General features: G+C 37.5%; 2 protein-coding genes and 2 long non-coding RNA genes across 6 annotated transcripts; 2 read left to right on the top strand and 2 right to left on the bottom strand.

Annotated features, from left to right (window-relative positions):
- Positions 1-25,382: 25,382 nt before the first annotated feature.
- Positions 25,383-70,938, bottom strand: LOC114283804 (protein FAR1-RELATED SEQUENCE 5-like). The gene is made up of 3 exons (XM_082895598.1): positions 70,737-70,938; positions 26,921-27,159; positions 25,383-26,774 (listed from the first exon to the last, which is right to left on the bottom strand). The coding sequence occupies exons 1-3, from the start codon at positions 70,936-70,938 to the stop codon at positions 25,383-25,385; spliced, it is 1,833 nt and encodes a 610-aa protein (XP_082751724.1).
- Positions 70,939-72,033: 1,095 nt separating this feature from the next.
- On the bottom strand, positions 72,034-78,077 carry LOC114257806 (translation initiation factor IF3-2, chloroplastic-like). Its single transcript, XM_082895949.1, has 5 exons — positions 78,011-78,077; positions 77,525-77,580; positions 77,388-77,421; positions 75,877-75,934; positions 72,034-72,536 (listed from the first exon to the last, which is right to left on the bottom strand). The coding sequence occupies exons 1-5, from the start codon at positions 78,067-78,069 to the stop codon at positions 72,360-72,362; spliced, it is 384 nt and encodes a 127-aa protein (XP_082752075.1). The 5' UTR covers positions 78,070-78,077; the 3' UTR covers positions 72,034-72,359.
- A 22,747-nt stretch (positions 78,078-100,824) lies between these two features.
- LOC145803322 (uncharacterized) lies at positions 100,825-103,925 on the top strand. Of its 2 annotated transcripts, XR_014345424.1 has the most exons (4): positions 100,825-101,063; positions 101,872-101,919; positions 103,115-103,285; positions 103,563-103,925. It is a non-coding gene; the product is annotated as an uncharacterized LOC145803322 (long non-coding RNA). The 2 variants fall into 2 exon arrangements; XR_014345423.1 differs by lacking the exon at positions 100,825-101,063 and having other exon boundaries at positions 101,857-101,919.
- Positions 103,926-108,268: 4,343 nt separating this feature from the next.
- On the top strand, positions 108,269-110,442 carry LOC114282453 (uncharacterized). Of its 2 annotated transcripts, XR_014345422.1 has the most exons (4): positions 108,269-108,874; positions 109,446-109,760; positions 109,885-110,032; positions 110,154-110,442. It is a non-coding gene; the product is annotated as an uncharacterized LOC114282453 (long non-coding RNA). The 2 variants fall into 2 exon arrangements; XR_014345421.1 differs by having other exon boundaries at positions 109,446-110,032.
- Positions 110,443-144,179: the final 33,737 nt, after the last annotated feature.

The raw sequence follows: 144,179 nt of genomic DNA, 5'->3' as shown, positions 1-144,179 counted from the left end.
AAATAGAAATAATAGTAATATACTATTCATTTTCTTTGACAACTAGTAGTAATATACGGGTGCCATTAAGAATTATAGAATATTAATTTGTGTTACAGAAAATTATTGTGATATTTTATTTTTCTAGTTTTAGTAACAAGAAAAGTAAAATTATTTTGTGTTATGATTTATTTTCTAGTTTTAGTAATTAGAAAATTAATTTGTGTTTTAGATTTTTTCTGATTTTTGTAATCATATATTATGGCTACTGCAACTGAAACTGCAACTGGAACTAGTACTCCAAATCCAATTGTTACAACGACTCTGGTCCCTATCTAGAACCATATTCAAGTTTCGATAAATCATGGAGAAACACCAGAAAAATTTAATGGCACTGAGTTTAAGAGATGGCAGCAGAAAACGTTGTTATATCATACAGCTCTAAATTTGGCCCGGTTTCTCCATGATGAGACTCCGGTACTTAGAGAGGATGAAAGTGATCAGCAAGTTGTTGCCGCTGTGGATGCTTGGAAACATTCTGATTACTTGTGCAGAAACTACATCCTCAACGGCCTTGACAACATGCTGTATAAAGTTTACAGCCCTTTGAAAACAGCAAAGAATTATGGGATTCTTTGGAGAAAAAATACAAGACAGAGGATGCCGGCATAAAGAAATTTGTTGTTAGTAAATTTTTGGACTTCGTTATGGTAGACTCCCAAACTATAATTTCTCAAGTTCAAAATTTTCAAATAATTTTGCATGATATTCATTCTAAAGATATGTCTCTTAGCGAGTCTTTCCAAGTCGCTGCTTTAGTGGAAAAGTTACCACCGGCTTGGAAAGATTTCAAAAATTATTTAAAACATAAATGCAAGGAGATGACCATGGATGAATTGATTGTAAGATTGAGAATTAAGGAACATAACCGAAAGACTGAAAAGAAGAATGGTAAAAATCCCATTGACTCTAAGGCTAATGTGGTTGAACAAGTGTACAAATCACATAACAAAAAGAGGAAGTTTACTGGAGATGGTCCTAAAGAAGGCAACAACAATGGCAATAAAAAGTTCAAAAGTAAATGCTATAACTGTGGCAAGACTGGGCATCGAACTTCTGATTGTCGTCGCCCTAAGAAGGATCGCGAAAGTACAAGCAAGAAAACTACCAATCAAGCCAATGTGACAGAACTTGATTACATCTCTGACGGGGTAGATGACATCAATCTCTCTGTTGTAGTGTCTGAGGCTAATTTGATTAGAAATCCCAAGGAATGGTGGGTTGATACTAGAGCAACTCGTCACATTTGTGCAGACAAGAAGATGTTCACTACCTACAATGAGACTGCAAATGGTGAACAACTTTTCATGAAAAATTCTTCTATTTTTACTGTGGCTGGACAAGGAAAAATGATCTTGAAGATGACATCAGGGAAGGAACTTACCCTCAACAACGTACTGCATGTACTAGACATCCGAAAGAATTTAGTTTCTGGATCTTTGTTAAGTAAACATGGTTTTAGGCTTGTATTTGAGTCTGATAAATTTGTATTAACAAAGAGTGGTATGTATGTTGGTAAGGGATACATGATTGATGGTCTCTTCAAGTTGAATGTAATAACGGTTGTATCAAAACTTGCTATTAATGAGAATAACACATCTTTTACTTATATTCTTGAGTCGAATTTATGGCATGGTAGATTAGGACATGTAAATTTTGATGCTTTGTGTAGATTAATTGGTTTGGATTATATACCAAAGTTTGAAATTGATCCTAATCACAAATATGAGATTTGTGTAGAAGCGAAACTAACTAAGGCTCCATTTAAATCAATTGAGAGAAAAATCAAACCTTTAGAATTAATTCATACAGATGTATGTAGTCTTAAATTTGTTCAAACTAGAGGAGGCAAAAAGTATTTCATAACATTTATCGATGATTGCATAAGATATTGTTGTGTATACTTACTTAGAAGCGAAGATGAAGCCTTAGAAATGTTTAAATTTTACAAAACTGAAGTTGAAAATCAACTTGGAAAAACCATTAAAATGGTTAGAAGTGATAGGGGTGGAGAATATGATGCACCATTAAATGAATTTTGTGTACAATATGACATTATTCAGCAAACTACAGCACCCTATTCTCCACAGCAAAATGGAATTGCTGAAAGAAAGAATAGAACCCTTAAAGAAATGATAAATGCCATGTTACTAAATTCAGGCTTATCGCAGAACTTGTGGGGGAAAGCAATATTGTATGCTAATTATGTTCTTAACATAATACCCCATAAGAAAACAAACAGCACTCCTTACGAATTATGGAAAGGTCGATCACCTTCCTACAAATACTGAAAAGTGTGGGGGTGTTTGGCAAAGGTATAAGTTCTTATTCCTAAAAAGACTAAGATAGGATTAAAAATTGTGGATTGTGTGTTTATTTGTTATGCTCAGAATAGTAGTGCATATCGGTTTCTGACTTATAAATCAGAAATACCTGATATAAATGTGAACACTATTATAGAGTCAAGGAATGCAGTGTTTTTTGAACATGTCTTTCCTTACAAGAAATGACAGGAATTAAGTTCACAGAAAAGAGCTTATGGTGTACACAAAGTCAAGAGAATAATGACAATCAAACATAAGAGACTAGTAATGGTCTCAACCAACAGGATTTAACTGATGATGAACTAAGACGAAGTAAGAGAGCAAGAACATCAAAATCCTTTAGTCCAAATTTTTTGACATACCAGTTAGAAAATGAACCTCAAAGCTTTAAGGAAGCAATAACAGGTCCTGAAGCACCTCTGTGGAAAGAGGCTGCTAATAATGAAATTAAATCCATTATACAAAATCATACTTGGGAATTGGTAGATCTTCCACCTGGTTCTAAACCTCTTGGATATAAGTGGATATTCAAGAGAAAAATGAAAGCAGATGGTTCAATAGACAAGTATAAAGCAAGACTTGTAGTAAAAGGTTACAGACAAAAGAAAGGTCTGGACTATTTTGACACATATTCTCCTGTGACAAGAATAACATCCATCCGCATGCTTATTACCATAGCAGCGTTGTATAATTTAGAGATACGTCAAATGGATATTAAGACAACTTTCTTAAATGGTGATCTAAATGAAGAGATTTATATGGAGCAACCTGAAGGGGTTGTAGTGCTAGGGCAAGAAAAGAAAGTTTGTTGGCTTATGAAATCTCTTTATGGATTAAAACAACCACCTAAGCAATGGCATGAAAAAATTGATCATGCTATGCTTACTAATGGATTTAAGATAAACGAATGTGACAAGTGCGACTATGTTAAAAACACGAACAAATGTTATGTCATCGTTTTTCTTTATGTGGATGACATGTTTATTATTGGAAGCAGTCAAAACATGATCAAATCAACTTAGCAAATGCTGAACAAAAGATTTGATATGAAAGAAATGGGAGTTGTAGATGTAATATTATGAATGAAAATTACTAAAACATCTGACGGATATGCATTATCCCAATCACATTATATTGAGAAAATTCTTGGTAAATTTATTAACGATGATATGAATGTAACTAGAACACATGTAGACATCAGTCTTTATTTATCAAAAAATAAAGGTGATGTGGTGTCTCAGTTAAAATACTCCCAAATCATTGAAATGCTAATGTACCTAATGAATTGTACTTATCCTGATGTAGCTTATGCTGTCAGTAAATTGAGTAGGTACACTAGTAACCCTGGAGAAGACCATTGGAAAGCGATCATTCGGGTTTTTAGATATCTAAGATTTAACAGTGATCATGGTTTGAACTTTAATCGATATCCAGCAGTACTCGAAGTTTATTGTAATGCCAATTGGATATCAGATATTAAAGATTCAAAATCCACTAATGGATATGTCTTTACTTTGGGAGGTGTTGTTGTTTCTTTGAAATCCACGAAACAAACATGCATCGCACGATCCACAATGGAATCTGAGTTCATTGCTTTAGACAAAGCAGGAGAAAAAGCAGAATGGCTTCGTCACTTCTTAGGAGACATTCCAATGTGGCCAAAACCTGTGCCAGCTATCTGCATTCATTGTGATAGTCAATCTGCAATAAGTAGGGCACAAAATCATATGTATAATGGTAAGTCACGACATATTCGTCTTCGACATAATACCGTAAGGCAATTGCTCTCAAATGGAATAATCTCAATAGATTATATAAAATCTGGAGAGAATATTGCGGATCCATTGACAAAAGGTTTGACAAAAGAGCAAGTGCATAGTTCATCGAAGAGGATGGGATTAAAGCCTATTACATAAGAGTCATCATAATGTTAACCCTACTTATATGACTGGAGATCCCAAGAACTAAGTTCAAAAGGACAACTAAGTTATGTGTGGCTCGCTAGAATTCACCAGGGGATTAAAATTCCCTACCCATTCCTATGGTGAGAGTGATATCTGCAATATGTGTTGTATGCAGGGGTTTAAGGATAAGCTTAGCTTTTAATAATTACTTATATCTTGATTTATGCATAAAATCAAGACGAGGATAAGAGATACTCACAATAAGAATCACATATATGAGTGTCGAACTGGGGCCAGTTCTATGAGAATGAAGAGGCTAAATTCTCTAGAAGCCCTCATGAACAACCAAGAGCATTCAAGGCCAAAATGAACACAACCATGAGAACCACGATGTGTTAGAAGATATTTTGTGTGAAATCTATTGTCTTGGCTTACACAAACGTCTAAACAATTCAAGGCATCGCATCCATTGGTTAGCTAGTAAGTCCGATAAGTTATCACTAGGGAAGGTTCAAGGCCGAAAGCTGCCTATCCTGATGCAATATATTTTCGATTTATATTCTTTCGACAAATTCTGCATAGTGTTGCATTTCTGTTGTCATCAAATTCCATTCATGTGGGGGATTATTAGAAATGGTTTTGGAAGTTTTGGAAAAATCAAATTTTTCCTTAACTTTGGCCTAATTTTTAGGTGGGACCCATGTGCCAAAGTTGGCGGGTCTAAGTGGTAACGCGTTCTATGCCGCGTTGAGATTCGCGTGGTATATTTAGTTGCTCAAAACCATTATCGGGTGAATGGAAAATTAAAGCCAAAGAGAGCTCCATGGAAGTGGTGTTTTTGGTGAAATTTCCTAAAAGTTTGAATAAAGGCTTGTCCCACATTGATTTGGTGGGAAACTTTGAGTGGGTTTATAAGGCTTGGGGTTGGAACTTAGGGTAGGCCCCAAGGGGCATCCAAGTTTGTAGAGAGAGAGGTTATAGGTAAAGCGGGCTAGACCCATTGAACCCAAAATAAACACATGCGCATGCCACCTTCCGTTCGAGCTGGGCTGGGCTTGGACGCGGGTGTGTGGTGTGTGGTTGGGTTGGGCTTGTCCGGTCCAATACCTATCTTTTTGGGCCAAAAACATTTGAATTTTATTTTTTGAAATTAAATTCTAATTTTTTAGAATTTGAATTTTAAAAATTAATTTAAAAAATTGGGTCCGGTTTTATTTTCCCTACCCGGACAGATTCAACTTTGTTCAATACAGGTTTTATCTGTTCAAAATTTGAACCCAACAGATTTGTATCTATTTATTCAAACCGAATAGGTACCATAGCTGTTTAATTCAAATTAAATAGCCACCACTCCATCTATAAATGGGTAGCCCCTCATTTGATGTTTCACTTAAATTTTCGTCCAAAATATTCTGCAATTTCTCTCTATATTTTGCTACATTATTTTCTTGTGAGAAAGAGTGTAAACACAGAGTGTGTTCGTTGTGCAAACAATTTGTAGTCCTGCCCGGGAGATAGATGTCCACAATCTGAAAACACCGTGGAGAGGACAAATCTGTCTTATGGACACAGTGTTAAACACTGAACTTGATCAGAAAATTTCTTCAAGAAATTAATTTGGTAAGTAATTAATTTATTTTCTGTTTTATTATTTTTCTGTTTCAGATTTTCATTTTGTTTTTGTAGCAAAATAAAAATCTGTTTATTTTATTTTATTTTATTTTCTGGTTTGATTTTTATAATCCAACAAACTCTCTCATATCCTTTATTTTTTCTATATTCTGTTTGTTGTTGAGTGCACAAACAAAATTTATTTTTTAGATACAGTAAAGATTGTCCAACATCAACAACATTCAAAACCAATCAATAATTATAAACAAAAATGCAGAATAATTGGTTGCTTGGTCCAAAAATTCAGCAAGTGAGATACATTAGTTCCTATTTGTATTGATGTCCAAAAAGAAGCAAGAAAATGAATTTTGTACAATTATTTATTTTGGATGTTATCCATATCACATTAAATTTATCAAAAATGCTAGAGATTCTAAGAATTCTATCAAAATTTCTACCAAATGTCTCACATAGGTTTGAAACCCATATTGTGTAGGTCTCACACTCATGTAAAACATTTGATAGAAACTTTGGTAGAATTTTTGGGATCTCTAACATTACTCAAAATTTATATTTATTTAAAAAAATTCATTTTCAATTTCATATAACTTTTGAGACTATTTTTTGGAGCTTCTTACTTTTTTCTTATGGGAATTACATTAACGGTTCCTGTAGTTTGGGACTTGTGTTATTTTGATTCTTTACTTTTCAATTGTGATATACTAGATCCCGTATTTTGAATTTCGTTCCAAATAAAGACAATTGAAGACACAATTACTCTATTTCAAGGCAAAGTCGAATTTGATAAAATATGAAATAGTTTAATAAAAATAACTGTCAAAAAATTATTTTTTAATTTTTAAAAATTATTTCTACCCACCAATGATAAAATTATATAAAAATGATAAATCATTTATATTTTTATTTTTTTACCAAATTAATTTTTAGTATGTGTTTGGATCATGATCATGTAACGGGTGGTTGTTTTTGTTAATATTTTTGGATGGTTATCATGTAATGAGTGATTATTAGGCTCTTAACGTGTAATCAATATGTTTAATATATGAAATACTTTTAGTTTTGGATTATTTGATTTAATGGATTGGTTTAATAATGATGTAAAAATTGTCTCTATGTTTGACTTTTGAAAAATATAAACTTATTTAACGAAAACAAATATAAAAAAAATTAAAAGTTATTTCTACCCTCCCAAAAGATAAAATTATATAAAAATGATACGTTTTTTTTTACCAATTTAATTTTTAGTTTATTAGAAAAACTTTCTAAAAATAGATTTTGAAAATCAAACCAAACAGAATTTTACAACCAAGAAAATTTCAACATTATTTATTAAAAAAAAAGGTCATTACCTTTTAAATAACATATAAGTTAATCAATGCAAAATAGGTTATATAACGATTTTACCCTTGAAATGGACTATTTGCAAATGAAATATCTTTGATTGTCTTTATTTAGAACAATATTCAAAATTCATGATCTAATGTATCACAATTGAAAAGGTCAGAGACCAAAGTGACATAAATAACAAATTACAAGGACTGTTAATGTAATTTGTTCATTTTTTTCTTTCATAAAAAAATAATAATTTAATGAACATGTTTGGGTTTAATAACCTCACTATGCCTCTGGGAGGGCTTATTACTCGAGATTTGGGCTTGAAAGCCCAGCTGGTTTGGTTTCGAATCTTTTCGGGCTTTAAATGAAGAATTTTGTATTAAAAGCCCCAAAAGTCTTCCCTTCCTTTGTGTTTGTTAGAAATATGTCATCGATGATGGCGAACAAGGACAGTGCTTGAAGCAACTTGATCAATTTTATGAGACTCCTTTGGAAGATGCATTCCGAGTGATGTGAAAATTTTCATGGCTGAGATTGTCTACCAACTTTGCAGAAGTTTGTTCTCATTGCAAAATCAGAATTTGTTCCCAACAGCACCACAGATGAATAGCCAAGCAACTATGAAGTAGAATATTTCGAAAAACATGTCGTACTCGTACTAAGTATTTACTGGCATATAGTACCTTGTATGATACTTCTGCATACATACCGGATACACAAAACACTTACCCAAGTTTTTTTTCTTAATTTTTGACATACCCAGATATACCTAGCATATACCCAAGTCGTATCGTATCTCAATTAAAATAGTATTTTCTTCTATTACAGAGATAAAACTCTTTTCACTAGATTTCTTTCTTTCTTTTTTTTTTTTTTTTTTTGCTTAGCATGATTTTAAAATTAAACTATGGTTTATAAGTTATTTAATATATTGATATTTAATTTTGATTTATACCTTTACTTCTGGCATTAAATATTAACTGTAGGTTAGACCTTAACAAATTAAACTATTTCATTAATTTTTGCATTATTCTAAATTAAAAATAAATATTTTTTTAAAAGTGTACCAAATTGTATCCATACTCTTTTTTTTTATTTTTTATTTTTTATTTTACCGTATCGACATACCCGTCTCATATCAGTATCAATACTCGTACCCGTACCCATACTACATAGCCAAGCAATGATCTCTGAAGGACAAGAAGGAAGAAGAGAAGTTCCATATGTCTTGTTGAAATATGTTGGCAGATACAAAATGTTAAGACTATTGAAGGAATGTGAGACAATTTTGCTAGTCTCTAGTGGTATGTGTACATATTGAGGCATTGACGTCACGATGGTCATGCCGCTTTGTGTGTTAGCAGAACCGGTATAACTACAAATTATTTACTGTGTAGCAATACAATTGATACCATATCTGTGTTGGGTTTCAATACTTTCATGTGTATCTGTCAGAGTCTCTTTGATGGCTTCCTTTCATTTATGCTTTAAAATCAAGTGAATCTATCATTTCTATCTCCCATTATGGCCTTGTGTTTGTGTTGCTCCTTTTCTATTCTCTCCAAGTCCACCATGTGGTTTTGGTTTTATTTTTTCAGAGATACTTGTGTTTTGAATGGTATTATGTTATTTTTTCAATGAAAGTTCCTTATCCAGAAAAGGAAATGAAAATTAATAATAAACTACTGTTTGTTCAAACATAGGTAAAAATAAATTAATTAGTCATATGTTGTCATTCAAGTTACCATCATAGTTCTAAATATCGGCCGATACGCTACGTATCGGCCGATACGTATCGGAAAAATGGGATGCCGCGACGGATACAGGCCGATATACCACTGAGATTAAAAATCGCAGGAGTATCGGCCGAGTCCCGATACGTATCGGCCTGTAAGCGTTACACAAGCCGTTACACAAGCCGCGACGGGCCGATACTCACCGGTTCGGACCGGTACGGGAAAGAAAAAGTTGAAAAACCTTTGAAATGATTTTTAAAATTTCACCACCGCGACACCCGATTCCCGATACGTACCGATCGATACTACCGATACCGATACTCCGCGATCGATACCGTTACGTTACCCGATACCGCGATTTAGAACCTTGGTTACCATCAAGTTTACATGAGTTATCATCAAACACCCCATAAATAAAAAGGAAAATGCTGAAATGTGCATTCCTAAAAAAGGTGCACACCACAAAATAAAATTAAAAAAAAAAAAAAGTTAGGAGGTAAGTGAAGTAGTCATAGTTTGACCAATAGGCTTAGACACGAGATCGCTTGTGTCTATCCATTCTATCTCACATGATTTTTGTGATGAATGTTACAAATTCTTGTGATATATTATATCAGTTTGTAGTAAAAATTGTGCATCCTAGTTATACTATTTTGTGATTAAAGTACCTTTTCGCGATGAACTTAAATATTTTTTGTGGCCAGAAAATTTACGTCATTTTGTAATAAAAATTACGAATCTTTGTGGTGATATTATAAGATACATATCATGTACACGTGAAAAGAAGGTTGGCTTCTCCAAAAACAACTTACTTAAAGGACAAGACAGTCATTTTATCCTAATGTCCAAGCAGCTTCATATATAAAAGCATTAAAAATAAATAAAAAAATCTTGACCACACGTTCCCCTTTAAGATAGGAAAAAAGCCCCTGTTCCCCATGTATGATGAGCTGAGCTTCTTACAAAACTAATATTAAATTTTACCCATCTACTTAAACGCTTAATATTCCATCTAAACAAAAAAATTCCATTCTATATTTAATGGTGCAGGGTAGACAAAATCTAAAATTTTGATTTATGAGAAATTGAGAGGTGACATAATTTGAAAACTTAGACTATTCTCTTTCGTCCATATCCGAACTGAAGAGAAGTCAATCTCTAATTGATGAGTATCTTTTACTTATAATACAAATAATGGAATATACTTTCTATCTTGTACCTCTTTGTGGGTAAATTCTGCTACTAGTAATGAATTCTCACCATTCCCCCAATATCAAAATGACCCCCTTCCTCCCTACCCAAAGTGGCAATAAGTCTTCTATTCATACACATCAAAATATTCCAACACTAGAGTTATCAGTGTCAACCTAAAAGTATACATTTAGATGTACCATACATTAGTTATGAGATTATGTGATTTGATATCATAACTAATATCATATAAATCATAACTATTATCATATTAACTTATAACTTAGTTATATTTAGTTATTTATATATACCATATTATCTCATAACTATCATATAACTAAATTATTTTAATAATTTAATTTTGAATTGGCAACCGGTAACCGGTTGCCAAACATAGAGCAAAGTAAATCAGAAGTCCAACGGTCCCAAGTCAGTTGCCTCCCTCTCTTGCTCTGGTTTGTGCTCTTGCTCTTCTCTTCTCCTCCCTCCTCTCTTCCACCATAGCTGAAACTGCAGCCATTGTCGAAGACCACCAGCCCTGTCGGCGTCGATTACGAAAAAGAGGGCAAAGAAGGAGTCGAGAGGTCCAAAGTCAGTTGGCCTCCCTCTCTCGCTCTTGCTCTTCTCTTCTCCTCCCTCTTCGCTTCCGCCATAGCCAAAGCTTCAGCCATTGCCAAAGACCACCAGCTCCGTCGGCGTTGGGGCCACCGTTCTCTCAGTGTTGACATCTTTCTTCATAATCTCTCACTCTCTCGACGTCAAGAACTCGTTGTTTCCATTCCAATCAAATATTTCCAAGAGATATTTTATGTAGCTCAGGTTTGTTTTAACTCTAAACTTCATCTACATTAGGGCTTTTGATTTGAACACCCTAACCCTTATTGAATATTTGATATTAAGTATGGTTCTCAATGAAAATTAACATCTGTATCCAATAGTCGTGCTACTTTGACTTCAGAACACTGTGAAGAATGAATATCTGATATTAATTTTTATTTTATCAGTTTTTTCCTTTGAAAAAGTTCAAAATTTGTAATCCAACTATTGGCTCTTTCTCTATCTCTCTTTGATTCTATCTATAATCAGCAATGTCATTGATCACATTCCCAAACCATCCTCTGTTTCTTTTGTTTCTGCATTTTTCTCTGCTTTTTGGGAATTTATCAGCTCTGTTTGTTTTTTTGTTTTTATCTTTTTACATTTTAATTTTTTTAAAAACCAATAAAATTGATAATTCTTTTATCTACACTCCCTCTATAAATAGCCAACTCTTTGGCTTGATTAACATGCATCCATAGACCATCTTCTTCAAAACTACCCAATATGAGAAAGATTTTGGGACACTCTTCGATTAACATGCATCCATAGACCATCTTCTCCAAAACTACCTCTACAATCGCCGATGTAGCTACCAACATTTGATATCTTAGCTAATTTCTTTTGTTATGCATTTATTATCAATAATCGGAAACTTCTTCTCCCGAACTAGAAAAAAATGTTGCATCTATTGCAATCATCTAAATCTGCTGTCCCCTTTAACTTTGAACCTCTTTTCTTGCTGCTTCCGTTGGAAAGTTCTTCATTCTTCGAGAGACGTATATGATGGAATCTGCTTGATAACAAAAAGCGAGGCAGTATTTTTGTTTCCAACACCAAATGGCGAGGTAATGCCCTAGATGTGTTTGATTAACAATTGAACAGCAATCTTGGATGGCCTATTAATAACTCCTCAATGCTATAATACCTTCAACAGATTATTTCAGTTAAGTTATGAAAACAACACATTCTTTTGTGGTATCTACTTTTACATGGTCTATTTAATGTCTCCATTAGTTTCTTAGCCAGTTAGAATGATGATGGAAGTTGAGTATATGATGTTATGATTCCATGCATCTTTATATTAGAGGTAAAACTAACGCTTCATATTTTAGGTAGATTTGATGGTTGATGCAACCATGTCTGTTTTAGAAGTCCTTAAAAGTTTTCTTGTCTTTTTGTTTACTTGTTTTCAAATGCTGATACATGAAAAGAAAGCAAACTATACGCAAGTTTGAATGAAGAGAAAGATATGGGTAATATTTTGGGGCATAATACTTGAGAATTTTGGATAAATTTATTGTTGTTACGGTAAATGTACTGAAGTGAACTGCCAACTTTGGCCATTAAGTTTCTAGTAAGCTTAGGCTATATTTGGTCAACTGATATCATTACTAGAACATTCTAATTAATTTTGGGTTTGAAATAACTAGTTTGGTTTGTCAAATGAGAATATTTATATGTTAATCACTTAAATAAAGGGTTTGTAGGAGTTGTGAAATTTGAAATTAAAAAAAAAGCTTATTTGGTGCATCTATCTGCCTTATTTGGTAATCTTTGTTAATCTATTAGCCAAACATGATTCGTTTGGCCAAATTATTTGGTTTATAACCAATTATGTAATAATCAGATTGGGCTTGAATATAATTAGTCCAAATCAATAATAAGCTTAATGTAATTGATAAATTTGAGAGTTCAACTTGGCTCAGTCCAGAGTGACTTTTTATTGGGCTACCCTGATTTGGTCACTTTGGGTTGTATCTATTTGTTTCTTGGGTTGATTAACTTGGTTAGGCCTATTGGGGTTTAGATTGGTTAGGTTCTTAGAGCTATCTAGACTATCAGTTCAGTTTAGGTTTTACGGACCAACCAAACTCACACTGCACATACAATGCATGTATTAGTCAAGAAGACACTTGTTTATTGAATATTCATATTGTGAGCCATTTTGTATGACTTTTGATGAATTAGTTGAGAATGGTACATTAGCCAGTGCAGGTTGTACCCCAAGAGATGCTCAGATGTTGGTAGTGTTTTTTTTGGGTGAATAAGTCATAAGATAAAACATGAAAATTTACAAGATTCTGAGGCGTATACCCCACTCCCTACCAAAGCTATACAGAAAAAATCAAGTAAAACAAAACAGCTACAAATAAACTATACTAACGGAAACTAGGAGACAAAATAAAGAGGTTGGACCATGCAACCTATTCAATGTCCATATTTAAACCCAAAATAGGGAGAATGAACAAGTTCAAAACCCCAAACATCAGCAACATATCACAAAATAAAGCGCTGCCATCAAGCTCCTCGCTCATATCACTCCAAAACGGCAAGCACAAGGGCAGCATATCCCTAGAGAGTACAGACATTGCACCGTAATCATCCTTCAATAGCAGCAGCAGTGTATGTCTAGCTAGCAAACAAGCTTGCCTCCATAAACCATGCTCAGCAGCACACAAAAAGAACCAACCTATCCTTGTTACGTTTGCCATAGTAGCACATGCATATAGTTCCACCCAAAGATAATATTTCCCTACACAACCTGTAGGGATAGGGAATCAAAACCAACAGCTACAATAGTCTAGGACTAGACAGCTATAGACTCAATAAAAAAAAAAGAAAGGAACTATTACAATATTTAAACAAAAGACAAAGTATTTTCCATTTGGAGATTTTCCACTTAGACTGGTGCAACAGTGCAGCCTGGTCTTTGTGTCTCAATCACTCCCCAAACCCTCCAGCTGGCCAGATCAAAGTTGATGTCCATGAGACTTCTTTCCCAACATAGAAAAATAGTACACATGTGAAACAGAGTAACCTGGAAGTAACAAGTACACAAAAAAATAGTACACATGTGAAACAGGAAAATAGTACACAGAAAAAAGTTGTGCAGATTTCTTTCCCAAAATAAAGTAACCTGGAAGTAACAATAGTACACATGTGAAACAAACAAATAAGCAACACCCATAACACATATTATAACAAAGCTCATAGTTTAGGAGGGCTGAATCACTCAACCTACAATATTCACACTCCTCAACAAAGTATAACAGTATTAGGGGCTTGGTTAAAATCATGGTACAATGAGTGAGAAAAAAAAAACTACATCAACACTCCAACAATTTATAGCTCCCCTCACTCAACCCTCACCAACAACATCCCCTGTCTAGTAACAGCAATTATATAAACCTGCAATATAGCACACAAGAAAAAACAATTACATTAGCACTCAATTTTTGGCTGCCATCACTCAACCCACTTTTGGAGAACTCGCAACTCTCATTTATGGGCTTCATCATTCTATACCTGCAAAACATAGACACATTAACTAGAACAATGAAAACCATCTCACTATAGAAGCTTACCACACTCAACCCTCAATAGATGCTCACCTTCACTTGACCCATAGAAGGTACCACTCCTCTCAATGTTTAAGGATGCTTGTAGGCAACCTCCACTCTTGAAGAAACCAGCTTATAACAAAGTTCACTGTTTGTCTTTGGCATCTCTCATTTGGAGGAGACATTTAAAAGACAAGGTCAAAGTTGCTTCCGCCCCATCATTCTCATTGAAAACGTTATCAAAGAGATGATTCATTTTTTTTCTTTTTTTCTTTTCTTTCTTTTTTACACAAAAAATTTAGTTGGTTATCAAAAAGACTGCCCTTTAAGAACTTTAGTTGATTATTTTGAAGCATGTAGTTAAAAAGAACAAGAAGTTGCAAAAGCCATTACTAATTATGGCTTCCAGGATGAGCAGGTGGTCTCAAGGGAACTTTTGGCATATGATAGTTCTGGTTATGTTAGTAAGGTTATTATTGACACGAGGATCACAGAGTAGTGCCTATCTTAGATTATCATTTTGTCATATGCTTTTTAGTAAAATTTTCATTGCCATACAAAAGAAATTAAGGAGAGAATCTTATAATGGAAAATTCTGACTTGCGAATTCAAATCATAATCTGAAATGCTACTTCTTGATGACAATTTTGATTGATGAAACTCAAGAGGGAGTAACATGCTAAAAAGTTGTGGAGGATGCTTCAAAATTTAGGGGTTTCAAATCATAATCTCAAATGCACCATTGGCTTTTGGTCACTATTCGATGAGAGATTAATCTATAAAGATGATCCAAAAGAAAGGCTTTTGCAGATTCCATAACGTATAAGAGATTTACAAAAAAAAAACACCATGAGACCCAAAACCAATCATTTATTTTGCGTAACAGATGCAGATTAAATTCTTGGTGCAAATGGTAATATTCGTTTTGGTTTATCCATTTCTTTGTACTACCAACTGAATATTTGCTATTGAAGGTTGCAATTGATGTAATGCTACAAGTCACTATGTTATTTGCATGACTCTTAATATAGGTGTTGTTTATTTTGGAATGAGTAATATTTACATTGTTACCTATTAAGTTTTCGGTTAACTAGTGATATCGCTACCCCGTACTATATCTAGTATTTTACACTCTACAATCATTGGCACAACATGTGAACACAATTAATGCTTACTTCTTTCTTTCTTTTTTTAATCTATTTAGCTTCTATGTATTCTTTCTCAGATAGCTTGCATTGTGGCACCAAGTATATTATTTGACAATATTCTTCTGTGTTAAAGTTGTTTGCATCTGTAATTTTGTTAATTGTTGTTGTTTATTTCTTTTTCTACAAGAGCATGAAGATACTTGAAATAGAGTAATGCCCATAAAAAATTATTGTACTTTTGTTTTTGGAGTCTGTGATTTATTTGGATATTCAAGGCCCATCAAAGATATAAGGACTTAAATCTACGGTTGAAATCTTATACTACAATGTACTGTAAATGAGATTGTAAACTACTGTTAACTCTAATCTCCATTGTCAATTTATGCAATTTAGTTGAATTTGAACTCTTAAGCTTAGAATTTAATTTTCTTTCCCTCTTTAGGAGAATCATTAAGCTCTAGTTAGCCATGTGATTATTTGAGATCGGACTCCAACCATATGATCTAGTTAGCCATGCCATTTTGTTGGAATGGTACCTGAAGGTGAAACTTGTAGACCTCTTGTACAAACTCAACAAAATGATAAGGATATGTAATGCAAAAGCTTTTCAAAAAATGAGAAATAAACAAAAACCTTCAATGAGCACAGGCCAAGACATAGAAGGTAAGTTAAATTTAGTACAACAACAATGATAAACACAAGCAAATTAATAAAGAAAATATAAAAAAATAAATATCATCTGAATTGAAATAGAGTGATGATAGGGTTACCTCCAACATTCATGTCTAATAACACATCTGACCGCATATCGAACTAGCAAATACACACATCCTGATTTTCCATTAAATAAAAAAAAAATATCAAAATTACTTGATTCGAGAAAAAACTATTTTCATTCAAAACCCTCAAACTTCAAAGTCACTAAATTGTTAATTTATTTTTTATTTTTCTTTCCCTTCCCCCCCTCCCTTTTTTCTTTGTTGTTTATTGCTTTTTCTACAAGAGCATGAAAATACATGAAACAGAGAAATGCCTTTAAAAAATTATTGTTCTTCTGTTTGGGGTCTTTGATTTATTGATTCATTCCAAACTAGAGTTTATATGGGTTTATGTGTGATATGTATGGTCATGCTACTACACCCCTTTTGAGATGTGTACCATGTGCAAATTATAACATTTGGCCTAATTTTCAAAGGATTTACACTCTAACATGTATCCTAATTAATATGCTATATACTTATTAGAGTTCTATAACCCCTCATGTGTAATTGTAATTATTTTATATTTTTCCATCAGTAATGGTGCCCTTTCAAATATATTATTTTCCCACCACCTCATTAACTCTTTTACAACTAACAACTTCATTTTGGAATTTTTAAAGTTTTGGCATGTTGTTTTATGTCTTTTAATTTTTTTCCCCTCTCCTTTAGTTTTATGTTTTGGTTGAAATGCTTCATTCCTTATTTTTGGCAAGTAAAAGGAGAGCCCAATACCTCTTACATCTGTGCTTATATTTCGATCGATGGTGTACACTACAACTATTGACATCTGGTTTGCTGGTTGTGTTGTTGTTGAACTATTTCTTGGACAGATACATATTTTTTCCTACAAGGTCCTCTAAGCTTCAATATATTTAAATTATATGGTATGCATGTTGGCCAAATTAAAAAGAAAAATATTTATGGTATAACTTGTACAGTCACACCACCATCCATCACAGTTTTTGTATTAAAAAAAAAAAACTAAGACTAAAAGTTTAAGGTCAAAGTTAAAAATTGTGACCTTTAACCAATTTTGTAGTAGTTCTCGTATATTAGTATTATTTATTATGAATCTAAAGTATTAATGCTAGAATAAATGTAAATAATAAAATCAAATAATAAGCATAGCATTAATACAAGAGAAGCTCTATTCACAACCCAAGATTCAATCGTGAGTGGCAGTGGGTTATAGCAGTAAGCAAGGGTCCTTAGTGCATCAAATCTTTAGTTAGTGTATGTATATTACTGAATACAACTGTATTAAATCATTCTCCCATTTTCTAATTTCTTGTATTTTGTATTCTAAAAAAAAAAAATTGCTTCCCTAAACATTTAGAGTTTTCAAGTGCTTTATGTGGTTTAGGCCATCCCCAAACCCATGCAGAGAATAAAAATAAATAAAATTAGCAAGATAAAATATGGAAAAGTGAACCACAACATAACTAAAACCAAAGCAAGTAAAACCAGTTAATAAAGATATTCAACCTTCTGACTGTACACCTAAAGTGAGACTTGAAGCAGCAAAGGAGCTATACATAACCATGAAATCGTTTTTTATTTTTTTCTACAATAGTCCCAAAAATAAAATAAAGAAACAAAGTCATTTTTATTATCAATTCGTATGGTGCCAAAATATTTGGCTCCTTTTTGCGGCAAAAAAATTTCCTTACCAATTACAAATTTTGTCTAAAAAAATTAACTTCTTTAATCTGTTTATTACGGTAATGTGACCTAAGCTATTGGGGTATCATTTTTTTGTTTATGATTAGAATTTTTTTTAGTGTCTTTCCTTTTTACATTGGAAACATAGTCTTTGTTAACCACATTATTATAAAACAAACCCATTCATGTGTGCATGTCGTGCATTTGATGAATGTACTGTAATCCTTAAGATTTTTGTTTGTTTGTTTTTTTTCCTAATCAAAGATATTATGAGTTTATTTTTCTTGTCTTTCTTTACAAGGAATTCTGATTGAAGCTTGATGGATAAACTGACTGATCCTCCAAAGTGCCAAATCACTCCAATCATTTTCTTTTGGTATTTCGTTAATATCTATTTGTATGTAGTTATATATTTTCCATTATACGAATTCTTATATTCATTTTCACATGTTTATAGCCAAGAACAATCAGTGGAGTTAAAAAAAAAAAATACAAATGAAAGTAGACGTGAAGGTAAGTGCAACGTATTCTTGTTGTTTGTAGTATTCCTCTGGTACTTGTATGCTTGTATGTAATTGTTCATATGATTTTATGCATGTAATGTAGGATATTGGGGACAAATGGAATCAACTTCTCGAAGAAGAAAAAAGTAAGTATATACAAATGGGAAAGCTGCAATCTGAACGATATGCCCAAATTAAAAACTGTGGTCCAACAGAAGCCTCCAAAAGTAAAAATTCAAACCCGGATTGAGCTTACATGAATTTGTAAGATTATTAGAAGGCTGGACAAAGCACAACAACAAGCAGTGACTGATATGGGGTTTCATGGCATTCTAAGCCTTAGGTGCATGCACATAGATCATGACTTGTGCCATTGGTTAGTTCAAAACTTTGATCCTTCAACTCATTCATTGAATGTCCACGGTCTTCGAATGCTTCTCACCATAGAAGATGTTCATGAGTTGATGGGATTACCTTCCAATGGTCTGCCTGTGAAGTTAATAGAGTCCGTAGATAAAATTACAAACCTATGTGATGAACTTGCGGTGAAGAATAAATTTGCTCCGTTCACATCTCTAAAATCTTATTTGATTGAAACAAAAGACGCTAGAACTGAATTTAAAAGGAAATTTGTCTTATACATCATTGGAGCCCTCTTGTGCCCCACCACAAAGGCAGGCGTACACCAATCATTCATTCAAATGGTTAAGAATGTTGAGTCTATTAGTTAATTTAATTGGGAAAAACACACACTTGATTTTCTTGTCGACCACATTGCTATTGCCAAGGTCAAAGAGCGGTCTGCTATGTGCGGCTGTTTGCTTCTTCTAATAGTATCTTCCCTTAATGTGTAATTATTTCATCTATTATTTTTTATTGCATATTGTCTAACACACATTAAAATGACTTCTTTTTTTTTCCCCCATGTAGTTATTTTACTTGGAACAATTTGCTCGCAAAAGAGAGTTGGTGGCTACTTCCCACCCCATCCGTTGCTTATCCTATTGGGGCAATTCAGAAATTATGCAGGGTTTGAATCAAATTAAAGCTTTCGGAGGATATTTAACTGTTGAGGTAAATATTTACAACACATGACTTTTTATAATTATAGCTCAATTTACATTACACCTATGACATTAACAAGTTATTGTATATGTGTGAATATGTGGTTTTGCCTAACATTGTTGAAAAGTCAAATGCAATAACTCTTAGCCAGGGAAGAATTGACAACGATGATGACTCCTGATTGGCTAAAGTTGAGAAACAAGTCATTGAAATTCACACCCTTTTGGTCCAAGGCCACAAGGACACAACGCAAGATGAGGATGAGAAACGTCTAACCAAAGTGGAGAATCAAGTTGGAAAAATTCTTGAGCTGTTAGAAAAACACATGTTAGTTGATGGAGAACAAGTTAAAACACCACCAAGCAAACTACTTGCGAAGTAGCGACTGGTCAAAATGGAGAACCAAGTTGGTCAAATTCTTGAGTTGTTAGAACAACGCATTCCATTTGATAGTGGACATGTTAAAACACCACCAAGCAAACTACATGAGGAGCATCGAATTGATATTGAAATGGTTGGTCTCGATGTTAGTGGTATAAAAAAGGTTGCAACCAATTCCCTGAAGTTTGTAGATGAGGATGAGATAAGGAATATGAATGACAAAGAACCAATGGAAACTTCGCGTTTGAGAAAAACAAATTCAATCCTCACACCACCAAATGCAAAGACAGTTGCAAAGAAACGAGCCAAATTGGTTAGTGGGAAAGTATTAAATAATGAACGACTTTCTATTCCACAAAAGAGGCGATTGCGGGCGAAAAAGAGCGATACAAAGGCAATTGAAGTGAATGCTGTAGCAATCATCATGTAGTGTTGTTCGTGGTCCTCAGACTCGAGGGACCCATAATTGCAAAGCCAGCCAGTGGTTGCGTACACCTTTTTTGAAATTCGATGTAATGAAGAAAAGACCACAGTTGAAGCCATCGTCAAATGACAACAACGTTGACAATAATATTCATGACAATCTCGATCAAGTAAACTAAATGATTGTGTCTCAAAAACATATTTGATTTGTGTGTAACAAATAGTGTTTGTTTCTTACTTTTTTTTTGCTTGTATCAGCTATTTGATAATGTACTTGATCAACTTGGGGGCAATGTTGGTCCTGAAACCCCAAAGGTTTGGAACTAACTATTATAGTATCTTTTGTATATGTGGTTATTTTGCACTAACTCCATCTTCATGAACATACACTAACCAAGCTTGATTTGTTTTATGCACTATTCTTATCTTTTGTATATGTGGTTATTTTGCGCTAACTCCATCTTCATGAACATACACTAACCAAGCTTGATTTGTTTTATGAACTATTCTTCTCAATACCTTTACAAGTCATCCGTGCCTTTGCCAGACCCATTAAATGACTATGACAGTCTCGTTCTACGATATGCATTTGATGAATCTCTTCCAGAAGGGTACAATTTGACTACCTTGAACTTGTTATGTATAAAGTACTATACCTTCTAACTCACATAGTTATCCATGTGCAAGGGAATATCTTGTGAGGATAAAACTCCACTACGTGGAAGCACAATCTACAACTCGCAAGGAATTGTGGTCGTTGAAACCATATCAATGAATATCTTCATGTGTAAGACTTTTCTCCTTCTCTTATTTTATTTGCTACCATTCCATCATCCAAGTTACTTTACTTTGCCTACTCATAAATTTCATATATTTTGCACTGTAGGCTATAAATCTCATTGTTGTGAAATTGACAAATAAACAAAGGAAGAAGTTGCCAAATAAGGATCACATGGTTTGGTACTTTCCGACCCATGTATCGGTAAGTATTAGCCATACCTAAAGACTCTGCTCATATAGGCACAAGTTATTTATATGCTGAAATTGAATATGCAGCAAAAGATTTTGTATCAACCTTCTGATGATACAGTGAAAGACATGGTAGAAGATTATTTTGGAATTTACAGATACACTGTCCTCCTTCATGCTTGTAAGGAGATAACATGATAAAATTCTACTATTACCCAATCTCCAAATTTACCATGCACAATAACATTTGATCCATGTTATTTATTAATTTATTTTTTGCATGTACATTTGACGTTATATTTTTAGATTAACATGCCCTTCAACCATGGGGAAAACCACAGGTTCTGCTTGAACGTAAACATGGAAAAACGTGTTGCTTATTTATTCGACTCTAGCAGATGTATTGACACCGATGAGGATCGAACAAAATCAAGCTAGATTACTGGTAATAGAATAACCATTATGATACCGATTGTACCCTCTTTTTTGTTTCTTGATCTATGTACCTTACTACCTACCACCAACAGCTACAATCATTGCATAAGCTGCCTCAATATGCACATGGAGAAGATTATGTTCAAGACATTAGTTCGTTTGAATTTCAATGGTTGGAAGAAATGCCACGCCAAGACAACAGGTAATACACTACATTGTCGTTCTTAATTTTTAAATAAGCATTAATGTTATAATCTCTAAGTTCGTTAACTCTATTGTTAGAACTACACTCATTCCTATAGCTACGATTGTGGTCTTTTCGTCATCAAATATACGCAAGGGAAACCTTTGCCTTCGGGTATAATCAAGGTACTTATGTTTATACCCAACTATCCACTTGTCAGTATCTTATGTTTTATGAGGACTAATTTTATAATGTGTGATGTTTTCACGTACTCACTACTTTTGGCATGTAGTTTGAATATTTGCATAGGGCTCGCTTGTTACTTGATCTTGTGATATACAAACATAATTCAGCTCCTATTGTTGGTGATATTGCGCAATATAAAGCTGGTGATGCTCTATTCTTTTTTTATTTTTCATAAGTTCGTACAATCAATGACGTTATCGCATTTCTTAAACTAGTGAACTTTGAGTTTATAACTCAACCTTTGTTATAAAATTGTATTCTAAAGTGTGCTATCTTGTGCAAAACTCAGAGCTAGGGGTGAATTGAAATGAAAGTAGAGGCTATACGACTTTTGTGATCCTGAAAGAAGGAAAGATAGTGGATAAGGTTGTGGGAGCGAACAAAGACAAGTTGCTACCATTGCCAAGCACGTCAATGCCGCCTGAGTAATGCTATTATGTTTGATCTTGCTTACCAAGACAAAACCTGTTAAGTTTATGGTTCAATCCAGATTCCTTTTTTCATCCTTTCATCTCCCATCACCCTCTCTATGAATAGCACGTTAACGTTCCTGAATAGCATATTTATTGGCTAACATGGGCTGGAAATTAGATTTTGTTAGTGAGACCTATGATGGTATGTCAGTTTTGAAACACTTAAACTAGCATGAGTTTTGCAGATCTTATTGATGTTTGGAATGGATGGAGGCATTATCAATACATCATTACCAACTTCATACTGTCATTGTTGGTCATTTTATTAAGATAGTGCCAACCACTATTTATAGGATGAAAGAGCTGTGCTTGTATTGACCATTTTCTTCATTAAGATATGTTTATTGCTCTACAGGTTAGTGGAATGCCAACGTTTGGTATTCCTGTTCAAGATGGTGGCATTGGTTTTGACTATCACCTGCATATGGCCATAGCAGATAAATGGATAGAGCTTCTCAAGTATGTTGCTTTTGAAACTCCAAATGCTTAAACCTTGAAAGATGGGTTGTTTTATGATTTTATCTCTACTTAATATTGACAAATGATTTGTGGGCATAATTTTAGAAGTTAAAGAAATTTAAAACTTAAGATAAAAATTGAACTAATTAAAATAAAATTGATTAAAATTGAAATTGATTAAAATTGATTAATATTGACAAATGATTTGTGGGCATAATTTTGACATAAAATTTAAAACTTAAGATTAAAATTGAACTAATTGAAATATCAATGACCAAAACAACATAATAGACAAAATACAAAAACTATTGAGGTAATCTGGCCAAGTCTTTAGGTGGGAGAGGGTTGTTTGCGTGGGTGAATAAAGTTGGTCATTGGACCAAAACACTGTCCAAGTCTCCACCACCACCCCACTGAAAAAAACTCCAAGGCATCACATGATGGCATTGGTCACAATCTTGGCCTAAAAAAGGGCTTATGTTTGCCCATCCAAAGCACAAAAACAGAAGATGAAAGAAATAAAGAAAAGAAAGAGGGCCTGTCACCTTTCTCTATCCTTTTCATTGCTGTAAAATAAGGCCACTTTCTAAACATTTAGTAATTCTTGACTTCACTTTACATATCATCAATGTAGGATAAAAGGAAACATAATTCAGTAGCCACTTTGTGGCATTACCATAATGGTTATGGTAGCTAAAATGACGATTTGGCCATTTTCAAAAGAATATTTTATGGGAAAAGACGATCGAATAATGGCATTCAATTTTCTATATGCACTTGTTGTTGCGCATTTGCTTTGAAAATGAGCAAAAACACTAAACAAAATGGCTTCATAGCCTTTGCTAGTGCAACTGTGGTCTAAAATTTATATTAAAACCTCACACATATATACATCTTAAAGAATTGATCCATCAACGATATTAAAACTACACACATATATACATCTTGAAGTGTCTTTTGATGAACCTAGACGGAAGATCAACAATATTGAAAAACGAGTTACTACTGCAAGGTAGTGTAGGATTTCTTATAACCTCGTTTGGTGAATGATAATTCCTTACAAAATCAATCATACATTATTTTCCATCTCTTCCCTTAACAAAATTCGTTCTTCAAGAAAAAAAAGAAGTGTGCATACAAAATATAAACTTCCATACAGCAAAACAAATATCCATCAACCATCATTTAAGAGTATTTATACAAAATACTAACAGATTTAAGTCCTCAAAAAAAATTTTAAAAAAAAATCTTAGTTTAGCTCCCAATATCACCCGCTCGATCATATCAACTATTACCCACAGCAACACCTGCAAAAACAAATTATATTGTCGTTAAGGTTTGTTCACTTGAAATCTATAATTCAAATCATAACAAATTGAATTTTGATATATTGGTCATTACACACTCTTTTGTCATTTTTTGTTCGTAAATTATTTATTTTCATAATCAAGTTGTAAACATCATAATTAGTTATGACATCTAAATGTTCTAGCTAAAATCTATCTTGGCATATCAAGAAATTAGAATTAAGCAGCCACACATAAAATTTGCAAAGCAAAAGTAAGCAAAATGAACATAATTTAAACTGAAAAGATGCCATAAAAATAATCACCTAGAGACGTATCCGCATCAGTGAACGCTGAATTTTGGATGACTTATGCATCATAACTACGCAAGTCATTAACATCCTTGCTCAACTACACTGGAGACGTATCCACATTAGTGACAAAAAGTCGTCTCTTCACAGGGTGGGTCTTACATGGCCTCATATTATTCCTGGGACGCTTCGGTGTAAAAGGGGTGGGAGTACCAATTGGATCATAATCATCGTATTCCTCAAACAAATTGCTACCCACTTGTCTCGTTTTATGATCGCTTTGGGGGCAAGTTCTCCTTGTGTGGCCAATGACCCTACATTGTCAAGTAAATCACCAATCATTAAAGAGAACAAAAATGCCAATACTACCTCACAATAACAAAATTAATACACAAAGCACAATGTAATGTATACCTGTAACATTGGCATCGCCTTGGCTTTCGAGGTTTAGCCATGTAGGATCCCCCAGTATTCCCCTTCGTGTTCACTACTTTTGGATCCCCAACCCCAAATGGCGGTAGTGAACTTTTTCCTTCATCAACATTAGTTCCCTTGGCCATGCAAAGCTGCTTCATTCGACATGTCATAGTGAAAAATGCATTCCTAGCCTCTTCAAATCCTTTAGACGTTTGTGAGGCATAGAAACACATTTTAGTAAAAGAAGAGCAAAGAACCCCAAAACGTGTCTCCTATGTGAGAGTGCTAGAGAATTCGGCTTGGCAATGTTGTTCACCAACCTTTCTTGCTTGCTTTGTCTAACGATGCATCACACAACTTGGGGGAATTTTAGTCATGTGTTCACATTTCATCACAGAAATCATGTGGCTGCAAGGAAGTCCAAAGAACTCAAACTTTTTGCAACTACATTTCATTAGGCTAGTTGCGGGATGGTATGACACTTCCCATGTGGAACCAAATTCAGTGTACTTTGAAAATTTGTATATGCGATGATCGAACTCCTCTTTCCTTCCATCAAAAATCAATAATGCTTCCTCAATTATTTCATTACGGAACATTAAGAACAAACGTCTGGTAAAGATGGTTGCTGCATGTTTCTCTAGAGGTTGAAGTGCTGTGGTAAGACAAGGATCACTGTTGTTAGTTTTTGCCTCAACATCCGCTTCTTTGTTCCGTAATCGATAAAGGGCTATGTCAAAACATCTAACAAATTTGAATAGTTTCAGTTTTTGTTTGAGGCACTCATTGAAAAAAGCATGCATACCCTCACAACGCTGACTGCTCTTCATCCCAGTAAAAAAATGACCACGCAAATATGACGAAGCCCGCATGCCTTTGTTGTTGTAGGTGTCTGATAACCACTTGTTATTTTGAAGGCCATATTTTCTGACCATCTTACTCCAAGCTTCCTCAAATACAACCTCATTCGCATCAAGATCCATAAGATGCTTGAAATGTCCCTCGAATCCATCGACTCGAACATTTCGCTTGGCATTTCTGTGCATATGCCAATTACATAGATGATGCTTGGCACTTGGAAAGACTTTTTGTATTGCCTCACGCATGGCCGTATCCCCATCTGTCAACACTGACACCGGTCTTTTGTTATCCATGGCCTCTAACAACTTCTGCAAAACCCATGTGTATGTTGCAATTGTCTCATCAACAAGCAAGCTGCATGCAAATATGGTGGTTTCAAAATGGTTATTGACCCCGGTGAAAATAACAAAAGGTTTGTTATATGTATTTGTTTTATAAGTTGTATTAAAGACCAACACGTCACCAAATGCAGCATAGTCTAGGTGAGACCTTGAATCTGCCCAAAACAATTTGTCAATCCGGTTCTCTTGATCCTTGTCATACTTGTAAAAGAAGTACGAGTCAGCATCAGCTTTTGCACATAAGTAAGCCAAAGCACACTCCGCATCACCATCCTTCATTTCTACTTTGCGCTCGGCTTGAATATAATTGTGCAAATCCTTGTGAATAAAGCCCACATTCGCGAAAGACCCAGATTGTTGCACCAAGAAATCCATTATCTGGCTTGTGTTAACACCAACATCGTGCAAAGTCTTTACTTGAGCTTTGTCGGGGATCTTTACAAACCTATGCGACCGAAGAAATGGCATACATGATGATTGCCAATGGATGGTTATGTTCCATGTTAAAGTGAGTGACAATGTATTTGCCTACATCCAGATTGTACCTTATGCAGAAATGAGCATCACAACCAACTCTAGTCAATGCCCTCGGCAGCTCTTTTTCGATCAATATGGGCCAAGTGTTGCTTTGCTCTTTGGCCTTGCCTTGAGCATACCCATTTTCTACTAAGAACCTTTGTTGCATTCATTGTTCGCGTGTCTTTCCTAATGCTAAATCCCACAACTTTAGCATATTGATTATAGAAATCATTGGCATCCTCTTCTGAATTGAATTGCATTTCAAGAACATCATTCTTGGTTAAACTTTGAATAGGGTCATTTGCATGGGAACCTAATTCTTCTTTATTCGCACAAACTTTGTCATCTTCAAGCTTACGCTCAAATTTAGTACATCCAAAAGGATCCATGATAACTACATCAGAAACAATATGAAAAGAATAACATTATCTTATAAAATGAATGAAAATTCCTAAAATCACATAAGAGAATTTTGTAAAAGAGCAAATAACAGACAAAAACAATAATAGAATAATGTACATAGATTTAATGACATAATTATTGAAAACATAGCCTAACTTACCATTAATGACATAGTTATTGAAAATCAAAATAAATAGAGAATGACTCTATAATCAACAATCAAAATATTGGTTGATCAATAGAAACACAATAAAATAGAAACAAAGAAAAGGAAAAAGCAAATAAATAAAAATATATGGAGACTCATTAAGGCAATTTATTTGGGTTCTTTGGTATTTTTAGGTATTTGGATTGCTCTAAAACACACCCGCAAGTATAACTTTATACACTTTCCAACTTATAGCAAATAATTAATAAAACTTATAACTTTATAACTTTATAGTAAAGAATTAATACAACAAATCAAAATAAAATGAATTTTATTTCGACTATATATAATATTAGTAACAAGAATTCACAGAATTTTTTTGACTTATCCTCCTTGTCACAAGCATATGTATTTTACAAAATATCACAAACACAAGTTCTTAACTTGTATAAGTTAAGATCTATTCTTTAATATTATGGAACGTCTTTTTTTTCTTAAGACTTCAATAAAAGATTATTTTGGAAAACAAGGAATAATTCATTATGAATTAAGACATAAGAAACTTTGGAATTCTGGACTAAATCAATGAAAAACTGGTTAAGAGGTCATTATCAATACCATTTATCTCAAATTAGATGGTCTAGATTAATAGCAGCAAAATGGAAAAATAGAATCAATCAATGTCGTGTAATTCAAAATCAATATTTAAACAAAGAGAATTCATATGAAAAAGACCTATTAATTCATTACAAAAAACAAAACGATTAAGAAGTATATTCATTACCAAATCAAAATGAGAATTTTCAAAAATACTATAGATATAATCTTTTATCTTATAGATCTATTAATTATGAAAATAAGAGGGACCCATATATTTATGGATCACCATTCCACGTAAATAAGAATCGAGAGAGTTCTTATAATTACAACACGCATAAACATAGGGGCAAATTTTTTGATATACTAGGGGATATCTCTATCAAAAATTATTCAGAAAAAAGTGATATTATGTCTATGGAAAAAAATCCGGATCGAAAATATTTTGATTGAAAAATTCTCCATTTTTGTCTTAAAAAGAAAATCAATATTGAGGCCTGGATCAAGATCGATACCAACAATAATAAAAATATTGAAACCGGGACTAATAATAATAAAATAATTGATAAAATTGATATAAAAAAAAAGATCTTTTTTATCTTACGATTCCTCAAGATCAAGAAATCAAGTCACCCAATAAAATAAAACCGTGGTTTATACCAAGCAAATTACTTTTTTTTAATATAAATGAAAATGGTAGTGAAAATAAAAACATCAATAGAAAGCAAAAGGGGGTTATACCCTCGAATGAAAAAAAAAATGGAATATCTGGAAGCCACTTTAATTGGATTCTCATTAATCTTACATGGTTCTATGATTCTTCCCTCTCCTCTTCACATCTCTACCTCACCTAACCCCTTGCACCAAATTCTCCCTTTAGCCCCAAAGTCCTCACCTATAAGATATCATATCACAAATTTATTTTTTTCATTTAATTTAAAAAAAAATTCTAAAAAAAAAAACCAAAATACTCAGGTTAGAATTCCACTTTAAAATTATTGGGCCAATAGAGCCAAGCCTTTATCCGTCCAAAAATTTATCTATATGTTCAAATGTTATTTATCTGTACACATGTCACGTACTTTTCTAATTATTTGTCCAAATATCACCTAATTATACACGTGTCACCTATTTGTCCCACCTTACTGCTACCAGCCATTGTTGCCAGCTACCGCTATCTGCCAGCCATTGGCAACTTTTTCAACAACTTTAGGAGTGATAAACAAACCAAACAACTTGAGCTCGACTTATGTACAGCTCATTAAAAACTCGTTTGAGCTCAGTTTGTTAAGTAAATAAGCCAAACTCGAACACATTTTGAAACTCATTAATGTTTTCAAATTAAGTTTGAATAGTCAATTGCTTGTTCGGCTCTGTTTGACGAATCTAAAACTACCAAATTACTTGAGGTTGGCTTGACAAAAACTCATTTGATATCGACTCGAAAATTTAACGAACCAAAGTTGAACAAATTTTAAAATTCGTTAAAGTTATCGAAGCAAGTTATAACAATTAACTATTTAGCTTGTTTATTATCCCTAAAGAGGGTTTAAATAGGACTACAACTATTTATCTCTCTCATTTTACATCCCGTCCATACCTTATTCTCTCTATTACTTACAAAACAATTTTGGAAGCAATTATTATTTATGTAGAATCACTTGAAAATGAAATAGAATAAACACTCTAGAGGATTTCATGCTTTGTCAGTGATGGGCGGGTGAAGGAAAAAACCTCAGTATAGAATTTTCAAATGTCTATGAAATTTAATGAATTTACTTGAACCAGACTCTCTTGTGATGTTTTTGCCCTCTAGAGTTCTTTCTTTTCAAACATGTACATTTCTCTACTCCCTCAAAATTATGTTTATTTTTGTCATGGGTGGGAAGCAAAAGCATCAGTTCAGAATTTCTAGACATTTACATGTCATTCAACAAATTTGAGTTCAACCAAAAATGAATTCAATCTTTCTTTTGTGACGTCATCTCCCTATAAAAAAAAAAAAAGACAGTACACCCGCAAGTATCCTACTATCAATTAAAATAAACAAACAAAATAAACGCACACCTGCCAGTGCCTTGCTATCAATTCAAAGCAAATAAATTCAAAAAAACAGAAGCAAGTAGCCTATTATCAATTAACATGAAACAAATAAATAAAATAGCACACCCGCCAACGCCCTGCTATTAATTGCAAACAAACAATGTAATGCCCTCAAAATAAACCCATAAATCATACATTCTTGACATGCTTAAACATAAGAGAATGAAGCATAATTACATTTCATCAGAATATTCATTACAAAATGTATTACATGTTGACAACAAAAGTAAATGCCCTATAGGCTTACAACTTTCCAAGTCAACACTTGGTTACAAAAATAGTGAGTACTAACTCAAAACAGATAATAAGCCCTTGGCTTGATATACATGTAATACAAAAAGTAATCACAAAACATGTCCCAGCCACTAAGCCTCTCAAGCTACGTCCTTGGACATTGGGACTCCGTGCAACCTCACTATGTCCCGAATATATAAGTCGGTAAGATGATCTACCGAATCTCTCACGCGCATAGGGATAAAGTGCGCCGACTTAGTCAACCGGTCTACAACCACCCAAATAGCATCACTACCCCGTTGAGTCCTCGGAAGACCTACAACGAAGTCCATAATGACATGCTCCCACTTCCACTCGGCAATAGGCAAGGGTTGTAACAGACCCGCTGGCCTCTCACTTGTTGACAAGTAAGGCACTTCGATACGAAAACTGCCACATCTCTCTTCATACCCCGCCACCAAAACTGGCGACCCAAATCACGATACATCTTGGTGCCTCCCGGATGCACCGCAAGGCGTGAATGGTGAAACTCTCGGAGTACCTCCTCTTGGCAAACTCTGGCGCAAACAAACAGTCTCGGTATCTCACACTCTGGTCAGGATACACAGACAAACCCTTCTCAGCCTTCCCACTAGAGATCTTCTCTCGGAGGGATTCTACTTCAAGGTCATCTCTTTGTGCCTCTAACACTTGACTTACAAGTGTAGGTTGCGCAACAACGGAAAACAAGACTGCAGCCTCGGCGGATTCGCCCAGAAGCAAATCAAATTCGCCAAGTGCACCAACATCTCCCACTCCTAGATGGCTATACAAGCTACATCACTAATGGATTTCCTACTAAGGGCATCGGCCACAACATTGGCCTTTCCCGGATGATAGTGCAACTCAAAATCATAGTCCTCAATGAACTCCATCCAGCTCCTCTGCCTCAAATTCAAGTCTCTCTGTGTAAACAGATACTTCAGACTCTTATGATTCGAGAATACCTCGAACCTCTCACCGTAAAGGTAGTGCCTCCAAATCTTCAAGGCAAAAATCACAACTACTAACTCTAGGTCATGTGTAGGGTAATTCCTCTCGTGTATTTTCAACTGACGTGAGCCATAGGCTACCACTTTCCCTCCTTGCATCAACACACAACCCAAACCCTCTCGTGAGGCATCATAATAGACCGTATAACCCAAACCTCTTTCCAAAATAATCAATACCGGAGCGGTGATCAATCTAACCTTCAACTCTAGGAACGACTTTTCACAAGTCTCACTCCATACAAATTTGAACCCTTTTCGCGTCAATCTAGTCAACGGAGAAGCTAGCCTGGAGAAATCTTTCACAAACTGGCGGTAATACCCAGCTAATCCCAGAAAATTACGGATTTCAAAAACACTCTTAGACTGTGCCCAATCTTGCACTGCCTCTATCTTGGATGTATCAATAGACACCCCTTCCCCGGAAACCACATGGCCTAAGAATTTGACCTCTCTTAGCCAGAACTCACACTTTCCAAACTTGGCATACAGCCTATGGGCTCTAAGCAACTCAAGCACCACTCTCAAGTGTTCCTCGTGCTCCTCCTCTGAAGGCGAATAAATCAGAATGTCGTCTACGAAAACGACCACAAAACGATCTAAGAATTCCCAGAATATCCAATTCATCAAGTCTATAAACACTGCCGGTGCATTGGTGAGCCCAAATGGCATCACCAGAAACTCATAATGGCCATACCGCATACGGAATGCCGTCTTAGGAATATCCTCCTCTCTGACCCTCAACTGGTGGTAACCCGATCTCAAATCTATCTTAGAGAAACAATGGGGACCCTGCAACTGGTCAAACAAATCATCTATACGAGGCATAGGGTACTTATTCTTAACCGTAGCCCGATTCAACTTCCGGTAGTCAATACAAAGTCTTAAGGCACCATCTTTTTTTTTAGCAAAGAGGGCCGGTGCTCCCCACGGTGAAACACTAGGGCGAATAAAATCCTTATCTAGTAACTCCTAGAGTTGAATCTTCAACTCACTCAACTCGGCTTGGGCAAAACGATATGGTGCCATAGAAATCGGCGCCGTGCCGGGCACTAAATCAATAGAGAACTCGATCTCTCGATGAGGTGGCAAACTAACAAGGTCCTCGGGAAAAACATCCGAATACTCGCAAACCACTCTCGGCAACTCAACCCCGGTCTCATCACACTCACTACTCATAAGGCTAGTGAGAAGACCACTAAGCTCACTCCGCCCTCGCAGATCATACATCGGTGGCAACACACTACCAACTTGATCCCCCAAGAAATGAAAACAATCCCCGCTCGGGGTACATACTGTGACCCTCTGGCGGTAACAATCGATAACAACCCGGTATGACGATAGCCAGTCCATACCCAAAATAACATCAAAACCCGACATAGCCAAAACTACAAAAGGAAATGGAAGCCGGCGGTCGGCGACCTCTATATCATAGCCCCGACACCTTTGTTTCAAAATCAATTCACCCCCAACAGGTGATACTACGCAAATAGGAGATGCTAACTGTACCAACTCCAAACCCAAAATAGATGCAAATGTAGTAGATATAAAAGAATGGGATGCACCCATATCAATCAACACATTGGCAACCGAGTTGCAAAACAAAAAGGTACCTCTCACAACAGATGGAGCCGGTACTAGATCTTGCGTGGTAACAGCATACACACGCCCTGTAGGCCCCTAATCTAACTACTCACCTCTCGGAGCAAAAGACTACTGCACAGACTGGGACAATGAAGCCCCCTAATTGGCCCTCGAGGCCTGAACTGACTGAGCTGGCTGAAAACTCTGCCTCGATCCAGATGCACCAGATGTGCCACTCACTGCGCGCAAAACCTCTTCAAGTGCCCTGCCTGACCACACTGATAACAAGATAGTGGCTAACCTCTGCCCTGACTCTGGCTCTGAGGTCGTGCTGAAGATGAAGCTGCTCTCTGACCTCCTCCCCTCTGCAGGCAAGCTGGAGACTTGTGATCCAACTGGCCACTTTTGTAACAGGTAATGTCTCTCTGACTGCCTCTTCCAGAACCTGAACTCGGCACTGGAAAGGTAGACCTCACAAAAACACCCTGGGACTGCTGAGGGTTAGCACCCCTCTGCCTCCTACCATCCCCCTGACCATCTTGACTCCTCTTGGAGCCTCTCTGCCTCTCCTCTTTCTCCTGCATCAAAATCTCCATATGGGTTGCGACATCTACAAGGCGCCCATACTCTCGGGTCATAGAACCCCCAACTCTCATCTTGAGGCCATGCCTCAACTTCTTCTCAAACTCCAGACAACGGCGTTCCTCAGACGCCACTAGCTCCGATATAAACCTAGACAAACTAGTAAATACGGCCTCAAACTCAGCCACTGAAGAACTCAGCTGCTTAAGCTGGCAAAACTGATCTCTCAACTTCTCCCTGACAGCGGGAGACAGAAACTTCTCCTGGAAAGCACCCACAAAGTCCTCCCAAGTACCACCAATGTGGCCCCTTGTGAACTTCCACCACTGACCCGTATCCCCCTTAAGCTGGAAGGATGCCAAGGTCACCTTCAATGCTCCGTCTTCGATGCCAAGCATCTCAAACGTCTTCGTTATCTGCTCCGGCCACTCATTAGCCTTAAGTGGCTCTTTCGAATCCCCAACAAACTCATCCGGGTTAGACCGGAAAACCTCCCTTTTCAAAAATAAAGGCCCTGCCTCAGTAACATAGGCCTGAACCTGATTCTCAGCTCTGAGAATGCCCAAGGACTCTCTTAAAGCTCCTGCCATCTCGCGGTCTAAGGCGTCCATGGCCTGCTGACCTACTGGCTTGGCCACATTGGCCTGACCAACACCCTCCTGCTGCGCCGGAATGTCATCTGGTATAGGCATCTCCTGTCTCCTAGGCCTACCTCACCTAACTCCACGTCCTCGTCCTGACATCCTAATAAAGGTAACGAAGAACATTAGCACATTCATAAATGTGCCGAAGTTACAACACTCGCGTCCTAATACATGGACAACAGTAATTCATTCCACATAAGCACATAATCACATAAGCACCTACGAATTTCATTTTCGGATAATGATAGTCCCGAGGCGTTACTAGAGTTCCTGTCAGAAACAGCATTGATCAAGTGCTTTTCCAACAAGACTCACAGAAACCCAAGGATCCAATCAACATCCTAGAAATTAAATCCCATACCCAAGTAATCACATAAGCATGTTATCACATAAGCACATAACATTATATCTAAGTCTCTAACAAGCGAGACAAACCCATTGTGATACTAATCACTTCCCACGTACCCAAAGTATTCAAACCCGGTACGCTCTGATACCAAGTTGTAACGCTCTCAAAATAAACCCATAAATCATATATTCTTGACATGCTTAAACATAAGAGAATGAAGCATAATTACATTTCATCAGAATATTCATTACAAAATGTATTACATGTTGACAACAAAAGTAAATGCCCTATAGGCTTACAACTTTCCAAGTCAACACTTGGTTACAACAATAGTGAGTACTAACTCAAAACAAATAATAAACCCCTGGCTAGATATACATGTAATACAAAAAGTAATCACAAAACATGTCCCAGCCACTAAGCCTCTCAAGCTACGTCCTTGGAGGTAGCATGCTACCTGTACCTGAAAATGATGTCCCATATAGGGTGAGCCAACACCCAGTAGATATATGCTAAACATAATATGAGCAATAACTAAAACATTAGCATTTGATAAATGTTTAACTCACAAAAATCAATTCACAACCCATTTCAATTACATGACCATTGTGTCCATGTTTCATTTCATTTTCCATTTCTTATCCAATTTCTCAATTCATAATCCTGGCTCAGAACCTGGCCATATACTTTAAATGAGATTGTATCTCATATTAAAACATTATCCTTATCCACAATTCATTTTCAAATGAGATAACACTAATATCAAAACACTTCCACAATTCACAAGCGATACACACTTTTGTTGTATCAAAATCACATTAACACTTCCATACTTCATAAATGATACACAGATTCGCTGTATTAGTACGTCAAAAGATACACATCTTTGCTTTATCCATGGAGTCCATCCCCTATCTCCTCCCAATCAATATCCGATTTAGGAGTCCATCCCCTATCTTCTCTTAAACTGTGGAGTACATCCCCTATCTCCGCCCACACAACACAATGTATATAAATGCATATCATATACAAAATCAATCAATACATAAACTTGATGTATTCTATCAATTGTCATATTCGATGACATATTCAATTGATTAGTTTAAGTTCGCCTAATCATCATGCATTGTCTACAACAATCAAGACTATCCTCCACCGACAGCCCAAAGCAGTTATTTCTAAACAGATAATAAATGCCTCAACAGATATATAATTTCAACATTTTCAAAGTGAGCAGTTAATAAATCCAACTCCACCATTCCATCTCATAATGAGCCAATTTCATTATTTCCAACTCAATTTCACATTTCCATAACAATTGCCATTAATTACACTAATGACCCAAATATACCCAAACATGGCATTTTCTCCCTTTTTCTCAATATTGACCCAAAGGTCCAAATATTATCAACAACATCACTAACCTCCTTTTTAGACCCAAAACACATATGTTTGAATCAAAAGAGCAAAAACCCATCTTTCCAATATAACACATTACAAACCCTAACTTCCCAAATCAAACCATTTATACGAAAAGCTCAAAATTTAGGTTAAAGATCATAAAGATGAATAGAAATCCCTACCTCAGGAGATGAGACCCAATGGAGAAGATGAAGAATTTCGAGATGCTCCAAAACCCAAGATTTTCGGATCAAAAGTTAGCCCACACCAAGATCAACACTTTTTACAAAGGCCCAAAGGTGGGAGGTCACTAGGGCTAGATGATTTCATAGAGAGAAGGTAAGGTTTTAGAGAGAGAAGCTCTCCAATGGTGGCTTTCGAAAAGTAAGAGAGAGAGAGGATGTTGAAAAGTGACCAAAAAAGTGAAATCCCGAAGTGATATAGAAGTCTCCCCGCTCGAGTGTGGAAACCCCCGCTCGAGCGTCAGACACAGACTCACGCTTGAGCGTCAAAACGCCCGCTCGAGCGTCGGATGCACACTCACAGAGGTTTTGCAGGCGATGGTCCCCGCTCGAGCGTCAAACTCCCTGCTCAAGCGGAGGAACAAAATCAAAGGGTCACGCTCGAGCGTCAAAACTCCCGCTCGAGCGTATGAAGACCTGCAGAGAAAAATACTAAGGGATGGAAATTCACGCTCGAGCGTCAAAACACCTGCTCGAGCGGAGAAGCAACAATAAAGGTCCCGCTTGAGCGTCAAGGCCAAATTCTGGGCATCAACTTTTGGTTCCAAAGCACAACCAACCTATTTCAAACCTGCCCAACACAACCTAAGACTCAAATACAGAGAGTAAGGGAAGGAAATGAGAATGAGACAACAACACAACCACGGAACCACGTCCGGAATACAATATACAAAGGAAGGGAAAACCGAGATCGCTATAACCAAACAAAAAAAGACAGCACACCCGCAAGTATCATACTCAATGATGGATCTAGGGGGGCTAGGAGGGTGGCCGCACCCCAAAAAATTTGAAAAATATCATATATTATACTAGAAATTTTAAAATAATTTAAAATTATAGGAGTTCGCACCCCCAAATTTTTTTTAGACAATTTCAAAATTATATAGAGTAGCCCCCTCCCCCCCCCCCTAATTTTTAAAACTATTTGGAATGAGCTGTCCTTATAAAGGAGGCCGAGGTCGGTCTCGTTCTGAAAGAGATTAGCTTACCATGGAACATCATTTTCACGTTGATATTTTTATGGTTACAGTTGATTCTCAATTACAAGAATTAAACAATAGGTTTAAGGAAGATGTAATGGAACGGCTTGTTCTTAGCTCAGCTTTGGATCTTAGGGATGGTTATAGATCATTCAAACTTAGGGATATTTGCAATCTTGCAAATAAATTTTATCCCATGGATTTCACCAAGCAAGAAAAATTGCATTTGAAGTATCAGTTGGAAAGCTACAAGCTTGATATTTCTATACTTCCCCAAGTTTCAGAAGCTGCCAACCATTTCTGAGTTGTGTCAAATGTTGGCAAAAAAAAAAAAGTCAACAAGTTATCCTCTTATTGATAGATTGATCCATCTTGTGTTGACTTTACCTGTTTCAACTGCTACATCAGAGCGTGCATTTTCAGCTATGAAACTCGTTAAGTCTAAATTGCAAAATAGGATGGAAGATGGTTTTCTGGCTAGTTACTTGATTACGTACATTGAAAAGACATTGCTCAAGGGTTTGATGTAGACTCTATTATTCATATTTTTGATATCATGAAAGAGCATCGAGCTCAATTGAAGATGTCTAATTTTAGTAAATAAATGCATGTACAAATAGTTACTAGTTTTGTAAGTGAATATGGGCAAAAAAAATATTCTCAATTGTATGATCTTATTTTTGTACTCAACTATGTTGACAAGGAATATATAGTTCAATATTTTATCGAAACATTATTGATTTTTTTCATGTTAGTAGAAATTGGTATTGAATTTCAAATTATATTAGTTAGAGGTTAAACGTACTTTGGCCTTCCCAAAGTCAAAATCCTGGATCCGTCCCTGATCGTACTATCAATTAAAATAAACAAATAAATAAAAAAAACACACCCGCCAGTGCCCTGCTATCAATTCAAAGCAAATAAATTCAAAAACACAGAACCAAGTACCCTACTACCAATTAACATGAAACAAATAAATAAAATAGCACACCCGCCAGTGCCCTGCTATCAATTAAATAAACAAACAAATAAAAAAAAAGCACACCCACCAATGCCCTGCTATTAATTGCAAAAAAAAAAAAAAAAAAAAAAGGTAGCACACCCACAAGTATCCTACTATAAATTAAAATAAACAAATAAAAAAAACACACCAGCTAGTGCCCTGCTATTAATTAAAAACAAATAAATTAAAAAACACACCTACTAATGCAACCGCTAGAGAGGAAGGGATAGAGGAGGTATAGCTTTACTCCTACATTAAGATGGAGAAATTGAGGACCCATGACAAACAAAAACAGAACATTGAAATAAAGTTAGTAAAGAAGACAATACGTGAGGAAATTAATGATTGTGGGGAGAAAAGAAAGAATCTATGTACGAAAAATATTATTTTGCACATCTTTTGACATTAACAAACTGCATAAACAATAACAGAGATGAAAGTCTACTACCTTTGTTCAAAGTCTCAATAACCATTACATAAATAAACACTTAAACAAATGTACCACAACCAACCGTTTGACCACTTCAACAAAAAATTAAATAAAAATATATACAAAAAAAAATTATTTGATTGGATGAACTATTGGATTATTTGATAGATCATAACTTGGTTAATTTCCTAGTAGTTTCTTGTGTCAAAGGTGAAGCTGAGTAGCTTCTAAATGGATGGACTATTGGATTATTTTTTTTGAAAACTTTGTATCCAGCCTATTGAACTATTGGACTACTAGATTTGGATTAGTTTTATTGGATTTTCTGATCTTGATAGAACTTTTATGCTGTGTTTGGATCATGGATATGAGTAGAAATTTGAAAAGGAAATGGAAAAATGTGGGTGAAATGCCAATGAACTATAATTACATTCAACACATCTTTTCCCATTTCCTTTCCCTTTCCAAATCCCTAGCTAAATCCATGATCCAAACATAACATTAAGGAAATATGATGGTTTCAACGTTATAGAAAGCAAAGCGCATTCACATAATTTTCTTCGTCTTTTGTGCTAGTTTATTATTTTCCAAAAAAAATTAAAATATAATAAAAATGGGAGAGTGTATTTTCCAAATGATTTGAGCCAACATCAATCCATATGTTATAGTTACATGAAGTTATGTATCATAAAGTGAGTAATTATAAATGACAGCAACTATGGCTTTGGTTTCAATTCTTGCTTAACATTAATTATTTATACGTGGAAAAGTTCCTAGAATTTGAATGTTTGGTATAGATTTAACTTGATGTGATGTGGACCACACCCTATATCAATGAAGATCATTGATGATGCTAATAATGACAACTATTAGGACATATTGGTAGTTTACCCTTTTATTTGTTGTTGGATTCAATGTGATGATAATGAAAGCATTTTATTTATTTTTACTTAAATTACTTCATTTTTGACACATGGTGGCATAGGCAGCATCAGAGCTAATTCGAAGTTCTACTGAACCAATTCTCGAACAATATAAATCAGTTATCTTATTGTAGACGTCCCCGAACGTCCCGGGAAAATCCCGTTTTGTTCATTGGGGCTTGCTACAATTTGGACTCAATGTCACGGTCCTGTATCTAATCTTGCAGAGTGCAATGCAAGACCGATGAATCATCAAAGAGTCCAAATCCGGAAAATCATTTTAAAAAACAGATTTATAGAAAGAAGTGCCAAACATGGTCTGCTTTGCCAGATACAGAGTTGCCACCTAAATATTTTATTTTGGGGAAATTTAGGAAACCCTGACTCGTGCCTAAGGCCATGTGTCCGTCATCACCAAAGTTGCCTCGGCTCGGTAACTTGGGAATGATTGGGGAAGGTCATGCAATGAGCACCCCCGCTCGCCCGATCAAAGATCGGCCATTACTAAACATGATATCAAGTTTTTGAAAACACATGCATTCTTATTCCGATTTATTAGCCTAGGATTACTATGTGATGCACACAGCATACAAGTATAGACTAGATCGCCTGAGTTGGAACAAAACATTTCATGTTTGTTTATTTGAAAATGGTTTGATGGTGCTACTCACAAGTAGGTTAAGACGTGGATTTGCCACCCTCAAGTGGGCTTAGAAAACATAGTGATTTGTCATTCTCAAGTGGGCTTTAAAACTTGCAATCAATGAATTTTCCCAATTCAAGTAACCCAACCTTCACCCACAGGCATTCAGGCAATTATATCACATAAGCAGTTAGCCTCATAGTAAGCATGCTATCATGGCAGTCACTCACACACATGCAAGGATGCTAAAAGCATAAACACTTACCGAGTACTCTGAGCTAAAGAAGGAAGCTAATTAGAAATCATGCATGAATCCTAACCATGCTAAGAATGCCTAATGTAACACATGCAAAAATGCAACGACAATAGGCTCAGCTATTCTAAGATGGCATATGAGATGCAACAATCAATACATGTATTCAACTTGGAATTGAAATACAATGCAGTTAGCATGATATGCCGAGCCCGGTGCATACAATACGGATGAATGAATGCAAGCATATGAACATATAGATGCTAATTGAAACATGCCCTAAAACTAACCATCATAAGCTGGTAAATAAAAAGGAGAAAGACGTGAGGTTGGAAGACATACATCACACACACGCACACTTAATACAAAGTTCGCCCTCTCGCGGAGGGTCCGAATGAATAGTACAGAATAAACTAGCTAATCTAAGCTAATTAAACTAATTATTACACAACATTAATTAATTAACGAATTAACTAAGTAAGTAAGGAAACTAGTTTTTGCTGCAGGTTTCCGGTTTGCTGCCATAGAGAGCGAGAAAGGGGCATGGCAAAGTATTTTCAACATATGTGTGTATGACCACTCTCCCCGTAATTGCATAAGCTCTAGGGAGTGTAGTCCTCGATTCTCGTGCCACCAATCACGCATCTCGATACATGATAGCCGAGGAGTCGAATTGCATGACTCAATGTGAAATAGATGCTTAAATGAACACAATAAGGCCTAAACTCTATCATGGGTAATCAAGAGTGTCGGTGACCGGGAATCGAAGCACGTTTTGTCACTTTGAGTACGAAACGTCCCTCGTTTCTTGTGTTTGGACTAAACCCTACTCCAAACACTATGCAACAACTAGAATGGCATGGCATGCAAACACAATGCAACAACTGGCATGCAATCCTAAACGAAATGCAACTAAGACATGCAAACATGCAAGGAATGACATGCAAAAGTGCAACTAGCATACGCAATGCTATGAACTACGAATGGCATACTCAATGCACATGACGCTATATGGCATACACAACGCACATATGACGTTGGACATACACAAAGGCATAATCAAGGCATATACAATGCGACGATCAAGCAAGCGACAACATGGACATGGCATACACAATGCAAGATGGACTTAAACTAAAATGAATGGGCCTCAGCCACACTCAAATCAGTGACCAGACATGATGAAATTAGGCAACAAAAACATATGCAAATATGCACAAATGCAAGGGACCAAACCTAAGGCACCAAATGCAACTCTACCAAAGCATGGCAAGGGATGAAATATGGCATACAATCACACATTTTTCAGCTCTGAAATGACATGCAAGATGGTCCTGAATCATGTAAACACCTCACACAATGCATGCTAGATGGCCCGAATACCGAAACTAGTGAAGTGCATTACACTAGAGGCACACAAAGCAATGCTCAAATGACCCAACTTGCCCCAAATAGTCCCTATGCAGGTCCAAGATAGTGGGAAAATGGTCTAAAATGATGGCTCAAAATGCATAGAAATGAAGCTCATGCAACGATCCAAAAATGAGGTATTCATGCATAACTCTCAAACACATTTAAAGAGTGGAGAACATGGGAATATGGCATACATATAAGCTCTAAAATATGATTCACAATGATGCCAAAACATGGAAACACCTCAATATAAGCATGCAATAGGCTTCAAGACTCAAAGCTAGGCAAGGGTATTGAACTACAACCATGCATAGCAAACATCATTCGACCATGAGACCCAAAAATAGAGCTAAGGCAGTCCAAAACATGCACAAAATCAGTTTAAGGCATGGCCAAAAAGTGCTAAAATCAAAGGCCAAAATAGCATGCAATGTAAGCTAGTAAAGAGGATTTGCACTACAAGCATGTGAGACAATCAAGAGGCCACTAAACTAGAAAAATTTAGAGGTATGACATGAAAAATAAAGTTCAAAAACCTACTGAAACATGGTTAATGCATACAAGAATATGACGCTCCTTTGATATACTATGAAGAGGGTTATTCTACACATTGAAGATGTACATCCAATATGGAAAAACAAGCTTTGGAAAGAGCCTATGAAGGTCGTAAAACTCATCAAAAATGGCCTGAAACATGGCTTGGAAGCATGAAAATAAGGGCTCATTTGTAAGGCCAAAAATACTAGAAAACAAAACAAGGAGAGAGAGGGTCACCCCTCTCTGTTTTTGGCTCTCAAAAAAAAATAATAACCACTGTAAATCCACTGGATTTCAGTGGTCAAAAGGGGAAACAAAGCTCAAAACAAAGGCCTTAATGCATGGCTCAAAACAAGGTGAAATGAAGCATGCAAGCGGGTGGATGACCCCTAACAGAAAAATGATCTTATACAAAAATGTTAAGGACTTCAAAATAAGACTTTTTTTAGTTTACACCAAAGCTCCAAATTGCTTGCAAGTATGGCTAAAAGATGGAGAAAAATAAAGCTCAAAAGAGGAAATAGGGTGTTATCCTTGTAGCTCAGCAACTCCAGCAGCTTATGGACCAAAAATACAGCTCCTTAGGACCTCTCAAGACCCTCCAGCAACTCAGCAACAATGGTGGAGGTGTGTGGTTGTGAGGTGGTGTGCAAAAGGCCAAGAACAAAGCAACTTTTGAGTGAAAATGTAGAGATATAGGGAGAGATGTATGGTATGCCTTCAAACAAAATCTGAACCTTTACCGATGAGAGAGAGGGCCTTTCTTATAGAGATACAAGCCCTTAGCTTCTCAAAGAAGCTAAAAAACAAGTTTGAAGATCCTCCATACACGTGTATGGAGGATCCATTCTGTGCCCTCCAGCTGGCACAACTGGCAACAACTCACAAAGACAAGACAGAGGGAGGTAGGCCAACCAGTTCAGGTGGTCGGCCAGCCACTCTAGGTGGTCGGCCGACCAGTTTAAAAGGGTCAGGTGGTCGGCAGCCTTGTTTAGTGGTCTCCCAACTGAATGCAAGCTAGTGGTATGGTGGGAGACCAGTAAATGTGGCCCCAAAACCAAGGAGACCAGCTTCCTGTCAAGAAAATCGGCCGGCAAAGAGAAAGGTGGTCTCCAAGGCGAAAAGGTGGTCTCCCACCCTTGTACCACCTTCCAAACAATAAAAATAGGGTCCATGCCAAAAATGAACCAAGATGGATGCAAAATGAGGGTTCGGGGGCCAAAACGCGCAGCCGGGTGCCCCGAAAACTGACTGTTAAGCGTCAAAAGTGGCATGTGACCATGAAGGTGGTCTCTCAGGCCATAGTGTCCCTCTAGAGAGAGTAAACAAGGTGTGTACCAAAAACCGGAGCAAACGGAGAAAGTTAAGCGGTCTCGAACTGAGGCGCACGGCCGATGGCTCCGAAAACCAAAAACTGGTCTCCAAACGGGTATAGTGGTCTACGACCACGAAAAGTAGCCTACGGCCACTGAGAGATGGTCTACGAGACCTCTCCCTTCCTTTGAGAAGAGAAAACAGAACCTGGTTCGCAAATTGAGACAAAGCACAAAAGGGTCCCGAGGTCCGGGAGGGTAAGGCTCTCAGCCGAAACTTCGAAACCTCGAAACGAGCACAACATGCGCAATCACTGAGCACTCAATCGATAACGTTTGAGTCTTAAGGTCGGTCAAAAATGGGGTGTCTACAGTTGCCCCTCTTTGACAGAACTCGAAAGTCATACGTGACGAGAGTGAATGTCAAAGCTCAGAGACGACCCATTTTTGACAAGGCCGAAGACTTAGACAAACATGCGGGATAAGCAAGAGATGTGCCCGCAGGCAGGGGCAAAATGCAAAACGATATGCACAAAGCTGAATAAAACTCATGATCATGCAAAGAAAACTGTAATGAAACAAATATACACAACAAATGCTATAGTTTAAGCAGGCGAATTCAAACCAAACTACATTACATACAGAAAGGATGTAAGAAAATTATGCAATTCTCACGAACATGTGCGATAGATACACAAAAGTGAACAAAATGTGATAGATGCACAGAGTGAGTAAGTATGTGCGATAGATACACAAAGCGAGTGTAGTGATAGATACACTAAAGTGAACGTGTGATGGATACACGAAGCAAACGAAGTGTGATAGATACACTAAGCAAACGTGTAATAGATACACTAAAGTCAACGTGTGATGGATACACAAAGCGAGCGTATGATAGATACACAAAGTAAACGTGTGATGGATACACAATGTGAGTGTGTGATAGATACACAAAGTAAACATGTGATGGATACACAATGTGAGTGTGTGATAGATACACAAAGGGTGAACACAAAATGTGATAGAAGCACTTAGTGAACAAAGTGTGATGGATACACAAAAGGTGAACACAAAGTGTGATAAATGCACTTAGTGAACAAAGTGTGATGGATACACAAAAGGTGAACACAAAGTGTGATAGATGCACTTAGTGAACAAAGTGTGATGGATACACAAAAGATGAACACAAAGTGTGATAGATGCACTATGTGAACAGAGTATGATAGATACACTAAAAATGAACACAAAGAGTGATAGATGTACTATGTGAACAGAGTAAATGAAGTGTGATGGATACACTAAAGCTAATGAAGTAAATAAAGTGTGATGGATACACTAAAGTAAATGAAGTGTGATGGATACACTAAGTGAATGAAGTGTGATTGATACACCAAGTGAATGATCTTAAACGGAACTTCTTTGAATGAACCGTACATACAATATCGCCTGGTTACGTTAGTTTCAAATAAACCGTACATACAATATCGTGCATGTATGAGAAAGAAACTTGATAGGTACAATGCAATAAAATGCTTGATGTTTAAGAAATGCGATAAACAAACCTAGCAGCGCTTTAGAAAGCACCTCATGGGGTGAGTGGCGATGAACCGCTCTACTCTGACGAGGATCTCCCCTCGTGCTCTTCGAACACTTACCTTCAACTCACAGTACAAAGGCTCTGAAATGCTGACAAGGGTTCTTCACGTGCACTTTGGATGCTGCCTTTCTTCCTGATCATATTCACAACTTTCCCTATTCTCCAACGGGGTGACAGACTAGGTTGGTTCAATATCTAGAATTGAAATGCATACAAGCTATCTCAACCTATGGGCTTCCATATAGATTTCAAGCCGAGGATACACCCCTGGGTATTTAAACCAGACTTTAGTCTCAGAAATCCCGAACCTTTACATTCTAGGCAACTGCCATTCGAACTCTGGTTTCCACCGTCGCAGTTGGTCTCCTAGGAACTCGTTGCAAACATAGCCAAGATACCCTGGCAGGGAACGGTACTCAGGGAGAGCACCTCTGATCACCATTCTGGCTTGAAGTAGGCTTGATCTTGAGCTTGGGGTAGAGGCACACTCATACTTTGGAGCATTGGCAAGACCTGAAGAGGCACACACGGAATGCAATCTCGGAACTTACTGAAGTTGAAACAAACTCAGATACCCGACATTTTCCCTCCTTTCTTTTGCTTTGCAGTCTGGAACCTATATAGCTTCAGACAGGTCCTGGTTTTACTGTTCCCACATGACCCGGGTTGAACCCTGCGGTTTTTGAAAAAACAAAATCTTGTTTTGCACAAATGTGGAGAACGGCACGGCACTCTGAGCACAAAACGATTTTTTTTTTTTTTTTTTTTGAAATTGAGAGTGAGAAAAAGTTCTCAACTGGGTATTGAGCCTACGACTGAACACAGCACACCACGACTCAACAACAAAGAGAAAGACAAGGTAAGACAACCTAAACACGTCTATAGATACCTAAAACGACTCAAAACAAGAATCGAGACAAACAAAACGACTGACACAACACACAGACGTGTTCTAATGGCAAGAGACCTCTCAGTGCACGAGGAGCTAGTTTCTTCGGGTATTATTTCCCACCCTTTCTTATTTGTGATTCTCACATCACTCGACCCTCAAGCTCGATTTTTCTCTCAAAATCCTTTCCTCACTTTTCCTCTTAGCGTATATCTCTCTATTCTTTAATCTCTCATTTTTCATCCCTCCCCAGGGTGGTTGATGGATAAACAGGAAGTTGCGGGCTCTTGCCCTTAGCATTCTACTAGATTCTCTTTCTTCTGCTCACAACAGTGAACTTCTCCCACAGAGGGGCTATAATGCGGCTGGATGTGCAGCAGATTTGCAATTGACATTGGTTGACGATGCTCTACTGGGGAGTTTGGACATGATCAAATGTGTCCAGACGAGGGAGTGAAATATCTTGATCCATTCCAATTCGTGCTTCGCACTTAGCTTGATACCTCGCTGCTCGGAGGATGAAAGAACTTTCAACATTTTGCTGTTAGTTTCTGTTGTCCCCTTTTCTGGCAGATACGGTGCCCTTTCTGGCGAGTATGTTGACAATGGGGAAAAGACAGAACACCTGACTTAACTGTGCCCCTAGTTCAATATTTTGACCATTTTTTGTTTTTGACGTTCTGCTAAAACAATTTTGACCAACATGAAAGTTAGATTAACATGCTTGTTCGATTTTCTGATTTAAAATCATGCAAGTTAGGTTATGAGCATTGAAAATTTTCCTTTTTTGGGTTCAAGAAAATAGTCCAATTTTGGAAAAATGGAATAATTTTTGAGAGAATTAGTTATCCTCATTAAAAATTCTGAAAAACTATTTTTGCAAATGGCCACTGCTCGACCAACACAGAATTTACTCTTGAGATGCACAACCTCAGATCCAAAACAAATGGAAAATTGCCCCTTGTCTGAACGGCACTGCATAGCGACTGAAAGTTACCCTAGTCTGAATAGCGCCACAGCACGTGGCAACCAGTCCTCAGAGTGACAATTACAACCAAATTCTCGGATACAGAGAAGACAAAGATGACCAGAACCATCACATGGACACAGTCGAATTTGGAGTGTTTAACGGCTGGACTTCAAAATGAAGTTTCCTACGTATCCCAAAAATGGGAATCAAGCCTTACGTAGTTCGAGGTTAAGGTACACTCGTGTATTAACCCTCACTTTTTACGCTCTAACTTTTGCCAAGGCCGCCCTTCTGGGTTTTCAACCTTGCGAGCTATGTTTTTCTTTTCTTTTCATTTTTTTTCATCTTTTCTTTTTCATTCTTTGTATTTTTTTTTCTTTTCTCTTTTCTTTTTTCTTTCTCTAACTTTTTCCTGGGTCGCCTTTCCAAGTTTTCGGCCCAGCGAGCCTCTCAAGGGTAAAAGTGTAGCTTTATCCATGTCAAATGGTTTTGAGATCCTAAAGTCATCTGAATTCAGGAGAATGGCTGATGTTCACTAATGATGTAGAAGTCCATCCAACGGAGGGTGAATTTGCCCCTAGTGTTGTGGATAGGAACTTGGTTGTCCTTCAGTAATACTTTCTTCTTTCCCCCTTCTGGGATTTGGTATTCTTGCCCGTCTTCCCTAGTTTGCAGAAAAGACTCATCTTTAACTCTTCGAGCGCATCTGACATTTTTGCCCCTAGTTCAAGGGCTGCTTTTGATCTAGCTTCGCAAGCTTCCTTTGATCACATCTGATATTCTCGCCCTTAGTTCATGGGCTGCTTCTGATCTGGCCACACGGGCCTTACATTGTGGTTGACCATTGAACATTCTGAATTAAGGTTCAAGGTTTGGAAACAAAAGGGTTGAGTCTCGAGGCTGAGAGCGATCCTAAGCTACACAATCTCAAGAGTGATTCCACACAGGTCTTCGTAGGACCGCGTAAAACATTTTTTGAAATCTTTTAAGAAAGTGACAAATCGCTCGCGCTGAAGACAATGCAAAACCAATCTGGATCAAGCCAGGATCCTTCTCAGTACTCACACTAACAAGCATGATTTCATTCATTAAGGGCTTAGCATGCCTCTCTTTCTCTCACTTGATCAAATTTTATAAAACCCGAGGAATTCCTCCCTCTTCATTTTCATCACAGTTTTTGAAAAGTTTTGGAAAACTTAGGTCAATGTAATGAGTTCGAGGCACAAAAAAGTAGGCAAAAAGTACTGCCATTTCATTCAAACTTTCTGGCACAACTGGCGCAAGGCAGAAGCAAACACAAGGGTGTGAAAATCACTGTTGTTCATTCAAATCTGTTGGCATTACTGGCTCCAAGGCAAAAACGGACTCAAAAGAAAACGAAAAGACATACACAAAACAAGCAAGTGATGTCCGAGGTAACACCCCCGAAATCACCCGACTCCATCAAAATAGGACTAACTCGATACAATAAGACAGACCCGACTGACTCAGCATAAAAAGACTGACTCTATACAAAACAACAAGACTGACCCAATACCCAAGTCAGGAAACACGAAAGCTAGCATTCGCAAATGCTCAAAATAGTGCGTGCCATACGCCACATCTGGAGTAAACTAAGCACCGCCTGTAGGTGGTTCATCCCTCGATCACATACTCGTACTATCCCCCAACTTCACTGATCCAGTGCCGATAGACTTTGCAGGACGTGGTGCGACGATGACCTCGTTGTCAATCAAATCTTGCACTTCGTGGCAAAGACGAAAGCAATTGTCAGTGCCATGACCGGTTTGTTGATGGAAGGCACATTACTAGGCAACATCATGCGTAGCCAGAGGAGGATTCGGGAGAGGCCGAGGCTTAAGGGGTTTGAGATGGCCTTGTCCAACAAGGATTTGGAGAGCTTTGGACAAAGGCATATAGAGGGCATGGAAGACCCTCTGACCTTGGGGTTGGGACTTCAAGGTTTGTGGATTTTTGCTGGACACACCAGCAAAGGGATTGGCAGGTGCTGACTGAGTTTGCTGATCTCTTCCGAGCACAGGATTAGAGCTAAAAAGAACATTCCTGGTACAACGGCCCTTCTCCCGGCTTGCCCCTTGATTCAAACTGTCCCTAACTCGAGTGGCAAAAGTGCCATCCACAATTTTTGCAACAACTGTGAGGACTTGCTCTTTGTTCCGTCCCTTAGCTTTCAAAGCCTCAACAGCCAACAGAAAATGTTTATGGGGATCCATGCCCGCCCCCACCTTGTTCTTTCCACTCACCTCCACTTTGCCAAGGGTTTGGCTTTCTTCAAATGCAGCCCGTCCCAAGATTGGGGAGCCTTTTGATATGAAATTCCCGGTATGTGGTGTGGTTGATGACAGAGCCAATATCCCAAAGGCTAAATCTGTCACAGTTCTTTGAAGATCTTTGTAGACGTCGCCCGCGTGGGACCTCGTGCTACAGTTCGGACTCGATTTGAGTCACGGTTCTTAATCTGAACCAAAGAGTCCAAATCTGGCAAATCGTTTTGAGAAACAGATTTTTGAAAAAGTAGTGCCAAACATGGACTGCTTTGCCAGATACAGAGTCGCCACCTAAATATTTTAAAATGGGAGAATTTAGGAAACCCTGACTCGGTGCCGAAGGCCACGTGTCCGTCATCACCGGAGTTGTCTCGGCTCGGGAGCTCGGGTACGATCGGGGAAGGTCAGCTATGAGCACCCCCTTTCGCCCGGTCCGAAGACCGGCCTCTACTAACCGTGATATCCGATTTTGAAAACTTTACGTGTTCTTATAACCAATTATTAGCCTAGAATTACTATGTTATGCGCGCAGCAAACAAGTATAGACCGAATCGCCCAAATTGGAAATAAAACATTTTATGTTCGTTTTGAAAATGGTTTGCTACTCGTAAGTAGGCTAAAATGCAGGTTTTGCCACCTTCAAGTGGGCTTTTAGGAAAAGATGATTTTGCCACTATCTAGTGGGCTTAAAACTCACAGTTTTAATGCATTATTCCAATTTAGGTAATTCAACCTCCATCCACAGGCATTCAAGCAGTTATATCACATAAGCAGCTAGCCTCATGGTAATCATACTGTCATGGCAACATTCACACGCATACTGGATGCTAAAGCAAAAAAATACTTACATTGTACTCCGTGCCAAAACAGTAAACTAGTTAGCAAACATGCATGTCCTAGTTCATGTTATTTTGCCTAATGCAACACATACAAGGTGCAATTTTAGTTAGGCTCGGTTAACCTAGATATGGCATATGATATGTAACCAACTAATTCATGTATTCAATTTTGGAATTTGAAAATACGAATGCGTCTAGCATGATGTACCGAGCCCGGTGCATGTTAACAGATGCATGAATGCACGCATGCATATCATAAGGTATGCTAATTTCAAAAATGCCCTAATCTACCATCATAAGCTGGTAAATAAAAGGGAAGAAAGAAATGGGGATTGGAAGACATACACGCACTCACCCACACTTATTACATGTTTATCCTCACTCAGAGGGTTCGAATTAATATTACAGTCCCAAAATAATGAACAAATAAAATTATTACAAAAAATTCCTATTTAATTAAAAAGAGGAAGCAAAAGAATAAAGAGGGTGGCCACAGCCTCTGCCTCGGGGCGCGCAGATGATGCATGCTCGAATCCGTCCTGCCCGGAAAACTCGTGCTACACTCTTGTCGCCTCTGTTTGTACTGTCTTGTCTTTCTGAAAATTTCCAAAGTGCTGGAACAAGCTCTCTGCATCCTGCAGAGCACCACCGGCCAGACAGAATTGCCACCGGCACTCCAAAATTCCCGTCGGCACTTTATCAGATTCATCGGCACTCCAGATAGTGCCGGTCGGCACTAAATTCTGCCGGTCGGCAGAAACTTCCTGCAGCAGACAATTTGACAGCAAAACAGAGAACAGACAGTGCATGGCATGGGGTTCTTGGACACATGTAAGCATGGTCCTACTTCTTATCATATTTCGAACTCAAAGAAGCATGACCTTCGATCTTTGAGCCATCCAAGGTGCATGATGACTCAATGGATCAAATTTGCTATTTGATATGAAAATGCATGCAACAAATAACATGAAAACCGGAGCCTTATCAAATTGGAGTCAAAGGTCCCGATGACCGGGGATCAAGGCACATTACACCACTTGAAGTATGAATGGTCCTTGACTCCCGCACTTGGTTTGACACCCCAAACCAAGTAAATGCAATGCATGTAATGCTCACAAGCCTCAAATGTAACATGCCACCAAGATATAAAACACAACAAGCAATATGCAATTATCATGACAAAATGTATGATACCAAGCGCACAAGATACAAACATGATGCAAACATGGAGCAAATTGACCATGGAATTGATGTGCTACACAAAGCTTAATGGAACAACTATCCAACAAACATGGGGCAAGCATGCAAAAGGGCTTGAAGTGGTAAAGGGGCAGGCCCTTACCCTCCTCAAAACAGTGACCAAAGGTGCTTAAAATGGTAGGCAATCAACTCATGTTAACAAGCAAATTCATGGTCCCAAAGTTAAGACACAAAAAGGAGACAACTCACCCCCATTATCATGACCACTCATGGCATGATCAAAACAAGCAAAAAAAGAATTTATGCATGCAAGATAGGACCCCAAGAAGCTCCTAATATGGCAACTAAGATATCCCCCATGAAGTAAATATACTAAGGCTCATTCTTAGGCATAAGAGGACACATCTTCAAGGCATGAAAGAGGCCATGCATGCACACATATAAGCATGATTCTCGGACTAAAATATGACCCTAGATGATGCCAAATCAAGAGGGTAATCACAACCATGTATGCTAGAGGCCAAAATGCTCAAAGCTTCCAAGCCAAAATACAAAGCAACTCTAACAAGCATGCCAAACATGACCAAGTTGATAACCAACAGATGTTAAGCATGGAAAAGCAATGCTAAATGCTTCATAGAACCAAGCCAACACACACGAGAATCATGGCCTAATCATGAAATACAATTCCAAGCAAAATAGAGCAATACAAAGCAGGTATTACAAGCATGCAAGGAGGCACAAGTTTGACCAAAAACAGAGATTAAATATGACCTAAGATGCCTAAAAAAGTGCTGGAATGAAGCCAAGAAACATCAAGCACACATGCTATCCTTTTGAGCTCAAAAAGTAAGGAAACAAAACCATAAAGGGAGAGGGGTGTCCCTCCCCTATGCAAGACTTCAAACCAACTTTTTTTGACACTAAAATACACTGATTTTTGGTGATCAAAAGATCAAAATGCTGAAGTAAACAAAACCTTATCAAAAAGGCACCAAAATAGGCCAAACAAGGCCTAAGAGGGTGAGTTTGCAATCTAACCACAAAGTGACCTTAATGAAAGTGTTAGAGCAGGAAAATATGAGTCTTTTTTATGTTATACACAAGAGCCAAAACAATAAACAAAATAGGTAGAAAACCAAAGCAAGTTTGGGGAATAAAGGGGAAGATGCTCACCCTTGAAGAACCCTTGAAGAACAAATGGCCTAACCTCCTTCTTTGGATCAAAACCAGTCCAAAACTCAAGAAACAACTCCCCCAAGTCCCTCAATCTCGGACTAAGGTGTAATAGTGTGTGTAATGGTGCAAAAGTAAGGTAAAACACACCTTTTGGGCCAAGAAACACACACAAGAAGGGAGAGGGAGAGAGGTATAGATATAATATGTATCTATATCTCTAAGGCTGGTTTTTGCTTCTGTTTTTCTAACCTAGAACCAAGAGGAAAGCCTCCCTCTTATAAGGATCCCTCTTGCAAAGCTTATTCAACAAGCTTGGCTAGAGGGAAATCCCTCCATACACGTGTATGGAGGGGAAGGGAGTTGGTGCCAGCTATCACAGCTGGCACAAAATATCTCCAAAAAGTGGAGGAACAGTGGTCGGCTGCCCAAAAAAGCTATTCCGGCAAAAAACAGTGCCGACCGGCAACATATTATGCCGACCGGCAATACAGTGTGCCGACCGGCAAACAAAATTGCCGATGGAAGAAAAAGACCAGCCGGTGGCCTCCAGCCACTGCCGGTGGTGTATGGGGATGTCTCACAAGGCATTCCCTGCCCCTCTAAGGCAAAACAAAAGTGTTTGGTGCAAAACCAGACACTAAACAGCCGAGTTCGGGGATCCTGAGGCAAGGCGCGCGAGCCGAGACCTCCGGGAACTCCAAACAAACACAATCATGGATGATCACCGAGTGTTCAAACGGTGACGTCCAAGTCTTGAGGACGGTCAAAAATGGGGTGTCTACAGTTGCCCCTCTTTGACAGAACTCGAAAGTCATAACAATGACGGGAGTGAATGTCAAAGCCCAGAGACGACCCATTTTTGACAAGGCCGAAGACTCAGACAAACATACAAGACAAATAAGATATGCGCCCGAAGGCAGGGGCGAAATGCAAGACAATGCAGAGAGCCGAGCATAACTTATGATCATGCTAAGAAAGCTGTAATGAAGCAAACATGCGACAATTTTAAGCTAGCATACCAAATTACACTACAATGCAGAAAGGATGTAAGAGAATTATGGAATTCTCAATACGTCTCACTCGGAGATAAAATACCTGTGCGGCTCGTCTAGTTGCACCAGCTTCAAATGAACCGTACATACAATATCGTGCCTGCAAAGAAAACAAACTTAACAGGTACAATATGGTTAGCGACATGCATGACAATGCAAAATGGATGCAAGACGATATGCAATATATACAAAACAATGTATAAACAATGCAAATAAACATGCAAAGCATTTGAAACAATGCAAGCTATATGCAAAGCATTTGAATCGTGATCCAATCACGAGCGGTTCGAAACCACACCTATGTCAAATAGATTGATGGAGGTAACAAGTCTGTCTACCATAGAACGGTCAACTGAACTATGAGTATTGTAGACAGACACAAGAACAAGTATTGGGTGGAATTGACATAAGTGGGGAAACAACCCGCTGGAGAAAGGACTACGATCCTAATGCCGGATGCAAACATTACACTACAATGTAATGGGTGGATATGGCACGCAGGCCAAACCAAATCTTGCCTAGGAAAGGCATGCATACATACAAGCCATGTGTAACACAGAAAAGGTGCCGCAACCCTCAACCAACATATCAACGTGGAATCGGCGCGATACACATACAGAACTGCGTTCTAACATGAAAAGTAAGGGCACATACCAGACCAAGCTCAACATGGAAAGGCGCAAGCCAAAGGCGGAAGGTGATGCAATGAATGCATACAATCTACAATGCAATATCTACAAATATGCAATGGAATGGATACAATGGATATGGCATACAAGCCAAACCAAATCTTGCCTAGGAAAGGCATGCACACGTACGAGCCATGTGTAACACAGAAAAGGTGCCGCAACCCTCAACCAACATATCAACGTGGAATCGGCGCGATACACATACAGAATTGTGTTTTAACATGAAATGTAAGGGCACATACCAGACCAAGCTCAACCTGGAAAGGCGCAAGCCAAAGGCGGAAGGTGATGCAATGAATGCATGCAAACTACAATGCAAATGCAAGACAATGCAAATATGCAATGACTATGCTTGCAACTTTCCCTATCTTATCAACAGGGTGATATACTAGGTTGGTTCAGTATCCAGAACTGAGGCGTAGACATGCCGCCTCAACCTATGGGGCTTCCATACAGATTTCAAGCCGAGGGTAAACCTCTGGGTATTTAAACCAGACTTTAGTCTCGGAACTCCCGAACCTTTGCGTTCTAGGCATAAGCCGTTCGAACTCTAGTTTCCACCGTCCCAGTTGGTCTTCTAGGAACTCATCGCAAGCACAGACGGATGGCTTTACCAGACCATCGAAAAGTCGTTCGGGCACGACGAACACCGAAGGAATTGCACCTTCAGAGGATTTAAGGTCTCCTAGACCGGAATGCAAAATGTATGCATGACAATGCATGTTTTTTTTTGTTTTTTTGTGAAATGCAAATGATGCAAGTGAAATGCATGTTGCATGAGATGCGCGACAACACGCGGCTTAAGATATGTACAAAGCAATAGTGTGCACACCAATGCAATAAAGGTCTTGCACCTTCCAAGGATTTAAGGTCTCCTAGACCGTGCGTGTTTAAGGTCTCGCCAGACCGTGCGTGTTTAAGGTCTCGCCAGACCATGGGGGTATTTACAAGACGCGTGACAATGCGCTGAAGGTTTCGCACCTCCAAAGGATTTAAGGTCTCCTAGACCGTGCGTGTTTAAGGTCTCGCCAGACCGTGCATGTTTAAGGTCTCGCCAGACCGTGCGTGTTTAAGGTCTCGCCAGACCGTGGGTATTAAATGTATGCATGTGTGACACGTATGCCACACGGAATGCAAAATTTTGAAAATTGGACTTACACGCTTCGCGAAGCCGGTTCGTATGCAAAACAATGCAATGTACTAACAAGTACATGTGAGGTGCGCAAGATAGCGCGATAGAATGCATGCTAGATGCAATTGAGGTGCACAAAACAGTGCGATGCGCAGAACAGCGCGAACAATTTTGAAATGCACAAAACAGTGCAATGCGCAGAACAGCGCGAACAATACAATGCACAAAACAGTGCGATAGTTTGAAATGCACAAAACAGTGCGATGCGCAGAACAGCGCGAACAAAATACAATGCACTAACAAGTGCAAGTAAGGTGCGCAAGATAGCGCGAACAAATGCAATGCACAAAATAGTGCGATGCGCAAAATGGCGCGAACAAATGCAATGCACAAAACAGTGCGATGCGCAAAATAGCGCGAACAAATGCAATGCACTAACAAGTGCAATTGAGGTGCGCAAGATAGCGCGAACAAATGCAATGCACAAAATAGTGCGATGCGCAAAATAGCGCGAAGGAAATGTGATGCACAAAACAGTGCGATGCGCAAAATAGCGCGAAGAAATGCAATGCACTAACAAGTGCAATTGAGGTGCGCAAGATAGCGCGAACAAATGCAATGCACTAACAAGTGCAATTGAGGTGCGCAAGATAGCGCGAACAAATGCAATGCACAAAATAGTGCGATGCGCAAAATAGCGCGAAGGAAATGTGATGCACAAAACAGTGCGATGCGCAAAATAGCGCGAAGAAATGCAATGCACTAACAAGTGCAATTGAGGTGCGCAAGATAGCGCGAACAAATGCAATGCACTAACAAGTGCAATTGAGGTGCGCAAGATAGCGCGAACAAATGCAATGCACAAAATAGTGCGATGCGCAAAATAGCGCGAAGGAAATGTGATGCACAAAACAGTGCGATGCGCAAAATAACGCGAAGAAATGCAATGCACTAACAAGTGCAATTGAGGTGCGCAAGATAGCGCGAACAAATGCAATGCACAAAATAGTGCGATGCGCAAAATAGCGCGAAGGAAATTTAATGCACAAAACAGTGCGATGCGCAAAATAGCGCGAACAAAATGTAATGCACTAACAAGTGCGATGCGCAAAATAGCGCGAACAAAATACAATGCACTAACAAGTGCAAGTAAGGTGCGCATGATAGCGCGAGTGAATGCATGTTCTATGCAAATGAGGTGCATTTTCTATGCAAATATGGAAGAGTGCATTTTCTATGCAAAAGATACGAACATTTGCTATGCAAGAGATACGAGCATTTTCTATGCAAGAAACAGGAGCATATTCTATGCAATATTGAAAGCAAATTCTATGCAGAATCGAAAGCAAGCATATTCTGTGCATGAATCATAACGATATGCGGCACGCATGTCACAGAAGTGTATACAAAAGTGCACATTCTATGCAACGGAAGGGTATCAAACACGTACTCTGGTGCCTCCGATTTACCTTTCGGAGGACTTTGTAATACGCTCAGCTCAAAAGGGGACACCCTGTTTATGTTGGCAAGAGATAACATCTGCTGCTGCTTTAATTGCCATTCTGACTTGAAGCAGGCTTACACTTGGGGTCGAGATACACTCATACTCCAGAGAGATGGTGAGGCCTGAGAAGGTGCACCTGGAATGCAGTCTCGGATCTTGCCAAAGCTGGAACACCCTAAGATGCTCCGAATTTTCCTTTTTCTTTTGCTTTGCAGTCTGGAACCTACATAGCTTCAGATAGGTCTTTGTTCTACTGTTCACACTTATCGGGGGTGGACCCTGCCGTTTTATGAAAGAACAAATATTGTTTTGCACAAATGTGGAGAATGGCACAGCACTCTGAGCACAACATGATTTTTTTGGAAATTGAGAAATGAGTTCTTAACCGGGTATTGAGCCGACGACTGGCCACAGCCAAAACGAATCGACAAGGGAAAAACAAAGGTAAACAACCTAAACACATCGAGTAACACTCGAAGCGACTCAAAACAAGAATCGAGACAGACAAAATAAAACACAAGACTCAAATGTGCACATGGAGCCTGTTTCCCCAAGTATTGTTTCCCACCCTCTCTCATTTGTGATTCTTACATCGCTCGGCCCTCAGGCTCTGTTTTTCTGAAAAAGCCCTTTTCTCACTTTTTTCTCTCAGCGCACATCTCTCTATTCTTCAATCTCTCATTTTAAATCCCTTCCCTGGGTGGTTGATGGATAAACAGAAAGTTGTAGGCTCTTGCCCCTAGCATTCCGCTAGATTCTTCTTCTTGTTCACAACAGTGAGTTTCTCCCAGAGAGGGGCTGTGCTACAACTGGACGGGTAGCAGATCTGTAGCTGACATCGGTTGACGATGCTCTGCTGGGGAGTTTGGACATGATCAGATCTGTCCAAACAAAGGAGTGGAATATCTTGATCCGTTCCCGTTCGTGCTTCGCACTTGGCTTGATACCTCGTTGCGTGGAGGATGTGAGAGCCTTCTGCCCTTTTGCGGTCAGCTTCAGTGGTGCCCTTTTCTGGCAGGTAGAGTGCCCTTTCTAGCAGATGCATTGACAACGGGAGAAAGACAGGAAGCCTGACTCAACTGTGCCCCTAGTTCATCATTTTGACCATTTTTTGTTTTGGTTTCTACGAAAACAATTTTGACCAATATGAGAGTTAGATTAACACACTTGTTCGATTTTTGATTTGAAAATCATGCAAGTCAGGCTATGAGCACTGAAAATTTTCCTTTTTTGGGTCCAAGAAATGGTCCAGTTTTTGGAAAAGATGGAACAATTTTCGAGAAAAGTAGTCAACTTCAGTAAAAATTCTCAAAAACTATTTTTACAAACGGCCAATGCTTAACAAGCACGGAACCCACTCTTGAGATGCACAACCTCGGATTTGGAGGGAAATTGGCCCCTTTCTCGAAGAGAGCTACATGGCAACGGAAAGTTGCCCCTTGTTTGCACGGCACCGCAGCGCGTTGAATGGCAACGGAAAGTTGCCCCTTGTCTAAATAGCCCCGTAGTGTATTGTAATCAGTCCTCAGAGCGATGATTGCAACCGAACTCCCGGATACAGAAAAGACAAAGATGACTAGAACCATCACATGGACACAAGTTGAATTTGAAGTATTTTACGGCTGGACTTCAGAATGAAGTTGCCTACGTATCCCAAACATGGGAATCAAGCCTTACGTAGTTCGGGGTTAAGGTACACTCGGGTATTAACCTCTCCTTTTTTAGGCTCTAACTTTCGCCAAGGCGCCCGTCGCGAGTTTTCGACCTTGCGAGCTTTGTTTTTCTTTTCTTTTCAATTCTTTTCATTTCTTTTTGATTTTTTTGTTTTTTTTGCATTTTCTTCATTCCATTTTCTTTTGCATTTTTCTCCTTCTTTTTTTTTGTTCTTTCTTTTTTTTTTCTTGCTCTAACTTTTGCCTGGGTCACCCTTCCGGGTTTTTGGCCCAGCGAGCCTCTCAAGGGTAAAAGTGTAGCTTTGTCCATGTCAAATGGTTCTGAGATCTCGAATCCGTCTGAATCCAGGAGAGTGACTGTTGTTCGCTGACAATGCAGGAGTCCATCCCATGGGGGCTGGATTTGCCCCTAGTGTTGTAGATCGGAACTCAATTTTTCTTTAACAATACTTTCTCTTTCCTCCCTCTAGGATTTGGCGTTCTTGCCGGTCTTCATTGATTTGCAGGACGACCAATCTTCGGTTCTTCGAGCACATCTGGCATTTTTGCCCCTAGTTCCAGGGATACTTCTGATCTAGCTTTGCAAGCTTCTTTTGATGACATATGATCTTCTTGGTCTGACTTCCCTGCCCCTAATTCATGGGCTGCTTCAAATCAGGCCACACAGGCTTCACATTGTGGTTGATCGTTGAACCTTCTGAATCCAAGTTCAAGGTTTGAAAATGAGGGGTCGAGTCTCGAGGCTGAGAGCGATCCTAGGCTGCACAATCTCAAGAGCGATTCCACACAGGTCATTGCAGGACCGCGCAAGACATTTTGTTTTTGAAAGTTTTTAAGAAAGCGACAGATCGCTCGTGCTGAAGACAGTATGGGACCAATCTGGATCAAGTGAGGATCCTTCTCAGTACTCACATTAACAAGCATGCCTCTCTTTCTCTCAATTGATTAAATTTTGCAAAACCCAAGGAATTCCTTCCTCTTTGTTTTTATCATAATGTTTCGAAAAAAAAAGTTTTGGAAAACTTAGGTCATTACAATGACTTCAAAGGCACAGAAAAGGCAGGCAAAGAGCACTGTCATTTCATTCAAACTTCTGGCACAACTGGCACACGGCAGAAACAGACTCAAAAGGACAAACATAAAGCAAAATAGTGATATCCGAAGTAACACCCCCGGAATCACCCGACTTTAACAAAACAGGACTGACTCGATACAACAAGACAGACCCGACTGACTCAGTATGAAAAGACTGACTCAATACAAATTGAGAAGACTGACCCAATACCCAAGTCAGAAAACACAACAACTAGCATTCGTAAAATGCTCGAAACAGTGCGTGCCAAACGCCACATCCGGAGTAAACTGAGCGCCGCTCACAGGTGGTTCATCCCCCGATCACATATTCACATTATCCCCCAAGTTCACTGATCCAATGCCAATAGACTTTGCTGAGTTGGTGCGACGATGACCTTATTGTCAATCAGATCTTGTATTTCGTGGCGAAGACGAAAACAACCATCAGTGACATGGCCGACTTGCTGATGAAAGGCACAGTACTTGGTCGGATCATGGGAGTGAGGAAGTCTATCCGGCAGTGGTTGCGGCTCCAGGGGTTTCAGATCCCCCTCTCTAATCAGGACCCTCAAGGCCGCTGATAGAGACATGTACAGTGGTGCGAACACCCTCTGGCCTCGAGGTGGGTGTTTTGAGGTTTGTGGAGTTTTGCTGGATGCACCAGCAAAGGGATTGGCAGGCGTTGACTGGGTTTGCTGATCGATTCCGAGCACGGGATTAGGGCTGAAGGGAACATTCCTGGTACAAAGGCGCTTCTCCCGGCTTGCCCCTTGATTCAGACTGCTCTCATTCTGAGTGGCGAAAGTGTCATCCACAGTTTTTGTGACAACTGCGAGGACTTGCTCTTTGTTCAGTCCCTCAGCTTTCAAAGCCTCAATATCCCACTGAAGGTGTTCATGGGGACCATTGCCTGCTCCTACCTTGTTCTTACCAGTCGCTTCCACTTTGTCGAGAGATCGGCCTTCTTCCAATGCAACCCGTCCCAAAGTTGGGGAGCCTTTAGACATGAACTCCCTGGTACGTGATGTGGTTGATGATGGGGCCAAAACCCCAAAGGCTAGATCTGCCACAGTTCTCTGAAGATCTTCGATCATCTTCATCAGCTCAGAAGTAGTGGGTTCATGGGTTTGAGATAATTGGGGTTCAGATGCACCCATCATGCATAAGTCCATGCTTTCTGGGATGAACACCTCAGGCTTGGGTAGATGGGCCGGGGTGATGTATATGCTGGGGTCAAAGGTGGACAGTAGTATGTGGATGTGATTGAGGTAGGCAGGAGATGTTTGGTTGTTAGGGTCTGAAGGTGGAGCTATCGTCCGGTTGTCGATGAGATTCTGGACCTCATGACGAAGGCGGTAGCAACGGTCGGTGCCATGACCGCGCTGCTGATGGTACACACAGTACTTGGCGGGGTTATGTCTGGCTGGGAGTGGGTTGGGAAGAGGTTGAGGATCGAGGGGTTTGAGATGCCCTTTTTCCATCAAGGCTTTTAGTGTGCTAGTCAGGCTCATATAGAGGGGAGTGAAAGTTCTGCCCTGAGCTCGGGCTGGGCCGGCTGTTTGTAGGCTTGGTTTGGCAAAAGGGTTGGCTGTGGCGACTGCATTCATCTCGGTGGGTTTGGGAATGACGCTACTACCAGCATTGGTACTCCCTGAAATCACCCTCTTTGTCGGTCCCCTTGTTCTGGGAATGATCCCGCTGTTGAACGCATTCTCGACCTGAACCCCCAGTTCATGCAAACTTTTGAAAGTGAATAATGGAGCGACTATCAATTTTTGCAACATATCATGCTCGAGGTTTCGCACCATCATTTGCACTTGATCCCTCTCAGAAGGGCGATCTGTCATCTGTGCTGCCTTTGCCCTCCACCTTGCTACAAATTCCATAAAAGGCTCTGTTGGGTTCTGGCGGGTTGTTTCAAGCTCTTGCATGGTCATTTCAACTTGGGTATTGTAGGAATACTGATCAACAAAGGCCTTAGCCAATTCTTCCCAGTCTTGCTTCACTTTGTCCTCCAACTTAGTGTACCAAGTGGCTGCTACACCCGACAGGGTTCTTCCATATAGAGAGAGTTTCTGTGGCTTAGTCAGTCCCATTGGCTTTAGGACATCCAAGAAAAGTCGGATATGTACCATTGGATCTCCAGACCCGTCGAAACGGTCAATACATGGCATTTTGAATCTGTCTGGGAGCCGAACGGCAGCCTCGGTGTGCCCATCCTCAATGTCGGGAATGGAGTTAAGGCCCTGGGCCTTTTTGAATTGCTTCTCAAGGTTAGCAATCTTCACTGTAGTCGGGTTGAGCTCATTAACATGAAAGGGTCGAAGCCTCTCAGTAGGCTGCACCAGGGGTCTGAGCACCTGATCTTGAGTCAACCTTTCCCGAGAATTCAGACACTGCAAATCTTCAACCGGCGGAAGTGGGTCAAAGTTTGGCTGGGGTTCCAAAGCTGGATGTGAGGCAGATACCCCAGGTGGGCGCTGCGTTTCAATACTGGTCTCAGCCTGCATGACAGTTCCCTGATTTAACGCTGCTATCACGGCCACAAATTCTTCTGAACCCTGTGCCATCATGGTTTGCTGAGTCCGAACAAAGGTGATGTGGCTGGTGACTGTCAGATCAGATGAACCAATGAGCCCTGTTTGGCCCTTCTTTGCCTTGCCTCAGCGAAAGAACACTGGTTGCCCTTGAATTGAATTTCTGACCTAACAAAGTCTATCAACACTAGTCCAATGCACCCCGGGGATATCAGAGCCTTCTGAAGCTATGGTTCCAGGACTACCCTTGAAAAAGAGAAAACAGACAGCATCTCAGCTCGGATATGATCATAGTGGAATGACTGTGCTCAATACTGATCACTGTTCCCCAAATATCTGTCCCAAAATTGATACCCTCAGGTAAAACTGATTCCCCAAATACTGATGCCCACAGGCCTGATGCCCAAACTTGCAAACTGATATATGCATTCCTATAGAGATACACTCTAAAAGCACATAGCAAGTAAGAGAGAGCCAAAACACCCCTATGTTGGGGTAGGGTTTCCCTGTCCTATTTTGTCAGGAGCTAGGGTTTCACTACGCACGCAGTGGTTTCAAACAACCTATAATCGGGTAAGCAACCTGTCCTAGCTTGGAATGGTCACTATGGATTCCGAATATGCACTAGGTCGAATGGTCAAAAAGGGTGCCCCGGTAAAACCGGGGTTTGTGTTCCCATACTGTCAGAGCCCATAGCCGGTCAGCCTTATGGACATGCCTTGACAAGACAAGCCTCCGGCAAACCGTTCAGGAATGGCAGATGGCAAACACTGTGTTCCTAGGCGCACCAATGCACATGCAATGCAAAGAAACACATAAATGAGATCAAAACAGGATATCACGAGTTCGAGTCAAGCTCTCTAAAATCCCCAGCAGAGTCGCCAGAAACTGTAGACGTCGCCCGCGTGGGACCTCGTGCTACAGTTCGGACTCGATTTGAGTCACGGTTCTTAATCTGAACCAAAGAGTCCAAATCTGGCAAATCGTTTTGAGAAACAGATTTTTGAAAAAGTAGTGCCAAACATGGACTGCTTTGCCAGATATAGAGTCGCCACCTAAATATTTTAAAATGGGAGAATTTAGGAAACCCTGACTCGGTGCCGAAGGCCACGTGTCCGTCATCACCGGAGTTGTCTCGGCTCGGGAGCTCGGGTACGATCGGGGAAGGTCAGCTATGAGCACCCCCTTTCGCCCGGTCCGAAGACCGGCCTCTACTAACCGTGATATCCGATTTTGAAAACTTTACGTGTTCTTATAACCAATTATTAGCCTAGAATTACTATGTTATGCGCGCAGCAAACAAGTATAGACCGAATCGCCCAAATTGGAAATAAAACATTTTATGTTCGTTTTGAAAATGGTTTGCTACTCGTAAGTAGGCTAAAATGTAGGTTTTGCCACCTTCAAGTGGGCTTTTAGGAAAAGATGATTTTGCCACTATCTAGTGGGCTTAAAACTCACAGTTTTAATGCATTATTCCAATTTAGGTAATTCAACCTCCATCCACAGGCATTCAAGCAGTTATATCACATAAGCAGCTAGCCTCATGGTAATCATACTGTCATGGCAACATTCACACGCATACTGGATGCTAAAGCAAAAAAATACTTACATTGTACTCCGTGCCAAAACAGTAAACTAGTTAGCAAACATGCATGTCCTAGTTCATGTTATTTTGCCTAATGCAACACATACAAGGTGCAATTTTAGTTAGGCTCGGTTAACCTAGATATGGCATATGATATGTAACCAACTAATTCATGTATTCAATTTTGGAATTTGAAAATACGAATGCGTCTAGCATGATGTACCGAGCCCGGTGCATGTTAACAGATGCATGAATGCACGCATGCATATCATAAGGTATGCTAATTTCAAAAATGCCCTAATCTACCATCATAAGCTGGTAAATAAAAGGGAAGAAAGAAATGGGGATTGGAAGACATACACGCACTCACCCACACTTATTACATGTTTATCCTCACTCAGAGGGTTCGAATTAATATTACAGTCCCAAAATAATGAACAAATAAAATTATTACAAAAAATTCCTATTTAATTAAAAAGAGGAAGCAAAAGAATAAAGAGGGTGGCCACAGCCTCTGCCTCGGGGCGCGCAGATGATGCATGCTCGAATCCGTCCTGCCCGGAAAACTCGTGCTACACTCTTGTCGCCTCTGTTTGTACTGTCTTGTCTTTCTGAAAATTTCCAAAGTGCTGGAACAAGCTCTCTGCATCCTGCAGAGCACCACCGGCCAGACAGAATTGCCACCGGCACTCCAAAATTCCCGTCGGCACTTTATCAGATTCATCGGCACTCCAGATAGTGCCGGTCGGCACTAAATTCTGCCGGTCGGCAGAAACTTCCTGCAGCAGACAATTTGACAGCAAAACAGAGAACAGACAGTGCATGGCATGGGGTTCTTGGACACATGTAAGCATGGTCCTACTTCTTATCATATTTCGAACTCAAAGAAGCATGACCTTCGATCTTTGAGCCATCCAAGGTGCATGATGACTCAATGGATCAAATTTGCTATTTGATATGAAAATGCATGCAACAAATAACATGAAAACCGGAGCCTTATCAAATTGGAGTCAAAGGTCCCGATGACCGGGGATCAAGGCACATTACACCACTTGAAGTATGAATGGTCCTTGACTCCCGCACTTGGTTTGACACCCCAAACCAAGTAAATGCAATGCATGTAATGCTCAAAAGCCTCAAATGTAACATGCCACCAAGATATAAAACACAACAAGCAATATGCAATTATCATGACAAAATGTATGATACCAAGCGCACAAGATACAAACATGATGCAAACATGGAGCAAATTGACCATGGAATTGATGTGCTACACAAAGCTTAATGGAACAACTATCCAACAAACATGGGGCAAGCATGCAAAAGGGCTTGAAGTGGTAAAGGGGCAGGCCCTTACCCTCCTCAAAACAGTGACCAAAGGTGCTTAAAATGGTAGGCAATCAACTCATGTTAACAAGCAAATTCATGGTCCCAAAGTTAAGACACAAAAAGGAGACAACTCACCCCCATTATCATGACCACTCATGGCATGATCAAAACAAGCAAAAAAAGAATTTATGCATGCAAGATAGGACCCCAAGAAGCTCCTAATATGGCAACTAAGATATCCCCCATGAAGTAAATATACTAAGGCTCATTCTTAGGCATAAGAGGACACATCTTCAAGGCATGAAAGAGGCCATGCATGCACACATATAAGCATGATTCTCGGACTAAAATATGACCCTAGATGATGCCAAATCAAGAGGGTAATCACAACCATGTATGCTAGAGGCCAAAATGCTCAAAGCTTCCAAGCCAAAATACAAAGCAACTCTAACAAGCATGCCAAACATGACCAAGTTGATAACCAACAGATGTTAAGCATGGAAAAGCAATGCTAAATGCTTCATAGAACCAAGCCAACACACACGAGAATCATGGCCTAATCATGAAATACAATTCCAAGCAAAATAGAGCAATACAAAGCAGGTATTACAAGCATGCAAGGAGGCACAAGTTTGACCAAAAACAGAGATTAAATATGACCTAAGATGCCTAAAAAAGTGCTGGAATGAAGCCAAGAAACATCAAGCACACATGCTATCCTTTTGAGCTCAAAAAGTAAGGAAACAAAACCATAAAGGGAGAGGGGTGTCCCTCCCCTATGCAAGACTTCAAACCAACTTTTTTTGACACTAAAATACACTGATTTTTGGTGATCAAAAGATCAAAATGCTGAAGTAAACAAAACCTTATCAAAAAGGCACCAAAATAGGCCAAACAAGGCCTAAGAGGGTGAGTTTGCAATCTAACCACAAAGTGACCTTAATGAAAGTGTTAGAGCAGGAAAATATGAGTCTTTTTTATGTTATACACAAGAGCCAAAATAATAAACAAAATAGGTAGAAAACCAAAGCAAGTTTGGGGAATAAAGGGGAAGATGCTCACCCTTGAAGAACCCTTGAAGAACAAATGGCCTAACCTCCTTCTTTGGATCAAAACCAGTCCAAAACTCAAGAAACAACTCCCCCAAGTCCCTCAATCTCGGACTAAGGTGTAATAGTGTGTGTAATGGTGCAAAAGTAAGGTAAAACACACCTTTTGGGCCAAGAAACACACACAAGAAGGGAGAGGGAGAGAGGTATAGATATAATATGTATCTATATCTCTAAGGCTGGTTTTTGCTTCTGTTTTTCTAACCTAGAACCAAGAGGAAAGCCTCCCTCTTATAAGGATCCCTCTTGCAAAGCTTATTCAACAAGCTTGGCTAGAGGGAAATCCCTCCATACACGTGTATGGAGGGGAAGGGAGTTGGTGCCAGCTATCACAGCTGGCACAAAATATCTCCAAAAAGTGGAGGAACAGTGGTCGGCTGCCCAAAAAAGCTATTCCGGCAAAAAACAGTGCCGACCGGCAACATATTATGCCGACCGGCAATACAGTGTGCCGACCGGCAAACAAAATTGCCGATGGAAGAAAAAGACCAGCCGGTGGCCTCCAGCCACTGCCGGTGGTGTATGGGGATGTCTCACAAGGCATTCCCTGGCCCTCTAAGGCAAAACAAAAGTGTTTGGTGCAAAACCAGACACTAAACAGCCGAGTTCAGGGATCCTGAGGCAAGGCGCGCGAGCCGAGACCTCCGGGAACTCCAAACAAACACAATCATGGATGATCACCGAGTGTTCAAACGGTGACGTCCAAGTCTTGAGGACGGTCAAAAATGGGGTGTCTACAATCTTCAATCATTCTCATCAACTTGGAAGTAGTGGGTTCACGGGTTTGAGATGATTGGGGTTCAGGTGCACCCATCATGCATAAGTCCATGCTTTCTGGAATAGACACTTCAGGCTTGGGTAGATGGGCCGAGGTGATGTATACGCTGGGGTCATAGGTGGATGACAGTATATGGATGAGATTTAGGTGGGCAGGAGATGTTTGGTCATTGAGGTCTGAAGGTGGAGTTATCATCCGATTGTCGATGAGATTTTGGACCTCATGACGAAGACGGTAGCAACGGTCGGTGCCATGACCGCGCTGCTGATGGTACACACAGTACTTAGAGGGATTAGGTCTGGTTGGGAGTGGTTCAGGCAGAGGTTGAGGATCGAGGGATTTGAGATACCCTCTTTCCATCAAGACTTTTAGTGCGCTAGTCAGGCTCATATAGAGGGAAGTGAAAGTTCTGCCCTGAGCTCGGGCTGGGCCGGCGGTTTGTAGGCTTAGATTGGCAAAAGGGTCGGTTGTGGTGATTGTATTGATTTCAGTGGGTTTGGGAATAGCGCTACTACCAGCGTTGGTACTCCCTGCAAAAGCCCTCTTTATCGGTTCACTTGTTCTGGGAATGATCCCACTATTGAACGCATTCTCGATTTGAACCTCCAGTTCATGCAAACTTTTGAAAGTGAATAGCAGAGCGACTATCAAATTTTGCAATATATCATGCTCGAGGTTTCGCACCATCATCTGCACTTGATTCCTCTCAGAAGGGCGATTTGTCATCTGTGCTGTCTTTGCTCTATACCTTGCAACAAATTCCACAAAAGGCTCTGTTGGGTTCTGGCGGGTTGTTTCAAGCGCTTGCATGGTCATTTCAACTTGGGTATTGTAGGAATACTGATCGACAAAGGCCTCAGCCAGTTCCTTCCAGTTTTGCTTCACTTTATCCTCCAACCTAGCATACCAAGTGGCTGTTACACCTGACAGGGTTCTTTCATACAGAGAGAGTTTCTGTGGCTTAGTCAGACCCATCAGTTTCAGGACATCCAAGAAAAGCCGGATACATACCATAGGATCTCCAGACCCGTCGAAACGGTCAATATGTGGCATTTTGAATCTGTCTGGGAGCCGTATGGCAGCCTCGGTGTATCCATCCTCAATGTCGGGAATGGAGTTAAGCCCCTGTGCCTTTTTGAATTGCTTCTCAAGGTTCTCAATTTTCACTGCAGTCGGATTGAACTCATTAACATGAAAGGGTTGAAGTCTCTCAGTAGGCTACACCAGGGGTGTGGAAACTCGAGCTTGAGCCAACCCTTCTTAGGGATCCGAACCATGCAAATCTTCAGCTGGCGGAAGTGGATCAAAGTTCGGCTGGGATCCCGAGGCTGGATGTGCAGTAGACGCCCTAGATAGGCGCTGTGTTTCAATACTGGTCTCAGCCTGCATGGCAGTTCCCTGATTTAACGCTGCTATCACGGTCACAAATTCTTCCGAACCCTATGCCATCACGGTCTGCTGAGTCTGAACAAAAGTGATATGACTGGCGACTAACGGATCAGATGAACCGGTGAGCCCTGACTGGCCTTTTTTTGCCTTGCCTCAGCGAAAGAACACTGGTTGCCCTTGAATTGAATCTCTGACCTAACAAAGTCTATCAGCACAAGTCCAATGAACCCGGGGAATATCGGAGCCTTCTGAAGCTATAGTTCCAAGACTACCCCTAGCAAAAGAGAAAACAATCAGCATCTCAGCCTGATTTCATCAAAACAGATATGAGCAGCCGAATAACTGTGCTCTCTACTAAATTCTGTCCAAGATTCTGCCTGTAAACTGATACCCTCAGGTCAAACTGATTCCCCACATATTGATGCCCTCAGGCCTAATACCCAGACTTACAAACTGATACACACAGCCCTACAGAGACACACTCTGACAGCACATAGCAAGCAAATGAGAGCCAAAACACCCCTATGTTGGGGTAGGGTTTCCCTGTCCGATTTTGTCAGGAGCTAGGGTTTCACTACGCACGCAGCGGTTTCAAACAACCTATAATCGGGTAAGCAACCTGTCCTAGTTTGGAATGGTCACTATGGATTCCGAATATGCATTAGGTCAAATTGTCAAAAAGGGTGCCTTGGTAAAAATCGGGGTTTGTGTTCCCATCGTGGCAGAGCCCGTAACTGGTCAGCCTTATAGCAAGCTTCTCAAAGCAAGCCTTCGGCAAATCGTTCAGGAATAGCAGACGGTAAACACGGTGTCCTAGGCGCACCAATGCACATGCAATGCAAAGAGATGCATAAGTGTAGTCAAAACAAGATATCATGAGTTCGAGTCAAGTTCTCTAACTCCCCAGCGGAGTCGCCAGAAACTGTAGACGTCCCCGAACGTCCTAGGAAAATCCTGTTTTGTTCATTGGGGCTTACTACAGTTTGGACTCAATGTCACGGTCCTATATCTAATCTCGCAGAGTGCAATGCAAGACCGATGAATCATCAAAGAGTCCAAATCTGACAAATCGTTTTGAAAAACAGATTTTTAGAAAGAAGTGCCAAACATGGACTGCTTTGCCAGATACAGAGTCGCCACCTAAATATTTTATTTTGGGAGAATTTAGGAAACCCTGACTCGTGCCTAAGGCCACGTGTCCGTCATCACCAAAGTTGCCTTGGCTCGGGAACTTGGGTACGATTGGGGAAGGTCATGCAATGAGCACCCCCGCTCACCCGATCAAAGATCGGCCACTACTAAACATGATATCGAGTTTTTGAAAACACATGCATTCTTATTCCGGTTTATTAGCCTAGGATTACTATGTGATGCACACAACACTACAAGAAATTGCATTTTTCGCAACGCAACAAAATATGTTGCTAAAAGGGAAAATTCGTTGGCAAAAAGTTTTGCCGACATACAAAGCTACGTTGGCAACCCGTAGGTAAAAGTGAGTCGGCAAAAGTTTTTGCCAACGAACTTATCATTGCGTTGGTAAAAGTAATTCCTTTAGCGACGAACACAGTCATCGTTAAAAGTCTTCATCCATCGTCGGCAATTTACCTTGCGTTGGTAAAAGTCATTCAAATATGATGATTGTGTGACACTTTTCGCGACACAAATTTGCATGGGCAAAAAATATACTTTTAGCAACAAAATATGCGTCGGCAAAAGTAAACTTTTGGCGACACATTTTCGTCGGTAAATGCTGCCATTTGCCTACGATTTGTTTGTCGATAAAGCTTCACTTTTGGCAACGACAAATTAGCATGGCAAAAAATACACTTTTAGTAACACAATATGAGTGGGCAAAAGTAAACTTTTAGCAACACATTTACGTCGGTAAATATTGCCATTTGCCGACGATTTGTTGTCGATAAAGGTTTACTTTTGGCAACGACAAATTGGCATTGGCTAAAAATACACTTCTAGCAACACAATATGAGTGGGCAAAAATAAACTTTTGGCGACACATTTACCAACAAAAACAAATGAAAATAATTTATATATTTTTATAAGATTTACAGATTTACAAGAGGCATCCCTCAGGCACCACTATTACAAACTAATAACATTGATATGAAATCACCTAAAGTTGATGTGCAAGCAAAAAAAACATTATTGATACTGCTTTTAGAAGTAGTGTATAAAACCTAAAAGGGTAAACTCACTAAAATACCCAAATACATCCAAATTGTGAACCCACATTACAAACAACAGATAACAAAATGAAAACATGAAACTAACAAAAACAGGCAAAACGACACGAAAAGTATCCACAAACTTATCCAGCAGACCAACATCTGGTAGCAGCCGCCTCACAGCAACATTGCAGCAGCAGCAGCCCAGCAAGCATCAACCACAAGGGCGGTAGCAGCAACAAACCAGTAGCAGCAGTTGCAGCAGACGAATCTGATTCATGCATCTCAGATGGATCTGATTCATGCATCTCAGATGAGCTTGGTGCATCTGTAACCTCCAGGCCAGTTGCATTATTTGACATTCCTGGGGGCATTTCAAAAGAGATGACCAACATGTAAAGGCATTTTAATAGGAGCTACTCAAGCCAAGTTCTTTGCTAATCCTTGCATGATAATTGGAAGAAAAAAAAAGAAAGAACATCAAGGAATGGCAAGTTAATGCTGAATTTAAGCATGGAGAAGTTATTCTAGATGTTTCATCTGATTAGGAAGTGAAAACAAAATTCTTTTGGCTGAAAAGAGCTTTAATTTATTCACAGGATTAATGACTTCAGACAGAGTGTAGTTTGGAGGTCCTATAACCAAAAGATTTGATCAGCATCCCACCTCAATTAAACTTGAAGGCAACATTCCCGGGCCCTTCACAAACTGCTCCTAGTTCCAATTATAGAGCAGGGTAATAAATAAACTTTCAGCAACTTGTTGACTCTCTCTCTCTCTCTAACCATTTCCAACTGCAATTTCCCATCTCAAAGTTACTTCTCTTTATCAACTACCAATATATTTTCTATGGATTGACTACAAGATGCAGACAAGACAGGAAGAGTTTCCAGCTAGAGAAACACTGAAAGGAGTGGGAGGGAATTATATTGATCAGAGCTCAAACTTCCAAACAAATCACAAGAGACACTAGAAACAAACACAAAAGAAATAAATTGTTTCTTTTACACTGAAAACAAGTAACAATAAATTAGACAATTCTAAAAATTAGACAATTCTAAGAAATAGACATGTCATCTTAAAAACTGACTAACCTGCATCCAACCTTTCCACTCTTCAGTTTGATGCCTGTTCAGATACAGTATGGATTTTCCCAAGATTGGTGACTTATCATGATGAATCTTGAAAGAAGTAATTGCTGAAACTATGATGAGAAGGAAGTAGAGAAATAAGAAAAGATCCCGATTGTAACTCTGCAAAAACAAATGATGGTTAAAAGACAAGCTTATTGGGCACAACTTTGATGCAGATGGACCAAATTATAACTGAAATAGATACAGAAAATAACAACTGTATATCCTGGCCATTGTGAATTTTATGTGGAGAGGTGAAGTCCTCTCTAATTGTTTGGTTACACATCCAAGGAAGCAAAAGAGAGACTGATGCATTTGATTTTATGTGGAGAGGTGAAATCTGCTATATATAGCAGCACAAGCACTTGCACTTCTAGTTCAGTGAAGGAACTAATAGCAAATATAGAAGATTTCTACTTCTTATGGTTTTAGAAACATTAAGTAAATATAATCGTCAAGGCTAAAATGGAAGAAGGATACAACAGTTGATCCTAAATCATAGGTACAATAGAACAGAAATATTGTTGACTAATTATTCACAATGAATACTATGACATTAAATAATTAAATAGTAACTTCAGATCATAAATTTTCCTATACACTTCAATCCAACAATTAAAAATTCATTATCACTGTACGATATTCATTTTTTATAACTTATGTCGAATGTCTAAAAAAGTTGGCACCAGGATAGAAGTATGAAAGATTTTGAACAACGAGATAGATACAAGTATCTGCCCAACATCATTCTGAAAACGCCTAACAAGCTCAGTAGCATTATTTTTGAACTCATTTTCACGGCCCTTCAAGTTCACTATAATCTTAACCTGCAGGAATTGACTAGATATCAATATAGTAAAAGGAATGCAAAATCATTCATAAATTAGTGTGTCAGTATTGTTGGGATCTGGGATCCCGCCCAAGACCTTATAGAAATCATTGCAAGCAGAAAAACACACCCACACACAAGGAGACACAATATTTTACGTGGTTCGGCCCAATGCCTACGTCCACGGGAGAGTAACCGGTTATCACTATACCAATGAGGAGATTACAGAAAGATTACAATAGAGGAGGAGCTCACACTCTCCTCACTCAGCCACTCACCCGTCTCCCTCGCTCACACCGAGGGAGACGGTCTCTCCGCCTCACATCTCTCGCACTCTTTGGTTCACGGTTTTCTTCCTCTCTTACTTACTCACATTTTGCTCTCTCCTCTCAACCTCCATTTATAGGTGAGGGAGTAGGTGGGAGAGCCTTTGGGTAGCCTCCATTCTTGACCCTTGACATGGTTGGTGGCCACCAAGCTTGACTTGGTTGGTTGCCTTCCATTGTTGACTAAGGTGTGTTCCCATGGAAGAGCATCACCTCCTTCACATGGGGTGAATTCAACAAATCACCCCCTCAACCCATGTGAGGTGATCCACTGCACATACTGCTGCTAATCTTGTCACGCCCAAATTCAACATAGTTTGCATCTCCTCACTGAGACGCTACATCCCCTGAAGCTAGAGATAAAACACCAGAGATACAAGAGGAGGAGGGAATCCGACATCCTCAACTCAACTCACACCACTCTCTGATTTGGAGAGGGCCACTGCTCCTATCTCCCACAGATCTCTTCCATGCTTCCTGTCTCGGATGTCTATACCTGCTATCCTTGAACTTGCGCAACCAAGATATCCGACACCCCCTGATTGGATGTCCTGCACCCCCTGCTTGGATGCCCTTGACTATCATGCAACTCCTTGCATGATGAACACTGGAGCAACTAGAAAACTTCAGAGTTTGACACATCAACATCCTCAAGTTTCCTTGCTCGGAGCTTATTTCTGAACAACCAGCCTTTGCCCTTCTGCACTTCTGAACAACCTCCTGGCGTTTTCACATACGCTTGTTGTCTGTGCTGCAATCCCTGATGTTCGGTTCTGTCTCACTTGTCCGTACTGATGTTTGACAGTTAGCCCTTCTGTCAAGACAACTTCCACCGGTCTGTACAAGTTACCACTATGCAACTCCGTGCATAGTGCTCGCACCCATGGCTTCTGGTCTCCCTGCGTCAAGCTTGCGTGAGAGATCTGCATCAACTCTATCATCTGCTGCCATGGAACTAAAGAAACCACCATAGAGAAATAAGACTTGCCACTCCTTGGCACGCACTCTTGCGTTTTACCTGTCTCAATTTCTCTGTCTGGAAGTTCCTGTGAACTGTCAACAACCCGCTGCTGCATACTCTTCTCGCGCCTCTGTACGACACTCTAGCGTACCCTTGCACTGTTGCACGTCTGCAATTGTACTTCTGCGCTTAGTATGCTCCTCTGCAACTATTGTTCTACATGTCCACATACCATTAGTACCTTCTCATATACAGTAGCTCCAACAGCCACAGTATTTCCCTGAGCCTGTACTGGTTGCCAAATCATCTATCCGTCGATGAATGGTCTTCTCTTTTGATTGAACCAGATCCTCCGATCACCTCAACAACCAGGAAAGTTCCCAGGAAAGACTGGTGGGGTCACAACCGGTCCCATTTAAGAACCAGTCTCCTTAGACAGTGTCTTTTTGACAGAACTTTCCTAGACCTTTGAGATAATCATGTCTGCAATCCTCTGATCGCCCCTGACCAATCCTGATCTCCCTCGATCTGCCATTTGATCAAGCCTGATCTCCTCTGGTCTTCAATGATCTATCTCAATCTGTATCTGGTTGTCCAATCTGGTCAGAATCTGCCCATTCTAACCTCTTCAGTGAATCCGCAGCGTTCCACAATATCCGGCAACCTTCCTTCGAGTATTGAAGATGACAAACTCCCATGTTTTGACAATCTTTCCAAACCGTTCAGAATTTCACTATTCAGACCTCGCGGTTGCGTCCGGAGCGGTCCGTTTAGATAGGACCAACCTTCGCTGCACTTCCAGGGACCTCACTAAAAAACTATCCCCGAAAGCTGGGCCACACCACAATTTTCTGAAAATGTTGGGCCAAATTGCAATTTTCAGAAGTTCAGGGAATATTCCGTGTTCCAACAGAATATTCCGTCCACTGTCCCTAACGCCGTCTGCCACTTTAATCTGCCTTCTTTTTACAGAAACTCCATCTCCAAAATCTGACCGTACGGATGTGTCCGGAATACTCCAAATAGTCGGAAACCACTATTGGATCACCAAAAACGGACTCCAAATGGCTTCGATCTAGCCAAAACATTTTGTACGCCTCAGATCTGCGGCTGTACCTTCGCCGCGAAACACAGGATTCTTCCTCCTGCGGATGACGTGGCAGCTGACGTGGCTGCTGACGTGGCACGCGCGTGCCACACACGCGCCTCCCCCACTCGTCTTCTTCCTTCTTCCGCGCGTGGGGCCCGTGCCTGCGACTGGGCCAACACGCCGGCTGCCTTCACGGCGCGTGGCGGCGCGTGCCGAGACTGGGCCTCACGCGCCTTCTTCAGGCGGCGCGTGAGGGCGCGTGGAAGCTCCTCTGGGTGTCTGCTTTATATGGTTGGACTCCTCTTCTCGAGCCCTTGCTCCTGGTATGCTCAAAACCTGATTTCGAGCAACTTGATTTCTGGGCAGTTTCGAACACCACGCTGTTTTTGTTCCGAAACGCCACCGACGAGGCTCTGATACCACTTGTTGGGATCTGGGATCCCGCCCAAGACCTTATAGAAATCATTGCAAGCAGAAAAACACACCCACACACAAGGAGACACAATATTTTACGTGGTTCGGCCCAATGCCTACGTCCACGGGAGAGTAACCGGTTATCACTATACCAATGAGGAGATTACAGAAAGATTACAATAGAGGAGGAGCTCACACTCTCCTCACTCAGCCACTCACCCGTCTCCCTCGCTCACACTGAGGGAGACGGTCTCTCCGCCTCACATCTCTCGCACTCTTTGGTTCACGGTTTTCTTCCTCTCTTACTTACTCACATTTTGCTCTCTCCTCTCAACCTCCATTTATAGGTGAGGGAGTAGGTGGGAGAGCCTTTGGGTAGCCTCCATTCTTGACCCTTGACATGGTTGGTGGCCACCAAGCTTGACTTGGTTGGTTGCCTTCCATTGTTGACTAAGGTGTGTTCCCATGGAAGAGCATCACCTCCTTCACATGGGGTGAATTCAACAAGTATGAATATGTTGGCACCACAAAAAAAATTCAAAACCACCTTGTCTCCATCATTCAGAAACTTCCGTGCAGCTTTCAAACGCACATCGATGTTGTAACTGTCAACAGAATCAATAGAAACAAGTAAAATAAATAGAAATGCATTTAGTAACAAAAAGTTCTATACTCGTTTATCAAAACAAGATTTTCAGTTGTATAAAGACCCCAAAAAATGTGCATTAAAATGGAGAGAAGCTTAAAAAATAGAAGAAAAGTTAAATTTACAAATATAAAGCCATATACAAATAAATAAATAAATAAACATTTACCTCATTTAGTGTTCAACATTGCAGAAAGGGGTTTTAAGCATGCAAGATTTTTACCAAACCATGATATACAGATTCTAATAAAAACATTGGTTACATAACCTCAAAAGAACTGGAACCCAAATCACTACAAGCTAATCAAGTCATTGCTGGGACTTTATTCATTAAATGCATTTATGTTGATTCCAAAACAATTGATAAAAATTCAACTAATCTATGATAGATAATAAATATTATGTGAAATTTCAAATCCTACGATTAGAAGTGTAGTATTCAATGTAGTACATTTGAAAAAACAAATAAAAGGGTGGGTTGCTGAAACATAAAAATTATAAATAAGTAAGCCCAATAGTAGAAGTGAGGTGTACAGTTCTCTACTTTGTTTTCTTTTTCTTTTTCTTTTTTGAGATCTGATAGAAGTACTCAAATCTCACACACACAACCACATCATCTGCCAAAAAGAGGTGTATAGTACCCTCCTATCCTTGACATGACTTTGTACATTGAATTGAATGTATGTGTAAATCCAAAATATTTTATATAAAATTCGACTGGTCAACAATACACTTGAACATTACCCCATGAGTTCAAAAGTCAAGCGATTCAACACAGTAGATATGAAACATTCCAATAAAAGGGTAGATTACCAACACAAATAAATTACAAATAAAAACAAGTGCACAAAAGACACAAGGTTGAGGTGTATATTTCCCCTCCAACTGGGTATTTCATGGCTGGTCCTAACTGTGATCGATCTTATGATGTGTCAGTACAATGGATGATCAGGTTTAACAGCTACGTATCGACAATTCAACATCCACGTTGACCACATCACAAAGTTGGCCTACATTTTCCCTATGTACACCTTTAATTGGTAAAACAGAATGATGTCATTCATTAAAATCCAATTTCCACCAATTATTTCAGTCAAAAATAAGAAAGAACAGTAAGAACAATTGCTCATTCCCAAATGTAGAAAGATATTAATATCCCAAGTTTCAGATTGGGCAAGTTCGAATACCGATCAGTAGTATATCAGATTGTTTTGGTAAATTTGACACTTTTTTAATTGAAACTACACTTCCCATGTTCTATGTGCATTTCAACATTCAAAGGCACATCCACGAATTACAAAGGAGATGAAGTCATTGGGAAATTAGAAGACAAGAAGGCAATGGAAAACAATATGCAAATTTTAATAGGAAGATTATAAGTGAAAGCGAGATTTGAAGGCCAAGTTAATTACCCCATCTTGAGCTCCTTCAAATCCACCCTGTTGGCTATCATTCAGGTGCATAATTTTATTAGTATCTTTCCTCATAACAGATCATTAATGCATAAATAGGAGAAAAACAACAAACTACAAACAGGGGAGACATTCACCAATACTTTTCTTCTGTTGTTCCCTTTTCTTCTTTTGCAGTTCATATCTATATTTACTGCAAGGGAAGTAAAATTAGATATCAATATGCATCAAGTCTAACCATTCACAAGACAGATAAGCAACATAGAAAATATAGGTAAGGGATAGAACATCAACTTCAACATCTATATTTTCAACCATTGTCTCACCCCCAAGCCTTAAATTTAATGTTTGTTTTTCAATGCCCTTAACTATAAGCAATTGTCCAAAATAGTAGCCTAAAGTAAATTAGTCAATTGCAATAATAATGTGAAGATCACATAAATCTTCATAAAATATGCACCATGAAATTTTTTGAAGATTATTCCCATATTAGTATAATGTAATATGTATCCATCAAGAAATTAATATCAACGTGATCTCAGAGTAGGATTTTATTGAAGCATCAAAGTGCATCCACCATTAAAAAAAGAAAGCCGAAGAATGTTTGTGAGTGCATGTCGTACTTGTAATCCATTATTCTGACAACTGGTGGATCTGCATCTGGCGATAATATTACCTGCATTAGTAACAACAGAAATGTAATCAAATAAACTCAAGCACAATGCCACATGAGAAGCTCAAAAGGCAAACACTTCCCACAACTGCACAAAATAAATATTAAAAAAATATAGAATAGTTAAACGTTTGACAAAACCATTGATTGGGGAAAATGAGCTCCAAGACAACGGCTACTAATAGCGAAATTACTAGAGTCAAAGAAGAGTATCGCCTTGGGTGGAGCACTAAGAAAATCAAAAAACGGTGAAGGAGATCCTCAGCCTGACCGGATGGAAGTAAAAAATGCTCAGCATCTTAACAGAGATGAAGTTAAGGAAGAACTAACGACCACAGATGTCAGAAAAGGGGAAAACCTAACAAAAGAGGAACGCCTAAAATTGAGAGGTAAGATAATGGTTAAAAATAAGGCAAAGACCAAAAACCAAACTTCCAAAGCAATACCTGTACAAGACCATGAAGGGTCAATTTCGCCTCGTCATCAACATAAATTTCCATTGGCTGAAAGGAAGAAATGTCACAGTAAAGCATATTAGGAGCCTTCCTGAAGGTAATGGAATCCAGCACGAAATGAATGATGGATGAACATCCCTTCAATTGAGATTCCGGTCCATTTTATGTCTCCTTGCAGATATTCTAACTCACAAGAAGCAAGTCCACTATTGCTCAACATATATACTATTATGTAACCAAAAGGAGCCACATGTAAGACATCCAGCATCAACCCCATTAAAAACCCACACTCAAGGCCTAAAGTAAACAAGAAAATAACTAGGGATGTGAACAAAAGAAAAAATAAGGTACCGAAGAACGAAGAAACTATCCCCACACATCAGACCTAAAGACCAATCTTTCTTCTGCCACTACCCATCCCCTATCACATTACATACTTAGGTAGAATATTGAATAATGGGCATAAACAAAATGCTTTTGCAGATGTACTTACAATATGTATATATTTATTGCTTTACATTTGTCACTTTGTTCAAATTATGCTAAAGACTAAACTATTTTTCTATTTTTGATATGGATCAATTGATAGTTTTATGAAGAAGTTAAGTTTAGGTCAAGTAGTTGAGATCCTTGGGTTTCATTTTTTTTTTTTTTTTCAAACATTCAAGTGATTATACTCCTTGATTTCTAAGAAATAAATTGGGGGAGATTCTGAGTTTGAATTTATGGTGAAGCATCGAATGTTTATAAGTAGTAATTTAACTTACTACTAACTAATTAACTAACCCACTAATTTTGACACCCGGAAAAAAAAAATGTAATTTGATATTTTTAATTTTTTTTTTTATTTTTAATATTAGTTTGGTGGTGTGTGTGATTTTGCAGCGGTTCCATTGCCATCTTCATCTTCATCACCTGGAATGGTAGCTGTAGGGCAGGTGGGAAGCTATGGTGGGTATGGATCTGTGACTATGGAGAAAAGTTTTAGGATAAGTTACACTATACTATACTACTCTCTAATCTAATACTAGTTACTGACTCACTCACTGAATACAGGTTGCCGTCGTTATGTAGTTGGGCAGCCAGTGAACACAAAATCATGGTCTACTTATTGTCTTCCTCTCTCAACCTTTACAATTTCCTGGTTTGGCAAAAAGCCAACATGAAATTTGTACATCTAGTGTAGTTTATATGCATCATTAAAATAAAACTATCTCTCTAAACAATTATAAAAGGAGAGACAACCTAAACATTTTCTTCACTTGAATCCTTCAAAACAGCTATTAAAAAAAGCCCTTTAGTTTTGTTGTTTGTTATTGCAGTAACGCTAGAGGGTAAGGTTTAATAAACTTCATAAAGGGTAACTCTTTTCTCTTTGAGCCAAACAACAAGGGTTACAGTCTATGCAAAGAAAATTTGAAAATAGAAGAACATTGATAATTAGAACATTGATAATTAAAACATTGATAATCATCAAGGTATATTTGTTTTCTCACATGGCTTCACTTTTATGCTTGGATGCAACCACCCTATGTACAAGGACTAGAAACATCCACCTTACAAGTTACATTGTGTCATCATTTTGAACTATATTGATGTTTTTTTTCAAGAATTTATGGCAGACTAATGTAAGAGCAATTATTGCATACAAGGACGACAGTAGCTTTTTAATTTTATTTCTTTCTTCTCCTTTTCTTTTTATGTTCTTTGTTGATTCAAGTGCAGCTTTAATATGTCAGGTTTTGATTCTTTTTGTGGTTGTCAATCAATCTTAGGATATGGAAACGATTAGCAATAGACTTCAAAAACTTTAGGCAATGTTTGGTTCCAAGCCCATTGTTATTTATCACAACATTATGTAGTAAAAGTTATCCAAATTGTAGTTCATTATTCAACACTTTCAAAAATATCTCTCTCACTAATGATATAGCGATACAGGACAATCTATATAAGTCAGTCAATATCATTGTGGAACCATAGCAATATGTATTGCAGTAGACTTGAACCGGAAACACTCATATTCTTTTCAACTTCATGCCATGGAACATGGTTAAGTATGATTTTCCTGGATTGATAAGCCAATCCAAAAGCAATCAGAATATTACACACATTTCTCTCTTATTCTGAATTTTATAGACCAGAAACTAGACATCAACTGCATTTTGTTAAAACTTATCTATTTTCTGCTTTACTTCATACTATATTCCAACACCATATAAACCTTCCTAACTGAATAGTCATATCTAATCTGTTCTAATTCAAGATTTCTAATAAATATACCCCGAAATTATACAATCCCTGTCCTGCACAAGCACATTCACGAACTTCGGTTGCAAAGTAACACATCTCAGAAAGTTATTCATGAATCAACAGCAGGCATTACGATTTAGTATAAATGGTTACAATTAATGCTTTTCAGACATCCATGACTAGTATCTACTTAATCAAGGTATATGAAACCCAATGTTTAATTTCCCATGTGATCTAATCATATGCTTATTTGACTCTAAAATCCCACAGATGTTCCTATACAAGATGAGATCATATTGTGTTGTGTCCATAACATGATTAGGATCCTCTTACACAAGGCATATGAAATCTATTGAATTCCCAAGTGTATCTAGTCATATTCTTATGTCATTCAAAAATCTCGGAAATTGTCCTATACAACATGAGATCGTATGAAATATCGCAATCGTCAATTGTTGATCCTCCACCGTAAGAGACTACAACCTCAAATGTTTACATAGTGCTTTACATGAATGTGTGTGTGTGTGTGTGAGAGAGAGAGAGAGAGAGGGGGAATCCGAACATACCTGAGATTTTTTACAAATCGAAGAGAAGAACCAGTCTCGCCGTCGAACCAGTCTCGAATTGTCAAGCGTTGCTGCCGCCGAACCGTCGATCGCTGCTGCCGTCGATCGTTCCCCTTCGAAATCTGGCGCCGCTAAACCACTCTCCCCTTCGAACCTTCTCTCTTCTCCTTCTCTTCTAGGTTATCTAATTTACAGCTTTCTAACTTCATTAATTCACCCAAAAAAAAACTTCCTTTTAGAACCCAATTAGAAGCCACATTTCGTAATACATTTTTGGTCATTGGCGCTTTTATTTATTTATTTATTTTTAATATCATTCACTCCATAAATTGTGCATTGTGAAAATTAAAAGTGGAAATTTTGAGAGTAAGGAGGGGTTTACCTCCTAGAAAAAAAGTGAAAATTTTGGAAGGTAACTTTTCACCACCTCAATTTTTAAAGACAGATCACCAAAAAATAGAAAAAATAAAAATAAAATAATTTTTAATTCTTTAAAAAAAATTAAAACTAATTTGAGAACTATAAAAATTAGAAATATATTTTTAAATTATTTATGACCTTCTAAAAGATAAAATTATATAAAAATAATAAGTATTTTTTTATTTTTTCACCAAATTTTTATATAAAAATAATAAGTATTTTTTTATTTTTTCACCAAATTTTTTTAAAGTTTTTCAGGTTAAAAAAATCAGAAACAAGTTTCTGAAAATAAAACTAAATATATTAAAATTAATAATCTAACATTCTTTGGAAAGTTTAGATTATCTCAAATTAGCCATCTCAACTTAAGAGTGTGTTTGGCCTTGATGGATTCATTTTGTGATCTAATTCGATGATCACTTTAATTTTACAATTCAATAACTAGAATATTTAAAACTCTTTGAAAAGTCATAATAAAAACACAAATCACTAAATCACCTGATTTCACTAACAAAGTTTTTACCAACGAATAGTGTCATCGTCGCTAAATGTTTAACTCTTTGCCCACGCCAACTAGTCGTCGCCAAAAGTAAGCACACTAATAGCGACGCTTATTGTGTTGCTAAAAAATAAGTTTCGTAGCTAAAATTTTTGAAATTTTGGCGCCAACCAATAATTTTGGCGCCTAGTGAATGTTATAATTTTTTAGCGACGATTGTAAATTGTGTCGGTAAAGGTGTACTTTTACCAACGAAATTGATCACTGCGTCGCCAAAAATATAGTTTTGCTTATGAAAAATTGACGTCGTCGCCAAAAGTAGTCGCCAAAAGTGCAATTTCTTGTAGTGCAACATACAAGTATAGACTAGATCGCCTGAGTTGGAACAAAACATTTCATGTTTGTTTGTTTGAAAATGGTTTGATGGTGCTACTCGCAAGTAGGTTAAGACGTGGATTTGTCACCCTCAAGTGGGCTTAGAAAACATGGTGATTTACCACTCTCAAGTGGGCCTTAAAACTCGCAATCAATGAATTGTCCCAATTCAAGTAACCCAACCTTCACCCACAGGCATTCAGGCAGTTATATCACATAAGCAGTTAGCCTCATGGTAAGCATGCTATCATGGCAGTCACTCACACACATGCAAGGATGCTAAAAGCATAAACACTTACCGAGTACTCTGAGCTAAAGAAGGAAGCTAATTAGAAATCATGCATGAATCCTAACTATGCTAAGAATCCCTAATGCAACACATGCAAAAATGCAACGACAATAGGCTCAGCTATTCTAAGATGGCATATGAAATGCAACAATCGATACATATATTCAACTTGGAATTGAAATACAATGCAGTTAGCATGATATGCCGAGCTCGATGCATGCAATACGGATGAATGAATGCAAGCATACGAACATGTAGATGCTAATTGAAACATGCCCTAAAACTAACCATCATAAGCTGGTAAATAAAAGGGAGAAAGACGTGGGGTTGGAAGACATACATCACACACACGCACACTTATTACAAAGTCCGCCCTCTCACGGAGGGTCCGAATGAATAGTACAGAATAAACTAGCTAATCTAAGCTAATTAAACTAATTATTACACAACATTAATTAATTAATGAATTAACTAAGTAAGTAAGGAAACTAGCATGCAAATTGAACAAAATGGATTGCCTCAACTCTGTTCCGAATGATAGGGATGCATGCATGCTCAAGTCGCCTTGTCGGGAAATCCATCGCGATGCCCGATTTGCCTCTGTTTACAACTGGTCCCAGAACACTATACAAAGCTCCAGAAGGCTGCTGACCAGTTTTTGCTGTTGGTTTCTGATTTGCTGCCACAGAGAGCAAGAAAGGGGCATGGCAAAGTATTTTCAACATATGTGCGCATGACCACTCTCCCCGTCATTGCATAAACTGTAGGGAGTGTAGTCCTCGATCCTTGTGCCACCAATCACGCATCTCGATGCATGATGGCCAAGGAGTCGAATTGCATGACTCAATGTGAAATGGATGCACAAATGAACACAATAAGGCCAAAACTCCATCATGGGTAATCAAGAGTGTCGGCGACCGGGAATCGAAGCACGCTTTGTCACTTTGAGTACGAAACGTCCCTCGTTTCTCGTGTTTGGACTAAACCCTACTCCAAACACTATGCAACAACTAGAATGGCATGGCATGCAAACACAATGCAACAACTAGCATGCAAACCTAAACGAAATGCAACTAAGACATGCAAACATGCAAGGAATGACATGCAAAGGTGCAACTAGCATACGCAATGCTATGAGCTACGAATGGCATACTCAATGCACATGACGCTATATGGCATACACAACGCACATATGACGTTGGACATACACAAAGGCATAATCAAGGCATACACAATGCGACGATCAAGCAAGCGACAACATGGACATGGCATACACAATGCAAGATAGACTTAAACTAAAATGAATGGGCCTCAGCCACACTCAAATCAGTGGCCAAACATGATGAAATTAGGCAACAAAAACACATGCAAATATGCACAAATGCAAGGGACCAAACCTAAGGCACCAAATGCAACTCTACCAATGCATGGCAAGGGATGAAATATGGCATACAATCACACATTTTTCAGCTCTGAAATGACATGCAAGATGGTCCCAAATCATGTAAACACCTCACACAATGCATGCTAGATGGCCCGGATACCGAAACTAGTGAAGTGCATTACACTAGAGGTACACAAAGCAGTGCTCAAATGACCCAACCAGCCCTAAATAGTCCCTATGCAGTTCCAAGATAGTGGAAAAATGATCTAAAATGATGGCTCAAAATGCATAGAAATAAAGCTCATGCAACGGTCCAAAAATGAGGTATTCATGCATAACTCTCAAACACATTTAAAGAGTGGAGAACATGGGAATATGGCATACATATAAGCTCTGAAATATGATTCACAATGATGACAAAACATGGAAACACCTCAATATAAGCATGCAATAGGCTTCAAGACTCAAAGCTAGGCAAGGGTATTGAACTACAACCATGCATAGCAAACATCATTCAACCATGAGGTCCAAAAACAGAGCTAAAGCAGTCCAAAACATGCACAAAATCAGTTTAAGGCATGGCCAAGAAGTGCTAGAATCAAAGGCCAAAATAGCATGCAATGTAAGCTAGTAAAGAGGATTTGCACTACAAGCATGTGAGGCAATCAAGAGGCCACTAAACCAGCAAAAGTTAGAGGTATGACATGCCAAATAAAGCCCAAAAATCCACTGAAACATGGTTAATGCATACAAGAATATGATGCTCCTTTGATATGCTATGAAGAGGGTTATTCTACACATGCAAGATGGACATCCAATATGGAAAAAAAAGCTCTGGAAAAAGCCTATGAAGGTCCTAAAACTCATCAAAAATGGCCTAAAACATGGCTTGAAAGCATGCAAATAAGGGCTCCATTGTAAGGCCAAAAATACTAGAAAACAAAACAAGGAGAGAGAGAGGGTCACCCCTCTCTGATTTTGGCTCTCAAAAACACATAATAGCCACTAAAAATCTGCTGGATTTCAGTGGTCAAAAGGGCAAACAAAGCTCAAAACAAAGGCCTTAATGCATGGCTCAAAACAAGGTGAAATGAAGCATGCAAGGGGGTGGATGACCCCCAACAGAAAAATGATCTTAAACAAACATGTTAAGGACTTCAAAATAAGACTTTTTTCAGTTTACACCAAAGCTCCACAATGCTTGCTAGTATGGCTAAAAGATGGAGCAAAACAAAGCTCAAAAGAGGAAATGGGGTGTTACCCTTGTAGCTCAGCAACTCCAGCAGCTTATGGACCAAAAATGCAGCTCCTTAGGACCTCTCAAGACCCTCCAACAACTCAGCAACAATGGTGGAGGTGTGTGGTTGTGAGGTGGTGTGCAAAAAGCCAAGAACAAAGCAATTTTTGAGCCAAAGTGTAGAGATATAGGGAGAGATGTATGGTATGCCTTCAAACAAAATCTGAACCTTTACCAATGAGAGAGAGGGCCTCTCTTACAGAGATACAAGCCCTTAGCTTCTCAAAGAAGCTAAAAAACAAGTTTGAAGATCCTCCATACACGTGTATGGAGGATTCATTTTGTGCTCTTCAGCTAGCACAGCTGGCAACAACTCACAAAGACAAGACAGGAGGAGGTAGGCCAACCAGTTCAGGTGGTCGGCCAGCCACTCTAGGTGGTCGGCCGACCAGTTCAAAAGGGTCAGGTGGTCGGCAGCCTTGTTTAGTGGTCTCCCAACTGAATGCAAGCTAATGGTATGGTGGAAGACCAGTAAATGTGGCCCAAAAACCAAGGAGACCAGCTTCTTGTCAAGAAAACCGGCCGGCGAAGAGAAAGGTGGTCTCCAAGGAGAAAAAGTGGTCCCCCACCCTTGTACCACCCTCCAAACAATGAAAATAGGGTCCATGACAAAAATGAACCAAGACGGATGCAAAACGAGGGTTCAGGGGCCAAAACGCGCAGTTGGGTGCCCCAAAAATTGTCTGTTAAGCATCAAAAGTGGCGTGCGACCACGAAGGTGGTCTCTCGGGCCACAGTGTCCCTCTAGAGAGAGGAAATAAGGTGTGTGCCAGAAATCGGAGCAAACGGAGAAAGTTAAGCGGTCCCGAACCATGGCGCAAGGCCGACGGCTCCGAAAATCGAAAACTGGTCTCCAAACGGGAACAGTGGTCTACGACCACGAAAAGTATCCTACGGCCACTGAGAGATGGTCTACGAGACCTCTCCCTCCCTTCGGGAAGAGAAAACAAAACTTGGTTCGCAAACCGAGGTAAAGCACAAAAAGTCCCGTGGTCTGGGGGTAAGGCTCTCAGCCGAAACTTCGAAACCTCGAAACGAGCACAACATGCGCAATCACCGAGCACTCAATCGATGATGTCTGAGTCTTGAGGTTGGTCAAAAATGGGGTGTCTACACTTATCATCTCTCAAGTTTTCAAAGTTGACTCTTGGTACTGTGGCTGCACAATTCACAAGTTTGTTTGATTTCTGTTTGATCTTTGATGAGGAAGTTTAACTAATTTTTAACTAGTCAAATAAGAAAGTTTAACTAATTTTTATCCCAATGCTTTCATAGATTTTGGAAAGAATTGTACTTCTCAATTTACAATTACATTCTTCTGAGAAAACCAAATGAGAAAAGAATGGCCTATTAGATTGGATTGGTCTAAAGTTATTGCACATTAGCAAGTCAGAATTCACTCCACAACTTATGTTTCTTTAATCTTTAAATATATATATATATATATATATATATATATATTTTATTTTTCACTTCATGGAATTATTATGGCCAAAGGTAGAGCCAATCATTTTCAAGAATAGACACAAGAATTGAAGGAAATAATGTAAATTTATTTGGACCATCAATTTTATTTTATTTTTAATCTTTTTTAAGGTATTGATAGAAAATTGCTGTTCTTTTTAGGGATTCCAATTATTGAAGGCGATGCTAAAGGAATCACAATGGAATTGAAAATGAAATGGGATGGAAAGTATCATACTTTTTTTTTTTTTTTGATTGGCAAAAAAAGAAACTTTATTCATGGAATACACAAGTACAAGGTACATTGCAAATTATATCAATAAAGAAAAGGGGAGTACAAAAGCATCACAATGAGCTAAATAATCCCAACTAAGTTGGCACCACAAAGCTCATCCTATCATCTACTAGCACCCCCAGAGTTGGTGAGAGACCAACGAGAAAAAAGAAAAAAAGAAAAAAATAGACCAACCAACAACCAGACACAACACCTAGAGCAGGAATACTTATGCAGAGCAGGCATCTGATATTACCGAGACAACAAAAAGTGCTATGGAAGCATGGCCTTGACATAACACTGAGAGTGGCATCCAATAAGCCAAAAAATATCCTTAAAAAGAACATTGGCACAACAGAAATTGGGCTTCAAAGAATTCCATGCATTTTTTCTCAGAAAAACTGATGAAGAACATTCCAACTTATAACCAAACTACAAGAACATTGCAATGGCATCTAAATAACAGCCCCCAAATAACAGATCAAACAAAGAACAGCCACCCACAGATCAAACAGAGAACAACAAAGATAGATAGGAAAACCAGAATAAGTAGAAGCTGGATTAGTAGAACCAGACAAGGCCAACAGATAAGGCCACACCAAAATTGAGGCAAACAAAACACCTCAAATAGCAGCAACACTAGAATGGCAGTTCAAAACAGCAGAGCCTACTTGAAATCAGAAACCAGAACAGTTCACCATACAGTAAACCAGTACAGCAAGCAGAATGGCAGTTCACCATACAGGGAAAGTATCATACTTGTTAAAACTAGAGTCGGCATTGGATTACCTATGCAGGTGATCTTCAACTTATTTCTCATATCAATAAAACTTTTTCCTACTAGCAAAACTATTACAAAACTACTCTGAAATTTATTTTATTTTCACTTTTTATTTATTTATTTATATTATTTATTTATTTTTTGTGTGTATAGTACTTCTAATACTTATTTTATAGATAATCAATGTGTTCTCTTCACTCTCTTTGAAGAATAATAGGTGACTAAAAAATTGGATAAAATGATATAAAGTAAAGAATGTTCGGTTATTGGAATTTTACCATAAGATGATATAAAATTAATTTTCAGCACACTAGTTGACGAGTTTCCATATTTTGAGGCTGTTTGTTATTCTTTGATGGAAAAGGTGGGTACTTTATCTTTGTCACTCTTTGAACTTATTAGTCTAGTTTCCAACATTTTGGAAGTCATCTTCATGATAAATCACGCAAATTTGTGCAAATATTCATATATTTATCATGTCATCATAAAAAGAATTATATAAAATTTTGAAAAATTACTATGCACTTGATTTTTTATACTATAATTCCCCCTATGATTCTGCCACAGAAAAACATGGACTTTACACTCAAAGTTGTAGGTGGGGAATTCTCAACAATTCTCAGAATTTCTAATGCTATTGAGGTTTAAGAAATTTTATGTTTTTATTTATTTATCATTTGTTTCATACTCGTGTGTAACTGACTAACTTATCTTTAAACGGGTTATATATTCCTTACAACTAATGTAGGATTTTTGGATCCTTAGGTGTGTCGTAACATGAAGCTATCATTTTTATTTATGTATGACATGATATGAAATGCTATTGAAGATTCTATTACTTGGCCAGTTCGGAAAATTATGCCCATCTTACCAGGGGATTACAGGTATGCTACTATTTACAATATCCATTGTTTGATCGATTAAGGTTGTGTTTGGATCTAGTATTTTAGGAGGGATTTAGGAAGGGAAATGTGACAAAGAATTATCAATGCATCTTCTTGAACTTACAATATCCAATTGTTTGTATAAAACCTTAATGGGTTTATAGAATAGCATCAAAATATCCATTCGTTTCTCAGTTTATACAATTCCCGAAAAATTGCTAAAGGTAATACATCCAAACCACTTTAATTTTGTTTCTCATAGGAAAATCAAGCCACCACAAGAGTAATTGTTAGAAAAATAAGATTTCAATAAGCAAATAAAAAATTAGTCCCATATCAGTTACATGAGTACAAAATTCAATTACCCACACATCAGATTTCACACACAAGCCAAATTTCAAGTGTGTGTGTGTGTATATATATATATGGAATCAACACAACCAACAAACATAAAAAACCTAAACCTATTCAAATCATATTTTCCTAATTTTATAAACCAACCCAGTGAGTTCACAAAGGTGAAAGGGGCAGTTTCAAAGAAGGGGATTTCGGTCTAGGGTTTTATAGAATGGAGATGGAGAAAGAGAGAGAAACAAGTTGCAGAGCGAAAGAGAGAGAGAGAGAGACGTACATTGAGGCATGTAGCTTGCTAAAACGAGGAGGAAAAGAAAAGGGCGGAGGAATAAACTCACTCTTCGGTGCTTGGCGAGGAGGAGCTCTGGTGAGATCCTATAGAGATCTTCGTGAACAGCTTTGGGAGCTTTTCTCCGTGGTGGGGGATGCAGCGGCGAAAGCAAAACAGGTCTCAGCGGTGGCAAGGGCAGTGGCAACGACCGAGAGAGAGAAAGATTTTTGAAGACGTTTAGGATAAAGAAAGGGTCTGAGGGATTTGTCATGGAAGGAGGGAATTTTGATTTTCACAAAATTTGGAAATTTGGATGGTTGTTCCAAATTTTTGGAAGAAATTATTTGGGGGAAATTATGTAATAATCATAATAAAAAAATTAAAACATTTAGAGTCTTATAATAAAATAAATTATTAATTTATAATTTTATCAATTTACACTCAATTTTTTTTTTAATATAAATCCTCATCTATTTTTATTAAGTAAAATTAATAATAATAAAAAAAGGTATTCTACTCATCAATTACAAAATGTATAATCACACCATAAAATGGCGTAAACATAATAGACAATTTTAGGTAGTGTTTGGTAATGTTTACATTTTTTGTTTATATTTACAAAAAATTTATAAACTAGTTTTTGTTTATTTTTAGAAAAACATAAATTACAAACGCGTTTGGTTGAACAAAACGTTTAAAAAATTTCATAAACATAAACTAAAAAATATGTTTGTTCAGGCTTAAAATATTTATATTTATTTTTATTATTTATGACAATGGGATCACACACATTATAATTGAAAAAAAAATTTAATTAAAAAAATAATTGAAAAAAATTTAATTCAAAAAAATTTATTTGAAAAAAAATTAATTAAAAAAATTATTTGAAAAAAATTAATTAAAAAAATTGAAAAAAAATTATTTGGAAAAAAAATAATTGAAAAAAAAATTATTTCAAAAAAAATTAATTTAAAAAAATGAAAAAAAAATTAATTGAAAAAAGATTAATTAAAAAATTTAATTGAAAAAAAAATATTTGAAAAAAAAAATTATTTGAAAAAAAATTTTGAAAACTAAAAACGTAAACTCATTTTTTGAGGTTACGTTTTTTCCTCAAATTTATAAACTGAGACAACCATTTATAAACCAAAAAAAATTATCAAACAAGTTTTTATGACAATTCTTTAAATTTTTGTAAATATAAACTAAAAACGGAATGGTTACCAAACAGGCCCTTAGAAACTATAAATATCGTAATCAAGTCACAAAGTTTTGTGATATAAAATAGAAAATACATAACTGTATCACTAATTGGCGTAATAAAATTGTTTAAAATTATAGAAAATCACAAATGTCGTAACTAATTTCCCAAATTTCATAACATTAACTAAAAATTATGTAACTATCCACTAATTGGTGTAACAAAAATATCTAAAATTTTTAAAAGCCACACATGTCATAACCAACTCACAAAATTTAATAACATCAACTACAAAAATGCGTAACTGCACCACTAATTGGCATAATAAAAATAATCAAAATTTTTACAAATTACAAATGTCATAACCAACCCATAAAATTCCATAACATCAATCACAAAATGCGTGACAACACAACTAATTAATGTAGCAAAAATATACAATTTTTTTATAAACCACAAATATCGTAATCAAGCAACAAAGCTTCATAACAATTATCATAAAATGACTAAGAAATCATTAAAAATCGTAGAATCACCAATCGAGATCTCTAATGATACAGATAAACACAGAATGTAATGACAATAATTAAATAATTTAATCCACGACTTAAGCCATGGAACAGAAAATGAGAGTTAGACAAGATTAACCAATAGAGCGAAAGGAAAGGGAATACGAGAAAGAGAGACTGAACGGACTTATCGCCTGTGAAGATAATGTCAAAGATGGTGTTGTTTCCGATAAGGAACATCGGAGATATCTATAGTGACAGTAAGGAATGAGAGACGTTTGTCGGATGAAGAGAGCTAAGATAGCAGAACAGTACAACAAAATGCGTAATATTCATTTTTCAACAGTTCTATAACATATGTACAAATTGATAAAATCATAACTACGGCCAAAAGTTTGTATAAGTATGACATATTAATGTGAAAGAGCTAGAGTTTTGAGATAAATGTATTTGCTAGATAGAGAAATATCACCAGAATGAATAGTGTTGAAATAGACAGAGAAAATAGTGACGAGTTCAAGGATCTATTGCAGAGACACAAGAGTATAGAGAAGAAGAATCCAGTGAGGAAGAACTATCAAGAATGATCGTTCGATGATTTCAGCGAAATAGAGAAGTCTGATTAAGAAATAGAGAGAGCACAGGCACAACTAGGACAAATCAAGGGAAAGAAAATTGAGTGGAGAAAAAAATGAAGAAAAGTTGGGAAAAAAATTTAGAAGAAAAATTATTTAGTACAACAAAATAAAATTACGTCATAGATAATTTTTTTCAGCATATTTTTTATTAAATTTTAGTTAAATTATATATATATATATGTGTGTGTGTGTGTGTGTGTGTGTCTATAAGTGTATATAGATATTTTAAAAAGTATATCGTTTGTATATTATTATTTATATTATCTTTAATGAAGATATCATGACTAAAAATAAATCTAAAATATAGATAGGTGATCAATTGTAATTGTCACTTAGGGATGACACTTCAAAATTAATTGAGAGAGTTAAGAGTTTAGGGAGAATGAGAATTTGAGAGACAGATTTGTTTGTGAGAAATAAAATGTCAGAGGGGTGGTATTTATAGGACTTGGGAGGGAGGAGTTAATTTATATATATAAAAAAATAAATAAATAAAAATTGATTGCTGGTGGAATTAACGGTTATATGACTCTTTCAAATTGTTTTGATTTAAATTTTTGACCATTGCACTGACAAGAGGGGCAGGGATCCATTGGGGTCGGGTCGAGCCAGATGAGGAAGAAAATTTCGGGGCGAGCTCACGGGATGGGTCACACTCCATAACACACCAGGGTCGGGCCGGGCTCTAGAACACATAGCCCAAGGTCTTAGGTTGGGTTTAGGCTCGATCCTAGTTGGGCCTACCCAGGGCACGAGCAAACTTGGGGTGTGCCGCGAGCTCGTAGGCCAAATTTACACCCCTATATGTGGGTAGTGGTTATGAGATATATGATTAGTGGTTATGATATGTGATATTGATTATGAAACAAAGGGTGCTAGTTATGAGATGTGGTTATTACATATGTGGGTAAAGGTAATGAGATATATGATTAGTGATTATGAGATACGTGATTTTGGTTATGAGCAAAGTGGTGTAGTTATAAGTCAAAGGGTGTTTGGATATGAGATACGCGATTAGTAGTTATGATACATGTGATGTTGGTTATGAGATATGTGGGTAATGGTTATGAGTAGTGGTATCAAAGGGTGTTTGGTTATGCTATATGTGTTAGTGGTTATGAGTTATGTGGGTAGTGGTTATGAGCAAAATGGTGTCAAAGGGTGTTTGGTTATGCTATATGTGTTAGTGGTTATGAGATATGTGGGTAATTGTTATGAGCAAAGTAGTGATGTCAAAAGGTGTTTGGTTATGCTATATGTGTTAGTGGTTATGAGATATATGGGTAATGGTTATAAGCAAAGTGGTGTCAAAGGGTATGGTTATGCTATATGTATTAATGGTTATGAGTTATGAGATATTAGTTATGTGACTAGCGGTTATGAGATATGTGATGTTGGTTATTAGATATGTGACTAGTAGTTATGAGATATGTGATGTTGGTTATGATCAAAGTGGTGTGGTTATGAGCAAAAAGGTGTTAATTATAAGATATGTGATTAGTGGTTATGAGATATGTGATATTGGTTATGACAAAAAGGTGTTGGTTACGAGATATATGACTAGTGATTATGAGATATGTGATGTTGGGTTATGACTCAAAGGGACTGGTTATGAAATGTGGTTATGATTTATGTGGATAGTAGTTATGAGATATGTGATATTTGTTATGACCAAAGTGGTGTTGGTTATGAGATATGTGATTATGATTATGAAACATGTGATATTAGTTATGAACAAAATGGTGTTGGTTATGAGATGTGGTTATAACTAAGTTATGATCAATTTGATTATAGTTATGAAGAAATATGATTTTAGCTCATAACTATAAAAAGTAACCTGTTTAGCAAGTCACTTTTAATGATGTGGCTCAATCCTAGCCATTGATTTTTATGTACCGTATATTTTTTGAACAAAATGTACTATAGACTTTCCCTCAATTTCTTGAACCCCTTGAACTCTTTTGGCTTTCATCCTACTGCTTTTAACGAAGGAAAGGAATTCTTTCTTCACCTATAAAAGCTGTGTGATATCATTCCACCTGGAAGAAAACCAACCTTGTTTCAGGTAATCCATGTCTTCTCTTCTCTGATTTCTTGATCTTCTATAGATGTAATTCATGGTTATGTGTTAAACTCAGTCTTACTCTTATCTATCTTTTGATTCAGGCAATTTAATGGCTGACAATGGAAGAACAAGCCTTTCTCTGGACCACCACATAGGGGGAAGAAGCTTCTCTAGGTGGAACAATCTTACATTTATCAGCATGAGAATCTATCTCCTCCAAGAACACAATGTGCAGCACATTTACCGCCACGCCGTTCTTGAATTTCTTGTTCCGGTTACCATAGACTTTGTCAAATTGCAGTATCAGGGAAAGAGTGTCTCTCCATTTGAGACACACCCCAAGACCATGTGGGTTGCTATTACTAGTTTGCTCGTGTTGCTGGGCATATGATTCTGAAGTCAGATTGAGTCATATCAGACCAACCTATGCCCAAGTTGTTCACCATGGCACGTTTTTGTTTGGTTGGCTTTGTTCAGTTTCTCTAGTATCAATTCTCTTCTCGGACTCAATTGGGCTAGTCCTGTATTCACTGTACATCCTGTTTTTGGCTGCCGAGCTACGAGTGCTGTGGAAACACCTCTAGAAACAGGGGAGGTCTACTTCCAATAAAATTAAAAGGAAATGAAGGTATCTATGGAAAGGTCGGATTCTTTGTCTGGACTCCCTGTCCCCCCTGATCACCTCTCTACCACACAATGAGTCTTTCTTACTTGATCGTGTGGTGGAGAACAGGGAGACAAGAAAGATTCAAACAAAGGATTCCCAACCGGCAATAGAAACACCTATGATATGTTCGTTTCATGTTCTTTTTATTCCCTTTAGTCTTTTGATTTTTTCATAATGTATTGGTTATGTGGTTTTAAGTTTTAACAGAGACAAGTTGACATTGTTTGATGTTTTGATGAGGGCTTCTGCATTGGAAAGAGTTTGATATGTAGCAAAAATAGTTCATCAATTTGAATAACGCTTTTTATATTTATTTTGGGAATGAATCAATTTTTTATTTTTATTTTCTTCATGCCTTTGATTGGAAAAGAACATGATTTGGGTTGGACATCACCAGTTCAGATTAAACTTGTATAATATAAGGAGAATGTGTCATATAAGACTTGGGAAATTTGGCTATAAATCCCCTTTACCTTCTTTTCATTGTTAAAAGGACTAAGAAAAAAATTATACTTTCTAAACCCTTTCATAATTATAAAATCCTGCATAAAGGACAAAATTTATTATTTAAATATTTTATCAGACTATTATACCCTTGGCTACACTTCTCAGATCTACACCATTTTGATGGTGAGAAGTTCAAATCTGCAGATTCGGTGGCGCGAGAGAGAGAGAGAGAGACGTACGGAGAACATGGAAGGAGAAGCGCAGCCCAAGGGATCGAAGAGATTGCGGGAAAAGATTGGGAGGAAGAGCACCAAGAGGGCGGCGAATGCAACTCTCTAAGTCTGGTTACTATGGCTATCTACCTTCATATCTTACCCTAGATATGTGTGTATATATATATATATATATATATGTAGATATCAGAAGAAGAAGTGGAGCATCACTAAAAGTTGAGGAATTTTTTGCATTGTGGAGTGTCTGCCTTCACGTGTTCACAGAAGAAGAACAACTGGCTGTCTGAAGGAGAGGTTTGGAGGTTGTTGAACACGTGTTCAATTCTAGGAATTTTTTGTTTGTAAGCTCTAAAAGTTGAGCATCACTAATCCAGAATATTGAATTTTAATTCTATTAAATATTGTCTAGGTTTTGTCACCATCATGGTTACATTCCTCATTCAAGATTTTGATAATATATGTATATATATATATATATATATATTTGTGTGTATGAGTGTTATTGAACATATGTATTCTTTTCATTGAGATTTGTGATTGTTGATCGAGTTTTAGAAGTTTTTCTTCTCAATTAGATATGTTAATTTGTTGATTAATTTGTTTTGTTTTTGTTTGTTTTGTTTTTGATTTATTTTTGTTGTTTTTTATCAAATTTCATTTGATAGAACCAGAGTAAAATTTTACTCTGGTTCTATTGTTCTGTTTTTTCATTTGACAGAACCAGAGTAAAATTTTACTTTTATACAGAGTAAAATTTTACTTTTGTGTAGAGCCTAAAAATTTACTAGTTTTTCAGAGTAAGATTTTACTTTTATACAGAGTAAAATTTTACTTTTAGCTTCAAAGTCTCACAGCTTACTCGTTTTTCAGAGTAAAATTTTACTTTCATACAGAGTAAAATTTTATGAGGGTAATATGGTAAAAGAAACAAGTTTTAAAATATTAGGGGGTTTTGAAAGTACTTATATAATTCTTATCCTTTTGAAAGACAAATTAGATAGTGAGAGGGCTATCACCAAATCCCCCATAAGACTTTGTTTGGCTTTATATGAGTTATTAAATGAAATTGGGTTTTTTGATATTTATTTGGATTTAGGCAATTAATAAAATTCAATTATAAATGTATTTGGAACCTTTTAACAAATATTTTAATTTGTGCCTTTATGCAAATGTTTCAGATTTGGTCATTTACACAAGTTAAAAAAATAATAATAAAAAAAATCATATATATTTTCTAATTTATTGTAAAATTAAATAATATAAAATTTTAAATCAATAATTTATAAACAGGGGCCAAGCCAAATCAGGTTAAATCAAATCAGGTTATATTTTCTAATTTATTATCAATTATCATTTCTTATACCGTCTTTTCAAACACTAACATAAAATCTTTATATATTAATCTCATTCAATTTATGATCTAACGCCTAGCAAGCAACCACCTTTATAAAATGCACTGACAAAACATTGTACAAAAAATTAAAATTAAAATTTTTTATTAAAAAAAAATAAAAAGTAAAACTAGTCAATTAAGCTGAATTTTATATTAATGCTATATTAAACATGTCCCCTTTGAAGGATGAGGTCCATTCCTACATATTACGCGTGTTTATGAGGTAATTATTTAGTAATTTCGAAATATAGATATGTGGTATTCCATAAAATTATGATTGGTGAAGAAAGTGGGTAGGTGAGATATTATGTTGGGTGATTGAGAAATATGAGGGGGCATATTGAATGATGATTGATTAAGGAGTACGGACACGTGGTATTCCGGAAACATTCTATAATTTTCCATATTTATGTTGTGTTTGATTGGGGGATTTAAAAAAAGAGTTTTGAAAACAGAAATGAAATAGGTAAGTGAAATGTAAACAAAATATACTTAATTTTACACACTTTTTCTCTTTCCATTTCTAAATCCCTTTCCAAATCTCCTACCCAAACACAGCGTTAATGTACTTGGTGGCTTAATTAGTCTCTTGAGTTCATTGATAATTGTGGGTGAGTGGATTTGGGATACTCTTTTATCCAAGCAGATCCTAGAATAGTCCTTTGATGGTCACCTAAAATAGAAGAACAACTCCAATTGGAAGTGCCGGAATTAGCACTCCGACAATCTAGTTAGTTTTCTCCTTTCACTACAAGAAAACTGGGTATATGAGACGGAACTATTTGCGACGGCACACTTGCCGTCTCAAAAAGTCACTTTTTGCGACGGCAGAAAATGCCGTCTCAAAAAAGCAGAGTATTTGCGACGGCATCATTTGCCGTCTCAAAAAAGCAGAGCATTTGCGACGGCACTAAATACCGTCGCAAATACTCTCATTTTTTGAGACGGCAAATAGTGCCGTCGCAAATGCTCTATTTTTTTGAGACGGTAAATGGTGCCGTCGCAAATACTCTGCTTTTTTGAGACGGCATTTTCTGCCGTCGCAAAAAGTGACTTTCGTGTTTTTTTTTTAGTGAATATTCTTAAAATTTTAAATATTTTTTTTAAATGTACCTTACTTAGATGTATCTACAAAATAAAAAAATTATGAAAAAATATTTTTAAAAATTAATAAATACATAAAAATACAAAAAAAATGTATTGAATTATTGTATTTTTGGTATTTAGTGAATTTTTAAAAGATTTTTTTTACAATTTTTTTAATTTTTAGGTGTATTTATGTTAGGTGTGTCTAAAAATTTTAAAAAATACTTAAAATATTTCAAAATTCAGTAAAAACACTATAACACGGAAAACAAGAAAGCTTAATTTTCTCAAAAGAGTTTTTGGAAAACTCTAACCTAGTATAGTGATTGTGGTTTTGAAATAGCTTCATATATATACAGTCACAAAATGGTTTGAATAAATTCAATGGTATTTTTCTGTCGCAAAAAAAATTAAAAAAAAACAATGTCGTCTTACTCTTTTGATATACCATTTCTCTTTTCATTCATTTTTTCATCTTCCCGTCTCTTTGTCTCTATCTCTCTCTCTCTTCTCTTTATCTCTTTCACTTATCACTCTTCTTTCTATGTCTGCCTGTTTCTCTCTCTCATTCTCTCTGTGTCTCTCGCCTATCTCTCTTCTCTCTATCTCTCTCATTTCTTTTTTTTTCTCTCTCTCTCTTATCTTTCTATCTCTCTCTATCTCTCTCGCTCATTTCTCTTCTCTTTCTGTCTCTCTCTTTTTCTGTGTCTCTCTCTCGCTCATCTCTTTTCGCTCTATTTCTCTTTCTTTTTGTCTATTTCTCGCTTATCTCTTGTTTCTCTCTCTTTTTCTATCTCTCCATCTCTCTCTCTCTATCTCTTTTTCTGTCTGTCTCTCTCTTCCTGTCTCTGTCTCACTCATCACTCTTCTCTCACTCTCTCTCTGTCTACTTGTCTATTTGTCTATTTCTCCCTCACTATGTTCGCCTTGTTCACTCTCTTACTCCCATCTTCTCTATTTATCGAGATCCTTCTCGATTTATCGATCCACTATAAGAAAATACACTTTTAGCAACCACTTTGTCTATCTCTCTCTCTCTCGCTCATCACTCTATCTCTGTCTCTCTCTCTCTATCTCTCTTCTTTATCTGTCTCTCACAAAATTAAAATATTTTTAAAATATTTAAAAAATTGATTTGAATTAAGTTTTGAAAAGAGTTTTGAATTATTTGTCTTCTTTATTTATTGAGCTCCCTTTCGATTTATCGATCCACTACAAGAAATGCATTTTTAGCGACCACTTTGTCTCTTTCTCGCTCATCATTCTGTCTCTTTCTTTGTCTCTCTATCTTTTTTCTCTATTCGTCTCTCACTCATCTCTCTTTCTCACTACCCATCTTCTCTACCACATTTACCACTACTGCAAATGCCATTTAACTACCACCACTCTTCTCTTTCTCTCTTTCACTCATTACTCTTCTTTCTCTGTCTGTTTGTCTATCTGTCTGTTTGTCTGTCTGTCTGTGTGTCTTTCGTTCATCTTTCTTCTTTCTATCTCTCTCATTTGTCTTCTCTCTATGTCTCTCTCGCTCTTCTCTTTTCTCTCTATCTCTCTCATCTCTTTTCTCTCTCTGTCTTTCTCGCTCATCTCTTTTTTCTGTTTCTGTTTCTCTCGCTCATCTCTCTTCTCTCCATCTCTCTATTTTTCTATTCTCTCTCTCGTTCATCTCTTTTCGCTTTCTTTCTATATGTCTCTCTCATCTCTTGTTTTTCTCTATTTTTCTATATGTCTCTCTCTATCTCTTTCTCTCTTTGTCTCTCTGTCTCTCTATATCTCTTTCTCTCTTTATCTCTCTCTCACTTATCACTTTTCTCTCTTTCTTTCTCTCTCTGTGTCTGTTTGTTTGTCTCTCACTCTTTTGTTTCTCTCTCTTTCTCTCTATGTGTCTGTCTGTCTGTTTGTCTCTCTCCCCTATTGTGTTCACATTACTCACTCTCTCCCTCATCGCTTCTCTATTTACTGAGCTCTCCACTACAAAAAAATGCACTTTTAGCGACCACTTTGTCTCTCTCTCACTCATCACTCTGTTTCTGTCTTTCTCTCTCGTTTTCTCTCCTCTATCTGTCTCTCACTCATCTCTCTCTCTCTCTCTCACTACTCATCTCTTTTATCACAACTTCACTACTAATTTCTTTCGCTATCACCACCACCACCACCATCTCTCTTTCACCTTTTTTTTCATTAAAATATTTTTCATTAAAATATTGCCCCTACTTCTACCAAATAAAAAATAATAATATTTTTTTTTCATTAAAATAAAAATGAAACAAATAAATTTTCAATCTTCGTAACTAAAAAAAAAAAGAAATTTTTTTAAAAAAATTCATTAACTAGAAAAATTATATATTTTAACAAAAAATAAAATTTTTTGACGATAGCAACCCCAGTCTCAAAAATAAAATAAAATAAAAAATTAGACGGCGTTATTTTGTTATTTAAATTTCATTTTTGACCCTTAAAAATTATATATATATATATATATATATATATATATATATATATATATATATATTTTATTTTATTTTTGTTCCCGCCCCTCTTTTTTTAGCTTTCCGCTCCCTCGCCCCCAAAAGCAAAAAAATCCCCAATCTCTCAAACCCAAAAATCCCTAATCTGTTCCTCCCTTACCGCCGCTGCTGCCTCCCTCTCTCTCTCCTCCCGCTGTTAATGGAAAATATTATTCCTACTTTTACCAAATAAAAAAATAATAATAATTTTTTATTCATTAAAATAAATATAAAATAAATAAAAAACAAATAAATTTTTAACTTTACCAAATGAAAAAAAAAAATCATCAACTATAAAAATTATTTTAATAAAAAATTTATTAATTATAACATTTGTGGGTGTGTGGGTGTGTGTAGGGTTTTGTTTGAGCACACACACAACACAAACACAACCCAAACACAACAGAGCCGTCCCTCTCCTCCTGCTCGCTCTCTCTCTCTCTCTCTCTCTCTCTCTCCCTCTCTCCATCTAGGGTTTCGCCTTCCTCTCTCTCTCTTTCACACAACGACGGTGCCGATCCTCCCTCACTCCCGATCCTCCCTCACCGTCGCTCGTACCTCACTGTCGATCCTCCTCCCTTACCGCCGCTGCTGCCTCCCTCTCTCTCTCTCTCCAAACGACGTTGACGGTTGCTCGCCCCTCACCGCCACTCCTCCCTCACCGGCGATCTTCCCTCACCGCCGATTTCAAAGGGTATCTCTCTCTCTCTGTGTCGGGATTTCGGATATAGGGGGTTTTCATACACACACACACACACATATATATATATATATATATATATATATATACATCTGTGAGTGTATATAGGGGGGTTTTTGATCTCTTGGCAGCAGCTTCGTTTCTCCATCAATCTTCCCTTCTCCACTTCCAAGCGATGTGCGCAATGCTACCATGAAATCTATGTCCAATACCATCGTGGTTTCTTCTAAGACTCCCTCTAGATCTAGTAAAGTTTCATGTATGTTATCTGAAAATCCCACAACCAAAATGGAAGAGTACAACATTGCTATGAAGAAGATGATGAGAAACCCTTATGAGTATCACCACGATCTTGGTCTGTTTCTTTCTCACCCTCTAAATCTGTTCTTTTTTATTTTTTATATCTTCAATTCTATTTATTTGTTTTTATTGCGATGGTGAATTTGATTTATCAAGTGGGTTTCACTTCTCCAGTCCAAATTGATTTTGGGTTTTTGTCATTTTTGTTATGAGGTGAATTTCTTGAATAATCTATTCAGATTCATGTTCACTTACTTTGATTCATCTTAGTTACATGTATTAGATCTATACCATTTGCTAATTTTAGTTGTTTTTGCTTTGTCATTCTAGGCTTAATCTGGTTTCAGATTATCAACATGTTGCCTACATTCTTAACTTGCAGCAGGACAGAGACATTGAGTATTGGGAAATAGACTTGAAGTCTATAATAAAAAATATGTGATAGATGATCCGAACTCTATTCTTTTTTTTATAAGTAACCATTTTCTCCCTTCTTTTGTAGAATGTGGATAAAATTCCTTTTGTGAATTGCCGAGTTCTTGTCATTCACGTACATATACAAATCCTCTCTATTATTTGATTTCCACCTGTTTATTTAATAGTTATTTTACTAATGCGAAAACCAATTGGACATAACTTCTATGATTAGTTTGTGTTAGCACTTTTTTTCTTACTTCATAATAGTATTGGCATGTTTAAAATGAGTGTAATTAGAGGAGCTAACAATTTTAGGTTGTGTTTGTCATCTTTAATGGTGATTAGTGTAGTTTGCATGTTTGTCATAATCAATCCTCTAAGATTTGGGAAAATTTATATTTGTCACATGATGTATTTTACCATTTTATCAATTGGAAAAATAATGAGACATATTATCGTACATGAAAAACTACATAGATTTTAAGAAGATTTCGTAAAAATATTATGATAATATAAAACAATCCTAATGACAATTCAAAATTTGTTAGTTTGCAAATAAGTTAGTTTTATTTGCTTATAAATTGTTAATGTTAGGAAATCACTTCTACATATGATGATAATTGGTATGTTGAAACTTCTTGACATGAAAAAATATCCAACACCAACGTGGTGAAAAATCACATTACTTATTTCAAAATTGGTGAAAAATCATTTTACCCCTTGTAGTTTGCCCAAAGATGTGTACCCCCCTTGCCCTTATAAAACCTACACTTGCACCTCTGCTCTCATAACTAAACTGAAAATGTGAATGTCTTTAATGGAAAATGGAAAAAGACAAAATTACCCATTTGAACTTCTCCCTCCCCTCCCTCTCTTGTTCTTACTCTATTCTTTTCGTTACAAATCTGTCCATGTTGCCTGCCACCACAACCTATCACTGGCCAAAACAACCCCAAACCTTGCTCATTAGATAATAGAAATGATACAGGCCCCCTTTTGTTTTGACCCCCACAATCCCCTACAGACACATGTCAGCCAGAGATAGGAGGGAAAAAAAATGAAAAACAAAAAAACAAAAGGGGGTCCTCCAAAAGGGGGTCCCAACCTTTTTCCATTAGATAAATACCTACCCAACTGTAAACCTTACCTCTATATCTTTTTGACTTTCTCTTCTACCTTTCATTTCTCTAAAAGCATGTGTTTAGATTATGTACACACCAAGTTGAATATAATATATATATATATATATATATAGAGAGAGAGAGAGAGAGAGGCTTTTTGGTGCTTTTGGGCACTTGACTTAACATCTTTATGTTATGCATTGGAAGGCAAGAGATTTTGACCCAGATTCCTTGAGAAGTGGATTACCTAAAGCTGTTTCATCTTTGGAATGGGCCATTTCAGAGGGAAAAGGAAAAGTGTATGTGCACTGTACAGCTGGATTGGGGAGAGCTCCTGCTGTTGCAATTGCTTACATGTTTTGGTTTTGTGACATAGATGTAAGCTCTCAACTCTTCAATATGCTATCCCAGCTTGATTTATGTTTTCCATCAATTTGCTGATATGTTTCACTATTTTTCTTTTGCTTCTTCTGGTAATTGGAATGAAGTTTAAACTGATTTGCATTGTACAGCATGACTTTTTTTAGTTATTTAGTGATTATTTCACTGCTTAATCCCTTGTTCCCTATCTAAAAAAAAAAATCCTTGTTCTAAATTCCTGATAAATATATATATATGTATTATTGTAGTTAAGGCTGGTTTTTTATTGTGACAGCTGAACACGGCATATAATAGGCTTACTTCAAAGAGACCTTGTGGACCCAATAAAAGTGCAATCCGTGGAGCTACTTATGATTTGGCTGAGAATGATCCTTGGAAGGAGCCCTTTGAGAATCTTCCGGGACATGCTTTTGAGGGCATATCAAATTGGGAAAGGAAATTGGGAAAGGAGCCCTTTGAGAATCTTCCAATGTGTTGATTGGTGAATTTTAGATTTTATTTTATTATTTTATTTTTTTTAGGATTTGGGTGAATTTTATAATTTAAATATGCTTTTATGAACATGTATAGTTTAATTGTTCTTTCTAAAATATTGAATTTGATGGTTTGATCAATTTAAATTTTTATTTTTATTTTCTGTTATGATGTTTTTGTGAATAGAATGTAAATAATCAGCTCTTAGAGAGAGAGACGGCACCATCGTCGGAAAAAATAGAAAATTTTAATATTTTTATTAATTTTGTTACAGGTTTTACTTTTTGCAACGACATTATACTGTCGCAAAAAATAGAAATTTTATTATTTTTTAATATTTTTTGCGACGGCATTACACTGTCGCAAAAAATAAAAAATTTCATATTTTTTTATATTTTTTGCGACGGCATCACACCGTCGCAAAAAGTAGTGTTTTTTTTTAAAAAAGGACTATTGGCGACGGTATTTTTTACCGTCTCAAATAACATTTTTAGCGACGGTAAAATAGGGCCGTCGCAAAAAAGTCAAGACATTTCAAACGTTATTAGCGACTGCACGGTGCCGTCGCAAAAAGGCAAAAAATGCCGTCGCAAAACATTAGCGACGGCACTTACCGTCGCAAAAACTCTTTTGCAACCCCTGCAGTTGCGACCCCCTCTTGCCGTCGCAAAAAGTCATTTTGCCGTCGCAAAAAGTATTAGCGACGGCATTAGCAGTATTAGCGACGGTATTTTACCGTCGCAAAAAGTCAATTTTTTTGTAGTGTTTCAAATATATATATACTAGCGGTAACCCGTGCTATGCACGGGCAAGTAACAAAAAATGATAAATAATGTTGAACATGCTAAAAATTAACAATTAAATACTATGATATTTATTAAGATGGGTATTGAAATAATATATTTAGTGATCTTACTATATTTAATTAAATAAATTTTAGAAGAAAAAAAAGTTGAACTAAAAATTAAGAGTAAGAGTGGATTCTGTAAATATAAGATATAGATAAAAACAAATTAAGTTTAAATTTGATGATAAACTATAAATATATATATATATATATATATATATATATATATAAAAGAAAATTAGACAAATCCTAGAAAAATGAGGTAGAGAGAAATTCAGTAATTGAAAAAAAAAAAAAACAAAGTTGAAATTTAAAATTAAAAAATAAGATAAGACAAACTTGAAAAGAAAAATAAAATCTAATATAACTCTAATAACAGAAGAAATGGAGAGGGTAATAATTAAAAAATTAGATAAGAGTGAAATGCCACTTATAATTTTTTAAAATTTGTAAAAAAAAAACTAAAATAAAATCGAGGTAGTATGTTAAAAATCATATAAGATTTAAGTGCCACTTATAATTTTTTAAAATTTAAATTTTGTGTAGTTAAAAAATAAGCAATTATGTTATCTTATTATACAAATTTTAACTCTATTTTGTGTCTACTACCTACAATTTAATCAAATTTTGTCTTCTAAAGCTACTTAATTGAAATAAGAAAGAATAAAAAATTATAAGAATATAGAAAATGAAAATCAGATAAAAATAGAATAAACTTAATTAAAAATCAAAAGCAAGAATCGATCCTGTAAATATAAGATAAAGATTAAAAAAAAATCAAATGCAAATTTGAAGATAAATTATACGAATATAGAAAGAGAAACTTAGATAAATTGCAAAAGTAAAAGAGAGCAAAAAACATAATATGAGATTTAAAACATGTGCTTCTTTTCACATAAGATGCTAAAAATTTTGCATAATTGGTTAAATCACCCGTTTAATTTCTTTAGAACGTTATTTTTGTTCTCCAATCTTTTTGTCTAATTTCATATTGTCATAGAAGTTAGGTTTTGAGATTTATAAATTTATTTATTTATTTATTTCATATATCCTTGGGTAAGACATAAATTGATGAAGAAATTTGAATTAGAGTCAAACTCATCTTTTATTTTTAAATATTTTGAAAATCTTTTTTCTTTAAATATTTTGAAAATCTTTTATATCCATGTCATAAGTAATTAAAAAGTGAAATAAAAAATATAAAAAAAGATAAGAACAAATAGGAAAATAGAATGAGAGAAGAATGGATGTGCCACGTAGGAAAGAGGTTCATGAGATGTTAGGATTGAGAGTTTTGTTTTGATGAAGAAATTTGAATTAGAGTCAAACTCATCTTCTATTTTTAAATATTTTGAAAATCTTTTATCTTTAAATATTTTGAAAATCTTTTATATCCATGCCATAAGCAATTAAAAAGTGAAATAAAAAATATAAAAAAAAAGATAAGAAAAAATAGAAAAATAGAATGAGAGAAGAATGGATGTGCCACGTAGGAAAGAGGTTCATGAGATGTTAGGATTGAGAGTTTTGAATTTTTTAAGAAATCACCACATTTGCTTATATATATAGTATAGATAGATATATATATATATATATATATATATTTTTTTTTTCTATTAGTAAACTATTTAGAGCCTACCTGATTCCTAAGTTATCTCTTCCCTTTTATAGGGTTTCTCTTTTAGGTTTTTATCTTCTACTATGCATCCCCTGTTAAGGCCCATTCCCCATTGCATTTTATGAAAAAGAATCGGCAACTGGGCGAGATGCCGACTTATCTGAACTACTTTGCTTAGCTACCGAGAGTTGAGGCCCGTTATTCGGCGATTGTTCTATCCAATCTTACTTAGCTCTAATTCGGCCCAATAGATCTGCCCTATGGGCTAACCTCAAATTGGGCCTAATTGTGTTGGGCTATGTTACTAGGACCTGTGTACTTCTTTGGGCTGCTATAATTTTGGCTCCCACAATAATATATGATTTACATTCATATATACTCAAATTCAAGTCGGTTCTTTTCAAATACATGAATACAAAACACAGTTTATTAATCCTTTTGAACCTTTTGGATTTGGAGTGCGAGGAGGTGTCATACTCCAAACATCCAGTGGACATAAAACAGTCTTGATCATATGGTGGTGGCCAAAGCTGATAGAACAAGCTTCTCCGTGGACCCCTGGTGGAAATTGGAAAGGCTTCTCTGGCTTATATTATTTATTAGTTCCTTACTACTAGTCAAATATCATGGGATAATTATATTTGGTTATGTTTTTGTTTTTTATGTTTTAGAAATAAAATTAATAAAAGGTTTGAAAAAATTAATCTTTTTTATTTTTTATTTTTATTTTTTGACATTTCTTATAAAAAAACAAAAATAAAAAATAAACTAAACTTTGGCCTCTTCCTTTTATGCTATGGGCTCGCCTTTTTTTTTTTTTTTGGGTGAAAATTGAGCTGATGAAGTGGCGGTTGACAATAAGTTTATTAGCAAAAACGATAATTTTGTTGATTTTCTAAGCATGATGATCAAGCCTAAAACACCCATATTTGATTTGAAATGGCCTCATAAGTTCAACTCACTATTATGCAGTGATCTAATTGATTTTGATCAAATTTCGTCATTTTGACTTTCGAATTAAAATTTTACTATACATGAAAAGATTTTGAATACTAATTTTAAAGTTTAAATTAATTTGTTTTTAATCACGCTTTTTTTAAAAAAAAAGCTTCTTTTATATTCCATATCCCAAATTTGAGTTTGACTTGGATCTGTTAAATTTTTTACATTTTTATACTTTATATATAGCCTTAAGGGTTGTGACATGGTAAATACTAATTTTTTTTATAAAAAAAAAATCTAAAAGGTTCTTTTTTTATATTCTTCCTATTTTCTTTGTATTTTCATTTATTCCAAACACTTTTTTGCATCACTCAGGTACTTTTGAGAAAAATATATATATAATTTTTAAAAATACAACTTTATGTTAAAAGAATGTGTTTTTAAAAGCATGTTTTCATGAAAATAGTGAAAGAAAAATTCTCTTTTTTTTTTAAATTAAAAAATATATATATTTGACGGCACAGTGAGATGGGGATAAGGGGTCACTGCCGTACTCAAAGCACAGCAGTAGTTGTGATGCCTTCATTTGATGTGTATTATGACCTTATTTTTATGATTCAATCCATTCATTTTGTAAGATTTGTTAAGTACTTCATGCTTACCAAAAATCATATTAATCAGATATCAACAACTATATGATCGATAATCAAAACAATAAATAATAAGTTTTTCTTTTGAGAAATAGCATAAACAATATACAATTCGATTATATAGTTATTGATATCCGATTAATATGATTTTGGTAGGCATGAAATACTCAACAAATCCTACAAAATTACAGTTTAGATCATAAAAATAAAACCATAATAAATTAAGGAATTAACCCATAAATCTCATAATGTGAAATTGTAATATGATCAATCCTATATTTAATTTTGTACACGTAGAGGTATATTAGGTGTGAAAATACGTTTTTGCCCGTGTGTGTTGAGGATTAGTCATGGAAAGTTTTGTTTCCGTGTTTTGCACGTGTCACGTTTTGGAAAAACGTACTATGCGGTTTTTGGGTTTTGGTAGTGTATCTTGGTCCCCCCCACACTTTTAAACATTCTGGCTTGTTGATGTGTCGAAAGTTGTTGACCGTAAGCATCCCCGCCTATCTGTTTGGGGATTTCGGCCGACTACTCTGATTTGGTATTTCTGGCGAATAGGGTTTGGATGTTAGCACGTCGATTTGGTTGGCCACATTTACGAAGCCCCACGTTTGAAGTTTTGCCTAAAACGAGCACACACCTGGTACCGTGGCTTCCGACCGGCAGGCTTGGTTGGGTCAATTTGATGCCTAGGGGTTCTGGTCGGTAGTGTGCCATCGTTGTTACCTTCATTTTGTGGGAAAGTTATCTGTGATATTCTAGTTTCCGAAATTTAAGGCGTATGTGTGTGGTGGGGAGGGTATTCAGAGTCGTTGTGTGTTGCGTGTTTGGCGTAATCAGATCCCAGATTTGTCAATGTAAATATGGAATTGAATCGCTAATGCGTCGTTGATGCACATCAAAAATCCCTCCCAACCCCATTAACTTTGCAACGAGAAGCGTATCCCCAAATTGCAGTGGAGAGGGCATTTATTATTGGTGAGGCACATATGATTGCTCAATGATACGTTAGATGTTAGCGAAGCCGACTTCGATGATGACGCTGCGAAAGAGTAAGTTCCACGTTTGTACATTTGATTTTGAAATCTTTGTTATATGTGACCGTGGAGCTGTGTAATATAGGATTTCTACTTGATTACGAACTTGTTATGTATCATTTGCGTCCATTGACTTGTGAGTATGTTGTTGGGTTTTTATGTTTGTTTCTCATTTTGATATCCTGTGATTTTGGTGTGATATGTTGTGTTTGGTGTGCATGTGTACCAAATTTGGGAGTTCTGGTTTGATGTGGGTGTTGGTGTGGTGGTGGGGATTTGTGGAAGGGGGCTATGAGGGGGTGGGAACTGTTGCGCTTTTGAATGTGGGGTATGTGTATGTGTGATTGTGTGTGGGCATAGGGTGCGTAGTTATGTCGTATGTGGTGTGACAGTGTGACATTTGGTAGTTGATTCAATTTGTGACAAATTTATCAAGTGTTGACGTGCATGAATGTGTATTGTGTTGTGTGTAGTAGGGCGTACGGCGTATGTTTACATAAGTGTTTTCATTAGGTGTGTGAAATTAGTAATTTGATTGTGTATATTGTGATTAGAAATGTGATTGCTTCTTGTTTTTGCACTGCAGAAGGTATGCGAACATCTAGCCCATGGACAAGATCAAGGGAGAGGACTCGACTGTGTGTTATTGCTAGCTCACCATCAAAGAACATTGGGCCAAGGATTCAAGGTGAATAACGTCAGCAAAACATCAAGGGATTGCTATTTAGAGGCCAGCCTGTGCGCATGTGTTGGGTATAGGTACTTGTATTTCCCTATGTGCCATAAATCTCATTGGACGTTGGTGGTATACGATACTGAAGTTGGCACATGGAAACATTATAATTCGCTGAGGCTGCGGCCTAGTTTGGAAGACGTATACTACAACAAAGCGTTGATCTTGGTAAGTTCTTTCCCAAATTGAGTTTGTGATTGTGCGTTCTGTTTTTTTGGGCACGTTTGTCCCTTAAGAGATTAGTAATGGCTTGGTATGTAACATTGCTATTGTTGCTTTTGCACTATGACAGAAAAAAAAGTGTGTTGAACTACATTCGACAAACTAGCCAATCAACCATGAATGATGTCATGGTGTGTTCACAGGATTGTGACGTGGTACTACAGGCAGTAAATGAATCCCCACAGTAATGACCGAAATCGTGAATGTCATGCATGAAAGTAATTTACAATTTATTAGTATACATTACATTTTATTGTTGCTGAAGTGTTTTCTCGTACGTGCGTTTTGATTCTCCACAGTAGGCCTGATTGCGCAATCATTGTTTGTTTCTTAATGCAGCAATATGTCCACCACACCGGGATAAAAAAGACAATGGAAAGAACTTCCTGTATCAGCGCATGTACGACTATGGTGGAAGAGTTTGTAGATGATCCTGTAAAGGGACTGAAAGATGTGGAAAGCGAATAGCGTGGCTAATGTCCAAGAGCTATGTTTTTGTTTTTTTGAATGGTTGCTTTAGTTTTGGTTGGGAATTATGAAGTATGTTATTGGAAAACAGTTTGACGTTACATTTGTTTGCTTGGTAATGTGGATGTTAGTTTTTTGTGTGCCCGACGCATTGCGTCCAGTTCTCATGTTTGAAACACCGAAACTTGGTATTTTTATTTGTGTGACATTGGTTTTCAAAGATTGCATGACAATGGCTTTGGTTTTTTGGATTTTTGCGAGCAACTTTGTGTGCGCTTGTTGGGTTGACATATGCATAATATTGACGAGTACATGAATGATGATAGTTTGATGTACTGTTTGTGCTGATAAGTTTGCGAACAGTTTGTTTAGAAGTTGGGAAAAAGTTCGTAGACCCCGACACGGCATGGTATTTCGCCATGTATGTAATGGGGGGAAGCATTGGCGGGGGCAAAGGACGAGGGGGGGTCACGTACCCCCCCCCTTCAGTTTTGAGAATTTTTTTTTTTTTTTTTTTTTTGTCTTTTGTGATATATAAAATGTATTTTTTTTTTCTTAACATGTTTTTTGATTAAGGATTTATTATATTGTTCATAACAAGTAATTATTTGATACTTTAAGAGTACTGTGTGATATTATTTATATAATAGTTTAAACCAATAGTATAGCGAAAAATCTTATAGATTGGATATAATGAATTCATTATTTTCAAACAGTTAACAGATTGCTTAGTGTGATTTGTGATTTCTCATACTTTGAGCATCACGTAGGCAATGCTATATAGTATTCTAAGACTGTTTAATAATTTTTATTCAAAACACATCATTTGTAAGTAATGTCATCTCTTTAATATTTTTTTATCAAATAAAAATTAAATAGATTTTATAATAATTTGTGCCATAAACGATGTGTTTTTATTTTCTAAAATTAAGAATTTTGATCCATAATTTTTTATGTTAAAATTACAAACTTACACCATCATCCCGCACCGAGCTATTTAACACTATTATAGAATTTTAATTTGTTCTTATTAATAATGAATATGTAATTTTTTTATGTTTAAATTTAGCTCATAAAATTATTATTATCTTAATGTTCATCATGATTTTTTTAAAATAAAAAATTATAATTAATAGTGTCCCTCTAACTCAATTTCCTGACTCCTCCACCGGGGAAGTGTGCATTGTTCTTGTACGTGTTGTACAGTCGTATGGTATGGTCATGTTCATAACTGGTAATGTATGTTGTCAATGCTTTGCGACAGTAATGGTCACGTTTAATTAACTCCCCCTCCATAAGTTACATGCATACACTTGCTGCAAAAAGTTAGGCGTGGAAATTCGGTGGGTACCCGTTGGGTGTTGATAAACTGTAGCGTTAAAATGACAGTGGTGCATGTTTATGTGTCCTACTGATTGAGATATTCGTTTACTCATGTGGCTATGCCATTGTGTGGGATATTACAGTTGGGTAGCAAACAAATATGAAAGAGAAATTGAGAGAGTAATATTGAAAGAGAATTCTGTAATATTAACACTCTGTCAGAAACAAATTAGAGACTCCATAATATAGGAGCTCGGATACAAAACATCATGATGATGGAATTTAATAAAATAAGCAAAAGGACGCCGAAAGGTGGTGAGCGACCGAAAGCAACCGAAAGCTTTCTTTCTATATTATATACATGCTATTAGTGGTAACATAGTATATTAATATTGACAACTATCGGACAACTATCTATTAGACTATCATATATATTTATAGTATTATATTAACATATTGGACTATCATATATATATAGTATTATATTAACAGCCCCCCTCAAACTCAAGGAGGGCAAACATCAACCAACTTGAGTTTGGAGACAAGTTCAACGAAGCGACCAGGAGAATGGGCTTTGGTGAAGATATCAGCAGGTTGATCAGCAGAGGAGATTGGATGGAGATGGACAGTACCATGAGTGACGTGTTGACGAATAAAATGACAGTCAATCTCAATGTGTTTGGTGCGATCATGAAAAACATCATTGTGAGCAATTTGAAGAGCACTTTGATTGTCACAAAAGAGGGCAGTAGCACCAGAGGGGGAAACACCCATGTCAGTAAGAAGCCAACGAAGCCAGAGAAGTTCCTGAGTAGTATCAGCAAGAGCACGATATTCAGCCTCAGTACTGGAGCGAGCAGTAAGAGATTGTTTCTTGCTGCGCCAAGAAATAAGAGAATCATCCAAGAAAAAGCAGAACCCGGTAGTAGAGCGCCGGTCAGTAGGATCCCCAGCCCAATCAGCATCGGAAAAGGCACGAAGCTGGAGAGAGGAGTGGGCGGAATAATGAAGTCCATGAAACAAGGTACCTTTGAGATAACGAAGGATACGAACTAATGCGGCATAATGAGGGGTACGAGGAGCTGACATAAACTGGCTGACAATATGAACGGCATAGGCAATATCAGGACGAGTAACAGTGAGATAGACAAGGCTGCCAACCAGCTGACGATATAAGGTAGCATCAGAGAGAAGAGTGCCATCAAGAGGTGTAAGACGACTCTGAGATTCCAGGGGAGTGGAGGCAGTCTTGCAATCCGTAAGACCAGCGCGGGTGAGAAGATCAGAGGTATACTTAGCCTGAGAGAGAAAAGACCCCGTGGAATCATGGAAGATTTCAAGACCCAAGAAATAGCTGAGAGGACCAAGATCTTTCATCTCGAAATGATGGCTAAGAAACTGTTTAAGGCAGACAATACCATCAAGATCATCACCGGTGATAATCGTATCATCCACATAAAGGAGAAGCAAGGTGGTCCCTTGAGCAGTGTTGCGGATAAAAAGAGCAGTATCATAGGAACTGGAGGTGAAACCACAGTCATGAATAGTGGAGCTGAACTTGGCAAACCAAGCGCGTGGAGCTTGTTTGAGACCATATAGAGCACGCTGAAGTTTGCAGACTTTATGAGGGGGATAAGTAGACCCAGGGGGAGGTTGCATGTAGACCTCCTCAAGAAGAACCCCATTAAGGAAAGCATTTTTCACGTCCATTTGATAAAGATCCCAGTGTCGGGAGGTAGCAACCGCAATCAGGCTGCGAACAGAGGTGAGACGAGCAACAGGAGCAAACGTCTCTTCATAGTCAATACCATATCCTTGGTTGAAGCCTTTGGCAACAAGGCGGGCTTTGTAGCGCTCAATAGATCCATCAGAACAAGTTTTGATTTTGTAGACCCATTTGCAACCAATGGCAGTCTTGCCAGGAGGAAGATCAACAATGTCCCAAGTGTGAGTTTTGTCTAAAGCCTGCAATTCATCAGTCATAGCTTGCTTCCAAAGAGGATTAGAGCGAGCCTCACGATAGGAGGTCGGTTCATAAATGGAAAAAGCAGTAGAACCAACAATAAAGTCACGAAGACGAGTAGAAGGTTGGGTTACCCGGTGTGGTCGAGTAGAGGCAGGAGAAGCCAGAGGAAGAGACTCACCAGGAGAGGAGGATCCCGAGGAAGCAAGAGCAGGACCATCAGAGTGAGCAGGGGCATGGGACAGACCAGAAGGCAAGGCAGTCTCGAGAGAGGCTGGCAAGGGCGAGGGAGTAAGGTCATCAGAGAACAGATCCGTGGAAGGGTCAGTAAAAAACAGAAAGGGTGAGGGAACAGACAAACGGAAGAGAGAGAGAGAGGAAAACATTTTGTGTTCCCAAAAGACTACATGACGAGAGATACGGAGGCACTGGGAGAGAGGATCCCAACAACGATACCTCTTGTGTTCAATACCATACCCTAAGAAGCAACAAAGGCGAGAACGTGGTTCAAGTTTGGTACGTTCATGAGGTTGGAGAAGAACAAAACAGGCAGATCCAAAGACCCTAAGGTTGGTGTAAGGGGGACGGGTGCCATGCAGACGCTCATAAGGAGTGTGATTATGAATGACAGGTGTAGGGATACAATTGATAGTGTAAGCAGCAGTGAGAGCTGCCTCGCCCCAAAAATGTTCCGGACAAGAGGAAGACAGAAGGAGAGCTCGAGTAGTGTCAAGGATATGTTGATGTTTCCGTTCAGCACGTCCATTTTGTTGAGACGTACCGGGACAGGAACGATGAGGTTGAGTACCATGACTCTGAAGAAAGGAAAGAAAGTCAAAATCTTTATATTCCATGGCATTGTCGGAGCGAAAAAGCTTAATATTTTTAGAAAATTGAGTTTTAACCATTGTAGCAAAATTGTAATAAAGTTGTTTGAGCTCAGAGCGATTTTTCATAAGAAACAGCCAGGTAAAACGGGAAAAATCATCTATAAAAACAACAAAATAGCGTGAGCCTCCCATAGTAGGAGTAGGAGAAGGTCCCCAAATATCAGAATGAATGAGATCAAATGGTGCAAGAGAAACAGAGTCACTTTTATTAAACGACAAAGCAGGTTGTTTGGCAAGTTGACAGGACACACAATCTAAAACATCAGAACTTACATGACCTAAATAACCACTGGAAATTAGAGATTTTAAACGACCAACAGAAAGATGGCCTAAACGACAATGCCAAAGCTGAAAAGGAGATAAAGGAGGAGTAGTGGTAGCAGTGGTAGTAGTGGTAGGAGCTGTGGTAGTAGTGGTAGGAGCTGTGATCTGAAAGGAATCTGGAACATGAAGATGGATGAGTTCGTAGAGACGTTCATGCTTACGGCCTATCCCAAGAGTTTTCCCCGTCCGAGGGTCCTGCACCAAACAACCAGTACGGGAAAAGGTAACAGTTAGGCCATGCTCACATAATTGACTAATGGAGATAAAATTTAAAGTAAGAGCAGGCATAAGATAGACATGGGATAAAGATAAGTGAGAGGTTGAAACAGAACCAACATGACTTACAGACAGAAGAGACCCATCAGCAGTATGGATAGAAAGAACATGAGGAGGAGAAGATAGAGGAGTAAAAATAGTAGGGTCAAAGGTCATGTGATTACAACAAGCGGCATCAAAGTACCAAGAAGTGTTACCTGCGGTGACAGATAAAGCAGTAGATGGAGGAGTACCGGAATTCTGCCAAAAATGTTGAAACATGGCTGCGACATCGGTTTGAGAGAAGACTGGAGTGGAAGGGTCTATAGGGACAGAGGAAGGTAAATCCTCGGAGGCAGCAGCAGCAGTGCGTTGAGCAGGTATTGGTTTAAACGGAGTCCCAGAACGGTGAGAGTGGCTGCGAGAAAAATTCCCGGTGGAAGGACCATTGCGAGAGGCACGGGCGGGATTGCGGAAGCAATCTTGCTGGAGATGACCAGGGCCAGTCTTGTTGCAAAACCGACAAAGACGAACTGGACAATTAACCAGAAGATGAGTCGATGGAAGATTGCGGTTGTGACAGTAATTGCAGGAATTGGACCTCTGTGGTGAAGGGGAGGAAGGAGAACTTCGAATCTGGGGAGTGGCAAGAACAGAGTCCACAGGGTGCGGATGGAGAGTACCAAATCTAGTTTCCTCGGACAACAGTTCTGAAATTGCTTGCTCAAGAGTGGGTAAAGGAGTTCGATGAAGGAGAGATGCACGTACTGGCTCAAATCGAGGAGTGAGAGCCATGAGAAACTGAACCAAGCGCTATTGGTCACGGTAAATAGTAAACAAGGTAGCATCCTTAGTACAGTCCCATGGAGGTTCAGAAAGAGCGAGCTGATCCCAAGCATAATACATTTGGGAGAGAAAATCATTAATGGTTTGAGTGGTTTCTTGGCGCATACCGTGAAGATGACTCAGAAGCTGATATTGGTGAGCAAGGCCAGTAGTCTGATAGCGTTCGTGTAAAAAATCCCATATGGCTTTGGCAGGAGAGGAAGCAGAGTCAAGTTGGAATCGACCAAACTGAAGGCTGATAGATGTAATAGAAGTATTGCGAAACCAAGTGATGATCTGATAGTTTTTACTATCCCAATCTTCCAGTCGGTCGATATATTTGGCAGCGGAATCTGTGGTCTCTGGAACGGGTTTGCACACATCCCCAGTAATGATGCGCCAAAGTTTCTTTCCTTTGAGGAAGCCAGACATAGCTTGTGCCCATAGGACATAATTAGTCCCGTCAAGAATAGCGGAAATAGGGTGGGTAGTGGAGTCTAGGCGATCCATGAGAGAAAAATAGCACAAATGAGGTAGAATCTGAAAAAACTGAGGTTACCAGTGAATTCAAAAGGTCGAAATTAGTCAGAAAAGGAGTGAACTGACCAAAAATATGACCAGAAAGGCCGAAAATGAATTAGTCAACGAAGCTGGTCAAACAGGATGATGCAGGGCTGATGTCATAGGCGCAGCTCACGTTAGCAGAGAGTGGCGCGGCGCATGTTAGCAGGCGAGAGACACACGGCGCACGGAAGCAACTAGGGCTGACGTCGGCTGACGTCAGAAACACGCGGCTCACGTTAGCAGATGAGGCCGGGCACACAATAGCACCGGACAATGTAGGGACAGTGTAGGAAGCGCGTAGAGCGCGTCTGAATCGAGTGAGCGCGTGGCCGAATGTTCTGGTGGCGCGTGGAGGCGCGTGCGACGGCAGATGATGATGAATCTGGTGGCGTTGGATTCGTCGTGAAGAGACGAAGGTGATGGTACTGTCCAATCTGTGTATTAGGTAAGGACGAGGTACGCAGCAATCTGTCAGGAACAAGATATGTGATGCAGAGACTTAGGAAATACACCTGTGCTCTGATACCATGAAAGAGAAATTGAGAGAGTAATATTGAAAGGGAATTCTGTAATATTAACACTCTGTCAGAAACAAATTAGAGACTCCATAATATAGGAGCTCGGATACAAAACATCATGATGATGGAATTTAATAAAATAAGCAAAAGGACGCCGAAAGGTGGTGAGCGACCGAAAGCAACCGAAAGCTTTCTTTCTATATTATATACATGCTATTAGTGGTAACATAGTATATTAATATTGACAACTATCGGACAACTATCTATTAGACTATCATATATATATATAGTATTATATTAACATATTGGACTATCATATATATATATAGTATTATATTAACAAAATATATGCCACTTTCCCATTTGGTGCAATTATCAAATGTGGCATTGTATGAATTTCCCTCAAAGTCCGAGAGTAATCAAAATTGTTTGGAACGACAAGTTCAATTCATGAAAATTTATGGCAGAGATTATAAGCGTAACCAAATGTAAGTGGACTAAACAAAATTGTCTGGAACGGCAGGTTTGATCCGAAAATGGCATAGTCTGTTGCGAATGATGAAACTAATCAAGAAATTTAATATGTTCCCCCAGTTTCAAACATTACTCCCAACGTAAATCGAATTAACCAAAATTATTTTGTATGGCAATTGGTTCGTTGTCATTGACATTCTGTGGGTGCTATGCTTGGGTCACAAACAATGGATGTGCTGAGGACCGTGCAAATTCTGCTGCCCCACCCTCAAAACATTGGCAGATATTAGTTATGCCATTCGCCTAATTCGCCGACAATAATACCTTCCCAGTGTGTTGATAAAAATTAGGCAACAAATCAGCCTCCTTATCGTTATATGCTACCATTTCCCTCTCCCTGGTCACCGTGTCGTTGTGTCCATCATTCGGACTCCCACCACGTTTGATCCCCTGAGCTTCACCACAAACTTCCACACAAACATCGATATGATCCAGTCAAATGACCTGCCAAGGCACAACATATTCTCGAAGTCCAAATCGTTTTCCATTTTGAAATTATTGTACCCGGAGATCTTGAATGACATAGATACCGAATCACGAGGCAGCCCATAGAAACGTTTGGAAATATGATTGACCAATCTGTCGAACGTGAAATCTAAACGAACTATGACGGCAACGTTGTCATTCCCGTATGAACACAACAATATGATATTGTCTCCCATTCCTGCATGGAAACAATATAAAAATATAAAATATGAAAACTCCCGTCCACCAATTCCGTATGGTTTCCACCGAAAAACATATCAATGACCGCATTTTTTTGTGGGGTGTGGATGTAGCAAAATGACAATCACTTAAAACAAAACGAAGAAACAATCAATACATTACCTTCAACGAACGTGAAGAATGTTGCACCACGGACAACGCCGCTCAAATAAACGGCTGAATGCAATACTAGAAAATCCCTTGCACACCTTGCCCTACACCTCCACGTAGTGTTCAAATACTAACAAGCCATTCCTAAAAATCTGCCCACACATCATCTTTCCATGCAGCCACGCTAGACCAACGTAATCAACTGCAATCAAACAAATCCTTTCCAAAACATTTTCATACATCACATAAAAGGGTACAAAAGTCATAAAATCCAATTCACAAAAATGAATGGGATCTTACGGAACAGATTACCAAAACAAAAGGACTGCTGCGTGTATTAATTTAAAAGAAAGACTTGTTGAGTTTCTAATAATTTTCCCTAATAAATTTGTATGTTATATTATATTTATTAGTGTAATGAGCCTGTCTACCACCAATTAATATGGATAATTAGATTGACATATTAAATGATAAAATAAAATGATAAAAATAGATATATTTTGATATCATTTTATTTTATTGTGTTTAAACGTTTTTTGCTACAGTAAAAAATACAACAAAATTGTTTTGAAAAAATAATTGCACTGGATCCTTCCCTCTAGCATTCCCTCCGACAATATATATATATATATATATATATATATATATATATATATGTATATAATGACAATAATTATTATAATAAATACTTAATCATTGTAGATCTGCGACATTAGATATAAATAAAAATGTAAAATATGATTGATTTCAAATATACATACGATTTTATTGTGTTAATCAGCATAGCATAGGATGATAACTAACTAGTAAATTAGTCATACGAAAAATTTCTTTCTCCTTGTTAAGTAACTAATAAATATTAAACTATGGAGGGTTTGGTGTCCAGCCAAAAAAATAAATAAACAAAACAATGTGGGTGTTTGGAAAATTCCTATTTTAGTACGTTATTTTAGTTTTTGGTTATTTTAATAGGCTAAAATTTTTGTGTATGGGAAGATGATTGAATTTTTTTTATAATTGAATGTGATGTTTGTGAGAGAAAAAGTAAAATAATTATGGATTTGATGTAACATTTTGTCTTATTAACTATTTTAACCTATTTTATCTTTTTTTTAATTTTAATAAAAAAAAAAAAAACTAAAATCCAACTTGTCAAACACCCCCGATGGAGGGTTTGCTTTTCTCAAGTCATTAAGGTTTCTGAAAACATGGGCTTTCTGAACTCTCTAAATCTTTTTATCAAATCCAACACGATGTTCTAGTCCAAGTCACTTACAATTGACAAAAGTGACCAAGCTATGAAATTTGTCCAAACCTTCCACCCTATAAATAAAAAAGAAGAAGTTATTGCCAAGCAATACTGGGTAATTCATTCTTCTCTCCCCCTTTGCTTTTCAATATAGATTCTTTAATTTCTTCATCAATACTAACTCATCTCTGTGTTTTCTTGTTCAGACAAATTGATATTAATCCAATAATGGCTTCCTATGCAAGTGCAAACATGGGGAGGAACTTCTCTGGAGGGATCAATGTTGCCTTCATCAGCTCAGAAAGTTACTTCTTGCAACAGCAGCTTGCGCCGCCCACTCCTCGCCGCCACGCCATTTTCGTCTTTCTTGTTCCTCTGCTCCTCAAATTTCTCCAAATGCAGTGTCAAGGACAGGTTGCTTCTCAATTTGAAACCCATCCCAAGAACATGTTTGTTGCCATCACGAGTTTGATTGTGTATTTCTTCGCATACCATGCTGAATTGAGATCTTCTTCAACTGAAGATTATGATCCTGTTGTTATTGGTCGTGTCAAGGAGGTCTCTGGTTTGCTTTGTTTATTGTCATTTGCATTGGTTCTGTTCCCCGACTCGGTCAGGGTGATTTTGTATTTGCTCTACATTCTGTTTTTAGCACCCAAGTTCGTCCACAGTAAACTTCAAATGCTGTGGAACTGGCTTCATCAGAGAGTGATCAGCAGGTTTCTGCGAGAAAGGTGTGTATGAAGCACGGGTACTCCAAAAATGGTGCCGTACTCGTACCGGGTACTTACTGGGTGCTGGTACACGTACCGGATACGGCAAACAGTGTCTCGGTACGTTTGGGAGAACTGGTATGGCTTGGGTACGCCGGGGTATGGCAGAACTCAGCTGTTCCGAACACAGAAGAGAAGAAACAGAGAAGAGAGGAGAGAAGAGAGGAGTACCTGGTTTGAAGCTCCGACGGCTCCGACGACCTTCGATCGACCTCGACGACCTTCGATTGACTTTTGATGACCTCCGACGACCTTCGCCTTCTCTTTCTCTCTCTCTCTCTCACTTCGCCTCTTTCTCTCTGTTAATGTACACTTCACCTACTCCACTACACACTCCACTTCACCTACTCCACTACACCACTCCACCTCCACTTCACCTACTCCACTACACACTCCACTTCACCTACTCCACTACACCACTCCACCTCCACTTCACATCTCCTAAATAATGTACATACAATACACAATCAGAAAGATCAATCAATCAATACATAATTCATTCTCTCTGTATCTCTTTCTATCAATTTATCTTAACATGGTATCAGAGCAGGTTTAGAACCTAGTATTCGCGCTTCACCGGCGGGTGGCAACCTCACCTTAGCCGCCCGCCGGACCTCAACCTAGTCCGTTAGAATTTTCTACACATACCTTTCCCATTTCCAATGTAGTTCGTTCCTCAGGCAACTGAATCCATAGTTGACTGTACTACAACCTCTCTTCAAACACTTGCTCAGAAAATCTTTTGCCGGCTCGGAAAACCATCTCGGAAACTCTGGTACATCGCCGGAAAACCCAATCCGGTACAGGGCCGAAACAGGGTCGTTCACCTCCGGCCACGGCGGAGACCTGGTGGCCATCTCAATTACAGTGCAACCCAGAGCCCAACTATCGGCCGGAAACCCCTGCTCTTCGCCGGAGACAACTTCCGGCGCCATGAATACTGGTGTACCGGAAAACACCATATTGCCGCCGTGTTCCGCCAATCTAGCACAACCCAGATCAGCAATCTTCAATCCACAACATCTTCCCCAAGAACAACCAAGCTTTCGACCCAGAAGCCAACGAGTGGATCCAACTCCCCATCTCTCTCATAACACAGATGTTGGTCTTGGCCTCTCTCCATCTCTCTCCTATCATACACAGATAACCACATTGTTTTTCTTCTCACTACTCACATGGATCCACTCTACCACAAACAAATAAAATAAATAAATCAATCAGCAAATGCATTGAACCTTCTCGGGCCACCCAATTCCCTATTCTTATTATTATTATATATATACTTTTCCCTTTTCTTATTTATTTATCATCACACCCAGACACCAACTTTTGTCCTCCTCTTTTCATTTCTTTATTTCTTTATTATTTATTTTTTTTTCCCTTTTACTCACCCATGTGACCCACGATGTTCCAACCTATACTTTTTCTTTTCATTACACTCTTGTTCCCCACTTTCTTTATTATATATATATATATATATATATATATATATATATATATATCTCTTTTTATTATATTATATTTAAAAAAAAAAAAAAACATCATCATCTCTCCTCCGTTTGATTTCCAATTCCATTATTTTTATTTATTTTCTCCACCCCACTTTCCTTATTTCCCCCATCTTTCATTTTTGATTTCCAATATATTTTTATTCTTTTTTCTTTATTTTTCTTTCACATTATTTTTAATCTTTTTTCCAATTCCATTCATACCACATAGCTTTACACACCAAACCATATTTTATTCATCTCAGGGATCCACCCCGATCACACTTTTATACAAAAACAAAAAAAACAAAAAAAAAAAAACACAACAACAACAAACCACCACACAACACCAAAAGCTTTGTTTTCTTTTCTGCAGCCGGCCACCAACCGACCTCACTTCTTCGCCTATTCCGCCGGTCTTTTCTTCTTGCCTCCGTCCTGGGCAGCCCTTGCCGGTGTTGCCTCCGTGTTTCCCACTCCACTGGGCACGATCACTACTCCCTGCTCCTCCACTGCAGCATATGGCGGACATCCAAATCGGAACATCACGGTGGCCTTCCGCTTCAGCTCCTTATTTTCCGCCTTTAGCAAACTTATCTCTGCTCGCGCATCCTTATACATGCGTTGGAGCAGAGCCAGTTGGGCGTTTAACTGTTGCACCTCATTTGTCCTACTCTGCAGCCGGTGCGACAAATTTGTGACCGCCGTCATGGTCTCCACACATGACTTCAATGTATACTGATTGGCCTCAATATCAGTTTGCACTGCCATTTTTTGCTCCACAGACCGCATCGGAAAGTTCAACGGAGCAAAACCAGAGGTGTTTGGTTGAGGTTCACTGGCCACCGCACCAGTTATCTCTCTTGTTGACTCGTTGAGGTCGGGAAAGAGAGTGAGCAGACCACGGGACGAAGAGGCCATATTCTGGGTAGCTGAACGGGAAGACGAGGCCATGTTTTTGGTTTGCTAAGTGTTTTAGAGAAGCAGCGATTACCGATTGGTACTGTCAGACAGGGTTGGTTACAGAGTGTTACAGAGTTTCTCTCTCCGCAAACGCAGACTTTTTTTTTCAGAAGTTTTTCTTCGCAAGTTGTTTGTCTTCGCCTCAGCCTCAGCCTCCATCTTATAGCCAAGGCAGACACGCGCATCATGCGCCGCTCGGCGCTCGACGACAAACTGGGCACGCCTTTTGATGGCACACCTTTTTATGGATTGGGCACGCCTTTTGATGGCACGCCTTTTGAAAGATTGGGCACACCTTTTGAGGGCTCGATATCTATATCCATGTATATCTTTTGGGCAGCCTATATACACACTCATACAGTGTCTTCTACACCAGTCAGCTTTATCAATCCCTTTATTTCAACCTCAAATAGGTTTCTATCTTCACACCTATTTGAGTTTGAGGGGGGGTTATACACAGTATCATGTATAAGTCGCTCATGGCGCACTCCCTAAGTCGCCCCCTTGGTGCACCACCACAATCTTCTACATCGGTCCGACATGACCCCGTAAACTGTCCCGACATTGATCCCGGTCAGCTGTCAGCTTTTACAACGGTCCGACATGACCCCATAAACTGTCTTCTACATCGGTCTGACTCGAACACACAGTGTCTGCTACAATCGGTCCGACATGACCCCGTAAACTGTCTTCTACAACGGTCCGACATGACCCCGTAAACTGTCTTCTACATCGGTCTGACACGACCACACAGTGTCTGCTACAACGGTCCGACATGACCCTGTAAACTGTCTTCTACATCGGTCCGACATGACCCCATAAAATGTCTTCTACATCGGTCTGACACGACCACACAGTGTCTGCTACAACGGTCCGACATGACCCTGTAAACTGTCTGCTACAACGGTCCGACATGACCCCATAAACTGTCTGCTACATCGGTCTGACACGACCATACCGTGTCTTCTATCCTGTTTTATTTTATTTATCAGTTTACTTTCCTGTTTTGTTACTCTCTTCAAACTCAAGTTGGTTAGTTCCTATCCTCCTTGAGTTTGAGGGGGGCTGTTAATGTACACTTCACCTACTCCACTACACACTCCACTTCACCTACTCCACTACACCACTCCACCTCCACTTCACATCTCCTATATAATGTACATACAATACACAATCAGAAAGATCAATCAATCAATACATAATTCATTCTCTCTGTATCTCTTTCTATCAATTTATCTTAACACTCTCCTCTCTCTTCGACTCTGTTTCTCTCTTCAACTCTGTTTCTCTCTTCGACTCTGTTTGAAACCTAGATATAGATATTATATATAGATATATATATATATATATATATATATATATATATATAGTATAAATTATAATTTATATTATATTATTATAACTTTTTATTTTTTTATTATATATTTTTATTTATGTTTTTATAAATTATACTTATATATGTGTATGATATGTTTTTATTTATATATTATATATATAGCCTTTATAAATTATTTAAAAAAATAGATCAAAAAAATTAATAAATTAGAACACAAAAATTAATAATCAATCATACTTATATAATGTTAATAATCAAAAAAATTAATTAGAACAAAATTATAAAAATTAATTAGAACAAAATTAATAATCAATCATACTTTTTAGTTTTGATATTTAATTTCAATTTGTAGGTTCGATCTTTTAACCATAATTATAAAAAATAAAAAAAAAAATCGGCGTACCGCAGCCATACCCGTATCCTACTTTTTTGAGGTTTTGCCGTATCGACGTACCCGCACTCGTACCCGCACCCGTGCTTCTTTGGGTGTGTGAGAGGAGCTCCGATCAACAGGCGATTCTGGTTCGTGACACCGGCCTCTGCAAACGGGCGACACCTGCTTCCACTGTACCGGTAAGAAATGGCCGATGTTTTTGGATTGAATAAATCTATGAATAGGGAAACCGAAAATATATATATAGATGGATAAGATTTTTCAGAAGTGGTCTCGACCAGCAAATTCTGCAAAATACTGTCCATTCGTGTGAATTCTATGTTCATTTTTGTGTCTGTTTTATGTGGTCTGCTAAGCTATCTGTTAGTATATAGCGTCAAAATTTGTGCCATCTCGTACAGGCTTTGTTTAGAAGTCTTCTCTGTTTTTGTTATCCCCTGTTTTTGTTCTCAGCTTATGGGTTGCAATAGTTTAATGGTTTGATGGATGGAGCATGTGTATTGAAGTGAGTTTGTTGTAATAAATAACAGTTTATCAATTATTTAAAGTTACAGTTACATTTTATTTATTTAAACTTACAGTTATATATCAGATGATTTTAGAGGTTCGAGTCTATTTTATTTTCGTACGTATAAAATGTGCTTTTCATTAATTGGTGGATATAATGCTAAGGATACTAGTCCTAGAAGTTTTAATTTCAGTGCAAGTTGAGATTGTCACATGGTAATAAAGGCTTAGCCTAGATTTTTGTTTTGCAGAAAAAAAATTAAATAAAATCTAAGTTTTTATTTGACAAAAAATAGTTAGGTAGTTGGGATACAAAATTTAGCTTGATTTATTTGACAAATTTCTAGAGGTAATTCTATTAAAAAAATAAAAATAAAAATAAAAATTGGAACCATATTCAAAAATTAAAATTTCAACATTTCTTTGTACCCAAAATCTGTCAGTTTATTCCCAATGCTTTCTGAGAGATATGTAAAATATCTGAATTGATATTGTGAAAATGTTGTATCTGTTGGTTACAAGAGGAATGCTTACTTATAGAGAAAGCACCGAAAGAGAAGAAGACATAATAATGAAGCATAATGGAAAAGTGGTGAGTGGTGTTTCTTCTTTACCACCGAAAGAAGAAAGGATTCCTATCCCTATGCTCTGTATCTGATCATATACTATTATATATTATTATTATACTATATCTGATCATATACTATATTATTATTATACTATATACATATGATATATTACATGATATTACATTATATATTAACAGCCCCCCTCAAACTCAAGGTGGAAAAACATTGACCAACTGGAGTTTGGAGACAAGTTCAATGAAGCGGCCAGGAGAATGAGCTTTGGTGAAGATATCAGCAGGTTGATCAACAGAAGAGATCGGAAGGAGATGAACAGTACCACGAGTAACGTGTTGACGAATAAAATGACAGTCAATCTCAATTGGCTTGGTGCGATCATGAAAAACATCATTGTGAGCAATTTGAAGAGCACTGTGATTGTCACAAAAAAGGTCAGTAGCACCAGATGAGGTAACACCCAGATCAGCAAGAAGTCAACGAAGCCAGAGAAGCTCCTGAGTAGTATCAGCAAGAGCACGGTATTCGGCCTCAGTACTGGAACGAGCAGTAAGAGATTGTTTCTTGCTGCGCCAAGAAATAAGAGAATCACCCAGAAAAAAACAGAACCCAATAGTAGACCGGCGGTCAGTAGGATCTCCAGCCCAATCAGCATCGGAAAAAGCACGAAGCTGGAGAGAGGAGCGGGCGGAATAATGAAGACCATGAAACAGGGTGCCTTTGAGATACCGAAGGATACGAATTAAGGCAGCATAATGAGGGGTACGAGGAGCCGACATAAACTGGCTGACAATATGAACAACATAGGCAATATCAGGAAGACGAGTAGAAGGTTGGGTTACCCGGCGTGGTCGAGCAGACGGAGGAGGAGCCAGAAGAAGGGACTCATCAGGAGGGGGGGAGCCCGAGGAAGTAAGAGCAGGACCATCAGAGGGAGCAGGGGCATGGGACAGACCAGCAGGCCAGGCGATCTCGAGAGAAACGGGCAGGGGCGGTGGAGAAGGCGGATCAGAAAACTCAAGAGAGGCTGGCTTGGGTGGTGGAGTAAGATCATCAGAAAACAGATCGGTGGAAGGATCAGTAAAAAAGAGAGAGGGTGAGGGAACGGACAAACGGAAGAGAGAGAGAGAGAGAGGAAAACATTTTGTGTTCCCAAAAGACCACATGACGAGAGATACGAAGCCATTGGGAGAGAGGATCCCAACAACGATACCCTTTATGTTCAATACCATAACCCAAGAAGCAACAAAGGCGGGAACGAGGTTCAAGTTTGGTACGTTCATGAGGTTGGAGAAGAACAAAACAGGCAGAGCCAAAGACCCGAAGGTTGGTGTAAGGAGGGCGGGTGCCATGCAGACGCTCATAAGGAGTGTGATTATGAATGACAGGTGTAGGGACACAATTCATAGTGTAAGCAACAGTGAGAGCTGCCTCGCCCCAAAACTGTTCCGGACAAGAGGAAGATAGGAGAAGAGCACGAGTAGTGTCAAGAATATGCCGATGTTTCCGTTCGGCACGTCCATTTTGTTGAGACGTACCAGGACAGGAACGATGAGGTTGAGTACCATGACTCTGAAGAAAGGAAAGAAAGTCAAAATCTTTATATTCCATGGCATTGTCGGAGCGAAAAATTTTAATAGTTTTAGAAAATTGTGTGTTAACCATTGTAGCAAAATTGTAATAAAGTTGTTTGAGTTCAGAGCGAGTTTTCATAAGAAACAACCATGTAAAACGGGAAAATCATCAATAAAAACAACAAAATAGCGGGCTCCGCCCATAGTGGGAGTAGGAGAGGGTCCCCAAATATCAGAATGGATGAGATCAAATGGTGCAAGAGAAACAGAGTCACTTTTATTAAACGACAAAGCAGGTTGTTTAGCAAGTTGACAGGACACACAATCTAAAGCATCAGAACTGACAGGACCTAAATGACCATTAGAAATTAAAGTTTTTAAACGACCAGCAGAAAGATGGCCTAAACGACAGTGCCAAAGCTGAAAAGGAGATAAACGAGGAGCAGTGGGAGCAGTGGTAGGAGCTGTGATCTGAGGGGAATCCGGAACATGAAGATGGATAAGTTCGTAGAGGCGTCCATGCTTACGGCCTAGCCCAAGGGTTTGCCCCGTCCGAGGGTCCTGCACCAAACAACCAGTATGAGAAAAGGTAACAGTTAGACCATGCTCACATAATTGACTAATGGAGATAAGATTTAAAGTAAGAGCAGGCATAAGATAGACATGGGATAAAGATAAGTGAGAGGTGGAAACAGAACCAACATGACTTACAGACAGAAGAGACCCATCAGCAGTATGGATAGAAGGAACATGAGGAGTAAAAGAGATAGGAGTAAAAATAGTAGAGTCAAAGGTCATGTGATTACAACAAACTGAGTCAAAGTACCAGGAAGTGTTACCTGCGGTGACAGACAAGGCAGGAGAGGAAGGGGTACTGGATTTGTGCCAAAAATGTTGAAACATGGCTTCGACATCTGTGTGAGAGAAGACTGGAGTTGAAGGATCTATAGGGACAGGGGGAGGTAAATCCTCTGAGGCAGCAGCAGCAGTGTGTTGAGCAGGGAGTGATTTAAACGGAGTCCCAGAACGATGGGAGTTGTTGCGTGAAAAATGCCCGGGGGAAGGACCATTGCGAGAAGCACGGGCGGGATTGCGGAAGCAATCTTGCTGGAGATGACCAGGACCAGTCTTGTTGCAAAATCGACAGAGGCGAACAGGACAATTAACCAGAAGATGAGTCGACGGAAGACTGCGATTTTGACAGTAGTTGCAGAAAGTTGACTGCTTGAAAGGTGACTTCTGTGGTGAAGTTGACTGCGTGAAAGGTGACTTCTGTGGTGAAGGTGGGGAAGGAGAACTCTGAGTCTGGGGAGTAGCAAGAACAGAGTCCACAGGGTGCGGATGGAGAGTACCAAACCGAGTTTCCTCGGACAGGAGTTCAGAAATTGCTTGCTCAAGAGTGGGTAAAGGAGTGCGATGGAGGAGAGAGGCGCGTACGGGCTCAAAACGGGAAGTAAGAGCCATGAGAAACTGAACCAAGCGATGTTGGTCACGGTAAGTAGTAAACAAGGTAGCATCCTTAGTACAATCCCATGGAGGTTCAGAAAGAGCGAGCTGATCCCAAACATAATACATTTGGGAGAGGAAATCATTAATGGTCTGAGTTGTTTCTTGGCGTATACGGTGAAGATGACTCAGAAGCTGATATTGGTGAGCAAGGCCAGTAGTCTGATAGCGTTCTTGTAAAAAATCCCAGATGTCCTTGGCAGGAGAGGAAGCAGAGTCAAGTTGAAACCGACCAAACTGAAGGCTGATAGATGTAATAGAAGTATTGCGAAACCAGGTAATGATCCGATAGTTTTTACTATCCCAATCCTCCAGACGATCGATATATTTGGCAGCGGAGTCCGTGGTGGCAGCGGTTTCGGTGGTTGCGGGGATGGGTTTGCACACATCCCCAGTGATGATGCGCCAAAGTTTCTTTCCTTTGAGAAATCCAGACATAGCTTGGGCCCATAAGACCTAGGTAGTCCCGTCAAGAACAATGGAAATAGGATGATTAGAGGAGTCGAGGCGATCCATGAGGGCAAAATCGTACTTTCGAGGTAGAATTGAAAAAATCCGAGGGTACCAGTGAATTCAGAAGGTCGAAATTAGTAGGAATACAGTGAACTGACCAAAAAATAGGACCAGAAAGGCACTAAATTGGCTTGTCAAAGTGAGTGGAGTAGTCGGGTCAACAAATCCGGTCAACCAGATGATGTCACGGTCGACAGGGCTGATGTCACAGGCGCGGCGCACGTTAGCAGAGAGGTGCGCAGCGCACGTTAGCAGAGAACAGCAGGCGGCGCACAAAAGCGCTAGGGCTGACGTTGGCTGACGTCAGAAACACGCGGCTCACATTAGCAGAGGAGGCCGCGGCGCACAGTAGCGCGGGACAGTGTATGAGGCGCGTAGAGCGCGTCGGAGAACGAGGCTGCGCGTGGCCGGAAGTTCTGGAGGCGCGTGGAGTCGCGTGGAACCTCGGCTGGTGATGAATTTTGTGGCGGTGGTTTCGTCGTGAGGAGACGAAGAGACTGGTGTGGTTTAATAAGAAAAACAGAGAAGGTCGAGATATGCAACAGTCTGTGATGCAGACGAGAGGCACAGCAGTCTGCGTAGAAAAGAAAAATGTAGAGACTAGGCAAAACACCTGCGCTCTGATACCATGAGAGATATGTAAAATATCTGAATTGATATTGTGAAAATGTTGTATCTGTTGGTTACAAGAGGAATGCTTACTTATAGAGAAAGCACCGAAAGAGAAGAAGACATAATAATGAAGCATAATGGAAAAGTGGTGAGTGGTGTTTCTTCTTTACCACCTAAAGAAGAAAGGATTCCTATCCCTATGCTCTGTATCTGATCATATACTATTATATATTATTATTATACTATATCTGATCATATACTATATTATTATTATACTATATACATATGATATATTACATGATATTACATTATATATTAACAACATTATTGGTTAGATAAATGCCGGCTTAATATTGTACACATGCATGCGCTTGTGTATATCAAAAAGAATATCTAATAATTTTCCACTCTTTGAATTCAAGATTTGTTTGGTATAAATTTATTTATTTATTTTTGCAAGTTTATCGGCTTTAAAATATTGTGAATAGAAAATGTAAGATGTGATCTTACCTTACTGTAGGGGTGGTTGGTCTAAGGGTGATCATTAATCGGGTTGGGTTGGGTGGTATTTTATTCGCTATCTGTGAATTGAAAAAAATTAATTTATATCCATCCACCAGTTTAGCAAATGTAGATTGAGCGGGCCTTATGAGTTGGCGGATGGATGCGATCGGTTTGGCGATTTGGACTTTATAAATTTTCGGCATTTTTTTGAATTATAATTCATAATTTTTACAATCTCGAATAACTAGTAATCTGAAAAAATATGTATTATTTGCCTATAATAGGCCATGGCACCACGCATGCATATTTTTAAGGTATTGTTTTTTATTTTCACAAAAATATATATTTTATTATTTTTACTCTATGTTATTACTTGTTAGTAAGTTTTTTTTTTTTTTTTTGAACTCCATTTACGAGTAGATCGGATTCATGTAAGTGCAGGATAATTGATTTGCCACCCAAACCGTATGCATGAATTTTGAAATATTTCATTTGCATTCGTCCGTTGAAAGACACACATCCGTCTAAAATCAATCGGGTTGAGTTAGACGAATCTATGATCACTCTTAATAATTTTCATACTGAATTTACAAGAGAAATGACGTGATGGTAGTAGTAAAAAAAGATAGGCTTTGTGTTTTTAAATGAAGAGATCATAATTTGTCACCATATTCTCTATAATATTTGTGTATATATATTTTTTAATTTCTCTATCACTAATCTGTGAGAAATATTATTTATTACAAAATTTATTTCACAATATTTGAAAATAGTGAAACTTTTAGTTTGTCTCATGAGAAATATATATAGAAGGTGAACAATTAAGGGAAAAAAATCTCAAATAAAAATAGATATTTTTTATTATTCATATTCTAAATATATTCTTTTGTTAGACCTTCTTTCATAAGTGGGTCGGGTAATAATTTTGATTATGAGTTATTTTATTTACACAAAAATCAATCATAGAATTGAACCCCCTTTTATATAAGAGTAAAATTCATAAAAAAAAATAAAACTCATCTCATATGTGAAAATTATATTTAATTTTAAAAGATTCGTTTGAAATGTAAATTGACTTTTAAACTTTTTAATTATTTTAGTCTGAAACTAAAAAATCTTATTTAAGATGAATTTTTTGAATTTTTTTAAAAAATAAAATAAAATAATTATAATTTAAATATGATATTTTGTCTTATTAATTTTTTAACTTATTTTATTTTTATGTAATTATTTTGACCCCATAATCTCTTCCCAAATGAGTGCTATGATAAACTTTTATGTTTCTAAATTTTTTCATCAATTAACATTAATAAGCAATTGATATTCAAATACAAAATTTATTGCGTATTGTTAACAAATAACCCGTGTAAAAGCTCTGTTAAAAATTCAATAGTGATTGCATGGCGCACCAATGGGTTTGTGAAAGGGACAGTGGAACTACAAATCATGTTAGAGTATCTCCAATATTGGAGCTGTCAGAGCTAAACTATAGTATTTGGGTGTAAAAATTGGTGCTCTAATAGTCTGTTATTTTTCTTATCAAAAATAACAGATATCATTTATATTCTTAAATTTCGTAAGTTGAATAGAAAGTACCAAACATGCCACATTAGCAAATATCAACAGATTTTTAACTTTAAATTCAGTTGAAAAAACAAAATTCAAACAATAGAAAACCTTCCAAATTTCATAATCAAACCCAAATTTCAAAGGAGCTGCCAAATTCACAAATTTCATAGTCAATTTCAGAATCAATTGCACAAATTTCAGAATAAATAGGCAATACCCACATAACATTTTGCAAGAACAACATATATATATATATATATATTTAAAGAGAGAAGAGAGAATTAGAGTGAAGTGGCTTGAGAAAAAAAATAACTTAAGAACACATCTTCAAATTTGTCTGAATCATGAGTAGAGTAGCTACACAGTGACTTATAAGTTCTGATGGGATTTGTGCTTCATTTTTGTCCGACATGTTCTTCAACTCTTCTTCAGGCTTATTCAATGGACTCGATGTGCCATTTATTAGATCGGCAGGAGTAGAAGGTATCATGGCCACCATGCAAGAATCATCCAATGAAAGCCGACTACTTAAATAATCAATAGCCTCCTCAATGAGAGAGTCAGAGGGAGAGGTAGAGGGAGACTGAGGGGAGATGGAGGAGGAAAGCTTGGTGGGTGCGTTTGATTGGACCGACTGGATAAGGGGATTAGAATCCATCGGACTTGAGTCCTGAGACTATGAATCTCCTGGATTATTTGGTTGGATTGGATATGTATCCTGTCTTTGTTTTTTCATGGGATTAGATGTCTGGAAATGACTATTTTTAGTGAATATTTAGTTGGACGGATTGGATAGGATAAATGAACAAAAGACTATTTTACCATTTTTCAATTGTTTACTAAGTAATAGCAATATTAAACATATCTTTAATATTTTAATTATTTTTAGCTAGATTAAATAAAATATTATTTTATTTTATTTTTTACACAATTAAATAAATTTTTTTTAAATAAATAAATAAAATATCAATAAGAATTTATATTATGTTTTAATCAAAATTTTAAATAAATTTGTTTTTAAAAATAATAATAATTAAACAATGAAATTAAATAAAACATCTATTAACATTTAAATAATGAAATTAAATAAAATATAAATAAAATTTTAAAATAAAACATCAATAAAATATCTATAAAAATTTATTTAAAAATAAATAAATAAAACATCAATAAAAAGTTAAATAAAATTATTTTATTTTTAAATTGAGACATTTAAATTTTATTGAATTTTATTAAATATAATACATAATTAAATAGTAGATGGTCAAAAAGGTCATTTCACCACCTAATCCCAACAGTAAATAATCCTCCCAAAATTATCCCACACCCCCCCCCTAGGATAATATAATCCCCCATATGGGGGATAAGGAGTCCAGCCGGACTCCATGTCCGGCGGACTAAAAAAAAAAACAAACATCGGATTGGATTTACTGTGCAAATTACAATCCGCACAGTAAATAATCCCCCTCCCCCCTTATCCCCCCAATCAAACACACCCGGTGGGTTTTCGGAGAGAGAGAGAGAGTGAAGACAGACTTCACTTTTAGCTTGGAATGGATTGGATGATTCTAGATCATGAATCTCAATCGTTGGATTCTGGTTACATGGATGGTGGTGACCTTGTCTTGGAAATGCAAAAGAGCTGTTGTGCTCTTTTGCCTGCAAGAAAAAAAATACATATACAAACGACCGCTAAAAATTATACTAATTTTTAGGAATTGTTTGGAATGTTCTAAATAAGTGCACTTTTTTTGTCTTTTTAAACTAAACAGTTGAGAAAAAAAGATAGATGTTTGGGTTAATTTTAATCTTTTTACGAAAAAAATATGTAATAAAAAATTGTATAAATAAAGTATATAGGGGAATAAAGTTGAGCAAGTTGTACGGCTGCCTTTAAGAATGGCAACGGGGCGGGGCGGGGCCGGGGATCACACTCCCCGTCCCCGATTCTCGATGGTGGAAATACCCCCGTCCCCGACCCTGATCCCCGACGGGTAACCCATAACCACCCCCCGTCCCCGTCTCCTAACGGGAATCAGGTTTCCCTGACCCCGAAAATTCCCCACCCAAAAAATAAAAAAAAATAAAAAAAATCAACTCTACACATTTACAAGAATTCATCAACAACAAATCTAACAAATCTATACATTTTCTTGACCTTCATCAACACATTTACAATAGATCATTATTTTACAACAGATCAACAGCAAATCAGAGAGAAAGAGATTTTCAACAACAGATTTCATTTTCTTGATCTTCATCAACACACAGATCAAAAAATCTAACACATTCATCAACAAATCTAACACAGATCAACATGTTCATGTTCATATTCATCTTCATCATTTTCAGATCTGAAGAACAAAATCAAAAAACAGAGAACAAAATCAAAAAACAAAAAGAGAGAGAGGGGGGAGATACTGTGAGAGAGAGAGACAAGGAGATACTGTGAGAAGGAGAGAGGAGGAGCTGCGGTGAAGAACGACGGTGAGGGAGGAGCCGTCGCCGACCAAACCAGGGAGGGAGAGAGAGAGAGAAGAGGAGATACCATGAGAGAGAGAGAGACGAGAAAATAGCGTGAGAGGGAGAGCAGAAAAAGCCGCGAGTGAAGGAGAGAGGAGGAGCTGCAGGGAGGAGTGGCGGTGAGGGAGGAGCCGCTGCCGACCAAAACGGTGAAAGAGAGGCGGTGAGGAACGGAGGTTGTGTGTGTCAGAGAGAAAGGGAGAAGATGTTTGTGTGCGGGGTGTTTTGCGTCTGCCAACAGATAGCCCCAAACCCTACACGCACTCACACATATATTATATATAAACTGGGGAAAAATAGTAAGTTTACATCGGGGGCAACCAGGACGGGGTCAATCCGGGGCTAAAACATGTATCCCCGTCCCTGGCCCGAATATCATCGGGGATTCAATTTTTAATACTATCCCCGGCCCGTCGGGTAGGAATGGCAACGGGGCGGGGCGGGGCCGGGGATCACCCTTCCTGTCCCCGATCCCCGATGGCAGAACTTCTCCCCGTCCCTGTCCCCGTCCCTGACGGGGAACCAACTACCACCCCCACCCTCGCCCCCTAACGGGGATCGGGTTTCCCCGACCCCAAAAATCCCCGACCAAAAAAACAACATCAACAGAATATTTGAGCTCAAATACAACATCAAAAAAAAAAAAAAAATCAACAACATCTCAACATCAACAGATTATTAACAATAGAGAACAGATCAACTACACAAAAAAAAAAAATTGATAGAATAAGACAGATCTGAGAGAGAGATGGCCACGGTAGAGGCAAATCTACCGATCGAGCAAATCTGCAGTGGTGAAGAGCTACTAAGGGACGACGGCCACGGCAGAGGCAACAGCGTCGGCAGATCGAGTCGACGAAGGATGTAGGGGCATCGGAAGAGGCAACGGTGTCGGCAGAGGGAAGAAAGAGAGAGAGAGAGAGAAGGACGATCGGAAGAGTGAGTGAGGTGAGGGCGAGACAGAAGAAAAAGTGAGAGAAGAGAAGAGAGAGAGAGTCTGTAAGAGAGAGATGTTGATCTGTAAACATTGTAGATAGGAGCTAAACAATGAACATATATATAATATAATATTATAGATAGGAGCTATAAATTCACAGATATATAATATATAATATTATTGTTTATAGTGTAATCAAACCAAACCAAACATACATATATATATATATATATATAAACTGTAATATGTAAATCGGGGGATAACCGGGGCGGGGGGCGGGGCCGGGGCCGGGGATGAAATATATATCACCGTCCCTGGCCCGAATATCACCGGGGATTTGTTTTTAAATACCATCCCCGGCCCGTCGGGGGTATTTTTCAGGGAAAAACCACTCTTATCGGGGACGGGGGGTCGGGTCCCCGTCGAGCCGGGTTGAAATTTCCATCCCTACCGTCGGGGGTATTTTTTAGGGAATAACTGCTCAATTCAGAATTCGGGGATCGGGTCCTCATCGGGCCGGCTTCCAATTGTCATCCTTAGCTACCCTGCTGGGGCAGCGTGTCTTACACAACCAATTATTGCCTCATTCGAGGCAAAGTGTTTAGACAATGATGGTCGGTCCGTAGGGGCCACCACGGGTCTCATTTTAAGAATCTGAACCGTAAATATGTACAACTCGTCGAGTATTATATGCCTGTAAAAAATCACATTGATCGGATATCGATAGCTATATGATCGGATTATTTTTTTTTCAACAGTTAGTATAATTTTGTAATGGTATGTTTTTTGGTGAAATGAATTATATATAAATTTTTTTTTTCAATTTTTAAATTTTTTTTGTTTTTAATATTTGTCTAGTCGGAAATAATGTAAATATATAATTTTTTTTAAAACAAGTAAAAAAAGGTCACAAAAGACAAAAAAAAAATTACTAAAAAACCTATATCCAAGCAATACCTACAAACTTGGAAGGAAAGTTAGTTGAGATTTGTCAAAATAGCATGTGACCATTGGAGCATCATTGCTATAATTTGGCAAAATAACACTATTCATTGCCAAATCTATCTATATATTATATAAGGAAAATAGTCTTTTTAGTAAGGAGCTTTGTGAGAGTTTCAATATCTCCATCGGCTAACTTTTATTTGATAATCCCATATCGGGAAAAGAAAAAAATGAGTTATTTACTCATATAAAAAGAATCTTATACTCTTATCTCATTTAGTGAGGAGCCTTATGAGAGTTTCAATATCCAGTGATGCTACGTGCATTAATTAGTGTACCAACACTAGTTATGACATTATTATTGATCTCACTCATTAATCACATTATAAATTCCAAAAGTCTCTTAAATTATGTCACATCTTCAATTGGTACACTAGTTAGTACACCAATTAGTACATATAGCATTATTCTTCAATAACTCATACTAATTTTCTTGATTTTCTTAGTTTTAAACAATTAAGAAAATCTCCATTGGTTAACTTTTATTTGATAATCCCACATTGGGGAAAAAAAAAATTATTGTACTCATATAAAGTGAATCTTATACTCACATAATATTTTAATATTGTAGTGTTGTACATGTTTTAATTCAATATAGTTTAAATTTTAAAAGTTTTAATTAATTAATTATGACATAGCCGATTCGGCCAAATCATTTTTAATTGGATTGATTTGTTGGTTTAACAACAATTTTAACAGTTTTATTAAAACATATTGATTAGATTTGTTTGATTCGAAATAAACAAAAGATTGATCCGATTAAAGATTAAAAGACTGAGATTGCTCGTTTAGAAATAAACTTTCCGTCTAAATAATGTTAACTTTTATTTTATAATCCCACATCAAAAAAAAAAAAAAAAAAGAGTTGTTCCACTTATGTAAGATGAATCTTAATAGTGTAGTACTGTGTATACTTCAATTCAAGACAGTTTAAATTTTAAAATTAAAATAATATTTTAAAATTTTAATTAATTAATTTTTGTATAAGTTGGTTGGTCATTTGACCTAATTGATTTGGCTGAACCATTTTGGGTTTGACCAATTCGCCAATTTAATTGCGATTTCTCATATTGATTTTATTAATTTTAAACAATTAAAAAATTTTGAATTGGCTAATTTCTATTTAACCATATAAAAACAAAACTCTAATTAGTTTATGATTTATTTTATAATCTCACATCGGGAGGTTTTACTATCTATCTATATATTATATAAGGAAAATGGGGTCTTTAAGGAAAAACATTCTAGGAGTTCCAAACCTTTATTTTAAAATTATTAAATTTTCTTAATTTTAAACAATTAAGAAAATTCTCATTTGCTAGCTTCCATTTACATTTTATTTTACAATCTCCATCTGAAAAAGAAAGAAAAAGTGCATTGTTTCACTTACATAAAGTGAATTTTATACTCCCATTTATATAAGCAAAAGGGGATTTTTTGTGAAAAATCCTATAATCAATATCTCATACTCATTTTTTTGATTTTTTTAATTTTGAACAATTAAGAAAATCCCCATTGGCTAGCTTCCATTTAACTTTTATTTTACAATCCCACATAATTTTGATTTTAAAAATAATTTTATATGAGATTTTGAAACTCTCATAATATTTAACTTTAGAATAATTATAATCTCATATCGAGAAAAAGAAAGAAAAAGTAAGTTGTTTTACTTATATAAAATGTTACAATAGCACATCAGCGAAAAAAAGAAAAAATAAATTGTTTCACTTATATAAAATGAATCTTATAAAGCGAGTTTTAAGGGAGAAGCCTTCTAGACGCTTCAAACCCTCATTATAAAATTATTCAATTTTCTTAATTTTAAACAATTAAGAAAATTCTCATTGGTTAGCTTGCATTTACCTTTTATTTTATAATCCTAAATCGGGTAAAAAAAGAAAAAAGAAAAAAATGAATTGTTTCATTTACATAAAGTGAATATTAAGCTCCAATTTATATAAATTATTGAAATTTCTTAATTTTAAACAATTAAGAAAATCTTCAATGGTTAGCTTCCATTTAACTTTTATTTTACAATCCTACATTGGGAAAAGAAGGAAAAAGTGAATTGTTTCACTTATATAAAGTGAATCTTATACTTCCATTTATATAAGTAAAAGAAGATTTTTAGTGCGAAACCCTGTAATCAATACCAATTTTTTTTTATTTTTTATTTTTTATTTTCTTAATTTTAAACAATGAAGAAAATCTCCATTGGTTAGCATCCATTTAAATTTTATTTTACAATCTCACATAAACGTTTTGATTTTAAAATTAATTTTGAATGAGATTTTGAAACTCTCATAATATTTGACTTTAAAATAATTACAATTCCACATCGAGAAAAAAAATAAAAAGTGAGTTGTTTCACTTATATAAAATAAATCTTATACTCTCATTTAATATTATAAAATCGTACATGTTTCAGTTCAAGATGATTTAAATTTTAAAATAAAATTTAAAGGTTTTAATCAATTAATTTTGTTGAAAATTGGTTGTTCTTTTGACTTAGCCGATTAGGCTGAATAGTTTTCAGTTTGACTAATTCACTGGTTTAACCACGATTTTAGCTGTTTTATCAAAATATATTGCTTAGATTTGTTTAATTTGAAATAAACTAAGATCGACCTTATTAAAAATTGAATGATTGAGATTGCTTAATTAGAAATGAACTTTCTATCCAAACAACTGTTAACTTTTATTTTAAAATCCCACATTAGGAAAAGTAGAAAAAAATGAGTTGTTTCACTATATAAACCTTATGCTCTCATTTAATATTGTAGTATTGTGTATGTTTCAGTTCAAGACAGATTAAATTTTAAAATTAAAATAAAATTAAAATTTTTTAATTAATTAATTTTTGTATAAGTTGATTGGTCCTTTGACCTAGCCAATAGGGTGAACCGCTTTTGGTTTGACTGATTCCCTAGTTTTAACTGCGATTTTAGCGGTTTTATCAAAATATATTGCTTAAATTTATTTGATTCGAAATAAATTAAAGATTGACCTAATTAAAGATGAAACAACTAAGATTGCTTGATTCGAAATAAACTTCTGGCCCAAACAAATGTTAAATTGTAAACAATTAAGAAAATCTTCATTGGGTAGCTTTTATTTAACTTTTATTTTATAATTCCACATCGAGCAAAGAAGAAAAAAAATGAATTGTTTCACTTACATGAAGTGAATCTTACACTTCTATTTATAGAAGCAAAATGATATTTTTAGTGAGAAGTCTTCTGATCAATATCTCATACTAATATTTTTTATTTTCTTAATTTTAAGCAATTAAGAAAATCTCGATTGGTTAGCTTCCATTTAACTTTTATTTTACATAATATAAAAAAATTAAATATAATTATCATATTTTTATTAAATAATATATTGTTTTATCTCGTACATAGCAAGGGTGATATGCTAATTATAGCAATATCAATGCTATTTTAGCAAATACCGTTGAAGATGCTCTTAGGGTGTTATCATGTCCAAAGAATAAAGTGGTGATAGTGATTGATGCAGTCATGACCCAAAGACAGACAATGCCTACATCTATCCAAAATTTTCTTCCCCTTTTTGTACACATTCCTAATCGCCACTCGTTGCTCTCTTACTCAACCCTTTCACCACTCATTTCTAGGGGTGTTCACGGATCGGTTATGCACAATTCAGGTGGCGGGTTGGACCCGCCCGATTGGGTACGGGTTAGGAAAAAATGAAACCATGTCCGCCCGCAATGCAGGTTGTGGATTGCACAGGTAGGTCATGCGGTTGTGCGGCACGGGATGCAAGCGGTTTGTAAATTAGATTTTTTTTTTTTTGAAAATTTTATTCTTGGGCTTTGCTTTGAGGCCTTCCCTCCTTTTTGAGATATGTTTTTGGGCAAAAAAAAAAACGGAAAACAAAAAAATTCATGAAAATCAAGCAACCCAGGTACAAAACAAAACTGGGACATACCCCGGCCATCAAGCAAAAGCAAACCAAAGACAAAAAAAATAAGAAAAATATTTTTTGTGCAATGAAGCAAAGCAAAGCCATAATTAGCAAAACTGGGACATACCAGGCCATCAAGCCAAGCAAAGAAAACCCACAATTAGCAAACCATAAATAAATAAAGATATGGGATTTTAGATCTGGGACTCATACTTTGTGCAATGAAACACTTTTTTTTTTTGTGTGCAGTTTCTACATCTTCTAGATTTGGAAATCTCCAGATCTAGTTTGCGATTGGCGACGGCGACAAGGAGAAAAGGACCGGATGTCGGCGAGCAAACAACGGCATGGCTGGGTAACTAAAAGATGGAGCGGCAATGCAAGAGATGACGGCGTCATGATGAGAGGAGAGAAGGGAGATGGCGACGATGAGGAGAGGAAATAGACAGCGAGTAAGGAGGCGAGAGATGGTAGTGGTGACGACTACGGGGAAAAGAGAAGAGAGAGGTTGGTGAGATGAGAGAGAGAAATAAAGACAATGGCAAGATGTGTGTGTGTGTATGTGTGTGTGTGTGTGTGTGTGTGAGAGAGAGAGAGAGAGAGAGAGAGAGAGGAGGACCAAAAAGATGATTTTTTTGGATCAATCTGGGAGTGGGGTTCTGTTCAAAAAAAAAAAAAAAAAAAATCTAGGAGTAGGGAAATTTTTTTTTATTTTAAACATAATTTGCGGGCGGATATAGATTTGTAGGGGTATGGTCGGGCCTGACCCGAACTTGATTTTGGGCTAAAAAATAGACCTACACCTGCCCTATTTATTTGTGCGGATAGGGTCGGTTTGGGCGGGTTGTACGGATCGGATAAATTGTTGCCCACTCCTACTCATTTCATTATCACCACATTTTCGTCTCCCCATATTACGAGAAGTTATTTGGTAATTTTGAGACAAGGCAACATAGTCTATGTGTGTTATGATTGGTAAATGAGTATGATTTATGATTTTGTATTAAATGATTGAAAATAATAAAATGTGATGATTTATGATTGATTATTATAGTGATTCCGGTTTTTGACCCAACCTTTATTGTATTCCGGACTCGGATCTCGTGGTTTGGTATTGTTATTCATGTCTTTCTCTCTCTTTTCCCTTTTCTATTTGAGTATTGGGATGTCTTGGGCATGTTTGGAGCAAGTTGGTTGCTAGTTGTTCAAGTTGTTGTTGCCTAGATTTTTGCTTCTTCGCTCGAGCGAGGCTTCTTGCACTCTAGCAAGCTTTGTGAATTTCCAGCATTTTTGCAGAGCTACAAAGATTCTAAGAAAGTAGCTTTCTTCGCTCGAGCGAGGCTTCTTGCGCTCGAGCGACGGTATGCGTCTATAAAACTTCTGAAGGTGTGTATTCTGCGCTCGAGCGAGGTCACTTATTGTGTCTGGTCGCTCAAGCGACAACTCCTTCACTCGAGCGAGACTCGCGTATATCAGTTCGCAGCAGAGCAGTTTTACATCACTTTTTATGATCTTTTCACTCAAAACCCTAATTCGGCTCCCTCTTTCTCTAAAATCCACTCTCTCTCTACATTTTGAGCAAGATTCTTTGATCTCTCAACCCTAGTTCCTTTGTTAAAAAGATAGATCATCTTGTGGGCTTCCATTTAATCCGAACAAAGTCGAATTTCGGCGTCTTTGAAGTTCTTCCTTTTCTCCTTTAGGCTTTTACTCTTGAGGTAGAGATATTCTACACCTTAATAGGGTTTTTAACTTAGATATTTGTTATCATGTATAAATCAAGAGATTTGGGAGTGATTTGGATAAACTAGGGTTTGGACCCAAATTAAAAAGAGGGGTCTTCTATGTTAGGTTCCATAATTGAATATGGGGTATTGAATATGAGGTTACCTTGGGTTAATATGGTGACATTTGGCTTTGGAGTTGATATTTGGAAAAATGGGAAATTTGCCCTAATCTATATTGAATAATTATTTTGTATAAATAATGGAATTGGTATGGAAAATGTGAAATTGGGAGGATGCATGAATGAATGGTGTAGTTGGGTTTGTTAAATCACTCACTTATGGAAATTTGATAAGTTATCTATTATATAAATTGTATATATGTTTAGAAATACCTGTATTGAGCTATCGGTGGAGGATAGCTATATTTGTTGTAGAAATTGTATAAGGATTAGGAGTATTGAAACTAACCATTTAACTATGTCATTGAATATGACGGTGTGTTGAGATATTGAATATGTGTAATTAAATGTCATTGAATATGACGGTGTCTTTAAATACATTGTAAATGTATAATGTTTTGGAAGGAGAAAAGGGATGTATTCCATGTCTTGGGAGGAGATAGGGGATGGACTCCATTGAAAATTAAGTTGGCCGAAGTGTCCAAGGGAAAAGTCTCGAAATCTTATGTATACATGGATGCCGATCCAGCGGACAAAATTTTCGTAAAATGGCAAGATTGAAGTGTTTATATGTTTGTTGTGTTGATTGAAAACCATTGAGTTGAAATCTCAGTTGGGTTATTTGGAGAATTGTAAATTTGGCCTATGAGTTGAAATGAAATGAACAAATATGAAATGAATAAATTGGAATGGATCTAAATGCGAATGTTGGAATCGTGTAGTCATGTGAAGTAAATATGCTTTGGTTATAAGTGTTGAGCATATATACACTTGACACTCATATCTTAGTGAAATCTCATATATTGTGATAGATTGTTTTTACTGGGCTTTGGCTGACCCTACTTGGGAAACCATTTTTAGGTACAAGTGATATACTTCCTCCAAGGACGTAGCTTGGGAGAACTTAGGAGCTGGAGGCTCTATTTTTGTTACTCTTGTGTTTAATTGTTTATTCAAGCTAAGGGCTTTAAATGTATAGAGCTTATGACTCTCTTTTGTTGTAACCAAGTTATATCTTGGAAAAATGTAAACTCGTAGGGCATCCATTTTGTTGCTTTTAACTAGTGTTATATGCTATAGACTCAGGATGAACATTTATGATTGTATAATGCATGTAATACCTTTTGTAACACGAACCCTGATGAATTGAAGTATATCATTTCTATTACATTCATAGATCTTTTGGAATGGATTATTTGTATTATATTTTTCGGGGCGTGACAATCATGAATATGATTACGTATTGTTTTCCTCTATTATGCTAGTAAATTATTTTTTTTTCTTTTAAAATTTATTCATATTGGTATTTTAAACTCAATCAATCATATTTATAATAACAAAACATTAAACATATATATTATCTATAATATATATATATCTATATATATAAGAACCGCTTAATTGTTTGGGATTCATCTTTTCTTTTTGATTTTGTCTTTTCATTTTGAATAATTTACTAATGGTGGCTTATATGTTGAGTGAAGATTTTTTTCATAATTACGCAAATATTCTTGGTCAATTATGCAACAGGTTTTTTTTGTAATTAAGCAAACATTCTTAGTCAATTATGAAACATGTTTTTTTTTTTCATAATTACGCAAACATTCTCGGTTAATTATGAAACACAAATATTTTATTTTTTAACAAATTACAAATACACTCAAAAAATTTGTTTAAAATATGAATCAGTCCTATAATATTAAAAATCACAACTATCGTTTGTTATAAATTTTAATTTAACACAATACTCAGGGAAAAAATTATCAAAATTATTTATTAAAAAACATTTCTTATATCATTAAAAATTGTTAATTGATTTAATGATTTATTTATTAACAAAATGGTTAACTAAAAAATATTTTTCATATCATTAAAAATTATTAATTTACTTAATGATTCATTATTAATAAAATTGATCATTTGTTATGCGAGTATGATTTATGTATTAATAAAATTAGTCATTTATATGTAACAACCCTCATTTTAACTTAGTCATGCTTGCATACATTTACG

Source organism: Camellia sinensis, chromosome 11 (genome assembly GCF_055761805.1).
Source record: "Camellia sinensis isolate YWXY chromosome 11, ASM5576180v1, whole genome shotgun sequence".
Classification (NCBI taxonomy): Eukaryota; Viridiplantae; Streptophyta; class Magnoliopsida; order Ericales; family Theaceae; genus Camellia; species Camellia sinensis.
This window is presented reverse-complemented; position numbering and strand designations above follow the sequence as displayed.

Bases quoted from the DNA above. Each gene is read 5' to 3' on its own strand.
- LOC114257806 (XM_082895949.1), bottom strand. From the start codon at position 78,069: ATGCAGGTAATATTATCGCCAGATGCAGATCCACCAGTTGTCAGAATA. The intron at 77,581-78,010 runs GTACGACATGCA...CTTCCCTTGCAG, and splicing joins GTCAGAATAATGGATTACAA to TAAATATAGATATGAACTGC. The intron at 77,422-77,524 runs GTGAATGTCTCC...CCTGAATGATAG, and splicing joins ACAACAGAAGAAAAGTATTG to CCAACAGGGTGGATTTGAAG.
- LOC114283804 (XM_082895598.1), bottom strand. From the start codon at position 70,938: ATGTCAAATAATGCAACTGGCCTGGAGGTTACAGATGCACCAAGCTCA. The intron at 27,160-70,736 runs GTTGGTCTGCTG...TTTCTGATGTAG, and splicing joins TGAGGCGGCTGCTACCAGAT to TTATCATGGATCCTTTTGGA. The intron at 26,775-26,920 runs GTTCTTAGTAGA...ATCTGGATGTAG, and splicing joins GAACAATGAATGCAACAAAG to GCAAATACATTGTCACTCAC.